This window comes from Serinus canaria, chromosome 7 (assembly GCF_022539315.1).
Source record: "Serinus canaria isolate serCan28SL12 chromosome 7, serCan2020, whole genome shotgun sequence".
Taxonomy (NCBI): domain Eukaryota; kingdom Metazoa; phylum Chordata; class Aves; order Passeriformes; family Fringillidae; genus Serinus; species Serinus canaria.
In genome coordinates, this window is record NC_066321.1 from 25,160,686 (window position 1) to 25,304,864 (window position 144,179).

The following is a 144,179-nucleotide window of genomic DNA, read 5'->3' on the forward strand; positions in this document are numbered from 1 at the left end:
CCCGAGCGCGCGTGCGCGGGGCCGCGCGGCCGGGGGCGGGCGCGGAAGGTGCGCGCGCGCCGCCGCCCGCCCGCGCTGGCGCTGAGGTGTCGAGGCGGTGCCGGTGTGTCCCGCACGGCGGCGGCAGGAGCCGTACGGGCGGTGCCGCTGCGGGGACCCGCCCGCCCCCGCGCTGAGGTGCCGCTGTGTCCCTGGCGGCGGCGGCGGCGGCGGCAGCGGCAGGAGCCGCACGGGCGGTGCCGCTGCGGGGACCCGGCCGCCCGCGCCGCTCCGCCCGCGCCCCCCGTGCGCAGCCCGCCGGCCGTGCGGGCTGTGCCGCGCTGCCCCCCCCGCCCCGGGGCGCTATGAGCCATGAAGCCGCCCGGCAGCAACTCCCTGCGGCAGCCTGGCTGCGGCGGCCGCCGCCGCCCCGCGCTCCTACCGCTCCTCGGCCGCCTCGTCTCGCTGCTCCTGCTCGTGCACGGCTCCTCCTGCCCCCGGGCCCGCGCGGCTGCAGCGGCCGCCGGTGGGTATGGCGGGGTGCGGGTGCCTGAGGGGTCTGCGGCCCCTCGGTCGCCGTCGCCCGCGATAAACCCTGGCAACATCCATTTCCCTTCAAGCATTCCTTCCTCCCTTCCCGCTCCCAGCTTTGTGTACGTGTCTGTGTCAGCGTGTGTAAACCCGGGGCTCAGTTAAGATTTCGTTGGCTTGCTTGCTCTCACAAAAGAGAGGGACGTGCGGTGCCGGTGCTGCAGTGTCTTGGGTAGGGATGCTGTGCGTGGAAAGACGCCCGTGAGGGATGCGACACAAAAAGCTCCGGCGGGCTTTGGATGTGTCACGGTGCATGTGGACGGCGATCCGCTAATTTGTCTGCTTGGGGTCGGATCTCCGTGTGTGCTTTGTTGTTTATTTGCTCTTGGTTGCATATAGGTGACATGTGGAATGCTCGGAAGGCACTCTGTGCATCGTGTTATTATTGTTGGTACATTGCCGTTACCTTGTAATATTGTTATATTGTTACATCGCGTTGATTGACTGTCTTGAAATTTTAATGAAGAAAGATACAGGATTTCTTTTCAAAAGCTGCTACTGAAGAAAAGGGCTCTTGTCAAAGTTAAAAGAAGTAGAAATCCATTCCCTTTACATAATAGGAAGTTTAGCATTCAGTGCACATGGACTCTGAAATCTGTGTTAGCAACACTGGGAGTATTCTTAGCTTTTTGTAGATTTTTTTTTTTTTTTGTGAAAGAATTTAGCTGTGCAAGAGGAGGTAGGGGGTAACTACATATCCATTAAGTTGAGGGGTTTTTCCTCCTGAAGGTTGAGAGGTATTAAAATATTTATAATCTATGACTGCATATGAAAATGTAGATTAATGCAATTAAATAAATAATGTTCTTTCTGAAACCATTTTATGTGTAAAAAATGAATCAAATCTAGCTCAGTGAGTAAGCTATCTTTTTGTTTGCTTGAGTGATTAGTAAAATGTTAGAAAACTGCAAGCAAATATGTAGCTTTTTCATGGAAATAAACACATTCTGCCATGGAATTTATGGCTGGCATATCTTTCTTCCCCAGGCCTGCACTGGAATGAAACAGCAAGCGGTATAGAGGAAGCACTGGCAGATGAAGAGAGTACATTTCAACAGAGTAACAGCAGTACCAGTAAAAATAACAGCTACAGCAATGCAATCCAGAAAGAAATCACACTGCCTTCAAGACTAATCTATTACATCAACAGAGACTCTGAGACCCCTTACCATATCCTGGACACCAGGGCAAGGCACCAGCAGAAACATGACAAGGTAGGGTAAAAAGAGGCTCATCTGCAGAATTTTAAAAACAGTGATATGTGATGTGAAGCTGTGTTTGTTTTGATCTGTATATATTCAAGACTTAATGGTGGTCCCTACCACAATTTTTAGGAATTAAGGGAGTACATGTAATTAAACAAGAGTGAAATTTCCCTTGTGTTAACTTAAAGATAATTATTTTGAATTTCAGAATGGTTCAGAAACTCAACTGTAGATAAAACAAATGGGAATTAGGTGAAGCTGACTTGACTAATCAGCATAGATCCTGGTGTCTTCACTTTTGGTACACAACCATCAGCAACATGTTTCTTCCAAAATAGCTCTAGACTGCAGAAGTACCTGCATAGGGAGCTTCTTTGGAATCCTAAACTTGCAGCATGAGTGGCTTAGCTTTGAGTGTGCTTGCACTACCTAATAAATGCAGCATTCATTTCCTGCCACTGCATGGCCAGTGAAGACCACTGTAAATGTTACCATTTTTTGTCAAACAGTACCTGGGTTCTTCATTTTTAGTGGCAAGATCTAATGTTACATTTTGTATGGATACAGCTAGTAAATTGTTTGGGGCTTTTTTTCCCCTGAAATTACATGGAATTAAACATACTTTGGTTTTGGGAATTGCTTTGTAAAGAAATAAATCTGTCTAAACAATGTCACTTAGTACCCTTTAAATTAATTTCATCCTATTTTTATAAATCTTTATTTAAAAAATTAATTTCTTCCTACAGGGTAAAAGATAAAGTGAAGGTAAAGATGATTTGGATATAAAGAGGTAGGGAAGAGGCAACAAAGCAAATCAGTGTGTAGGATATTACTGAAGGGCTTAGCTATAATGGAGTTCCTACCTATTCAATAGCATTTCTCTTGAAATTTTGGACAGTGAATTTAATACATGTTATATGTCCTTATGTTGATATTGATTATGTGCCATTTCAGATTAGGAATTAATAAGAAGGCACTGAATAATCTTTGAAAAAAAAAAAAGGTTGAGGTACCCGTATCATTTTCATGTTTTAGTAGGAAGAAATGTTGCTTCCTAGCTTATTGAACATGGATACTGGTGTGTGCCTTTGGATGCATCTCAGTGCATGAATATGTTGTGGTTGGCACAGAAAAGCTTTTGGTTGGAAACTGGAGCTACTTAAGAGAACACTACATTCAGAACTAATACTCTTTCACGTGACTCCACTCTTTTAAATACACTTAAAACACTAAGGTCTTGCTGTTCCCCTCTTGGGAAGAAAGGGATTTAAAAGTACTTGCACAGTTGCTTATGGGAATAATGCTTCTTCCATGTTGCTGTATGTTGTTTTGAAATCCACTGGGGACAATGTCCACTGATCTCTGTGCTTACCCAGCAATGCCCACGAGAACGTTGCTGTTCCTTCCTACGCCCTACCTTGTATCTACTCATTGGAGTAAAGCTCTGCAGAAATCAGTGCTGACAGAATTGGTATTGATTTCCTTGGGCATGCTTGCTGCTGACTATTGTGTAAAGTGGATCTTCTTACTACTCATATGTCCCTTTTAAGCACAGGGAATGCTAATGCTGCAGTTTTTCCCGCAGAAGTGTTCCTCAGTCCTGGGCCTTCATGGAGAGTGACATTATGTTGACTTCATTCTTCTGGCATGAATTTTCAATTGTTTTATATCTATTGTTTATATTTAATTGAAGGAAAGAGTTGATTTACATTCATTGTCTGGATGGATTTTTCTATGTCTTGCTTCCGGATCATCATACCTGACACCTTCACCCCCAGCTTGCATCTTGTGCATTTCCTTGCATGAAGTAACTCTTTGCCTTTTCATCTACTTTACAACAGCTAAAATATTTGTTATTATATTATTTTCTTCTGTCTAAGATTTTCTATGTCTTCTCTGTAGAGCAATAATTGGGGACCGGGGGAAGTCTGGAAGGTGTAAAAGGAAAACCACCCAAACAACAACCCATAAACAAAACAATGCAGTTGATTGTGAAAGATACCCAGGGGTTGGCTTTGACTTAGTGGGGGGATTCTTTTCAATACTGGCTTTTACCCTTCCCAAAATTAAAAGAAAGGCCATATGGTAATAAATCCTACCTGTGAGATTTTGATGTCTCTTATTAGTAATAAAGAGAAGTAGTTAGGTAAATAACTACAAAATAACAAAATTTAGTTAGGAAAAGAAAGACATCTGTATTTAGGATTTTTTTAATAATGTGAAAAAAGTTAAGACAGCCTTCTATATGTATAGAGTGTAAAATGTTGAGGAAAAAATGCTTTTGTTGTTCTTCTGCTGTTCTTGGGACTATGCATTTTAACCTGTATTTTCTTGTCAAGGTTAATATGCCATTTATAGGCATATGATGTGGAAACAGTCCCTAACTACTGATAATATTCAGTAGACTCCTCTCTGTGGAACTTCTGTACAGTGGTCAGAATAATGTAATATGGCTATGATCTGTTTGTGAGATCAGGCCTGAATGCCTCAGAAATGCTGAGTCACTCTAAGGAGAGGGTAAGACTAGAAGAAATAGTGTGGAGGTGGGAAGAAAGAGGTTGGAGAAATATAATTATGTAAAATTTATGTAAAAGTATTTTTAAAATACTTTTTTAAAAATCACTTCCCAAAAGTAAGGGTCTGCAATGCTCTTTGTGAAAGGTTGGTAGAAATTAAACACTCGAGAGAAAACAGTGTAGCAGAGAATAAAAAAACATAAACAAGAAGTTACTTTCTTAGCAATGATTTTTCTCTATCCCCTTTTGGTGAAATGTCATCATATTGAGAAGGTGTTTGTGATCAGGACCCTCTCACATTCCTTCTTCTTGGAAAAAGCTTTGTATCGCTGCTAAAAGAAAGAAATGTTCACCATAGTTTTGACAAAGTGATCTATCTCCAAGGGGGCTGAGTTCTAGTATATACTTTATTTTAGCTTTGTGCTCTTAAAGAAGCTAATTTTAAATACTTGATGCTTGAAAACTGATAATTCTATATATCTGTTTCCTCATAGTCAAATTAAGGCTAGGCTGCTTTTGAGTTCTTCTGAAGTTATTTTTAGTGCAAAATGCTCAGAAAAGAGCATCTCTTTATAAAAACACACTGAAGAAGCTCACAGGAATCCATAAAATTGATGAAGAGGTCTGAGTCACCTGTGTTCTGTCTTTTTAAGCTTCTGCAGGTGGAGGTAGTATTTTGAAGGAGCTGTTAATCTCTTTATTGAACTGGATCACTGTTTTGGTTCATTTTCACAGGCTACATACACAAGAATTTTAGGAGCTAGCAGGAAGACTACTTGGGACACAACTTGTCAGAAAAGGCTAGGAGCAAGTCCTTACAGTGGCCAGCAGAAGGAAAAATCCTGCAATGCAAGGTGTTTGAACATAATAGGATTGCTGGAGAAACACAGCCCAGGGCAACCTTAGCAAATTTTGAGTGGAAAATAACTAAAAATGGATTCATATGGAGGCTGACTATATCTGCTGGAGAGTTTCTGAATCAGAAGTTTTCAGGAGCTGTAAAGAAGCCATCTCTTCATGCATAATTATAAGCTGTTAATGTGATTTTGGGAAGGAGAGAGGTGTTAGGAAAACTGTTTTGCAGATCCTAAAGAGGAAAAAATAAGCAAGAGTACTTTTGACTATGAATATGTTCCCCCTTCCCCAAAATTTTGATTTATTTTGAGCTATTTTTCATGGGGTGGAACTCCAGGTGTTTCTGATCAGGTCAGCTGTTTCTCATTTACATAAAGAAAATACTCCTGCCAGGTGAATGCAATGATTTTTTGCTCTGTTGCCTTGCTTTAAAGGTTGAGATACCATGCTGTCTCAGTCCTCTATGTAATTTTAGCATGCAGCATATGAAAGTTGAGCAGGAAAGCATACTTGAGATGAAGAAAAACAATTCTTTTCCATTTAAAAGGAAGCAGTATTGAAAAAAAAGCAGGTATTTTTTTGTTGTTGAAGAATCTTTGTGATATTTCAGCTGGCTTTGTCTTTTCTTTCTTTTTCCCTGATCTTTCTGTGCTGCAGTTTCAGTTTGCACTACTTGTAAATGGAAGGTTGTGTGTACTTTTTATTTTTTTCTGTTCTATACCGAATTTATATTAATGCAAAAGTCTTATCTTGACTCTGTCTTCAGTAGTAAATAACAGGAGGATTGAAATTGGTCTTCCTGTCTTTGGTTTCTGGGAGTAGGAGATTTTCCTTATGCCATCTTCAGCTAGATCTAGAGCTTTGTTTCTTAGCTGAAATGCAGGTAATGTTACTTCTACAACTTCTTAAATCCTTTAAAAAAGAAAAAAAAAGTTATTTCTGGGCTCTCTCATGAGCTTCACACAATAACCTACAAAAGAGTTAGGTAGCACAATGCTTCTACTTGTTATGCCTTATTCCAAAATAGAAATAAATTAAGTTTATGGATTTTCTGGCATTTGTGGGAAGGTGGATACTGCAGGAAAGTGGCCCTAGATAGTGATGCTCTACTTTGTAGAGTCTTAAAAAAAATTCTCAAGGGGGGATATGGCTTTGGAAGCCAGGGTTACTACAGAAGGGTATCTAAGTATTGTCACGTTAGGAGAGAATAGTGAGTTCTGGCCTCTGGGGTTTAGATGCACAACAGTAGGATTGCTTCCGGTGGTCTTTTTTCACATGCCCATGACCTTTCTTTCAAAGAACAGTCTTCAAGGCTTGGGGTTCAAGTGCATTAAAGTGACTCCTCTGTTGTTCAAGTCCAGAGACAAATCATCAACAAGAGGTTTTCTGAAATTCTGTATGTTTTAAACATCAGTTTTCATGTGCTGTTGGGACATTTATGTATTCTGTTTCAGTATGAAATGCTTTATTTCCAGGGAGTATTGGAAGGTTGTTTTGGTGAACGTGCCATGCAGTGGAATGTAACCAAATGCTAGAAGAGGGAATAGTTTCTGTATGGGGTCTGAGGATAGGCCAACAAGCGGAAAGCAGGATTAGGAACTGATACGTGCTAAGTCACATTGACTTGTGACAAAACTAAGGCTGTTATTAGAATGGAGGTCTAGAGCAAAGAACTGTTTTGCTGGTGTAAAATCCATCTAAATCTGACTTACATTTCTATTTCCATAATGAGAGTGATGAAACCCCTTGCTCAGCTTCTAAACTCAGAGAGGTAGATTTTGGCCATTGTTTTAGTCAGCAGAATTGTATGAAAAAATAGATTTCTAAAAGCAATGAGCTTGTCATTTGGAGATTGTATCAGCATGAATATAGCAAAAGACTTATAGCCGTCATTAGTCAGTTAAATAAGGCTGTTACTTTTGTTTAAAGACTTGTGATGGAACTTAGTGTTTTTGAAGGGATAACACATTAGTGCATTGGGCATAGTTTTACTGTGAAGAAAGTAAAACTAATGTAGTAGTTTATTTTTGGTGATGATGATTGTAAATTTCCTGAAAATCTGAAAAAAGTGAATTATATTGTAACCTAATGACTGATTTGAGAGAAACTGGAATTCTTTATACATATGGATTTTTAGCTTAGAAAAAAACCCTGAGAGCTACTACTTAGCATAAGCACCTATAGCACTCCTAGAATGTCCCTGGTATGAAGAATCTCTTATTACAATGACTATACCAGTAATTTGAGCTTCCAGAACAGGGGGGGAAAAAAGACTTTTTTTCTTTTTCCTAAAATTTGGGTATGAGGATTGGGTATGAGGACAGGAAGAATTTGAGAGACTCAGACCTTTCTTCAACCCACATCGCAATACATCATCAGTAAGTCTTTGCAGAAGAAAAACTTTATATAATTTTGGAGCTTTGCCATTGGAATAGGCTATGGCTGTCAAAGCAGGAGCCTCTGCAGAGGGTTTTAGATGATAAGCAAACACAGACAAAGGAACTTGGTCTCCTCTTTATGTAAATAAAGAATACTTATGCAGGTGTGAGCATTTGCATGTGCGCAAGCCATACAAGAGGATGATGTTTGTTATTTTTCCTGCAAAAATACACATATTCTTCAAAATATGTACTGATCAACATTATATTCTTGTTTGAATTTATATTTGTATGCCAATGAGAAGAACACAGTATTTCAGATTATACTTCAGGTATTTGTATTACACAGTAGCTGATGAGAGAATACAGTGAAATTATAAGGTGGATAACAGAATTGCAGATACGGTTCTGAAATATTTCCTCCCATCATTGTGGTACATGATGCTTGTAATGCTTAAAACATCTGGTGATAGTTCACTGGTAGCTTTCTATGCGAACTTATTGCAGGAAAGAAATGTTTCAGGATTGGATATTTAGTCTTGTTACCTTCAGCTCTTTTAGGGCTTTTGGGAGTGGTTATCTATTGTTAAACTAGTTTAATAGAATCTGAATTTGCTGTAGCAGCAGTGTATTGCATTCACCTGAATTCAAAAGAGTGCTTTTGCTAAACTCCAGGGATTTAAAATCTTTTTGTAACCCATGGTTTCAGCTGAGTTTGGTGGAGAACATGCCCTGCTGCAGGTCATCAAATTAGTGTCAGCTGCTTTGCAGCAGTTGCTTTTGTATACAGGCTGCATCTGCTAGTGAGTCACACTAATAGATAGCAAGTATCTGTGTTTTTTTACACAGAAGTAGTTGTTTTCAGAAATAGCAACGTTGCTATATGTAATTCTACAAGAGTAAGAGGTTTTATGATATTGCAGACCAAGAATAAAAATTACTTTTAATATTTTGAAATTGCATAAGGATAAAGAATACATGGTTCATGATTTAGAAACTTGAAGGGTGATACACAGAAATCATTCAACAGTCTTGGTTGGACAATAGAAAGCTGTAGCAGGTCAGACTAGTCATCCGTCTGTCACTGAAATCAGTAGCTGATGCCTAGGGAGAGATTTCTCATGTTTTAGAATGATCTTAATGGAATAGTTCATGCTCTTGTAAATTTTGCAGATATTTAACATTGAAATCTTGTGACATATATATGAACATCTTTTTAGGTAAATGTTACATGTGGAGGAGATTCAAAGCAGTAGCTTGTGTAACTCCTAATTGGAATCTTTATGGCATAAAACTAATTTGCAGCCCTTTTCCCATAACAAAATTTAATGCTTTAAAAAAAAAAAAATGTGTATTTTGAAAACATAATAAGGTTTTTGTCATGAACAGATCCCTGGAAAGCTCCTTGTGATAGTTGTTCCTTTATTTCATTTGTAAAAAAAAGTGGATTTGGGGTTGAAAAGCCTGTCCTACTGGGCATGTATTTAACCTGATGTATGATACCCATGTACTCCCTTTTTCTTTTTTTTTTTTTAATGTATATGCTAGCAGAGTCTGATCATGCCACCTGTTTGTGTTTGTACTTAAACCATTTTCCTCTGCTGATTCAGAGCAGCTGTAAACTCAGATCTGCCAGGCCAGTGTTAGCAAATTGGTGAACTGGTGAGACGACAATATACATTTACCAAAATATAGAACTGAGAGAAAGCTTAGCTTCTATATGATTTTAGATATCAGCTAAGAATATTATTTTTTTTAGTTCTCACTTAGAATCATTGTGTTTTTTTAATGAACAAAACTAGGCTTTAGCCAAGATTTTTTAATGGCATTATAGGTATTTAAAATATTTGTACATGACTTTTATTTTTAAAAAAAGAAGCTTGACAACAAAGCTCTGTGACCCTATTGAAAGGGAAATGATAATTCTGGCAGCAAAGAATGATAAAGTAATATGGGAAATGTCACAGCTGATTTTAGTAACAATAGCAATTAAAAAAATTATATTGAAGAATTTTCTGAAAGATGATTAATAACTTTGCTGAGAAGGAAGATTAAAATCAGTGCTGCTTTGTGTAGTGCAAGAATGGAAGAGAAACATCAAGAACTTATCTTTTGTGCAGAAATTTCCAAAAGAGAGCAGAACTGTGGGCCATAAAAGCTAACCTTCATACTATTTAAGTTATGCTGTAAACTAGCTAGAACTTGATATATTTTCTGTGACATACCTGAAGGTTAATTGTGGTGTTTAATAAAAAATATGGGTTTTTTTGTCTTTTGACTAATGGGCTTAGTCATAATATTCCAGCTTTGTGTAATTATTTATACTGTATCAAATTAGTGTATAAGTAAGCATGATTTTATTAGAATATTATCAGGAAAGCTGCTGTGAAATTCAGATCTAATCTCTTCAACCCTGCTGGAACAGCTCTTCACAAAAAGAAATTCTTGGATCATCTATTATCATTTCCCTATTTTTCTAGAAAACAGATAAGTGTGTTTTAAATGTCTTTGGGTATAGTTATTACAGTATAGAGAAAAAAGAATGCAATTTATCTGACAATAACTGAATATTGTGAAGTTAACTCTCTATGCAAGACAGGCTAATGTTGATCTGTTGTGTGTTGACCAGCATCAGTATTCTTTATACTGATTAGCTACGGTGCCAACTACAAAGCCATTAATTGTGAAGGGATTACTTTGAAGGAGTTTTTCATAATATGTAATAGAAGCCTTGCCATGATTTTCATATTTGAACAAATGCTTTAATTATTTCAGCCTTTTAAAGGGAATGATTGCAATAACTAAATTAAAAGAACAGTATACTACATTACTTATGGTTATGTTGCACAGCCATCTGGTTATGACAAAATATAGACATTTGTGTGAAACTTTTTCTCTTTTTTTTTTCCTTTACTTTTTTTGAGGGATGAGTGTGTATTTCACAGTATGCTTTTCAGGTACCGTTTGCTTCCCTCTAAAAAGGAAAATGCTTTTGAATGAGAATTTGGTGCAAGGGCAAAAGTTTTCATATGCCCATGAGATTCATGAAAATAAGCATGTTTTCCATAACTTTGTTTTTCACAGTCACATTTGTTTTGTATATAAAACTAAGTGAATATTTTGACAACTGCATGTTTCTGTTTACAGGCTGTACATCTGGCCCAGGCAAGTTTCCAGATTGAGGCCTTTGGCTCTAAATTCATCCTTGACCTCACACTGAATAAGTAAGTGCATGATTTGAGGTTTCCTTCACTCCTGCTCTTATCATCTTATGATACAAGGTCAGGGCATGTAATATTCCAAGATCTGTTGAACAAAGATGCTGTTATCCAAGTTTATTAATACAAAACAACATTTATCATTTTTTATGTAAGATATCAGTAACACTTGCTGACACCCATAAAGTAGATACCCTGAAAATTTTATTGTTCATAAATTTTATTGTTTCATGGTAAAATTAATTGTGATAGATGGAGAAATTCCAATAATGGTAGTGTTTGCAAAGTGTGGATTTTCTTGTGCTTTTTTTTTAAACTAATTGATGAATTATCATGAGATGTTTTAGTTGCTCAAGTTAGAGTACTGTTGCTCAGTATAGAAATACTGTAAATACTTGTATGAATAGCTCATCTTTAGTGATCTGGAAATCATGTTATTGTCACTACAGTCATGAAGTTCCTAATAAGATGGGACTCTTAATGGTGTGACTGCGCTGAAAGGTGCAGCTAGAGTCTGTTTGCTCCAAGACAGACAAGTTTACAGAATTCTTTGGTCTAGAAGAACTGGCTTGTAATAAAGGACAGTGGTGGTTTAGTTGTGGATATCCCACATGCTTTTATATCACTGCTGAAGGTGTGGAACTATGATTTTCTGAAAATTGTAATGACCTTTCTTTTGTCTGCTGAAAGTTTAAGAATAAGGTAGAAGTATAAAATTCATACTAAATACTGGACAGGTAAAATGTAATGCTCAAAAGTGCATTTGCCCCTTCTATGTCCCTTGAGACTGAACATGTTTCAAAAAGGAGAAACAAATTTACAGAAACAATTGCGTACTGATTTTAAAAAACATTCCTCTGGTCTTGAGGTTCATATGAGGCCTTTTTTTGGTCTTAAACTGTCATATAAGGTAAGTTTTCTTAAGGATAAAGATGCAAACTTAGTAAATCTAACAGCTTTTAAAAGCAGCAAGTTATGGCTTTGGAAAATTTGCAGAACTTAATTTGTGTATTTGGCTTCTTGGCTGCTAATTGTCAGATATTTTGCTGTAAAGGTGAGCTGGAAACAGTTTGCTTCATCCATGCATAATTTTGAAGTTAGGTTGCTCGTGCATTTTTTTCTTTCAAAATGTTATGTGAAGTCTTGAGTGTCTGGCAAAAGATGAATTAGTGTGAAGGCTGGGAATGTCACACAATTGAAGGACAAAGAAAGCTTGTAGATAACTGGATGTTCTCTCGGCTCTGGAAAAATTACAGTGTAATGCAAGACTGTGTTGTTTTATGAGGGTTGGATTGTGCATAGTAATTCCAATGAATAACCATGACACATTTGTGAAGAGAACCAGTATTTAGTGCCCTCTAAGCTACAGGGAATTCCTCTTCTTGGTCTGCTTTCCACTGCTCCTGTCTGCTCATCCAGCAAGAAGTGAGTGGGAGCACACCTTCCCAAGATGGAAGTGTCTGTAGGGTATGGCTGGTCACACAGTGACAAAGAAAAACCATTGCCTTTACTGGCACCATGTCAACATGCTGACAGCCCTTAGGAGAAGAAGAAAACAGGCACATAAATTTCTTCCATGGCTGATGAGAATTGAAAGCTTGCTGGTGAAAGGTCCTCCAGCCCTCTCCTGATTCACAGGCAGGACAGCATTCACTGACACAAAGAGAGCAAGGTCACAAAGGGAGCATTACAAGTAGGACTTAACATAGGACAGACAGCAGTGATCAGGTGCCAGGCTATGCCAAACAAGCCATCTTGCAGCTTACACTAGTGACTCCTTTTTAGGCCCCCTCCTCTCCATTTTCTGACATGTTATGTCCTGATTCACCTTTTCTACCCTTGGCACATTCCCTGAATGTTCCATAAAAATGATTACACATATTCACAAGTCTTGGCAGACATCCTGAGATAAGTTTGTTCCTTCCCAGGAGACAAATTATGTTGTTTACCACTTCTTATCTGTTCTAAATTTCTGGCTGAACCTCTTCAAGACCATGCCTGAGTGGCTTCTTCCATGGCCCGTTGGTCAGTGGCCTAACAGAAACAAAATGAAGACCAGAACTCTTATCTCCTGTTCATTAGGATTTGGATTTTGTTGCATTTCCTGTCTGAGTATCATGGTGAATGGCTATTATCCAAGTAAAATCACAAGCCCATTGACATTCCCCATATCCTGGCAATGTTACCCCTTGTCCAGTCCTGCTGTTTGTCCTTGCTTATTTTTAAAAGCAGTTCATAAGTAAATGTACAGATTTTTTCTAATTGTGGCTGCTTTCTCAGCAATCAAGAAATGCAGTGCCTATCACTTCAAAAAGAGAGAGGGAATGAACTTGCTGTGCACCTTGGCTGAAGAAGTTGTGCTCTTGTGATAGCAGGAGTCTTCTTACTGCCTATATATAAGGCACAGGGTGTTTGGGTGCCTTACTGATATCCCTACTGCTTGCCTCTTTATACATTAGGTTTACTCCTAGCTTTTTTTGTCTCATAAACATTTGACTCTTTATCTGCTCTGGAAAATGACTTCAAAAACCTGTGCTAGTTTTTGACTGGACGTAATACTCTAAAACTGTAAGTCATGAAACTTGTAACATAAATTGTAAATACCCATAGACAATGATTTGAAAAAGACCCATTCTTGTGTTTCAGTTATTTTTATGTGTTCAGCAAAAAGCAGCATTTTGCTACTATGTTGGGTTGTAGTTGGCTTACTGGTGGCAATCTGAAGCTTGTTACTAGAAAATTTTACTTTTTTTTCCATCTTGCCATGATGCAGTGTCACAAACAGCTTAAAAGAAGTGTGAACCCCTCAAGCCCTTGAATCCAGTGTGCAGAGACAATAAGTAAGATTTGTGTGGAGCTTGAAAGGGTAACCAACTTTTCAGATTCACATGGTCTAAAACAGAAGAAATATAATTTGTTATCCTAAGAGTGATTTTTGGTACCGTTTTCTGAGAAGAAGACTGAGAGAAAAAGAACTCACTTGAACTCCTTAGCAAGGTGGGTGACTCTGAAATTTTAGACATCTTGCCCCTTGCTACACTCCAGTGTTGACCAGTTGCAGGCTCTCAGTGTGATGCTAGTTATGATGATGCATAATTGTAGATATGTTGATTATGGAAATAACTTGATGCAAAACGTAATAGTTTCATAATCTGTAATGGATTAAATATTGTTTTTAGTTAACACTCTTAGTACGAGAATGGAAGATTGTAGTGGGGTAACAATCCCATTTGAGAAGTTAGAATTCAACTAAGATTGTCTGCCCAAACTCAGTAAACTTCTTATGCAATGAGTAGCATGTAGCATTGTCATAAAACACAATTTATATAAAAAGTCTTTGTTCACTTATTTCAGTAAGTTCGCTTTTGTTCTCAAATGGCAGTGTTGTAATATTGTATTTGGGTAATCAATGATCCTACTATATCTGACCAGTTTCTTATATTGGTGCATTATTTATGCAAACAAATGTTTGCAAGGTGCTAGAAAATCAGATTTTAATGATTTCATTTCCAGCAACATGTAAAAGGCTTTTAACTTGTTGTTTTTCTGCTGAAAGGGAAGAGTTTTTGTAAGTAACTCTTAATGTCCTATTTCAAGGTAAACAGGCTTTATGTTCTGGTGTAGTACTAAAACACATTAAAGAGCAGTACTACCAAAGGCAGTGAATTAAAAATGTTTACTTGCTGCTTTTTTTAGTGAGGAGGGAAGTTGGCTGTGATTTCTGGCAGTTTGCAGCCATGGCCTAGTTCCAGCCTCTAGATAAAGAGGTCTCCACCAGCATAGGGGGCTCAGGCTGTACTGGAACCTTCACCCACTGTGACTGTGGTGGCTGAGACACATCCAAGAATAGGAAATTAGTTAATTGGTATGGACAGAAACAGAGGGAAAACCCAAAGACAAAAATTTCTCTCCCTTCCTATGGATTACTTGCCTCAAAATTTAGGATTCTGGGGAAGGGGAGGAAAAAAAATCACCAAAATCAGTCTATTTTTTAGCTTTTCCTTCATTCCTATGTAGAGGTCCATCCTTCCAGGAAACTCTGTTTCCAGGAAAATGGATTTCTTTTCCATGAAGATATCATAGAAAAAATATTTGGCATCTTTGACATGAACTGAAAAAAACCAACCCCACTCCATTTGACCATAATGTCACTTAACAATTTAAGACATTAAAGTATGATGACTATGGTGGAAAGTTAGTTTCTTTTGTGAGGCGCGGCCAACATAAAAGAAAATTTTATCTAATTGTTTAAACCTTATAATTGGTGTTTATTCTTTGTGGTGTATGCTTCTGCAGAACTGAATTAACTGGGGAATGGTCCCAGAGGAGATTACAATGTTAGCCTAATTTAAAAAACAATAGGGCAGTAATGGAATTATTTGGGAAACTACTTGATTCTTGAGGTTTTCTCATAATTAGTTTTTAAAATAAAATTTAATCCTTTTTAGAATGAAAATGGGAAAGCTAGTCACAGTTTTTTGAAGGAAACTTTGAGTATTTATGACATTTCTTAAATAAACAATAGAAATTTTAAAAATTCACCTAAAAACAGTGAGTTCAACAAAGTTTGTGAATATAATTGAAACTGGTAATATAAACAAGGCTATAGATGGGCATTGCATTAGATGATGGTGTCTTGATTGTCTTAAAAAAATACTCTTTGCAAGGTCTCTTTGGTTTTCCCGTCTTTATGTGCTACTAAACTATATCTGTCAAATGGACAAAAACATCTCATGGGTGTTCTCCTAAATAATTCAACTAAACTAGGTTGCTCAGACACTGGTACTGAGCTTGAAATATTTCAGAATAGTTAATAATATATTGCCTGGTAATAGGTTAGTATAAAGATAATTTAATAAGTATGCAAGAAAGGTAATTCTTGCTGTACTCTGATTTTCTGCAGGCTGTCTACTAGGTTGCTGGAAGATAATTTGCTTGCTTGTATATGATACCTTTGGTAATTTCATAGCTTTTTCCTACCCAAATCAATTCTCTTCTTCAGGATAGTTAGATGCCAGCTGAGGTAAGCCACTTTGACTCTGCAGCTCTCCTGCTAATGAAAACATCAGCAGTGAAGTACATGCCAGGGAAGTGGATGTGAGTTCTTCAGAAAGCATCTGCTGTTTGCTTTAACAGCTGGTCTGTGCCTTCGAAGGCAGCAGCTACAGGGAATGGCATATCCCTTTGCTGCTTATTTTGCATTTCTCAGTGTAATTCAGATAGAAAAGCCAGGGAGCAAGACAACTCAATAAGAACAATTGTCTGAGATAAACAAGACAGGGTGGAAGGAACTGTAGAAAAGGACACAGCAGATAAATTATTTTGTCACAAGTTCATTCAATAAGTCGCAACTTTGTGTGTTCATTGCAAAGGATCATTCTAATGTGCCACCACCCAAACTGACTTTTGTCTGATGTGATCATGACTGACACTCATTTCAGTTAAAGCTTGCACTGTTTCTGGTGCTTGTCATACTGAAAATCAAATTTGCTGTGCTGAATGCATTTCTGCCCTAAGCAAGATGTGGATGGCTCAAAATGGATCAAAGGTGGCAAAACACTGTCCAGTGTAGATGAGATGCAAATGTATTTCATAAAATTCAGATTTGCCTTTCAGAGGTAAATTTAGGCATTCAGTAAGTGATAATGAAGGAAGAAGAGTTCTTTTGCGCTGTGAAGACCCCTACGTTTTGCATGAGTTCCGTGCCTCATTCCTCAGGCAATTGCTCTTCTTCATGAGCTCTTAATCAGTGTATTCTAGGCCTTTCTTTTTGATGCCACTTACATAAAGAACCCCATCACACCTCCTGGTGAAATTACAGTGCTCTTCTGTGTGTGTCTTTTGTGTAGGAAAAAATGTTTGAAAGTTATTTTGGTTAAGCATTCTTTTCTTTTTTTTTTCCCTTTAATACTTTGTCTTTTGTCAAATTTGTCAGTGTTAATAACAGGTAAAAGTTTCATAGGGGAAATTTGCAGTAGCAGTTCTATGTATATTTTTACATCTGTTGTTATTCCCACAGTTTTAGCAAAATGTAGAACAAATTTCCTTACCCTTCCTGTCTTACTCAATGTTTGCAAGCAAGGTGTTCTTTTGCATGTTTTGCTAGTGTAGACAGATACTTAAAATGAGACAGTGATACAAGGTACCTGACAAAAATCAGGTACTTGGCAAGGGGAAGGCATACAGTTTAAGGAACAGCTGACTGGTTTTTTTTATAATGGAATGTTCAAAATTCTGGCTGTCCTGAGGGAAATGTTAAGAGAAAACTGCCCTTGCATGACCTTGGTGGCTATGTGTACCAAGCTTAAAAACATAATAATGACTAGAAGCTAGAGATAAACACTCCAGTCCAGCCTTGCATGAGAGAGAATTTTGTGAAGTCCAAAAGTCTTATAAAAGATTTTCCCACTCTACCCTCTAGGTGGTGGATACTGTGTTATGTTTGCCAAAAGGGTGCTTCACAAATTAAAGTTGTATTTTGTTTATAACATGGCATTTGGGAAGTATATCACAAACAGCAGGTCTTAATTTTCTTTGGAGGGAATTTGTTCAGCATAGAGAATTTCACTGATGTGCCTTGTGTCCTGCAGATGCCAAAGGTCCATCTTGGAGCTGGCTGGCACCAGCTCTGTTGGACATGGAGGAAGCTCCCAGCAGCTTCTCAGAGAGCCATTCCCATAGCAACCCCCCCCCCGCAAAAACCTTGCCACATAGACCCCATACATGCTGGAAAGTCAGAGATGAGAAAAGTGTAGTCTTCTGGGAAACTGTCTGATCCCTGCTTTGTACTTGTAGTATTTGTGTATATACATATGGGAGTTTTCCATCAAAAGTATTCCATGTTAGATATCCTATCATGTGGGACATGGTATTTGGAGAAAACCCAACTGGGAATTCTTTGGCAGCTGGAACTAATGAGAAGCTAAAGAATGGAAAAGGTTGGCAGATGAGGAACCAACTAGGTTACAACAGAAGCTCAACCAAAATCCAAGAAAAGAGTACTAAACTCTGGAAAGGTGCTGCAAAGGGTAGACTAAAGAAGGTTCGAGCAGCTCTTATGTCATACAAAATAGGATAAATCTGAGAGAAATGCTATAATTAAACTATAGTTGGTTTTGAGTCAGTACAGGTACTGGGATATCACTTACTGCAAGTCTTCCAAGATGCAAAAAGCACTAGATAGCATGGAAAGAAGTTCTGAGATCAGTCATATAAGAGTCATAATAAAAGAGGGCGAAAAAGAAGGTGTGAAACTATGAGCTTGATTTGGCAACAGGTAGCTAATTGCTGATCCAGGAATTAGTTTGAGGAAACCAAATGGTCTTCATGAATTGAAGCAGAAGTGTCTGTAAAAGTTGGACTCTGGTCAGGGGCCTATCATGTTGAGCACAGTTCCTATGTTTAATCATTCTCAGTAATTTTTTTTGTGTTGTAATTACAGTTTTCAGTTTTCTTACTTAAGTTAGTTATGTGTAGCCTTGTCTGTACCATCCCCTACTGGGAACAGTAGTCTTTATGCTTCATAACAAGTATAAAAAAGGTAAAGGATAAAAGGACATTATCAACACTCTAATCTTGAATTGTTTTGTATATGAATGCCTTTTTAGGAGCTTCAGTCCTGCCATGTTGAAGAAATAAATATTTGCATTGCAGTCAAGTATTTACACTATTTATACAACATTTTTATTTTCTGCAGAAAGTTTATAGCTTACTATGACACAAAGTTAAAATTAATTCATGCAACTAAATTTATTTTTAAATCTGCACTTTAAAAGAATAATTTTAATAGTGCCTTCACTGTGATGTTTAAGGCAAATTATTAGACTTAAATAATTATTCAGGGCTATTAGCATTGGTTTTGCAGGCCCAGAGTATGCTGTGTCAGTTTCATGAGATAGAACTTTTAAGAGAACCACTGGTAACTGACTTCTGCAGGATGCTCTCTAATGTGTGTAGTGCCTGATAAATATGGCATGAAGAATTGATTGGAGGAGCCAGGAGTCCCAGAGCTAAAGTGTTATCAGGATTGCTAATAGCCTAATCTGAGTTTGAGATACCCATTATCATAGGTTGTTTTTAGTCACGAATTCCCATCAGAGCTATTTTGCCACACCAGCCTTCCATAATGGTGTTTTTTATTTGTAGCAATGATATTTTTGTTTTGAAATATGTACCAGTATCAGACCTTTTAATGATTTTTTCAATTCTTTTTTTTGTTGCAAGTGTATACATTAGAGGCTTCAAAAATGCTAAGAATTCTGGATCACATTAAGTAAAATGCTAATCTTGCATATTTGGTGGGGCCAGTTAATGTCATTAATTTCTTTGCTCTCCCTAGGTATTATGCTGCAACCCTGATTGTAACAGGGTGAGATGTGAATGGGGCACTGAGGTTGTTGCAGGATGTGTACAGGCTGGCTAAGCTTAGTTTAAAAAAAAATCAACAAAACTGTAAATTTTATATTTTGGAAAATTAATATGCTTCTGAAATTTTCTTGCCAGAGTTAGAAAGGAAATAAGAATGAGAAAGGTATCTAAAAATAAAAAGTGAAAGTAAGGGAAAAGGTAGTGTTGAGTGTGTTTTGTGTTCTACATTGTGTGTTTTCTTTTAAGGAACATTATTGCTTTTGGAAAAAAATCCAAGTATTTGCAGCTTGTGAAAGTGATTATACACTCCTGTCTTCATAACAATGGTGTATTTATTTGTTCAGCCTTACATACATTCTATTTACGCTTTAAGGTAGAATGAAAAAGCTATTTGAAAATGGTGATGAACTAAAATATACTGTCAGCAAGGAAAGTTCTAAAGCCAAGGGGTATTTTTTTTTTATTTTGCATATTTAGAAGGCTGGTAATCTAATTGTAAAGCTAAAATACAGGGGATTAGATTGTAGAATGAAATTCCCCCTTCTATACCACACTCTCACTTCCAGTGTACCTTCAAACCATTTACTGAATACAAACTCCTTGATTTTTTTTTTTTTTTAACTAATGTACAAGGAAAATAAAAATGCTTTGAAAATGCTAACAAAAACCCTTAAATCTCCCCTTAGCAATAGAAGGAGTACTCAGATTTTTCTCATCTTTATTTATCCTTTCTTTGGCAGTGACTTGTTATCTTCCAATTATGTGGAGATCCACTATGAAGATGGAAAACCAAAATTTTCAAAGGTATTGTGTTCTCAAATTGTCATTCTGAGGGAACAATGCCAATAAAACGTTAAAAAAAAAAAGACAGAGAAAAAATGTTTTGCAAGACTTAAAAACTTCAGAAGTGTTTTTCACACATAGAAGGTAACTGTGATCTCATCATGTATGGATATCTCAGTAATACAGGAGGAATTGTATGACAAAGAAAAGCTGTGTTTTGGGGTGAGGAGTAGGCATTTGTAAGTGGCAGTAATGAAGATGATCCATTACTGCTAGGACAGTTACATCATGTCAAATATAGGAGGTGCAGGGGTTGAAGTCACCATCAGATTAGTCTTCATTAACTATTTATGTGTCCTTAGCACAATGTGCAAGGAGAAAGAATAATGGTGATCTAAGACATTTAAACAAACTCAAAAGTCTTCCAGTGACTTTTGTTTGCAAGGATTATAAAGTCACAAAACAGAAAATGAAAGATTTAACTGAAACCTTAACCTCTGGAGTTATTACAAAATCAGCATATTGCTAGACATCCAATTAATTTTGTTTGTCAGACTAGCTCCCAAATTGAATTCAGTGCCATGGGTTATTGATCCAAAGCCAGACTGAAGTTCTGCAAGGTAGTTCAATCCTAAGGGAACCAGACCAGTCTTTTTGTTTGTCTGTAGTAACAAAATGAAAACTGGAAGGTTCCTAGGAAGGTTATAAACTACATTTACAGGGAATTACTTTTTTATTTGGTAGAAATGCCAAAATATTTCTTGCAAACTTAATATGTATGAATTATATCTGTATTGGGAGTGGAGGGAAGCAAGCATTCTAGTTGTATTCATGTCTTCAGAAAGTCCAGACTGTGTTTGTCCAAGTATTAGGTGTCTGGTTTATTATTTTGCCCTTTCTGTAATTTGAAATAAAATAATAAATGGCAGATCAGGGCAGAATTAAACAACTCCATTGCAATGCAATCACTGATATATGCTGTTTTGTTTTCTTCCACTGAAGAAGAAAAACAGTTTCATGTTACATACAAAGGAGGATATTCCATTAAGACTTGGTATTCTGCAGAATAGGCGAAAATGCTAAATGATGCAAGAAAACAATTCCCTCTGGCCTCTAGACTGGCTCATGCAATTGTCAGCTGCAGCACTGGCATTGAGCACTGCGGTTGCTGAATCATGGATCTCACTGGAAAATTATATTAGAACTTCAGACTCAGCAAATGGGCTACCTTTGCATGCTGCAGTAACTTGATCCAAACTTCCTAGGGGATGTTTTCTGAATTGCTGTATTTAGAAGCGATAATAGAGCTTCTGAGGTCACGTTAATGTGTGAAAGGCTTCATTCTAGAAAATAAAAAGACCCCAGAACACCACACAATTTGTGTAGGAGATCAAATAAGGACTGTGTCCTGGTCCTTTGCAGTGTCTTGTAATACTTTTTATGCCCAAGTAAAAGGCTGCTTTGTTTCCTGATGTGGAGCTAAAGAAATGAAATCTCAATGAAAAGTACTGTATTTTCTAGAAAGAGGTAGTTAATTACAAAAATGACTGAAGAACAAGCAGCAGTTTCTCTACTCAGGAGATCATCTTTAAAGAAAAAAAAATCTTGAAAAGCTTTGTGTGAGAAACAATCAAAAGTAGCGGTTAAAAAGTATGTTTTATGCATTCTCACTGATGGAAGGGTAAACACAGAATGATTACTTTCTGTGAAGTACTTTGATTTAATTACATACAATAACCTGTAAGGAATTTAAAGCATAATCTGAATAACTCATTAAGTAAGATGCAAAATGGAAATAATGCTGTCATAGACAAAGAGCGTTTACATTTTTTGTTCTGTCTCAAGTTTTAATCATTACATAAAGAATGGGTTTAATATGCATGTTGGAGTTCAGATGACATGACGCAAGAATTACAAATATTTTTATGATGAATAGTAGGTTTTTCAAACAATGGCTGAGAGACAGCTATGCTTCAGGGTTTTTAATAAAATTTTTTGAGAATACTTTTTAGTTTACCTGAGCTTATTGCTGATAGACAGTAAAGACAGGTACATAAATGGGGTTAATGTGTATTGTTACTGTTAGATTTTTCTGGCATTGGTTTTATGCAACAGACATTAAATCAGGATAATTTTGTGTGTGTGTTTGTTTTTAAAAATTATTAGGGGGGAGAGCATTGTTACTACCATGGAAATATCAGAGGTGTGGAGGATTCCAAAGTTGCTCTTTCAACTTGTAATGGACTTCAGTAAGTGCATGTTCTCATTTTTTAAACAAGGCTATAACTATTTATCATTCTTTAATATTGTCTCTTAATATAGAAGGAACTGAAATGCTACAGGCTCAAAGATATTTTTTGTTTTGAAATTTTTCTTGTTAGCATTGGAATTAGTGTTTGATGCTGTCTCATGAAACATTTGAATACAATAAGTGCAGGTAAATATTTCCCCAGATGACTTACTATGGTAAAGGATAAAAAAGAATTATATTTCAGCAGTTTGTATGCTCAATATTCATGTATGAATCTGTCATAGCAAAATGGATCTTTTTGTTAGATTGTACAAGGAAAAAATGCAAGATATTAGCAGTAGTTCCTGCTAAGTGCAACTCAGCTGTTGTTTATATTTTGCATGCTCAAGGTGTGTCATAGCCTTCCTTTTCCAAGGTCAGGTCTTTACCCCTTTTGGTATTTTATCATTGCATTGCCATTACATTTACTGTTAGTCCATTAAAATGTGCCAGATATTTTAATAATCCCCCAAGCTTGGCTTTAGCTACAGGTGGTATTAATGAACATATATTTAATATTGGTCAGTTTTTCAGCCCTAAGTTTGGTTTTGTCTTATCAAAATTCATATACTGGAGTTAAACCTTTTGTCAATCCTAAATATCACTTCTTTTTCTCCATGTTCTAGTGGCATGTTTGAAGACAGTACTTATTTGTACTTGATAGAACCAATGGATCTGACCCACACTGCTGTAAGTTTAGTTTTGTCTAATTTATTTGGTTTGGGAGAGTGCTCAAGGAATACCAAATAAAAGTATTAGAATAAATCAAAAAGTGATATGTCTCATGCATTCATATGAAAATTAAAAGTATTTTAAAACACTTGGTTTGAATTTGTTTAAGGTGGCAGTTATGTAATTATGATTTACCTATGATTTTTTCCTGCTTTTCTTTAATCCTTTGTTTCCTATTTGCTGTTGATCATTTAGATGCTGGGAACAGACAAGTAAAACTGTTTCCCATAGTACATGGTTATAGACTGTCAAAAAGTGTTTATCAGTTTGCTCTAGTACTTGAATTAAAGTGTTTATAAATTCATTGAAAGGATCTCTGAAACTCATTAATACATTCCTCTCTAAATAGCTGCATCAGATTGCTCTTGGCCTGCCATGATTCCACAAAAAGCATAAATAAATAGATAATTACATCTGGGTATCTTAAACTTTGTATGTCTTAAGTCAGTGATCATTGTATAGCTTAAATGATTGTGATCCAGCATAGTCAAATACAAGATTATGCTGGATCGGCATTTAGGACTGTGTTTATGCAAGTATTTTGCTATTATTTTTTTGTATTTCATGTTTCATGTGTACAACCATTTCTAAAACTTGAGCTGTTAATACAGCTGACAGAGTTTCACAGACAGTAGTAAAACTAGATATATTTCTATCCTCTAAGTGATTTTCAGTGAAATGATTTTGCAACATTGGGACAAAGAATTCTCAGGGTTTGGATCCTGCTTGGTCTGTAGGATATATTGGAGATGCTGTGCCACAGTTCTCGAGCTTGTATCACTCTAGTATGTATTTGACAATATTTGTATGGTATGTGACAAATAACTAATAATGCTGCTGAACTGACATGCTGTAGTGACTGGAAAGCTGAAATTAGAGTCTGAATAAAGATCTGCACAATCATAGGTTGATACTGTCGAAGAAATCGGATCAGCATTCAGAGGCCTCAGTATTATTTGGACAGTCAATTATTGGGCTGCAGATGAAAATTCAGAGACATGGGAAAATACTACATCTAACAGAATCAGTCTCCCCAGGAACATGCTGAGTATCTGTGATGTAGCACATGTTCATAAAGGTTGCAATTCTAAAAACTGACCACACAGACACAGTAAATTCATGGAGATTATGTTTATAGAAGGAAGAAGAAAATTTGACTAAACTGTTTCCTTCCTTGGGTGAACGAAGGAAACCAGGATATCTCTCTGAGTGGTATTTCAGTAAAAAATTGTAAGTAGAGCAAAAGTTCTGGTTATAAAAGTGAGATACCATTTGCCAACTCAAGATTTCAAGTTGAACTCTAAATAAGAAAACAGATGAGATGCATAGTTTTCTCAAAACTACTGGAAATAATACAGCTACAGAGAGCTTTCAGAGGCTCATTTTTAAATTGCAATACATGTGATAAATATCTTGAACACAGCCTTAAGCATGTACTTTATTGGGCTTGATTAATCTCAGCTGTAGTAGATACTATGTAAAACTCCCTCTCCTTCCCCCCAAAATCTAGCAAATACATGCTATTGTCCTTCAGGGTGCTGTGTACTCCTTATGGAAGTTACACAACAGTAGTCGCCTACCCTTTGAATAGAATTGCTTGTTTTGGCAGGCTCTGCAGAGGAGGTGTTACGGAAGAAAGGAGTTGTTTTCTAGAGTAGATACTCAAATGTGATAATTTGGGGTGTGTCAGATTTCTAAAGAAAATATGCGTTAAAAATCTTGTCCTTTTTAAGTGTGGAATGCACCAATAAAACAGGGTGAAAGGATCCTCTTCAGGATAGTATATTAATTGATTTCTTGCAATTTGCTGCAATTAGATAGGATTTTTGTCATAAGTAGTAGTAGTTGCATTTCATCTGTGGAAGGAAGATTTCAACCAGATGCAGACATTCTAGTTTGATTTATTGGAATAAGGGATCTGTGTTCTCTAATGCTAAGGCTTTTAAAGGACTTTTTTAAGGTAATCTCAAAGACATCTGTGACACTTTTTTTGTCACTGGTCAATTTGCTGCAGCAGAGAGGCTCTGTGATTTGCTCAGGATTGCAAATGGCTTCAGATTAGATCTATCCCAAATTGGTACTATAGTTGCTTGCATTTTATGGAAAAAACCAATAAAAATTATAAATACTGAAAGAAGTGCCACATTTTTCACTTGATGATATTAATTAGAAGAAAATTTCACCTATTTTTCTTTTTAGGAAAGTAAAAGTAGGCCACATGTCATCCAAAGAACTTACGGAACGCAAGCCTCCAAGCAGTTGCAGGACCTTGGTATGTTTTTGCTTATGAGTTTTTAAATATTGGAAATAATCTTATATATAACTTGGAAAATTTGAGTATTAGGCTAGCAGTGTTTATAAAATTGCTGATTATTTAGAAAATCTAGAAAAACAGATATTTACTTGCTCTTTTTCACAATTATTGCAACAGAATATAGATTTTTTCAAAAAGCAGCTGTAAGACTTTCATCCACAGACCTGTATTTAGCTTTTCTCTGAAAATCACTGAATTTAATCAGTGATAGTATTGTTACTGAGGCAATGAGATAGAATATACATTTTCTTCTAAGCCTAGGTTATAATTTCTTCACCTCTCCTTGCATGCTTTAGAATTTCTGAATTACTTGAGTTTTGATATGTTTTATATCTTTCTAAAAATGAGCTTTTGAATAGCAAGGGTGTTTCTAATTTGTGTGATCTTAATCTACTTTTGGTTTGGATGATGTACAAAAGTTGTTTAAAATAATTGGTAATTGTAATTTTTACAGATACTGACTCTAGTTCTGAATGGCCTTTTATGTCTGAACTGCAGTGGCTGAGGAGAAGGAGAAGAAAGAGAGCAGTAAGTAGAAGAGTGACCCTAAGTTAAGACCACTTATAAACCCAAACTCACTAATTTCTGTATTTTTTAATGTCAAGAGAATATAGGATTTAGGAAACAAGTATTTTTAGGAGCTTGATATTGTCCCATAATGCAGTTATCAAGTGAGAAAACAAGACTTTTCTCAAAATTAGAAAATAGCAAATTTGGAAGAAAGGTGATAAACTTTCTAAAGTCACAGCAATATTATGCCTCAATTAAATCGAAATTTAGTAGTGGAAATGACTTTAGAATTTTAATTTTTTTGTCTGCTTGAGAATAAAGAATAATTTTGAATGAGCTCTTGCTACTTTATAGTTATCTGCCTTTAATGTCACTTGGCTCATTAAGTAGCATGATTAAATCAAAAATCTAAATGAGGACGCCCAGAACTGGGTTACTGGGAGAATCTAAGTGGGCAGTCCTCTTGATCTTCACATGCATATTTATCAGTTGGGGAGTAATTAAGTTAAAGGAGATTATTGTGAATTTCTTCACTGAATTGCACAATCCACACCATGTTTTTGAGGGTGCTTATGTTTTTAGTGACTTCCTTCCTCATTAAATCTGTGGTGAATAGTACATAATGTAAGGAGGAGGAAAGCAGTGATGTGGCTCAGATTCTCAGCCAGTGTTTAAGTTACTGGAGCTATGATCCTTTACTGTGCTTGCATTTCTCACCCAGTTGTTTACTGATTTACATACCCTAAACAATATGTATTTTATATGTATATATAATAATAATCAGCTGCAGTTATTTTTGAAAATAACTACATCTTCATGATTTCTCAAAGAATTTCTTTAATTCATCAGTTATCTCGTGGTGTCTTTGAAGAAATGAAATATCTGGAGCTCATGATAGTAAATGACCATAAAATGGTAAGTATATCAATTCAGTGGTAATCTTCTTTTTCGTGACTGTTTGTAGGCTGATGTACATCCTTTCACCCTTTTTTGGGCCCAGGATTTTATTTATGAACAGCTATTAACATTTGTACTGTAAGACACCCTGCAGGCCATAATACCTAATGAAACTTCATGTTACCTAAGAACTTCTGGGGCAATTATATATTCAAAATGAATCTGGAACACTTTGGTCTCATATGGATAAGTTAATATGCCCATCACTAATGCAGTAAAACAATAAAACATTTTTGTGCAGAACAAACACATTAAACGTTCTAAAATTACATCCTATCTTTGAAGTTATATAGAAAGAGGTCAGAAATTGTTACTTTGAGTTTAGTTTTACTAATTTAAACTTTAATGCAGCAAAACATGTAGACAAAACTCTGATTGTTCTTCCTGGCTATTCCATACTTATAAACAGGAGTGATAATGGAGTGCAAGGTGAGTTGTTTATTTGATTCAGAAAGTGTTTGTCATTAAAAAAGCCCAAAAAGCATGGGGAGAGGAAAGCCCAGTTTTTTTCCCCTTTTTGTCTTGAGGGTTGACTGGCAAAAGTCAGACTAAGTGATATTTGTTGTAAGCAGGACTTCTTTTTTTTTTTAATCAAATTTTGCTCATACAATAGTTTTCACTTATTTTTTTTGCAAGTAAAGAGTTTTTCATATCTCCCACCCTACTGCAAGTTTCCCAGTGCTTTATGGAGTTGTGGGCTCTGTTGTCAAGATTAAAGGATGATATTTAAGAGCAAGAAATTGAAAATATCAGAACAGGATGCAGTAATTAATACTTGTTCCAATGCTGAATAGACAATGTACCCTCTCCTCACCTGTCTAATAAATCATAGAAGTAGTCTGGGCAAACATAGCCTGTATTTTATTTGTATTAATTTAGCACTGTGAAGGGAATTTGAATGGGTGGAAAAAGTAGGACAAATTTCTTGAGCTATTTTCATTTGTAAAGCCACCTGGTAGGAAACTACTCTTAAGAGTGTGCAGGTATTGGTTATTTAGTAGTAGGGCACAGTAACTGAAGTTATGGCCATTTTGTCTATGCTTGGTGTCCTTTATGAAGAGAAAATACTCCTATGCCTGTCTCTTTCCCCTGGCCTCTTGTATTGCAGACGTGCTTGAAGGTGCTCACTACACTAACTACAGACACTGTTGTCTCCTCTAAAGGTTTATTTGTTAGAACTTATAGCACAAGATTTTTTTGCTTCATAATTAGCAGTGATTTAGAAGCAGATAGTAATTCTTCTCAAAGAATAAAGTGGATGTACTCAGGGAAATGTTCACAGCTTGCCAGTCCAGGACCTCACTAAAGCCTTTCAGGGTTTTCTGCTTACCAGGAGAGGGCATGTTTCCCCTGCAGCAAAGGTCTTCTTTGGAAGAAGTATCTTAAACCTCCTTGATCATTGTGTTAAATGATTAATGCTGTGTATTTTCACAACATTTCCTTTCCTCTAGCAGGAAAGATATTTTAATACATTAAATTAGGTTGTTGTGGTTTTTACTGGTTTAGGTTAATTTCTGCTGCTGCATGTCACAAAAGTATTGTGCTGTTGTTGCTCTTTGCAAAGAGCTGTGCACAGGATAAATGATAAGTGCTTCATCTTCATGTCTTATAATTAAAGACATGGAATGTGGCTACTACAGTCTGACATGTAACCCATCCGATTAAGTAATTTTAATGGGTAAAGCATCCTCTCAATTTTGAGCTCATGTTTACCTGTAATTTTGTCTCAAGCATTTGAACTCTGATTCTAAACACAGTATTTCTTGTGGTTAAATACTCTTTTTACAGTTGGGAAAGGCTGCATAACATACATGGTTCCCTTTATCTTCAGGGGATTCTTGAATATGAGTATAGGTTGTGATCTAAAAGAGTAAGGGGAAAACTCAAAAAAACTTGCTTAAAATATTAACTTTACTTTCATGCTGTAAAAATTAAGAATTAGTAATAAATATGTAATTTCTCACTGTGTTCTACTTTCTCTTCTTTTAGTTCAAAAGGCACCGTTCTTCAACTGCATACACAAACAATTTTGCAAAGTCTGTGGTAAACCTTGTAGATGCTGTAAGTATCAATATTTCTTCTGAAAACTGATTCACTGACTTGTACTTTAGCACTGTGTTAAAAATGTTATCATTTTCAGATACCAGATTTCAGTTACACTTTAAAGTGCACTTCTGGTTCCTCTGCAGAAGAATAGCCTGGGGTGAATGGATAAGAAACTGCCAGATTATCTGTGGCATTTTTCTTAAAGCTTGCAACTGTCAGATTTTGCCATTGGTAGGGGTGATTTCATTATCTGCCACCAATTAAGAATGAGATTTTATCAAATTTATATTTGTATCTAACTACAAGTGATTGAAACTGCAAGTGTAGCTCACAAGGGATACATATATCTATTGGAAGCAAAAGTGAGTGTGGGTGAAATTAACTGCTTTATAAATCTCTATTTATAGCTTAAAAACAAACAATATGCCACTGTACTACATTATAAATGGGTGGAGCTGATACAGATACCATACTTGTAACTGTGCTAAATTTAAAACGATTTTGCATACAGCATATAAACAAAAAGTAATATTTGTGGTAAAATGAATTGGGTTTTTTTTTCCTCTTTTTGCTACATATATAATGATCACACATGTTTAAGAGCTCTCTATGTAGTGGAAGAAGGTAGATTTTCTAGTAGGGATGAATACAGAGGGTGCCAAATACTGACTCTGAGTCCCTTTTCCATATAAGATTATTGATACCAGTGGAACTGTGTGATATGATTCAGTCCAAAACATTGTCAGCAGTTTGACTCTGGAGGAAACAGTGCAGTGTTTGTTCTTACATATAAAGTGTACTGGATATGTAGTCAAAACTTAGGTGAATATATTTATAATACATGAAATACCAGAAGCGTTTTGGACTATTTTTCTGTAATGATCTGAAAAATTACTAGAGCAGGTAAAAATGTAAATAATTGTAATATTTCTGCAATTTATATTGGACATACCCAAAGAAATGGTGGCATCTTTATTTTTCCTCATCTGATAATTATTTCTTTCTCTTTCTTCTGCATTTTAATGAAAGTTATTTCATCCATTTTTTCTTTCACTACTATGTCTGTTTTTTCCATTTTTATCTGTGTGTATGCAGAAAAACAAGCTTCATTCTTGTGTAGAATTCAGTCCATTCATAGAGATTTTACAAAATGACATCTTAATGGTCTTTTTCTTTAAATAAACCATGAAAAGGAGCAGGATTTTCTGCCTTGTTATTCCCTTGTGTCCATAGGGTGTGGGCTGTATTTCTTACTGATTTATTGCTGGGAAGAGGATAATGGCTTTCAGAAGCCTTCAGGTTCTCTGCCCCCCTTGCATTTTTTTTTGTTGCTGTTTGCTCCAGGAGAAAGAGCTTTCCTCTAGGCAAACAGAAGTAGAGTCTTTATTGATTGACCCCATGTCATTCCAGGCAGTTTAATTTCATTGGGTTTGCTCATGTTGTAAACCATTTTCTGTGTATGTTCTCAGCCTGTCTCCCTGAGATTGAAGCATGTTAATACTCTTTTCCTTCCAGGGTCTTGGACGAGACCAGGCTTAGCTGGTTCCTATCTCTTGTTTTTATAGTTCTCTTTTTTTTCTAAGCTGAATATTATACATTGACTTTTTAATAAGGATAACTCTGCCCTGATGCAAAACTGGGTTTCTGGTCTGGGCAGATAAGGAATACATCTTTTGTAGACCTGCAAGTTCTGCATAACCTTGGTTATTAAAATTTAGCATTTTTTGAACTGAACCCAAAGACAGAAGTAGTTTTATGTCAGAATCAAGTATCATGCACAATGGTAAAATGCATATTTTAAAACTGTTTTGTTATTATTAATGCCTGATTGTTGTTTCCTTGTCTATTGCTACAGTAACATTAAAATTTATTGAAAAATAAATATTTTTCCTTAATTCCATCATGCAATGTGAAAATTAAGTGATCATACTAAATAAATGGAAATCAAGCATTAATTAAAATTTGGATTTATTGGAAAACTGAGAAATGATTTAATTGCAACTTTAAAATTGTCTTTGGCTACTCTTTGAGGTAGTTTTTTTCTTTGAGATCACCCAGTGTACCTTTACATCTCTTCCTTGCTCATTTTTGCACAGGCTTTCTGCAAAACTCAGTGGCAAAATTATTTGCCATGATAATTTTAAAGAAAATGGAGTGGCTCAGAAAAAAAAAAAAAAGAGCAACAAGGGTTGGTTTCTTTTTCCTTCTAAAACATAAAATTTAAGTGGATCAGATTATCAGTTTTAGGAAATGCCAGGCATTGCCAGCTAACTGTTTCCCCGTGTTTTCCTCCTGCTTTATCCCTCTTGTCCCTCCGCTTTACTCTTACTGGCTAACTGTGCCTGTTTGACCCAGTGTTCTACTCCTGTGCCTGTCCTGTCTCTGCCCTCAGATATACAAGGAGCAGCTGAACACCAGGGTGGTTCTCGTTGCTGTGGAGACTTGGACAGACAGAGACCGCATTAACATTCACCCCGACCCTCTGCAGATGCTGCACGACTTCTCCAAGTACCGGCAGCACTACATCAAGCAGCACGCTGATGCTGTGCACCTGCTCTCGTATGTACCCTTGGCAATGGCTTACCTGTTAGTTCCTGTCTGCTGCTTTGCTCTACTTGCTTTCTTTTTTTTTTTGTTTTTTTCCTTGGTATTCTCTGTATCAATCAACATCTGCCTTCCTTAGGAAGCTTAATCGATGCCTGTTTTTAATTGGTGTAGTATATGCCATGGTCATGGATAGATATCTATAATGCAACCTGGAGACAGTGTCACATGTGAAGTGTCTTTAGGTGAGCCCTTAAGGACACTTAGCTTTGCTAGGCAGGTGTGTAATGTGCTGCTTTTCCAGTTGTGATCAGGAGAGGGCAGAGCTGACAGGATTATGTGTTGCCACAAGAGTGTTCCAGTTAGTAAATTTATTCACACATGTGGCTGCAGTGATGATTTGTTAATGGAAGGTCTTTTCCTTTGGAGCTGTAATGAATTGTTCTGAGTCACAAAGCATTTCGAGGGGAAATTCCACTTGCATCACTTGCATCCACAGGCACAACTTCAGCCTTGAGCAAGGATTATTTTACTTCCTGGCATTGTAAGCAAAGAGGAGGAAATGTGTGTTCCCCTGTGCAGCATAGGGAAAGATCTTAAGCTGCCTCCCAGCGGCATGACATACTGTAAGGATCGAGTAACTAATGTCTTCCATGGTGAATATATTTTCTCCTGTAGTTCATCTGCAGAAGAAGATAAAGATAGGGGATGAAGAATTTCCTCCATATTTCCTTAATACAGGCATCACAATTCAACGCTGATTTTGTTCTCTGTAATACAGGCACAGTGCTGCTGACATGCACTCTTAGTGACTTCAATACATGTTTTGTGTCACTTGCTGAAGAGTTTGCCAGCAGCAGGCTCTTCTCATGGTGAAAGGTATCAAATCCAAGCTGAAATACAAGAAGTTCGATTTAAACACAGGGCAAAAAACACCTTTCACTGTGAAGCTGGTCAGATGCTGGAACATAGAGAGACTATGGAGTGCCCATGCTTGGAGATATTCCAAAGCTAATGGAACATGGCATGCTCCAGCTGAGCCTCCTTGGAGCTGGGGAGAGGTGAACTAGGACATTTCCAAAAAGTGCCTGCAGTCCTGTCTGTTGTAAAGCCCCTGGCTGTAAGTGTTTAGTTAAGCTGCAGTCTGAAGGTTCTGATGGCTGTTAGAATGTTCTGAAAAATAAATGCATGCCTGTATGGGGTAACCTGACATTAAAAAAAAAACAGCATCAATTTTCAAAGGTTAGGTCATTCATGCATCATGCAGGATCACTGTAGGTTGTTTGTAGGCTGTGTAGATTTATTGTTACCACTATGAAGTTAAAATAGGTGTAGTTCATAGTAATTTATAGGCATTTTATTGAATAATTTAGATCTTCTAGATTTCATTACTTAACTAAATTATTTGGTGCTTATTAACAATAAATGAAAAGGAAGCAAGGTTAAAGAGCAGTACTAAACTACTTTCCCTTTAGGTGTACTTCTCAGTCTTTTAATTTGGATTTAAAACTTAAATTGGTTTGGATTAAGATAATAATTTTTAAAGTTCTGTTCTGAAATGTACTGGTACATTTCAGAACAGAACTCCTTCATGACAAATCATAAATTGGAATATATTGTAAAATTTTTAAAGAAGTTTTATTACTGTATTGTCTTAGGAGTCTGGCACTCAAGCTTTCTGTGCTTGGTTTGATTGTGAGTTAAGACTGATTCTGACTCTAAAGAGAAAAATAGTATTTGTGTCAAAGCTTACATAAAACCACCTCTTTCAGTGATGGTATTCTGTTCGTAAACTTGCAGTTGCTTTTTATGCTAGAAATTGATGAATGTACATGCAATCTATCATAGTGTATGTGAGAGTATGCTCTTTCAGTAAGCTCTTGGTGCCCAATGTCAACATGTTATAGTTTCTTCATTTTTATTTGTTTGTAAGGAATGTGACATTTCATTACAAAAGGAGCAGCTTAAGTTACTTTGGAGGTGTTTGCTCTGTGGCCAGAGGAGTAGGAGTGAATGAGGTAATTTTTTTTTTCATGACTAAGTGAAATAAAGTAGAATCTCTACATTATAATCTCAAGAGTTCAAATGTTTCAGTATCCAGGGTTTTAAAGATAATTTACATATTAAAAAGTTAGGGTTCTCCCAGCCAGCCTTCTTGATCATCATCAAACTACTGCTCAGACTGCCTTTCTTTTTAGAAGGTATTTCTCCTGTCTGCATTATTCTCTTATAAAGAGCTTAAATTCCCTTTTATTATATTTAACAGAAATTTAGACACTAAAGTCTCAGCTAGGAGTGTTTGAAACACAGCACCGAATACTCTTTGTCTTACCACTGTAAGACACTTGATCTTCTGAGGTACCAATGTCATGTGATTCTTCCTGAAATTTTTTAACATTGAAATTAGAAAACAAATTTCCCTGTGTATTGATTTTTTTACTGTTATTGTGGGGTTTTTACCTCAATGCAGTGTTAAATTGATAGAGATTCTCCTGGTTTTATGTGGGTTAAATCCTACTATTACAAAAGTGTATTGCATATATATCAAATAAACTTCTTTCTTTAGATTAACCATTGGGGAGAGATTGCCTGAGATTAGGAGAGGAATATTTTATCTGTTATGTACTTTATTGAGTTTATTTCCTTTATATGCACACAGAATTGTGATTGACTGCACTGAATTATTGAAGTAGTAGTTATGTGGTAGGGCAGAATGAGCCAGTGTAGTGTTCATTACAATAACTAATGGGTTTTTGTTTATTTTATAATTGTGCTTCTCTTGGAATGCAGTATGGCCTCCCTTTGCCCATGGCACAGGAACTAGCACAGAGTCTTGCTCAGAATCTTGGAATACAATGGGAGCCAGCTGCCAGGAAACCGAGTATGTACATGGAGTCTTTTGTCTTCCTTAGCTAAATACAAACACTTCCTTTATTAGGTTTGAAAGAAATGCCAAAATTGCTATAACTATAAAGCAAGAATTGCTGCTTTTGGAAATATATGTAGTGAAATTTCTGCCTCACCAAATAAGAGCCGTCAGTCCAGTGACATTTTGCATGACCTCAGTGATGTCCTGTGTCAAGGTTAGATTCATAGCCAATATTCAGAGGTATATTGATAAAAACACCATTAATTTAATTTAGAACTCATTTTTTATCATCATAAAATCTGTAAATCCAATAGAACAATTGCTGACTTCTTGAAATGCAAAACCACCTGATTTACAATTGAAGAAATGGTAAGGAATTGTAACTTAGTCCAGTGTGACATTTGCTCAGCTTGTTATCCTGCTGCTTCACAGTCAGACCAGATTTGTGTTACCTTAAGATGTGTAGAGTGTTGGTATAAAAACTGCTGCAAACCCCTTTTCAGGGCTAAAGAAAATGGTTTTGTTTTTCACTTGCATTTTGTAAGGAGTTTGGCTACCTGCTCTCTTTGTTTCCTCTTTAAAAATGTGAATGATAATGTTGACTTTGTTGTGAATTAGTAAACCGTGCTTAGGAATATTGTTTTGTAAAGCATTGCTTTTAAATTGTGTAAACTAGCAAATTGCTAAACTATTTGCTCTATAATTGTTTTAGAGGTAAAACAGAGTTCATACAATTTGGAAATCAGAATATTTTTTAACTGAAAAATAGAGGGTTTTGATATGATAGCTTTGTGTCCTTATTTGGGTGCCCTTTATAGAGAAAGATAAATGAAAGACCTGGGGAGAGTAGAAATAACCACATAAATGATTTCTAAATGTTTTCCATGGAGAAACGCTGGATTTCCAGTAGTAACTGCAGTTCATCTGTCTTTGGTAGATCATTTTTATGGGCAGTTTGCAGCTTCTGTTTTACCAACCATAAGATGCTGATCTTTTGTTTTTATGTTCTGAATTTGGTCACTGTTGACTTATGTGCTATAGCTATAAGTAAACTGTAAATCCATTTTCATTCAGCTACTTTTTCGAATGAAGGTTTGATTGGCTGATTGACATATTACTGTTAATAATTTTATACCAAAGGGAAAAAGCCTGGCCTGTCCAGTAAGAATCCTCTTTCAGGGTATTCTGTATTTTTATATCGGGGAAATGTAAATGTTTAAAATCATCAATATTATGTGTACTGCAGACAGCCTTGGGCTGCCTGTTTTGAGAGCATGGAGGGAAGAGACTTGCCAACTTTTTTTAGCATTGTATAGTGCCTAAAATTTTGTGTTGAATCTTAAGAACCTGCTGATATGGTAATCTGAAAGTATTGTATTTATTTAAGGTGTTATTATGTCTTCAAGTGGGCTGGTTTCCTTTTTCTGGGGCTAGAGTTTGTACAGCCAAGAAACTATCAAATCTTTGTATAATTAGTCAAGCTCCATTTTTATAGTACTTTATATTTATTGTAAGCATATTTATAACTTCTCCTTTTCTGTTGTATTTTGGTCTTGTCTGAGAAGAGTGTGACTGCACTGAATCCTGGGGTGGTTGCATCATGGAGGAAACAGGGTATGTCATAAATATCAGTAATTGAGGGATCTGGAATGAGTTCATAGTTTACATTATGGCAGAAATATTTATGCATTGAGTTTTATCCATGTGTTTTAGTGCTAATAAACAAAAAGCCAGAAACAGTTGGAACTCAATCCTTAGGTAAATAAATGGTCAGTGAAGTCTGAAGGGAAGAACATCTAGATGGGAGGAATTGCATTGCACTCCACCCTCACACACTGCCAATGATTCTTTTCTTTATAATGTAAGCAATTGATTAGAAAAGGATAACTTCTGCAATATAGGGATTTGAGTCTTACAAATAATTTCCTGTCAGTATCTTGCTCACTGTGGAAGCTTGATTGCAAAAATCAAGCTAATGGAGAAAATTAAGTTACAAATAAGACAGAAGGAGCTTAGTTTCTTTGTACAGTATTTGAAAATTGGTTCTTCAGTAGGGTTACTTTGTGGCTTCCCTGTAGACTTGTAATTGTCAGCCACTGTAGGAGTGCAGCAGAAAATTATTCCATAAATTTGTTTCTGGAATCCAAGGTAAAGCATTGATCAGAATAGATACTGGCTTCCTTCATATGGTGAAATCATCTAAGTATTGGTCTTGGATGGAAGTGTCAGAAGAAGAGGGTGTGGAATAAGCCTCTTCTGTAAAAAAGGTTAACAGTAAACAAAAGCCAGGAGCAGAGGATGGTCATGTAGAAACTGATAAAGGGCTGACTATGAAATGAGTGAATAATTAGCTGCACTTTAAAGCCTTTTCACTTAACTCCATCAGTATCAGGAGACATTTTTTCTGTATGGAATAATTCAGTGGGGAAATAGCTCAGTGGCAGTGAGCTGTTAGGAGAGGAGTGGCAAACCTCCTTATGGCATGGTTTCTCCAATCTTTCATGGAGTGAATAGATCTCATTCCCAGATCTCAAAACATGACTAATAAACATATCAGACAACTTCTGAGTGAGAAATTACTAATAAAGTACATTTTCAATAGTCTGGGAAAAAGATTGGGTTGAGGAAATATGAGAGAAGTCTGTAACATTATGCAAAAATAATTACTCTTTCTTCTAGTATAAGAACTGGGGAGACATGAAATGAGATTAGCAAATATGACAGAAGAAAATGGGATGAAATTGTTCTTCTACCAGTCTGTTTTAAGCTGTGAAACTTCTTGCTGTAGCATCTTGTAAGTGCTAAACCTAGGAGGATACTGGATTATGCAAGCAATAGAAAGGGTGACGAGCAGCTACTATGATAATGTGGGTTTACCTTATTAAGAAGTTTAAAGCCTACAGTTTTATATACTGTACATAAAGTAGAAACATAAAAAAGGCAAAATGTTTTAATTTTTTTCTTTTGTTCTGATTTTATTATTTGAGAATAAGACTGAGCTGTTATACTGTTGCACACAGTGGTTGTAAGAAAGTGGGATTTACAGTATTTGAAGAAGGTTGTGACCCCTTTGCCCCTTTCCAGTAGTTGATGGTGTTTCAAGGCATTTACTCACCTAATTCTTTGCCATTTTAGGGTATACCATTCCAGGAAATTCTCCAAATGCAGCATTGCAGAATACAAGGAATTCTTACTTCGTGGGGGAGGTGCCTGTCTTTTTAACAGGCCGACAAAGGTAATAAATAAGTTGGTAGTCAGGACATCTGCTATGTGTTGTAATGAAAATGTAATCATTTCACTGATGTCATCTTGATCTCAGATATCTGTCTGGGTATTTTCTTGGGGGTGTAATTAGCTCTTCAGCCCATTAGCATTTTAAAATAATATTGAGAGGAATGCAACTTGATTTTCATAATTCTTCATACTCAAATAATGATAAATTCCACATTCAGCATAAATGCACTACTTACTAAACTGGAAATAGTGCAAAATAAATTCAGAAGTGTATGCTCCACCTATACTCAGTTCTTGGACTTTATGTCTGAGGTTGTTCAAAAGAATGCCACATTAGGAAATAGCAATCCATAGCTGATTTCATGTAGGCAGTAGTAACTTTTGGTTGTTCTCAATGTTAGCTTAATTTCATTTCAAATACACATCTAGCAAGGTATCATTCATAGCTGTTTACTTCTACCATTGCTTTTTTGCCTAAAAACTTACCAAGGTCATAATTTTTTCTAAGACAATGTTAGCCTGACATCCCTGTAAAGCTGAGCAGTCTAAAAATATTCCATGTGGCTCCTTTTGCCAAGTAAGAGCAATCCAAAGCATTAATATTCTATTTAATCATGGTGTCAAACTGCTGTCCTTGTAGAATTTAATACCACATGAGGCTATTAGGCTGTTCTGTTTACTATGCTATACCCTTTGGTGGACCATCACCTTGCACAATTAACTAAAAAAAAATTTGCCTGTTCAAGTGGTTTTGAATCTTTTCCCAGGGTAGCAATCTTTGCATATAGAATAAGAATGCAAGAATTTTTACATGAAGGAATAAGTAGGGAAATAGAAAAACACAGCTTCAGTTTTTAGTGACAGTTGTCAGGCAAAGTAATGTGAAGAAGTTGTCAATTTGACTCAATTTGACAGAATAAAAATCTGATTTATTTTAGGGAAAAGGCTTACAGGGGAATGGTTGAATTATTTTTATATATTATCTGTGCCAGTACTTCACAGCTTTAAAGTATTTTGGGAGGGAAAAATAATCATACAGTGTTTAGAATGCTTTTATTTATAGGTGAGGAGGTAAGGTAGAAAATTTTGTGTTTAATCCTTTGGTAAGTAAAACAGAATTGTTAAGCAGTGACCATGATGCCATTTTTAAAATTATATCCCGAGTTATGCTCTGACATGTATATGGACATTGAAGGGTTCCTGATTGCCATAGGCAATTTGTGTGTGCCTGCTTGTGTTCTGTAATTTTCTTGTTTGACAGAGGAATTAATTTCAGTTTCAGAGTAAGAGATCTTGCTGTTTGCACCAAAGTGTAGTAGAGACAGGAGCTTACAGAGGGGGGAAAAAAATTAAATGTTTTTTTTTAATCCTATCAACATTACTGGTGAAGAAGAGTGCATGTGGATATTTCTTCACTATTGTTTTGCTTCTGGCACCCAAAATTGTAGGTGCTATTAATTACCTATGTGGTTTATACAACAAAAGTGAAATGTTGTATTTCTTTTTTACTAGGCATTATGATTCCCCCCCTACCCCAACCAAAACTACCAAAGAAGAATTTCATACAAGTTTATGTATCATTTTTATTGTATTTTATGTTGTGGTTCATATCTTGCTGGTTCTCCACAGCTTTACTTGCACTAAGCCCATGCAGAAAAGTTTACTCACATCTTTCACCCTTAGATTAATCTGTTCGCATTTTAACTTGTTAACTTCTAACTTCATTTCAACCATGTTCTAGTGGATGTGTTTCTGCTATTAATATTCCAATGAAATTGGTGATTCCGGATATTCTTATATGATTTTAAAGCAGAATTATATTTAAAACAGACAAGCTTCTTGCAGAATTATTTCTGTGGCAAGACTGAAAAGTACCTTAATCAAAATTATGATGTGTGAAACCACTATAGAATCTGCATCATCCTGAGCTGCAGAATTTATCTGCATTGTATGTTTCTGGTACTAGGGCTAGCTGTTTAGTAGTCTTTGTATGTGGTTGTGTATAACTTACTAATAAGGCACACAGGACTTCCTTTTGGTAGTATTTCTTTCTATTTATTATTTTCATGCACAAATGTTGCAGAGGAACAGACAGTATCTCATTGCATGAGTAGGTGTGGGTACCTGAGCAAATCCCAAGAATGATATTGTGGACTGTTTTCTTGAAGGAATTGTCAGAAAACTTGGGAGTCCATGGAGCAGGAATGAAATTCAAATGTCATCCCCTTAAATATTATTGTAGTGTCTCTCTACTTATCATGCTTTTCTGAGATCAGTGTTCTCCTGAAGAGGACCAGCATTCCTGTGATTTAGCTGGATGCCTTTCACTCTGAAAAATTCTGAGCAGCATTTGAAAACCACGCTGCCTTTGCTTCACCGAGGCATGGCACCTGCATTGTCTGGGCCAGCACATTTGTGTAGCGTTGCAGAGATGGGTTGTGTATGACACAGAAGTCACTTGACACTAGTTTTATTCTTACTTTGGGGTCGGGGCTTTTTCTTTTAGCTCTTTGAAGCCACCGAGTGTGGAAATGGATACGTAGAAGCAGGAGAAGAATGTGATTGTGGTTTCCGAATGGTAAGTAGAGTTATATATTCCTCCACAAGTTTTTCTTATAAAATTTATTAAGATCAATTAAGTGATTGGTAAGAGAGGGAGGAAAGGAAATTAATGTTTTGCCTGTTGTTTGGGAACAATTTTGTTAAAAGCCTGTGTTAAAACATCTTTTCAAATGACAGTGAGTGCAAAAACGTGTCCTCTGAACAGTTCCTGTTACACCAGTGACAAGATACAGCTGTTTCCCAGCAGTTTTTGAGCTGCACTGGAGAAGTTCTTACCTCTTTGCTTTTCTGGATAGCATATCTGGAGTGGTAGACTCCTTACTGATACTTTGGAGACTAGTGCCTGTTTTCAGACAGAACAAGTAAACTGTTATTTTCATCTCTATTGCAGAAATACTCCACTAATGTTTTTGCAAAAATCTGCCCTCTAGATTTGAGTTCTCATTCTATTATTTAAGTACAATTGCACTTGTAATTAGGTTGGAAGTTTTTTTCTGCATTGAATACTATTGAACTAGGCAGCATAAATATGGCACAGGCCTCAGAAGGTGTGAATCCCTGTGTTGCTATAGCATTGTATGTCACTGTTTTCCCTTTAGTATTTGAGTATTGCAAAGGCTTCCTCTAGCTGATAATTTCAAATCATCAGTGCTAAACTGAATCTTTTGTCAGCTGGTATGTAATAATTTCATGCTGGAAAGATTGTGAAGAAAAAAACTTGTTTAAAAGGGAAAACTAAACTTTTTGCTTATTTTTTTTCTTCAGGAATGCTATGCAGACTGTTGTAAGAAGTGTTCTCTTTCTAATGGAGCTCACTGTAGTGATGGACCTTGCTGTAATACATCATGTCTTGTGAGTGTTGCTGTTATATATCAGTTGTTCTTTTCAGTTGTCCGTGGCAGTCATGAGCAGCCTGTTAAAGTTCAGAGTGTGTTTTAGGTAGAAGGAAAAGGTGCAGCATATGTAGATGTATTCTTAGTGCTGAACTATGTTTTTAATTTTCTAGTTTTTCCCACGAGGTTATGACTGTCGATACGCAGTGAATGAGTGTGACATTGCAGAGTTCTGCACTGGGGATTCTGGACAGGTATGGCTTAAAATATAATTGTAGAAAATTACAACTAAAGGAGTATAGAAACATAGAATCCTTTAGGTTGGAAAAGACCTTTTAGATTGAGTGCAACCATGAACCCAGCACTGCCAACTCCACCAATAAACCATGTCCCCATATGCCACATCTGCACATCTTTTACATACCTCTAGGGATGGTGATTTTTCTGTGTCTCTGAGCAGCTTGTTCCAATGCTTGACAACTCTTTTGGTGAAGGAGTTTTTCCTAATATCCAGGCTAAACCTCTCCAGCACAACTTAAGGCCATTTCCTCTTACCCTGTCATTTGTTACCTGAGCAGAAGAGGCTGACCTCTATATCTCTGCAGCATCCTTTCAGAGAGTTGTAGAGGATGAAAAGGTCCCAGCTGAACCTCTTCTTGTCCAGGCTAAACTTGTATAAAGTGTGTTATGTTTCCTAAGAGAGAGGGGGAAGTGACTGATACCTGGAAAAGGACAGGGTACCTGAGATAAACTATGACATCACACTGCTACATATGAGAAGTTTAAAAGTTGTGGATCTTATGCATTTGTCCTGTAAACATTTGGCTAATACAAAATATGGGAATAAACAGCAACCAGAATGTTGTTTCAATTTGATTTCTTTTAAATAGTCAACATCCTGTACATTTTCCATTTTCACAGCAACTTTGATGTTTTAGGTGACATACACACCTTTTCAGTATTGAATGTTTATATATTTATTCTAATTATATAAGAACTTCATAACTGATGCAGTCACCTACTGCATCAAGTTCTTAGCCTTGAAGAAATGAGAATCAGGACAAATCACACTCTCTTTGGGTATTGGCTGTAGTTATAAATGCCAATAAATCAACAATAACTTTCTTTTATTTTATCCTCTGAGACATCAACACATAGATAAGTAGCTGTTGCCAATATTTTATGGTAAATCTTTTGCTCTGTGGATGGAGCATTCTTAATGAGAGAGAGAGGGGCTTTCTCAAGCTGCCCTCAGAGTATTGGCTAACACAGTCCAGTGCAGCAGCATTCTCTTTTCAGATTTTCACAGGTCCCTTTTAGATGAGGAAAAACCTTAAGAATGGTTTAAAGTAAGTCCTTACTTCAATAGTCTGAGGTTTCTGCACCTAGTGACTTGTTTGTACAAAAGAATTTCCAGTGCCAATGGAACATACCAATGAAGATCATTAAGTCCCCTGAAGCTCTAGGGCAATAGACTGGTAGGCTGTGACCCGGTGCTCCCTCACTGCTGTAGTGGAACTGAAATGCATGTGGTGGCAGTGTTGCAAATGTGGCCCCAGTGTTTGCTACCAAATACCCTCTTACTGAACACATTGGCTTTCATTTTGCCCCACCTCCTTAATTTCTTCTTGGAATATGCAGGAAGTTAAACTTGAACATTGTATTTCATGGCTCAAAATGTTAATTTTTTCATTTCTATTTGTAGCTATGAAGATTATTGCACTAATTATGTTTTCAACCCCCTTCATATATTGTCCAATTTTCTTAAAAGCAGGAAAATTCCATATGTGATACTCTGATGTATTATTACAGTAAACATGACAAAAAAGATTCTTTTTTTTTTTTCAGTGTCCACCAAATCTTCATAAACAAGATGGGTATGCCTGTGATTCTAATCAGGTATGCAATGTTTTAAAATCCCTGCACATTAGCAAATAGAAATCAACACATTCTTGTTTAGTTTTGGCATTGTTTTTTTAAAATCCCGTGTTCCATATTTCTTCATAAATTTTATCCTTTAAACATCAGTGTTGCTTGTGTTTGATGCACTCTATGAACTGTAATAATTTCTACTTTGAGTGAAATCCACTTGGTAGCTCTACATTTTATATGTAGATATTTTATTAGACTCCAAGTTAAACAGTTCTTTCCAACTATGAAAAGGTATAAAGCAACTGCTTAAATGTCAGTATGTATTGGCCACAAACTGGCTTTGGGAATCTGGGCCAAAATGTGTACTTCATCTACCCAAATTCATGGAATCTACATCCCAACATGCATGTGAAGGGTGACAATGAGACATTTGTTGTGGGAGGGGAGGGAGGTGAATTTGTTTTCAGTTCTCATTCCTAACATGTTGTATTTTGTTTAGGGTCGTTGCTATAATGGTGAATGCAAGACAAGAGATAATCAGTGCAAATATATCTGGGGATCTAGTAGGTTGACTTTAATTACCTTAAATATGTTTTATTTCTAGTTCATTCCTGCCTTTGCTTTGCATTTTTCATGTTTTTATTTTTTGCTCTTGTCACTACAAGTTAAAGTTGTCTGATCAGTAGACTGCAGTGAGAAAATGGCTTGATTGCCAAGTGGAATTATGCATTTGGGAGTGGTGTCAGTGAAAGTGATGATGTGGCTGCAAATCTGGGTAGGACAGCAAATGCTACTGGGGGAAGGGGGCTGAGGATTTTTTGGGTATAGTTCAAAAGCAGATGTTTTGGGCTTTCCTTTAATGACAGTCACCATTTCCATTATCCCATCAGTGGCTCGTGCCAAAGCTGCTCCACCTTGCCTCTCCTTCCTATACCATCCTCCAAGTCAGGAAAATTAGTACATTGGTGTGCGCTTAAATATGCATAGTGTGATTTAAGTCCAGAGGTGTTGAGTTAAACAGAATTGCAATTGCAATTCTTGCAAATGCTTTGCTTTCAGCAGAGAGGGGCTGAATGTTCTGTGTAATGACTTGGAAACAATTCAGCAGAGTAGAACTACCAGGACGTCCTGTGCTCTGGCATTTAGTGTGCTCTTGTGCATTTTGTCTAATCATAACTGCCACTGAGGCCACTCTGTCTTATTATTTTATCTTCCTCTATAAAATTGTTGTGCTTTTCTATTTTCTTTTTTTTAGACTCATTTTTAGAAAAAACAAATGAGCTCATTAGTAAATAATTATGGGTTTAAAACCTATTAGTTCAGAATTTTACTCCTAAAAATAAGCAAAAATTGCACTGTGTTCAAGTTTGGTTTCCTGTGAACATCTGAAAAATAGAATAAAATCAACATTGAGTTGATGTCAGAACATATGCTTATCATAAATGTCCTATATAAAATCTTCTGAAATGCAGATCAGGAAAAATTGCACTGAAAAACAACTAGATTAAATCTATGTGCAACTGTTATGAAGTGAGCAAAATGAGACCACAGATAAATTTCATATGAAGAGTACAATACAAACACCATGGAGGCTACTTTCAGAAGTTCAGAGCAAATTTTGAACATATCAGTAGGTATTTCAGTTTAGCCTGTTCTCCCTTTTAGTCACTGGAAAATACCATTTGTGCACATACATGTGTATTTAAATTGATGGTTTTTATTAAAAACATTACAGAGAACAGCTGCAATAAATTATGCAGGTTTCAAAGCTGTCATGTTGCTAGTGAAAAGCATGGGGTTTTTTTTCTTCCTCAACAGAGTCTTCAGGATCTGACAAATTTTGTTATGAAAAGCTAAATACAGAAGGCACAACAAAAGGAAACTGTGGAAAGGATGGAGACCGATGGATTCAGTGCAGCAAACAGTAAGTTCATTTGGTAGAGATTATCTGTAATTTAAATAGATTGGTAATGGTTTAATATTGTCTACTTTTTCTACTTTTTCATGCATGATTCAGCAGCTTGCTTTGCTTTATTTCAAACCTCTTTTCCCTTATGAGGTTTGCATCTTGAAAAAATTGCGCTCTGACAATTCTATAAGTGACTCAGCAATAGAGTTGTAAATAATTCTAGATTTTCAGACTTCAATTATTTCAGAGTAGCTGAGGGACAAGACAGCAAAAAGTCACAAGTTCATAACATAAAAACACCTCAGCCTTGGCAGGGATAAATTAGGCTGCAAATACACACTCTGTTCACTTGCTCTGGGACTGACACCAGATTATGCTGTGTCAAGTTTGTTCCAACCTTTATTTTGACCAGAGAGGACCATTAGACATTTGGATGCTATAGAGAAAAGGCCTGATTAATTTCCATGTGATTATTAGTAGATGAATATTTGATTAAATTTACTTTTCAAGGTAATGATTATTAGTAGATAGAGTTAAATTTCTCCTGATCTACTTCTGTTTTGTAATTTTTAATTTTGTACATACAAATTTCAGTTTTGGAATAGCATTTTCCTTCTTTGACTGTTTGATGCTTGTATAGTGAATTTTTTATATGATTAGTTTTCAGATAGGATCATAAGGAAAGGAGTTGTTTAATTTAGATGAGGATAGTGTGTTCTACTGTGTATGTTAAACCCCTCATTTCTATAAAAGCTTTTCTTTGTTGGTAGAGAGATGCAGGACAATGATTTGGCTGAAGGGGTATTTATGTTTTTTTCAGTTTTAACAAAGTCAATTTCCAGCATTCATTCAGCTGCTTCAGTGGCTTAGGACAGTCAGTATTAGTTAATATCCTTCTACTGAAAGTATAAAAGATATGTTGTATATATTATTTAGAATATATTTAAATATATGCAGATATAAAATAACATCAAAAAAGGAGATTCTTTACCAAGACTTGGACACGCACAACTTCACACCAAAAATTGTTATGGTTCTGTGTCCAGCAAGGAAAATAAAATGCAATGAAGATTTCAAACTTGACATTAATGTATGGTGTGTAAGCTGCCAGAGAGAGAAAAGCAGTTCAGCCTAACTTGACAAAGCTTTGTACAGTTTGGCTCCTCTTACTTGTACTGGATTGTTCTTAGAGCACAGATACATTCTTTGCTCATGAGAGCATTCACTGGTGCATTGGAGTGAATGATGACTTGTTTCTGCCTTCTGTCATTTAAATGAAATAATATTTTATTTCCAGGCTTGCACTCTGAAAGTCTGTCATGTGGCTTATGGTAATATATTACTGTGATCAGCAGCACCATTGCTAGACTTTCTTTTTTGTAAGTTTACCTCATATCATTTTAGTAATATTTTGATTTTTGTTTTCATTTTCCAGTGATGTTTTCTGTGGCTTTTTGCTCTGTACCAATCTTACTAGAGTTCCACGAGTTGGTCAAGTTCAAGGAGAAATTATCCCAAATTCTTTTTATCATCAGGGACGCATAGTGGACTGCAGGTAAAAGATAATGCAGTGTTCCAATGTGATTTATCTCTGTCTAACCTAATTGAATTTCAGCTACAGTTCAGTTAAAGAACAGATAAATGAGTTTCAGTCTCCTGCACTGCAGGGTCTGTACACAATACTGTGTTTGTATTTTGAAGACATGGGCAACATTGCAGTTTTTGTCACCCTAAGAGTACTGTCTTACATAGTTGGGTCCTGAGTGAACAGTGATTCTTAATTCTTCCATTATTCCTCTAGTGTTTTTATTTAAATCAGATGGGAAGTTAGTTTGTTGGTTTTGTTTTGTTTTTTTTTCTAGCAATATTATTTCACAGCACTTGGAAAAAAAGAAAAAAGAAGGAAAATGGTCTGTCAGAGACTTAAAAAATCCCCAAAGCCTAAGGTGCCCTTCTTGAGTATTTAGGTCCTAATCTAGATTTATTTTTATTTTGACAACTGGAACACTGTCATTGCTGTGGACAGACAGAAAAACTCTATGGTTTTGTTCAGTCTGAATTAAAAGGGAGGTGTGGAGCTTTCAGTGTCTACACTGACATGCTTTTAATATTTTCAAAAGATTCCAGTCCTAATACTAATACTGTCTTCAAACTTATTTCTCCTAGTGGTGCTCATGTTCTTTTAGATGATGATACGGATTTAGGTTATGTGGAGGATGGAGCTCCATGTGGACCTCAGATGATGTGTCTGGACAAAAAGTGCCTGCCAATTCAGTCCTTGAACATAAGCAGCTGTCCCATTGGTTCCAATGGAAAAGTCTGTTCTGGTCATGGGGTGAGTCTGTACTGGGAGTGAGCAGCTCAGCTTCCCCAGCTCTCTCTGCTCTACCTGAACCTAACACCTGAAAGTCTTCCTAAGACCTTTTGATCTGAAACCACAAATGTTGGATTCAGGGGAAGACTGCTGTTTTGTGATGCAGAAAAAAAATTTTAGAAAGGAAAGTTCTCAAATCTGTTTTGCAATTATATCCAAATTGGGTTTGTAAGTAGCAAGAAAGACCTTTGACATTATTTATTGGAAGGACTTCTGTAATGTACTACCCATATTTCAAGCTACTTGCCATCTTGAATTCAACTTTTTCCTGCACACTAACACCTTTATAAAGTTGGTCTTTTGTTCATAGATTTATAGCCCATGGCTTAAATAATTAAAATTCCAAACTGTGGGCCCTCAGCAGAGAGGGAGTTCTTCAACAGTTCCAAACAGTTCTTGAACAGATCCAAAGTGTGTCATTTCATTTGGGCACATTATGTTCTGCTATTCTGCCCACAAGTTCATTTGTCTAAGATGTTAGGTCTGTTTTGATGAACAGATCACTGTTTTAAATACCAATAAAACCTTTGCACTATGGGATTCAGTGAGACAAATACTTGCCTGAAGGGCTAGACTTTGTACAAAAAGGGATTATTTCTTCTTGTTGTCTATTCTTGAATATAAAATTGAGTGTTTCAAAGTAGCGGGTTAGGTTCCAAATCAAGAATAAAAATTTTAAGATTTGAAAGTAAAGTATCCAGGAGATTAGAAATCATCTTGGTACTTTTTGAGAGTGACATGAAGGGTGAGTGAACTTTGGGTGAGTGTTTGCTTTGGATTATTACAATTCCTAATTTTGAAGGGGTATTTCCATTGGTCAAACCTGCCATAAAATGTGTTTATCTTCAATTAAGATTATCCAGTGAGTGCTTCTTAAAAGCAGAGCATGATAAAAGTTGAATTAAAAAATCACATGTGTTACTTAGAATCATATGTGGGAAGGTTGTTTCCTGGTTTTTTTTTTTTTTCACAGTATGTTCCAGTGTCCAAAAGACATCAAGACATTATTAGCTGGTTGTCTAAGGATTGACTTCATTTCTAGTCCTATAATCAAAACTTCATCCTTTGTGTCTGTTTCTTGTGTCATGCTCTTTTCCACCATAACCTCTTCTATCAGCACCATTCCATGTTCTTTTTCATATGGGAAGTTTATAGCTATTAACTCTTACTACTGATTTGATGGTTTAGGTTTTGTCCACTGGTTTTGTCCACTGGTTTTTCTGTATCTAATAAATATACTGCCAATTTTAGAGTGCTGAGTTCTTTTTTAGAGGTCATTCAGGTAAATGTAAACTGAGGAAGAACTGTTCCTCTCTCTTTTAGAAGCCAGATAAGCATTCCTCATTGCTGCTTAAGAAAAATGGTAACAAAACCAATGAAAATATATTGACTTTGTTCTACATGGGAACAAGCTGTAAATGAGAGGTTGGAAAGTGTAGCCATGTCCTGAACCTTTCACAGGCAAATGTTTGTATCCCTTCTGGGCACCCAGGCTCACAGCCCAGATAGTTGGCTGGTGAAGATCTAGCTAGTCTAGCTAAATTGCTGTCATTTTTCACAGCCTGTACAGGTGTGTGCCAGTGGTGGTAGAACCAGTTCTGCTTCTCCTGGCATGTGAGAGTATTAGGAGGGTTGAGGTAAACTTCCAGGTGTGTTATGACATTCCAGACACTCAGTGCTGTTGTTACAATATATAAATACATAAGTTTTATACCTTGAATTAAATGTCTAATTACATGTTAAATAAATGCACAGTGACATTTTATTAATATGTAGTTAGAAATTAAGTGCTATCACTTTTTCCCCCGTAGGTTTGTAGTAATGAAGCCACTTGCATTTGTAATTTCTCCTGGGCTGGGACAGACTGCAGCATTGACGATCCTGTCAGGGATACTGGTGGCAAGAAGGATGAAGGACCCAAGGGTTTGTGTTTTGTTTCAGTTTTTATGTTCCTTTTTATGTTTTTCTCTTGATACATGGTAGCATAATTAGCATATAAAAAGCAAATACAATTGTACAGTGTTTAGACCCAGACAGTAAAATTCTGCTTCATGTAGAGGAAGTAGATTTTTCTACTTTGAGAATTGATAAAACTTACTTTTCTAACTTAAATTTGGAAAAGATTTCAACAGGTAATGTTTTTTTCCTTTGTCCCTTATTCTCTGTTTTTTAATGATCATTTTCATTGTGATTGGAATCTGACTTAGTTTAGCTCTTTTTTTTTATATAATAATTGAATATTTATCTTTTACTAGAGATTTTCAGTTTTCTCAGTTGACTAATTCAGAGAGCTGTGGCATAAAAAAGGGAAAAGTGGAATGTCCCTGGTAAAATCAGATTCCTTGAAATCATATTGCAATGAAAGAAAAAAGAAATTGGATTTTTGATAAATTATTCTTACAATCATTGTTGCTTGTTCTTATGTAGTTGGTACATATTTCAACTACATATGAAGTACAAATACAAAGGGGAGGTACTGAGAAAATAATCCAAAAGTTTTTTCAAAGAGGAAGGAAAGTATTTGAGCTTCTCGCTGACTCCTCTGCCAAAGAATATCTTTGGAATTGTGCTGTCCAGTTTTTTTTTAATGTCTTTCCTGTCATCAGGGCACTGAGGGCACTGTCCAACATCAGACTATATTCATCCAGTCTTATGCATTTACAATGTCCCCAGTTCCAGGTTCTTCTGCTCCATTTGCAAGGTAGATGGAGAAAAGATAAGAGTTGTTCAAAAAGGTAGTCCTGAGGACTCAGACTAACTGAATCTAACTGATTACTCTGAAAGTACCAAGGTTTCAAGGAAGGACAGGATTTTGGTATGTCCCTCTGGAATGGCCCTACATCTGTCTTGTGTGCCTTTTTGTGTTACCCCTTGGCAGAATGGTCCCAGTAGACCTTTGCCAAGAACTGTTTGAAGAGATCATCTTGAAACAAGTTACTGTTGTGAAGGAGGCTCTGTAGACCAGTGCAGATTTGTATAAGGAATCTGCACAGGTGCTTCCTGGACTCCCAGTCCCAGCATTGCTCAGTGTAGAGCTGCCTGGTTTGTACTCTGCCTTACAAGCCACTTTCCATTCCATTTTCTCTAAAAACCTTCCTGACAGTGGAATGCTGCCTAGAGAGTCTTAAAAAAAATAAAAATTATGGAGCCCACCACTGCAGAGCTGTTCAGTTCTCTGAGTGTGTAGATGAGGAGAGCAGGATTTACAGCTGTGACACTGAGAGCACATAAATTTCACTTTGTTCATTTCCAGATCTGGTAGGTAAGAAATGATTCCCTCTTCTGTGAAAAGGTCTATAGGAAGGGTAACACAGAAGGTACACTTATCTTTGATAAATCACTGTAAGTCAGATTGCCTCATCTAGTTCAGAGTGGAGATATCTTAGTGAAAATTAATACATCAATATTGAAATATTGAAATATTCTGGGAAAGAGCCTTAAATGGATAGTATGTGCATGGATTTCTGCCAGCAGGTACAGGCAAAGTTTAGACTGCATTTTTCAGTGGAGTCCTCTGCAAAAGAGCAGACTCTGCTTTTGTTCAAGGTGGCTCGATGATCTCAAAAGATGGATTCTTTTTCTTACAGTGTTACAGTAATTTACTGATGTTGAATCACCTGGTAATGAATTTAAGAGACTGAACACTGTGATCTCTTTCTGTGTGCTTATAGAGGAATTCCTTTCTGAGAAGATTTCAGACGAGTAGAGCAGTAGTTTCCTTTGTTGTAAGGACCCAACATACACAAGAGTAGCTTCCATTAAGTTTTTATCCCTTATTACTCCGTCATAGGCCAGTTTACAAGTCTTAGACAAGGAAACCAAAATAGTTAGTTTTCCTTAGCCATAAGGTTGAATGAAGTGAAACACTCATGGTGTGAAAATTCATCTAATAGGTTTAATCTTTCTCACACCAAAACTCCAAGCATTTTTCTTGCTACAACTAGAACATGTATAGGTAGGGAGTGTTGCTATTTATTTATGTATTGTTGTGATAATTGACAATTGACTGCTATTCTGTTGCACTTTTCAGACTTTTCCATCGTCCATCCATTTCTTTTTGGCTCCATTCTCTATTTCAGGATAAAAAAAATTGTAGTCCTTAATTATGTTGCTATTAATACATGACTCTTGAATTACTCTAAACTCAGCAACCTACTGTATCCTGTACAAGCAGATATACACAGCATTTGGCAGTTTGGGGAAGACAAAGAGTTCTTGCTGGTTTTGGTAACTGCAGAAACTTTGAATTACTTTAGAGTGTGAGTTAGCAGTTTTGAAATCAGTGGGACTCCATATACACATGAGATTCTTCTTTGCAATTTAATTTGCAGAATTAGGTCTTTGACTAGTGGAGTACTGTTTGTTTCATATAGAACTTATGTCTCAAGTGTGTGTGTGTGTGTGTTTGTGTGTGTATATTTATGAAACAGGATAAAAAAACCCCAAAATATTTTAAAACACACTTCACTCAGCATGGAGTCTGTAAAATCTTTGTCCCTAAGTTCCCATTTGACAGGGAATTCAGCTTTTTGCTTGTTGTCTGTTGTGACTCCATCAATCTATCAAACTTTTACATCTCTAACATAGGAGATGTACAGAATTTTTTCCTGAAGAGTGTTCCCTTAAGGTTTAAAAGTAAGGCCTCGATGTCTTGAGAGACTATCTGAACATATCAACATTTCTAAGGTGTTACCTGAAGCATGTTTCTAGGGTAGATTTGTGCTTTTAAAAGGTGTTACCTGTTTTAGGTCATATGGATAAACTGAGAGTCCTATTGATAAATGCAGTAACAAGGAAAAATATTACTAATTAGTAAAGGAATTACTTTAAAAGTTGTGGATTTTTGTTTTTTTCTGAGGTGGAATTGTTTCCAAACAGTTTTCGTTTTCTTAATTATATTATGGATACAGTAAGTTTCTGGTAATCAAAAAGAACGTTTTTTTATTAGCAATTTATTTATATTTTGGCTGTTTTAAATAAGCAGTAGGTTGAGGATATTCCCTTTTAGAGTAAATAATAGAATCACAAGCTGAAAGGAATTTACAGGAAAACTTCTCATTGAAATATTTGCAAGCATTCACAGAAAACCAAATAGAGCTAATTTCAGAATTTTTAAGCTACACTATTTGGTAAACAAAGTTTGTGAGGAGATTTGAATTGTTTATCCAGTGGTGGATTGTATTCTAAAGTATTCCTTTGAGGAATTATTTCATGTTTTCATTTCAGACCTATACGTGATGATTTCCTGAAAAATTCTTCCCTTTTCCCTCCACACAGTGAGCATGGCCGCTAACAGGCTAATAGGTGCAGTGGCAGGGACCATTCTGGCCTTGGGGGTGATTTTTGGAGGCACAGGGTGGGGAATAGAGTAAGCACTTTTCTCAGTTTGAGTTCTCTGTCTGGTGCCTTAGTGTGTGAGGTAACCGTATGCACCTGAGCCCTGTGTGTTCCCCTGGCTTTGTCCTCTGGTGACCGTGTTTGTCTGTGATTTGACTGTGTCTGTGTCATGTGGTTTGCTCATGCAGTGTTGAACCTTCTCCTGTCTGGGATAATGTGGGGCATAAAACAATAAGTTTGTGAATTTTTACATTGTCACCATAAAATTTAAATGTTTAAATGTTTCCATTACACCAAATTACCAAAAAAAAGGAAAAGGAGAGAAAAAAAAGGGGGATTTCTTGATTATTTTGCAAAATAGACTGAGTAATGTGAATTTGTTTATTACATGCAGGGCTTTCAGTCCAATGATCAAGCTAGGCAGATGAAAGCTGGTGATAGTCATACAGACAGGTAGTTTTACAGTAAAGCTTCTGAAGGTTCTGTTGCTAGGATTCTGTTACCTCAGGATAGCACAGTGCTGGAGTGTAGTATTCATGTATAAAGAATACAGATGAGCAATTTTTATTGTCTCTTCATAGTTCTAGAAAATGGTAATCCTAAGTGTTATCCCAGTACCTCAATGTTAACAATGGCTATGATTTATATAAATTTGTGTTCATGTACACATACACATAAAAAGGCCCATGTGAAAGCTGTCTTCATTCTGCATTCACTGTGCAAACTACAGATGACATGACTGCTGTTTTGCTGCTCTGAGATTTCCAACTTCTCCATGTTTCTAGTACTGTATATGACATCTGGCATGTGACAAGTGGGACCTCTCTGAAGGGGCACTTGCTAGCCGGACAGTCTGTGATTTCCAATCAGGCTGAGTGCCAAAGCATTCACCCACAGTTCTAGTCCAGTGAGGCAGCACTTTGTGTGTTGAGCCTGCAGCCCTAGGAACCTGTCCATGCATGAAACTGATCCAAGATTCTCAGAAGAGTAGAGACTTTTACGTTCATTGAGGACAATTATTAGAAAACAGATAGAAGGAAGAAGGTAAGAGGTCATTTCCTTGAGAAAGATCAGATCTGTGTTACTGGTAGCTTTTACAGCTGTTTGCTAAAAACTGAAGACTGTGAAAGTTGTAGAGGTTTGGGGGACAGATTCTGGAGCAGAAAGTTTACCTACAAGCTGAGGACCACTTGCCTTCTGCTTACATTCTGCCTTGTTCTCTTTTGTTTGTCAGTCCCTCACCTGCTGTCTCAAGCCATTCAGCTCTGACCAGTGTCCCTGACCATTTGTTCTTGCTCCTGTATCCTTCTATACCAATGCCAGCTTTTCTTCATCTCTCTCTGCTTTTATCACTCGCTACCCAACTCATTCTTTTTGTTTCTATTCATTCTTTTTTCCTGCATCTCATCAATATTTCTCTGTCCTCTGGTTTCTTCAGACACAACTATGCATTCAAGGCAAGCCACTGCTACTTTTTGTTGGTTTATAGAAAGCATGCAGGGAATGCAAATTCCCTTTGTGTTCCTAATGCCCTGCTGCCATTGCTGTGCCTAGCTGCAGGGCAGGGTGTGAGCATCACAGCCCCATGCCAGAACCTCTCCTCCTTCCTCACCGCTTCATTGCAAATTGTAAATGCTTGTTCAAAGTGCTGAAATAACTTTAATTACTTGATGATTTATGAACTTCTTTCAGGAATCATGTGGGACAAAATGGTGCAGTAGTTTCTTTTCCAGATTTCATACCAAAATGGATACTTAGCTTTGATAACTTAAACCAGAGGATTTGGCTGGCATAGCAACAGGCAAGAAAAGACATCAGATCACCAGAGTTGTTGTTACCTGCAGTATAGTCTGCAGTAAACTTGCCTTTTCTAATACTGGGAGAGTTTCAAATGGTGTGTATTCATTCTTGTAGAATCTATTGAATGATGATGAAAATTTTGGGAATAGTCTGATGGCTGCTGAAGTTTCAGGTGTGTTCTGCTTTAACATCTTCAGTAGGATTTGTATCAGGGTCCTAAAAGATGGCCAGGGATGGTATGATAGCCATGCTGGACCAGTGTCCTTGCAGGAAAAGGAGGTGGGCCAGGAGGGAATCTGCAGGAGATTCCTCCTGACAAATCTGTGGCTGCAGGTTATAGCAGTGGTGTGGTGGAAAGAGCAATGTACCAAAGTGTTTCCTCTTGTGATAGTCTGGATGGAAAATGATCCCACAGTGTGGTGGTTATTAAGACCTTCCTCTTACTTCTGGTTTGTCAGGACTGAGTTCAGTGACTAAAGAGGTTTATTGAGCTGAAACATACAGATTTTTATCTTTCTTCATAAAAGTCCCTTTACTGGGACTAGCAAAATAAATACAATTTATTTGGTAATGCTAATAAAACATAAGGCATAGATCCTTACAGTGAGGTATAACACATAAAAATAATCTCATTTTAAGTACTTGTATGTGCACAGTCTGTCTTAAAATGACTCATCAGTGATCCTCTTAGATCTCTGTATTTTGAAACTGGGATTCAACAGTTGGAGTACTCCAGTCTCATAAAAAAGTGGTTGCTCTTTAGTCATATTACCTATTCTACAGGCTTGATTTTTAAAAATATTTATATTTTCTATTACCTGAGGCTAATTGCCTAGTATATTATCATCTTCTGTTTGAATTTATTGAATTATTTAATATTTATAGTAAATAAAACCAATCCTGACTTTCTTTATTTAAAGAATAAACTGATGTTTGGTGATTAGATGTGCTCTATGAAATGGATTCACATCCCTGGGCATTAACAACCAGGGAACCTAGTGAGAAGAGAGATGTAAAAGTGTTGATTTGGCACATCTTTATCTAATTTATGACTATGTTACTATCAGTTAATCATTGTATGCCTTTTGTGAGAAGATGGCATTCTGTGGCTAGGAAGAAATTGGCTTTAGAATTTTTCAAGGCTTATTTGTTATAGATTTTCAAGGCAAATCTATTACAGATAAATCACTTGCTGTGTTTTCAGTCTTTTGTTCTGTGAGATCATTTGATTAAATCCAGAGCAAACACTAGATATCAGTCAGAAATGGTGGCTCATTAGGCTGCTGTTACAAGCAAGCCTTAATTGGAACAACAATGCCTGCAGGATGACACCCTCCACCACGCTCAAGTCTCTTAATTTGAGCCAGATGTGACTTAACTTCAAGTCCAAATAAGAAGGACTTCCAAATTGTGCAGAATTACCTTTTGATTTTTGTTAAATTTGTGCACTGTTCATCTATAAAGCTCATTACATTTTTCTGTAGTCCAACTATTTTATTCATGTTCCTGAATACTCTTTGTGTAGGAACTGCAGGAAACAATTTTTAAAACTTGGTTTTCTTTTAGCTAATCAGAATGTCCAGAAGCACTGAGGTGAGAAAGATGTAGTAGAGCCAATAAAGTTAGGTGGCTGCAGTAAATTTTAAAACTTAGGGCAAGTGCTTATTGCAGTGTGTGGGGTTGGGCAGGAGGTTTTGTAATATTGACCTAACAGCTTAAAACTTTCAGTTGTTGCAGCTGCCCTCGCTCTTTCTTTGCTGCTCTCTGGCTGCTCCTCTTTCTTCCTTATATTAGCTGTGTGACAGTTTTCCAAACTCAGCTCAGAACAATTAATTAGGAAAATTTCAATTGCTGTGTAGAAGTGTTGGTTTGGGAAGAGTGGGATAGGGGTAAGAGCTGTTTTTGAAGGCTATTCCTGAATATGTAAATGGTTAAACAAAGTGTGTGATATGCTGCAGAAGAACTGTTGAGTTGTTTTCATTTTGCAATGTTTTACATCAAAGACTGCAAAGGGAAGTTTTTGTACAGGGCAAATGTTACTCAAACCTCTGTCCTGTGTAAACAGAGCACTTAAGGGTCAATTATTAATATCTTATTTAGGTGCTCTCTTGCCCTCTTCAGAAAATTGCACAAACATTTTTTGTGCTGCTTCTTTTTGTTGCTCTTTTTTCTGCTCCACCCTTCCCCACTTTGTTGTTCAGTAGCTTCTTGAGGATGATGAAGAGATGCTTTGATGTTTGGAAAGCTTAGTGGAAATAAACTTTTATTTCAACTTTCATTCCCTATTATATAATCCTTTGCTTTTGTCAAACAATTGTAAATTTAGCATTGACGTAACAGTAGGGTGTCTGGATTCTGATGAGTAAGTGGTGCTAGATGCTCTCAGCTCAAATTAAAATACCTACACTTTTCAGGAGCTCCATGAAAAAAGAGAGGGCTTTTTGATTTTTTATTTCTTTCTCATTTTCTGTAGTCTTAAAACATACAGCATTCATCCTTTTCCCTCTAAGTTAAGGAATTATTCACAACTATCTTAGTGTCCTCAGCTGACTGTTCAAGAAGCAGATAATGGAGTAAGTTACAATGGAATTCACTGTCTAATACTAGGTTTTTATCTATGGTAGAAGTCAGCATAGCACAATGCAGAGACCAACAGCTTTGTTTGTTCCTATTGTTAAAGAAAAGTAAGTTGGGCTTGTTGAGACTGTCTAGAGGCATCACCTTGTGTGCTGTCCCATATTCCCTGAATTGTTTGACTACCCTTCAGATGCTTCACATAATGTGAATGAAGTTGTTGGTTCTTACATCTGTCTTACCCTAATCCTTTACCACAGGTCCTAGTGCCACCAATCTTATAATAGGCTCCATCGCTGGTGCCATCCTGGTAGCAGCTATTGTCCTTGGGGGGACAGGATGGGGCTTTAAGTAAGCAATGCCGCATGTCTTCTCTTCGGTGGCTCTGGCATTTCTCTTTCTTGCTTACCTCACTCAGTTTTGAGTTCCTGCTACAAGAGTTCCAAGTTAACCCAAAAGACTCCAACAGACTGCTTTAAACAAGAAAAGAAATTATACATGCAGTAAACAAGTGAAGGAAATGGATTTGAAAATAGCAAATGTTATCAGGGTGCAAAGTTGAATAAAAATAAAAGAATTAGGTGAATTCCTGAAAATTAAATTAACACTTAAGGAACAAGGTCTTTTTTCACTTCCAGTCCGTAGCATTGAAGCTGATTACATTGGTTAAAAAGCTCCCAAAAGATACAGGTTGTATTCTGAATGTTAGTAGTACTTTTGACTGCTCAACTTTTTGAGAACAAGAGATGTCATGTAAATGGTCAGTGGTGGAAGGAGCAGAGTCATTTTCAGGAACAGCTGTGTTGATGTAGTTGACTCTGGAATAGCAGATTTAACTTGTTTGTGATTATTGATTTTTTAAATTTTTTTTTTGTTATTGATACACAATTTAAAAAACTAATTCAGGTTTAGAGAGACCATTTTGAAATCTTGAGCTGTTTCCTGAAAGATGAAAGCATTTCTCTCCCATTTCTAGTTTGATGTGTTTTGTAACTATAAAGACTAACAGATTAGTCATTCCACTTGACTGCTCTGTTAAAGCAACCAGAGTCTTGTACAAAGGTACTTAATTCCTACCCTTTCTGTGGTGTCCATTCTGCCCATGTGCATGGCCCCCATTTGGTAAAAAAGTTCTCCCTTTAGAAGCAGTGTTTTTATAACCTAACAGATCATGGAAGTAATTAAGTACAAGTGATTTTTCATGGCATTTAAAGTTGCTGTTTCTTTTCAATAACATGAATCAAGGTTAAGCCATGATACAACAATAAGCCACAATTCTTCAAGGAGAATAAGTAGTAGTAATAATAACAGTAATTCAAAGAAAATTTTCTATGGCCTCTATTCATATTTCATTTCTAAGTTGAGAAGAAAAAATTGTTCCCTAATTGATTAAAGCAGTTATCAAAGTAGACTCTAGTGATAAGGTCTTATCTTGTAATTCACTTTCAAAGGTCACCTGCAAATGCTTTACTTCTGGTTTATACTCACATATTTGTGAAGTTTCAGCTGGCCTTAATTAACTATGCATATAGAAGGAGAATATTTTAAAATCTCTTTCAGGCCTGCTGAAAGCAGCAAATCAGGCTTTGCCCTTTCTCCTGGACAAGGCAATTACTCCCTATTACACTGCCTGTCACTGCTGGTGTTCTCAGAAAGACTCAGCCACATTCATTGTTCTCTCAGTGCTTGTTTGGAGGGTGCCCATGAGAATTAACCAAGCAAGATTCTGTTGGGGGGAAAAAAGTCTGCTTACCCTTTTGGATGAGTTTTCTACAGTAAGAGGCATTTGTCCATTACTTAGGAATTCGTGGACTTTGCAGAAACAGGGTGTGCATCCCTAGATGATAGGTTTGTATTGCACAGGGTAGTTTGCTGAAAATAAAATACATGTCATGGAAATATGAAATAATTAGTCAGTTTTTCCTCTAAGTCTTTTCAAGCTGTCTTGTGCCCTGGCCATCTTTGCCCCTTGCCATCAGCACTGCAGCCCCTGCCTCCAGCAGACAGAGCTTGAGAACTTACATGAAAGAGAGGAGTAGGACAATCCCTCCCTGTCTGAAACAATACAGGATGTAATTGATTATTTATTCTCCATGTTTCACACTTCTCAAACTGCTCTCACAAGTGATCAGCTTTGCACCCTGGTTTCTTTGCCCAAAGGGAGAAGCTCGTTATGCTTGTAGAGGATTTGCTCTGGAAATGCCTCCTGAAGCTCCTACTCTCACAGGAGCAAGAAACAACTGTTTATTCTGTAGCAGAACCTCAAATACACTGGCCTGGCCTAGCTCACAGCTTGAAGTGCATGTTTCTTCTGGGGGCCAGAGGGGAACAGAAAAGGCTTTTCAGCTTGTTCACAATGAGGGCTAGCACATGTAGACCCCCAATATATGGCTTCAGATAGATCTGGAGGGACAGATGAGGGTAATAAAGGGATTTTAACTTTTTTTTTAAGCAAGTGATATATTTAGTCTCTGCAACTATGAGAGAAGGTAGCTAATGCTTTACAAACTGGGAGATGTGATTTCTGTTTCACAGGTTATCAGATGTTCATATGAACATACGGTACTGTGGTGTCAAGTCCATATCAAACGTAAGCTGCAACTAAGCAAACTTTGTTCATGAACTGAGGTTGGGGGTGGGGGTTGGAGGGGAAGTGTTAAAGAAACCTTGATGCAAGTTCAGAGAAAAAAAAGGTAAAAACAGCTCAACAAACAACTTCCAGTTTCAAGAAGAATCCAAGGTTAATTTTAAATCAAGTTAATGTGTGGAGAGAATAGGAAAGAAAATATTAACTGACAATTTTACAGAATATAGAATCTCATTAGACATTTGAGGTGGCTTAAAGGCTCTGAGTAGAAACCTTGTTAAGAAGTAGATTCTACTCAGTTGAGCGTTGCATAGTACTTTTAAATCTGTTTAAGTACAGCAGTAAGAACTTGATTTTGGTGCAGCAAGTCTGTGTAAAGTTTCAGTGTACAGTGTTTAAAATAGGTGGGACATTTTTACCATTAGAGTAGCTCAGGGGCCTACACTTTTTTTCCTAGCATATATTCACTCACTTCTGCTAAGCTACTGCAGTAATATAAGTCAATTAATGCTTTTGTAACTGACTTTAACAGCATTTTTGGTAACAAAACACTGCTAAGAGGTAAGACTAATAAGAGTGATGTGGAAATGTACATAAAAATCTGCTGCTTGTTAATAGCAGAATACAAAAGTGGCAGATAGAGAATTGACTGTAGGCACAAATCTATTTCCAGCAATTGTTCTCAGCTAAAGAACTGCAAGGTTTTCTCTTTCTTTAACAGGAGATTAATGGAGGAACCAAAGACTTACCCAGCCATAACAGATGCTGGGGTTGAACTGGTCTGGGCTGTTGTGTTTAGACTCCAATGGTTTCCACAAGTTAAAGCAGTGGAATGCTGGTGGCAATTTTGTGAGGAAGAGGTTTTGGTTCCTTACCAGAATTCCCATCAATCATGAATTGTGGACCAAAATGCAGTCATCACTGCACAAACAGCAGCTAGAATCAAATGTGAGCTATTTTCTAATTTTTCCCCCTAACTACTGGAATAGTAGTCTTATTTTAAGTTGCTTTTTTTAGTACCTCATTTTGATAATTTTAGCCAGTTTCGTAGCAAAAGTTAATTTTTTTTAAGCTCTTCTTCAGCATTTGAACCATGCTTTAGGAATGCCTATGAAAATATTAGCTAGTTGAAGTGATTAAAATACTGGGTTTGCCTAAATCTTTTATAAAACTTTGTACTTACATGATCACACACAGGGGCACACATTGCAAGTAGCATACTCTGTGACCATGTTCCTAGTTCATTGCACAGAAGAATGCAGGGGATTGCAGCAAGGTATATCTTAAATACATCCTGCCCTTTTTGAAACCAGTTTTTCTTTTCTGAAATTTTTTTTTTTTTTGGTAAACAAGACCATGTTAGGCACTGATGTGCTGTGGCATGGAGTGGTTTTTTTGACTAAAAATAACTATACAGACCCTGTTTCTGGTTGGATTACAGACAGAAAGGCTGACCCTCATTATTTAGAGGCATTAAAACTTGAAATGCAAAGATATTGATATTCTAAGATCTTCCACATAAACCAACAAAGGACTAGGAATCATTCTCAGCATTATTCCTTCCCTAGAGGCCACTTCTGCTCCTTACCATTTAACTGAAGCATAGCAGAAGGCAATTTGTACTGCTGTAACTCAAAGCTAGAAGTGGTGGAAAGATCCAGAACCTGCTACTCACCTACTCTCCCTTATTGTAATTTTCTTGGGGAAGAGGTAGACTTGTTCTATTTGCCAATTTATGTTAGACTACTAATTGTCTTCATTTTAGTATTATAAGGCTTGGTAATTCAGGATGAAGGGGTTAAAGCAGGTCAGGTAATCAGAACAGAATTTCAGTTCCTGCAGGGTAACACCTCCCTGCTCACCTCTGAAGGGCTACAATGGCAGCTCTTGTTAAAGCTTTGCATGTGTGTACTGTTTCCTTATTGACACTGTACCTCATGTTCCCTATTTCAGGCTCTTATTTTAGTTCTTCACATGTTTCTCTCCCTCATACAACATTGTTAGCAGAATATCCTAAGGGAAGAAAGGCAGTGGTTTGGTCAGTATCTTGTTCCTCAAAGGCTGTATTTCTGCTGAGTAAAACTAGGAAATAAGTAAATATATGGTTTGGACAGAATGCATGATGAGGTTTGTACTAGAATACTACACTAGTGAAGATCAGGTTAGAAAAGAGCAGATAAAAGTCAAAAGAGTTAGATTGTACTGGGAAGCTAGCATAGCATCTGTCCTCTGTTCCATGTTCTAAGACTTTTTATAAAGTCAAGTTCTTTAATTAAAATAAGCTCAGGTAACAATAATTCAGTGTCTGTTTTAAGGACTTGTCCTCTTCAAGCAAACAGGAATATGGTACTTCCCATATAGTGGAAGGACAAGTTCTGTCACCTGGATTTTTCATCTGCATTGTTGATTTAAAAGGACTGACTAATTAGTAGTTTATCAATAGTGCTTGAATTCAAGGATGCTAGACAGTATTTAAAAGGAGGAGATGGGGAAAGACAAGCAGACACATCCTTTTCCCATTGAAACTGAGAGAACAAGCAGATACACAGTAGCCTTTAACTCACATTTAACCAAGTTCTCTAATATTCATCCTTCCTAGCTGGCAGTTTTGCAAGTTGGCCTGAAAATTATTTTCCTTATCTTAAATTTACCTGTAGTGTAGAGGACAAGGAATTGAGAAACTGACCTAACATCAGCCTCATTCCAAAGGAGCATTAGTACAGTAATCCTGGAGGGGAAAAGACTGGAAGAAGAATACAGTAATCTTCTTTCAGAATCTAGCACTTCTTAAGCATTCATCTTGCACAAATCCAATCACAGGTATCCAAGGAAAAAACCAAAATCAAGGAGGACTCTGGAAGTCCTCTCAAAAAAGTTGCCTTTGCATTAGTCTCAAACCACCAGTTAAACCTTCTGTATAGAATAAATATGGTAGCAGTGGTAGAGGTTAGCAGGGCTGCAGAAGATTGAAAATTCAGGGGTTGGTCTGTAGCTTTAGGGAAAATATGAATTCCTGTTCTGTATTTTTTGCATGTTGGTTTGGTGGTGGTAGTGGTGTGTATGCCCAATGGTAAAACTAAATGCATGAGCCCCTTGCTTGATGCCCCACATAAAGCCAGATACTGGGGAGGTTGCACCCAACTTTTGTTGTTGCTTCCTAATGTCTTGCTGTGTGGCATAGGACATCAACATCGCAGGAGATTGGATGTCACCAGCTTGCTGCCCACTGTTAACATTCAGTTCTAATCACACAACTGACAAAGCTGTCCAGTCTCCTTCGAATGCAATGTCTCAGCTGTCTTTTGCACCTTACTAAGAGTCACAGCACTTATGGTCAATAGTGTGGTAAGAGCTCACAAAGGCACTTTTGTCACAAACTAAATTCTGGTGTAGCCAGAGCTGGGCATTTGCTCTGAGAACTCAAGCCTCTGCTGGCTGAAATGCTGCTATTCCTGGCACTTGTGTCTCATTCTCTTTAGGTAAACGTGTGCATTCTTGGCCTAGTGCACACATGTGTTACTGGGAGCTGAAAAGTTGTACAAATTTAGAGCACCACTTGAAATAATACAGAAATAATTGATTTCTGTATGCCAGCATGATCTTTAAACTGCATAAGGAAACCTGTGCTTGGTATCATGCTGTAGAAAGAATGCAATCAAATTTCTGAAATAATTACCCCTTGAAAAAGTTCCTGGTTAAGCTGTCAGTGTGAGCCTTTTACTTTACTATGACCTTAGCAATGGCTTTGTTCCTGTTATCTCTAACTAATGTCTTGCATTTTTCTCTCTCCGTCTCCTTTTGATGCAAACTGGAAGAAATGTCAAAAAAAGAAGGTTCGATCCAACTCAGCAGGGCCCTATCTGAAGAAATGCCATTCAAAGAGCTGCTGCTTGCACTACTGGATTTTGGGTATGATGTTGCTGTAGCTACACAGGAACTAAATCAGTACAGAAGAACATGAGAACAGTAACTATAAACACAAAGTTGGGATGTTGAGATAAGTTGGAAATACTTCCTCTATTCACCTTTCTCTTGTTAACATTAACTGACAAGTGGTACAAGCAAACTGCTTCAAAGAATCGGGTGTTTTTTTCCTTTTCTCAAATTAAGAAGGAGACACACAGACCAAGTGCAATAAGAGAACTGTTCCAAAATAATGGAGTTGCAAAAGATTCTTTCCCAGCCTGCTGGCACTCTAACTTCACTTGAGTTCGCATGACTTCCTTTTTCTTATCAAACTCCAGTGGCATGAGGAGCTAATTTTGAAAGGGTTACCTGCATGGCTCACATACAAACAACCAAGTTAGCAAGCTGACCCCAAGCAGAATCTGCAGCCCAATAAATACAAACCACTGGGAAGCCAGTGCCAGGCTTCAACAGCTTTTCCAGCTATGCAGTGCATTCTGCTGCTGGACTTGAGGGTTCCCTGCTCCATGAGCTCACTGTCCACCTTGGACAGGAGCCTCTTGGGTATGGAAGCTAGAGAATGATGGATGGAATTCTTCCAAGAAGGAGAAAGTGTAAATATGGAAATAAGATTTTGATGTATCATTTTCACAGATTATATATAAATATATATATATATGAGAGAAAAGAATTTCCATATAAAAAGGTTCTATTCTTTATGTAAATCTATTTTTGATGTTGGGTTTGGTTTTGGGTTTTTTTCTTCCCCTTTTTTTCTGTAGCATGTTGTACAGCAGATGTTCTGGGCTTGCTCAAAAAAGGCAGATAATAGCATGCAGATGCAGGGAGTTCTGACACCAAACAGATGTGATCTAAAGTTTGTATGCTTGAAACCAAAAACAATTAAAATGTATAAATGCATATCTATGTATTGACTATAAGTCTGAATTACTTCTTTTGGCTGTTATACAGACTTTTCCATGATATAAGTAACACACACTCCAACTAATCACAGAAGTGCCAAGCTCTTTTTTTTCTTTTAAGAAAAGCTACTTTTTTTTCTGCCTAGGTCCTGTAAAATAAAAACTTAAACAAGCCTTAAAATACTCAAAAGATGTTAAAGCTTGGAATGAGCTATTATTCTCTTGCCTTCTGCCCATCCACTCAAAGCAGCTTGCAAAGGTGACTGACCTTTTTAACTCACTCCCTGTATCTCTTTGATGCATGTCACTTTTCAAAGTTTAATGCAAGATTGATACTTTGGCCCTTGGCTACTGATAGCCAGTTACCACCAAAATATGTGCAAAATCCCAGGTGTGTTGTCATTACTTTTAGAGACACCTTCTGCACCAACACACTCTTTTACAGAGTAGTCCTGGGCAGCAGTCCTGTGTCCCTAGGAACCACCTGGCTGCAGCTGCCTTGAGAAAGGTTTGTGAAGAGGTTGAGTTTAGGGCTCCCTTAAAGTACAGAGCTGGACAGTCTGGCTCATCCTTTTAATCTTGACTTAAAACTTAAATCATTTGGTAAGTGAAGTAACTGAAAATTTAATTGCTGATTAATTGTCTGATAATCAGAATTAAAGACTTTTGGATCTAATTTAAAAGTTGTAGTTTAGTAACAACAGAAGCCCAGTTACATTACTTCCTGTATCTTTGTTCAGAGGAAATACATTTCCCAAGATAGCTTTAAGAGCCAAAACATTAAAAAAATGCTGCAGACATTTTCCTGTGAGTTAGAAAACCTCATTTCAGTTATTTTTCTTATTATTATAATGTTTAATTCAACAGTCTCTATATTGGTTTTGTTGTTATTAAATATTTTCAATCAGCTTTAACATAATCACATTTACACTTACTACATTATAAGTTAAAGGTGCTGCACACACAGGTAGTTGACATTAATAGAAATTATAAACCTTATTCTGAAAATTTCCTGTTTGGCTTTAAGCAGAAATAAATTAGTGACATTTCTCTGATGACAAACCAAAAATACTTGCAACTGTATTATGTTTCTCTAAAAATGCTGTGATGGGGAACACAATGTCTAACTTTTTTCAGGTTCTGCTTCCAAAGCAAGCATAACCCACAACATAAACACCAGTGCTATCAAAAATTACAATAAGTCAACTGGATCTACATAAACTGCCTGTGTAATAAACCTTGGAGAAGCATTTCACAAACAACATTGTTAGTGTGTGATGTGATGTTTTAAATCAGACCACAGTGGTCCCCAACTACTATGTATATAGGTTCAGTGCTGGAGTAACTTTTTTATTTACACCAGCAGTTTCATAGCAATTAGGATTTCTTGACTGAATTTATGCTCCAGTCCTCAGCCATTGTGTGCATGGGAAGAACAAACTTTCTGCCCTGTGTGCACACAACACAAGTGACAATATAGCTCAGAGCAGGTACAGGCTGAAGTGCTTCCTGTGCTGGTAGACAGTTAAAAACCTGGATTTGATAGGTGTTGATTTTGTACAAGCCCTCGCTGTGCTTTGGGAAGTGCATATCCATTTAGCAGTAACTTGTTCATTACAAAGCATCACTACAAGAAGACCAGGTTGACTCTGCCTCCATTTCATCCACTCTACATTTGCTCCATTATTTACCTATTCAGCTGGACAAGAAGCTGTGGTAACTGTATAGCTCATTCCAGTCTGCTGCATGATCTCACTGATTTGATCTGATACTCCTAAAAGAGAAGTCTGCCAGGCAAAGTGACAGCTGGATAGGTGCATGGTCAAGAAACAGATTACTTAAGGCTGGAGTCTAACCAATTTTTCTTTACTATGCAAAGATGGGTATTGCAAAAACAGATGAGACAAATTTTGGAGGAAATGCCATGGAATACTTGAAGTTATGTTTTAAGCCTAATCAGTCATGTTTTTTATATTCATTACTGCTTCCACTGTTACTCTTCCTTTTAAAAATGTTTTGTAATTATTTTTTTAAGTGCACAACTCAATGTTGTTATAAATCAAGTTTTTGTTTGAAGTTAATACTCATTCATATCCTGTTGGCTGCTAATGAATGGAAATTCAATAGTCCTTGTTCTGCATCTTAGCAAGATGAGTATTAAAAATGTCATGAACATGGAATGGAGTAGTTTTTAATTTTCAATCTTTTTTTTTCTTATTTATACTCTCCCTTTAATTTACTTTCTGTGTTCAAAGAATCATCACCTTTGTATGGAAATTGAATGGAGTTTTCTTTTATGAAAGATCTCAGACTGTGTCAAATCTCACAGTGAGGCTCTGTCTGTGGGAGGGCGTTGCACGCAGCCTCTCTGCCGTGCATGGAACCAGTGCCTCTGCACCCAGGATGGGCCCAGCCTGCTTCAGTCCCAGCTGCTGGCTACACTGAGTTCAGTGAGACCTGGAGGCTTTTGTTAGTGGAGGGAAGCCTTTTCCAGCACAAAAATCTGAATTATATAATTACAAGAAGTCCAAAATAAGGCCCTTTAAGTATTCTTTAAATAATTACATCATAACAACCTCATACTATGGCCATCACTTTAATGGAATACTGTATGAAACTTCATCTCCTCTTTCTTTTTTTGCCAGACTAACTCTAGTGAAGCCAGCCTGGGAAAGTAAAATGCATGCATGTCACAGTTACCAGATAACTACTGATAATGTTTTGCTTTCTCCATCTCCAGACAGGGAAACAAAATACACTTTTGTGTTAGTATCTCCCAAGGTCCTCTATGAAAACATCATTCTCATTTAGAATGATAGAGTGAGGGAACACTCTCACTAATGGATCCACTATTATCCACATCTATTTCCTGTCATTTAAATATAGGATTTATCCATAAACTCAATATAAACATGCAACATTTTGGGTATAATTAGAATAGACAGTCATTCCTTAAAATAGGAGTTGTCTTTTGCAGCATATGAATAGAAAAGCAATATAGAGACAGATGCCTACCTGCTTTTGATTTCACAAGAAAAAATTCTTAGAATTGTTTTTGAAAACGTTCTCAGTTTCAGCACAAACACTGAAGTTTGGTCCTGCTGGGGCACTTACTATCATGAACAAAACCAATACAACATGCAGCCACTTTGTATAAACCCAAAAAAAAGCCTCTTTTGTGCTAAATGTACTTCCTATAGATTCCTACCTACAGGAGCCAAAAAGTTAATTTAACGTTAATATCGCTGAGACTGTTTAAGTGTCCATGGAAAGATTAAATAAAAAAAAGTAAGTAAGAATTCTAATAGTAGAGATGCTCAAACCAGTACAATTGAAAGGAAAAGGTCACAAAAACATGTTAAAGCTGCACACACTGTAATTCAGTTCAGTGATTTATTGTTCACATTGTTGTAGGTTTGTGGAATAAGTTATTTAGTTGGAACAGGAAACACAAGAGAGGACACAACCCCTGGATAAGTACAAGGACTCCACATCAGACCAGCATCACCAGCCACTTAACAGCTCACTTTTTTCTGAGCAACCACAAACTACTGAGGGCAGTTTAATTATGAATGCACTAGTTTGTAGAAAACCCATAATCAAGTGTCAGTTGATTTTTTCTTATTAAAATTTTCTTCTGAAAAAGCTTGGTTTTGTAATAAGTCATGGGATAGCCCTCATCTTTACCACTAATACTCTAACAGGCCATGCTTTAATGTGGCATTTTCTGAGCCAGTATAAGAATTGCCCCCATCAAAGCTGGTAGCTCAAAGCATGGAGGAACTTAAATGTATTTTACGTGGTCCAAGTCCAGTTGTCAGACTTGATAAGCACAACACCTGCCCCACTGTGTATCGTACATTCACAGATTTCCTCAGCCATCAGTCCAGCTGCTGGAGGCTTTGAGTTTCCTTTGGAGACTGTGAGGCTGTGTTTGCATCTGCACTGCACAGAGGAGCTGGGAGAAGGGCTGGTTGTTGCAGCTGTATTTAACTGGTGACAAAGGCATGAGCACAACATACTCCTTACATTCCCATTACTCCTTACCTAACACTGCTGACATGCTGTGGGGGTTATAACATTGCTTTTGCCTCTTGTGCAGAAAGGGTCCCCACACATAACATGTGCTGCTTCCCTGCACTCTAACCTGGACACTGTCCACCCAAAAAACAGCACAGGCAAACTGCTTTTGACTGGTTTCCTATCTCCAACTGAGATGGTGATCAGTTTATTCTCATGAATGAAAAGTGTCTAAATATCTCAAATCTGCCCGAGCATTACAGAAGAAATGGCACCAGCAGTGCAGCTGGTATTCCTGTGAGCCTGCAGCTCATATTGACAATGTCCTAAGGACCCTTGATGGGAGCTGTGCTGAACAACCCCTTGTGCTGTCAAGCTGAAGGAAGTGCCCAGACCCTACCAGCACAACACACCCCTATTTGCCTCTGGTCAGTGCTCCCAGCTGTGTGGCAGCACCATTGGGGACACCTCAAGCTCCACCTCTCTATAGCAAAGCCTGACTTTCAGCCGTAGTGCAGTCACACCAAGATGCTTCCACTCCTCTCTTCAGCTTATGTAAAGAGAGATGTTCATCTCCCTACCAAGGACCTCTTCCCAAAACATGCTTTCTAGCTGTCTGGTTTTCTCCAAAGCACACTAATAATCATATAACTAGAGAATAAATGTACAGAACTTGCAGTGGCAGTGCTCATGGTTTTGTTAAACAGTCTCAAGCTGTTCTTTCAAAGAGAAAGCTCAAGTTACTTGTAAAAAGTAAGTACAAGGACCACAGTCTAAGCCTCCATACTCCATTCATATATTTTTGTTAGGATTTTAGATATTCTGACCATCCATTTCCTCCCCATACCTTTTCCCTTGTCAACATGCCCCACTCTGAGAGGGGGGCAAAATCAGATGGAGGCAAAGTACACAAGCAAGCCTGTTTCCTTTGGAGTCACTTCTCCCCTATTTCCTTTCATGTACATCTGAACTCTGTATTGCTATTTCAAGACTTGCTCCATTATGAAGTTACTCTTACTGATATTGTTAACAATACCATAGTTTACAGACAATGAAAGCTTGACCAGGATTTCTGTGCAATGAGAAAGCAGTTCCAAGAAATGCAGTTATTCTAGTGCCCTCCAGCATTCACTGAAAAGCTCCAGGAAACTAAAATCTTTAACTTCTTTGTGTAGTGAGGAGGTCCTAAACACAAGACTGAAAATTGCCTCATTTGCAGAAGGAAAGAAACAATTGCCTTACATTACAGAACCCTCTCTGTGTGCTGTTGGATCAGAGGGCTGGGCAGGTAGGTAAAAGATTCAGGTCTCATTACATTTTTGCTTCAGTTTTCCTTCCTGTGGTTAGGCTGGGCATTTTCACCTCAAACACAAGATCTCTAGGACAAAAACTGTTGTATGCAAAGGTGACCTTTACCCCCAGGCCAGGGAGCTCTGGTTTTTGGCAGAGCTGGTTGGCTGATAAGTTTGAGACAAACCCTCTCCCCAGGTATTCAAAAAAATTAAAATCTTCATGAAATATGCAGCTTTTAAGCTGTGCCTGATCAGTAATAGGATAGGAAATAAAGGACCTTGATAAATTAAACTATAATATTTTCAAAAGTTCCAAATTAAACTCACTACATAGAAATTCACTCTAGTATCACCTTTTTAGCATCTCCTTTGAGAATAGGTTTCAAAGGGTGCATTTGTGAAATAAAAATGGGAGTTTCAAAGGCTGAGTGGCCTGACCTGTTAAAGAAATAAACTATATACTTAATTAAGAAAAGCAAACCAATGTTCTATCTGCCTCTATCACATGGTTCCTTACTGATAATGGATGGGTTTTACTCATCTACATATTCTAAATGACAGAGTTTGCACTACTTCATTCAGGAAAATAATTCCAGAAGGCAGATTTCTCTGCCAATAAATTATTCATGACAGATCTTGCACATCAAAATCCCCCAACTTTCTCCTCTGACAACAGTAGTAGTGTACTTACTAGGCTTCACATCTGTTGTTTGAAGAGTTGCAAGAACTCTATGAGTGCCAAAGAGCCCTAGTAGGAGCTACCAGCAAAACACAGAGCAAAGCAGATAGTCCAGCAAAGAGTCTGAGAATGAGCAGGCGACCAAGGAGAGCCAAAGACCCCCCAATTCCCTTTCACATGAGACAGAATATCCTCATTACTCTCCAGAATCTCCTGTGACCTATTCCTTGGCCCTAAATAATTTGCTATCCTCCAATTTCTTCTTGAAGGCTATTTTCCCCAAACAACTTTGAGTGGGAATGTGCAGGCTCCCTGCATGGAGTCCTGTCAGGGGAGTGTCTGTGCTGAGGGATGAGTGTGACAGTGGCAGGGCTGGCACCCCCTCCTTGGTGGCCCACTGGCATAGCCCAGAAGCTGCCCTGAGGAAAGTGTGCTCCAACACCCTTTTCTCCCAAGAGCTGCAGGAAAGAAACACTCTCAGAGAAAGAAAAGGTAGGAGGTTCCACATTGCAATCCTGCTCAGCCTCAGGAGAGAATGCACTGTGAAAGTGCTTTTGTTCCCCAGAAGATTTGGCTGTAACTCCCTGGGAGAAACTGCTCCTGTAACAGCTTTGCTTTCTTGGAAGTTAGTGGCACTTTTATGAAAACATGTTTTACTGAACTGCTCTTCTAGCTGTGGCATACCCAGGGTGACTCTCCTGGCTGCCTGGAGTGCTGAAGGGTTTCCCCATTGTCTGTGGGAATGCTGAAGGGTTTCCCCATTGTCTGCAGGAAGAGCATGAGGAAGCAGGAGGGCTGAGTCAGGAAGGACCAATGAGTTTATTCTGTAGCATGTTGATATCAGTCCAGCACCCAAATGGCAATGAATCCCTTAATTCAAAAACTCATAGTTGTCTGCCTATAAATACTCAGAATGCCATTAAAATTAATCAAAAACTCTCTAACTGAATGGCTAAAGTGAGACAACTTGCCCAAAAGACACAAACAATTAACTTTTCATGTTCTATACTATCAGTTTGGGGTTCTTTCTTATTTTCTTGGAATGTTTAAGTCTAGAGAGAAATGTGGTCACATCCTTTACAAAGGTCATTTGCATTTATAGTGTCACATATCACCAGATTATGTTTTCAAAAATATATATTAATTTTTAACCAACATTGCTTAGCTTGCACTTGTAAAAATACCTGCTCCACACATCTTTTCAAAGCTTGTGTTAAATACATTTACCAGGAGAAGTGTTACCTCTTCCACAAATTAATTTAAATAAGTGGCTTCCACAATGAAGCCAGTTCACACTTCTGACATGTCACCTAAACTCACTCCTGGGAAACACTCTGAATATGGCACTGGAGACAGAGCCTCTCACACCAACAGCTGGCAGGCATAGAGAGACAGACACATTATTACAGAAAGACAAAACTAGTCTAATGGGGAGCTGCAGCTCCATAAACCTTCTAGCAGAAGGCCAGAGACATGCCAGGGTGTCCACAGGGCTCCAGCTCCTGGCTCAGAAATACCCTGGTCTCCTGCCAGCCCCATGGAAATGTTTCAGGTAATCAGCAATAGTGTACAGCACTGAAGAATTGTATGTTCCACATATTACTATGTACAGTAACTACATCTTTCCACTGGTTAGAACTGTTTAAGTGTTGCATCACACCCAGTGATTTTCCTGCTGGCCATCTCAACAGAGAATAGACCTAGAAGGTTGTTTAGAGCAGTGTGGGGTCATCAAACACTTTGGGAATAGAGATTCAATCCACAAAAAGAAAAAGAAAAAAAAAAGAAAAAGAAAAAACTTGACATCAAAAGTTAAAAACCCCCAGGTTTAGATACTTAAAGCTCTCTACATATAATTTTTAAAAAATAGTAAAATAAAGTGGCAGACTTTGGATCAAGTATTCAATTTCATTTCCAAGAAGCTCTTGGGAGTCAGGGAGCCAATTTTAAGGACAGCTTAATCTTCTGCTTAAAAGAGAACTGGGAAAGTTAAAAATGGGAGTAGGATTCCACACTCTTCCTTTGTGGATTTTGAAGAAAAAACAAGCCTCTAACCAGGTACTATGAGTTTAAAGCTAACAGACCTTTGGGTATCCCATCACAAGCTTTGCCTTTGCCATCACTTAGCCAAGTTTCACATAAGGCTGGAATAATTTGGAACCCAATTCAGCAAAACCCAAACTTTCAGCTAAGAATATGTCTGTAAAGCATTTTCTTTTAGTAAGCCTAAAACAGGTGTTTTTCATCATGTGGGACATTTTTAAAAAGCTTAATACTGCATTCAGGTGTGGCTGCTTATGGAAGTAAGAGGCAAGCTGTGCATCCCATCACATGTTACTCTCTCTCAGCCCCAGTGCTGAATCTCTTTTTTTATGTGTAAATGCTGACTTAGCTCAAGCAACCATAAGCCACTGCCTATTAACTTAAATGTTAATTTTAAACCACCAGAAGTTTTGCTGGGAGTAAACGCAGGAAGAAAGCAACTCTATTTAGTTATTTATACCTTTGCTCTATTCAAAATGCAAATACCAGTGAAATAGCGTCCTACTTTTCTTACTTATCCTTTATTCCTTTATCCTGATCATTTAACTTTTTGTTTTATTTTTATATTTTTCTGGTAGAAATAGCATCCTTTCTGTAGTGTTACATGATCTGAAACCTCTGTCTCATCTATGAGTAAATAATCTCTGTCTCATCTGAGAGTAAATAATCAACTTTTCTTGATAAAAATATCCTTCTGCAAATGTACTGGATATGATCTACAGCTCATGTGAATTATATTCATAAGATATGGAAACCCACAGAAGATATGAACACTGGCTGCCAAGGGAATATATCATGTGCTGCAATGAAATAAAGATTATTGATAGCTTAAGAAGGGCACAGAAAGCTTGACTGAGGAAGTGTGTGGAACTGAATGAGTTGGTCAATCCTGGTAAATTTCTTCTCCACTAGGAGGCTGAGGTGATCAATCTAATTATCAAAAACCTCTTTCCCAGAAATAGAATATAAGTGCTCTGGTTCAGAGGGAGCAGAATGTAGTAGGCTCAGGAAGGAATTGTGGACCCAACTATTTTATCTGTAGCAGTATTTCCCTTGAGCAGCAACTCTCATTTCTGTGAGAGCCCCTGGTTCAACACCCTTGGGTCTGCCAGGATTCTGAGTGGAACAAAACCAATGTTGTTCTTGATCCAAAGCCAGATAAAGTGCACCCCAGAAGGGGACTCAAACTCACTTCTTAACAATAATTCCACAAAGGTTACAGGTTGACAGGAATTTATCAACTGACAAGAAACATTTTATCTCTTCCTTTCCATTTGGCTCTACCCTTAACAACATGGGGGACAGTCCTTGGAGTGACACCCCACAGATACAGAAACAGCAGCAAAAACCACTTCTGTGGCATTTTAATCTTGCTCAGCTCTGGCCCCTGCAGCCAGGCCAACCATGAACATAAGCAGCCCCAGAGCTTTTTCTACCCAGGAACTGCCTTCACAACACCCAGACCTTACCTGCACACTTTCCTTCTCTCCTTTGCCTCCTTCAACCCCCAAATACACAGGCAAGGAGAAGTACACTGGCTACCCACTTGCCAAGGGGGCTCCAGATTGCACATGAGTCCAGAGCAGATTTTAAAAAGAAACAAAACCAAAAACTGGTCCTTAAGGATCATTTCAGCACAAGAACCCAGGAGAAGGACGTCTACTGGAATAGCCTGTATTCCATAGCACAGAGAAGAAACACTGGAGATCCTACATAAGAGAGGTTTCCTCCAGCACGTTGCAAGGGCCCCTTGCAAGGTATTACACTCTTCATTTCATCCTGAAGTCTGTTTCAGCAGTTGGTGATCACTATTCCCACCATTCCCAAACTCACACTTCAAGCCAAATAAATGGAACATTTGCAAGTTGGCCAAAGTCCTACAGCACAGCTATTTGCAATTATTCTAGGCAGTGTTCACTCATCCCCAAAAAGTTCCTTGCACTTTTGTTAAACAGTAGCATTACTTACACAAAATACATTTTGACAGGGATTGGTTATGGAGGAGATAAAGCATCAGAAGAAAAGCAGTGTTTATCATCATAGGCACACTGCACGACCAAGGGTTTGGAAAGGAAGTTGCTTCTCCATTTCCATGGACTGGATGCACAGAAAGAATGCAAACTATAAAGGTATTGATGAACATCAGAGAAATCAAAGTCTCAAGCCAGCTTTCCAGCTGATGTGAACCAGGACAGCCCCACTGTCTTCAACGAAGATACGCCTTATGTTACTGAAACACAGTTCTTTCTGGAGAAGGGATTATGATTCCACGTGCAAAGATAAAAGAGAGCTGCCAGTGAAAGCCTTGGAAAAACAAATAGTTTGCTGCCCAGCTGGTATGGACTGGTGCAGCTGCACTGCCTTCAGACATACAGCAAGGTGCTACATGGTTTGGCCTAGAAACTACAGAGCGAGGGAAAAAAGAATGGTCTCACCTGCCTATTGTTTCAAACAGCTGGTGTTAAGTAAGTTCTGCCCACCACTGGTTATCAGCATGGTCCCAGAGCCCCAGCTCTTTGAGTAGTATGTTTTCTGGATGCAAGGGGATCCCAGCAGGCACAGTGAGCACAGGCAGAGTTGTCAGTTGCAGAGTTGTGCTCAGGCTTTTCTCTCCATGCTGCACATAACAGGAGACAGCCTTCTCATCAGTGCTTTCCTTTCACTTCCCTACTAGCTAAACTCATTTCTCCAACACATAGAGGTTTCCCAGCTGCTACACAGAAGTCATAATCCAGCTGAGAACCTCACAGAGAGAAAATGCAACAGTAGACCACATTATTGTTCTTGGGAGGGAAAATGGAACCAGACCATCCCCTTCTGCTGGAGAACATACAGCCCTCCAAGTTAGCTCTTAAAGTTGTGTAAATTGAGCTGCAGTGGGCAGCACAGCCCAACTACAACTAATGCCTTTAAGTGGAGCCCGTCTGTGGCTCTTCTCTAGGTCTCTGCTTCAACTTCCATGAGCTGCAGCATGCGGGCTGAGCCCTAGCCAGCAAATAGCTCTAATTGTGCCAGGCAGATTCCTGCTCTGGGGTGGAGGGATCTGCAACAGCCAAGCACATAAAGCAAGATACCTGAGGTTTGAGCCAGCTCTGGACAATATGAGCTCCAAGGGCAGACTTGCTTTCTACTCTTCCCCTCCTGCCCCCCGCCCGGTGCATCAAGGAGAGGGCCGCAGCTTTGCCAGCTCTGTTACCCTTCCACCCCGCTGTGTCCCCCTTCCCCTCGGGCAGAGGCAGCACAGCCCCCAGGCTGCCCCGGGAGGACAGGGGTCCGCAAACAGAGGAGGACAGGCGGGACGGAGAAGCGGAGCAGACTTGCAGCTAGGACAGCTCCGCACAGAGAAAGCGGGAGCTCCGGGTGCCCGGGAGCAGCGGCCGGGCCCGGGGGGTGGGGGCTGCTCTCGAGTCCTGACGTAAAAACTAAGCGGGGCTGCCCGCTCCGGCTTCTTAAGGAGCGCGGCGGCGGCAGCGGGCTCGGAGAGCCCTGCCCTGGCCGCAGCGCCGAGGTAAGCGATGGGAGCCGCGGGCGGGAGCGGAGCGGAGCGGGCGGGAGCAGCGGGCACTGCCCGGAGCCTCGGGAGCCGCGCGGGACTGCCCGGGGATGCCGCACCGGAGCGGGCACCCGGCCCGGGACCGGCTGCGGCAGCCTCACGGCTGAGAGACTAGCTAACGAGAGCTCCAAGTTAGATGATAATAACAAATTAACTGATTAACTCGAACTTTTGAATTATTATTGTAAGGCATTATCCATGCCGGGGAGTGGAGCAGGAGACTACACTGCAAGGAGAAGCAGGGATGGGGGGGAGGGTGGGAAAAGTCAGAACCAGGAAGTGTAAATAGCACTCACACACACAAAAACTTCAATGTATGGACAGAAATACCAAGAGATTGGACGGTGTAGGGGAGGAACTGCATGGAAGCATCCACGACAAGCACAGGTAAGAGATTAATGCAATCTGGCGTTTCCTGGGCATCCCTTCCAACTCTCAACTATCTAAAATAATACAATCTTGAACCTTGTGGAAGATTAACAGCACAGGGCTGCCCGAGTTTGACCAGACCATAAGGGTTAGTGGCCTTTGCTACTGGCCCTTACTAATGCCATGCACATCACACTTTCAAGGGCACTGATTCTCATATTAATGCCCTACAAACTCCTTGCCCAGGACTGTCCCCTTGTTTTGACAAATCCAGAACCCTTGGTCTTAGCCAGTTTTGTAACTTATGAAGTTTAGAATAGGTGCTGGGGAGCAGAAAATGAAAAGCAACCAGTTCTATTTTTAACCTGTACAAATGAGATGGGCTCTGTCAAAGTCACAGAACCATAATTTAAAGGATTTTAGTATTATTATTTAGTACTATTAGCTTCTTTTAGTATTATTCCTTTGTTTTAACAATTTGTTGTTGTTGGGGCTCCCAACCCACTGTCCCGTCTCTGTGTCCTCACCCTCATGGTCATATTTGAGACAGCTAAATTGCTCTGAAAACCAGAAACTTGCTAAAGTTAACTATGTCCCTTGAAAAAGTCTCAGTAAACAGACATATGTGCATCCTGCATGGCACACAGGTGTCTGTGCCCAGTGGAAGGGCTCTGATGCACAAACAAGAATGAAGTAGTGACTCACAGGATGTTTTTGGCTTGCTTCTGAGAAAGCAATCAAAGCCTGCCTTGTGGAGTAGGGTACAGAAGAATGATGTTTCTTGGGGATCTTGGAAGCAGCAGCAGGACAGCCCTATTACCACCACCACTGTCATAAGTGACATCCACCAGGCAGTGCAGTGTGGGAAGAGCAAGCTGTCCCTCTTTTGTTCCTTAAATACAATGTTCAGGTCCAGGGCTATCAAGCCAGATCTTCTCACAACACCCAAACTCAGATTAAAAAGTGACTGTAGGCAGCTGGGGAACAAAGTCTGAATACCTCAAAAATGTTCCCAGAAGCTGACCAGGTAGCCAGACAGGGGGCTAGGTAAGAATAACATTTCTAGGACTGAAATCTGTGAAGAGTCCTTTAGCTCTATAAGGAGATATTCCACAAAGCAGACTACTCTTCCCTAGTCTCACACAGGCTGTGGCTGGGCTACTTCCCATGTACAATCTCTCTGCACATCAATGTTCTGCCTTTGGCATTTTTCTTCACATAGCAAAGGAACACTTCTTCAGGATCACTCATAGAAGAGACTTTCTACACAAAAAGCCATTTGCTTATCTAGTTCATTAAGTAGCTTCCCACCCCCAACAACCAAACTGAAAACATACAAGCATGAACACTCAGCAGATCAGCACATGCATTAAGCAGAATTTTTTTCCTAAATGCTGATTTCAGATGTAGCTGATTTCCACAAATGGGAAGTTTTCCATATGCCATGAGTGACACTAAAAACAACCCCTCAAACTTGTTCAATATCAGAAATGCTAGAAGCTTGTTAGAAAACATAGCAGAGAATTGTGTACTAGAAGTGAAATCTGATGGAGACAACTGGGCCTTTCTGTCCACAAAACGATCATTGTCAGAATTTCTACCTATCCATTATTGATCCTACTTAGCAAATTTCAGAGTTTTTACAGTTAATTCTCAGTGACCTGCAATACATATCTATACCTATAAATATACACAAATACATCTCAGCACAGGAAAGACACAGACCTGTTAGAGCAAGTCCAGAGAAGGGCCATGACAATGATGAGAAGGGTGAGGCAGCTCTCCTGAGAAGACAGGCTGAGAAAGCTGGAGCTGGAGAAGAGCAGGCTCCAGGCAGACCTTGTTGCAGCCTTCCAGTACCTCCAGAGGGCCCATAAGAAAGATGGGGACAGGCTTTTTAACAGGGCCTGTTGCAAGAGGACAAAGAGTGATGGCTTCAAACTGAAGGAGGACCAATATAGATTAGATATAATGAAAAAATCTTTTACAATGAGGCTAGTGAGACACTGGAACAGGCTGCTCAGAGAAGTGGAAGATGCCCTATTCCTAAAAACAGTTCAAAGTCATGTTGGACAGGACTCTGGGCAATCTGATGTGGTTGAAGAAGTTTCTGACAATGGTAGAAAGGTTGGACTAGAGACCTTTAAAGGTTCCTTGCAACCTGAACTGTTCTATGATTATATATGCATGGGTACATGTTGTACAGTACAGCTGCTATGTGATGGCTTTGCTATACCCTCTTCTCAGAACTGTTCTGCTCTTTAGCACCTAAACCACTCCTGGTTAATGGAGGAATATGAAACCTGCAATAATTAGAACCATTAAAACACATTTTCAACAACATTTTTCCACCTGCTGTCCCCTGATCCTTGTGATTCTGAAGACTACTTGAAAGGGCTCATAAAATGTTGAGAAAAATGAAGACTGTCTAGAAGCTTAAATTGTGTAAAAAGGAATGGATTTTTACTGAAAAAGATTTGGGATCTCTAAAGCAAATATTGAAAGTTTTTTTGCTATTTTAAGTACTTCCAGATAAGACAGAGGATAATTCAGATCTGAGGATGATTAAAAATTTTTACACATGCTTCTGCTGCACAGAGCATTGTCACTCCTCTTGTATTTATATACATGCAAAAAGCATACACAAATCTTTAAGGAGCAGAGAAACAGTGTTTAAGTGCCTTGCATATCCTGTAAAGTAACAGGATTTTATTCCTGCATCTAAGAGCGAGACTTTTCCAGCTTCTCTTGGTTTTCTTATATTTCAGTGATGTAATGGATCTTGGAGGCAGAGGAAGAATCCACTGCACCATGAGACTCACCTGCTCTCTCCTACTCCTGGCAGTGTTCTGTGTGACACCTTTCCTCTGCCACAGTCAAGTTGATCCACTGGCTCTTGGGCGGGCAGACCCCCAGTGCTGGGAATCCTCCTCAGCTGTTTTACTGGAGATGAGGAAGCCTCGCATTTCTGACTCTGTCAGTGGCTTTTGGGACTTCATGATCTTTCTGAAATCCTCAGAGAACTTGAAACATGGGGCTTTGTTCTGGGACCTGGCTCAGCTCTTCTGGGATATCTATGTGGACTGTGTGCTCTCCAGAACCCACGGGCTGGGGAGAAGGCAGCTCTCAGAAGCTGTCAGAAGCCCAAAGATGGCTACTCTACGTTCTCACTACACAGGGAGAAACCAAGGTCACTACTCCTTTAATATGCATCTCACGGGCAATAATTAGTGGAGAGAAAAGAGATTGAGGCCTATTATGCTATGTGGTAATAACACAGAAACAGAGGACAGTGCTGTGCAAAAAGCCCCTACCCTTCCCACTGAAGTGTAAAGCTCTGTTTAGGTTCAATGTGATCTCAGTAAAAATTTTACCTCCAAACAACCTGGACTCTAACAGCAGCTTTTAAGTTTCAGTTTGATAGGGTAGGAAAAGCAGCAGAAAGTGTGATACAGGAGGATTCAAACAAAGAAGGCAGCTCAGCAATATATATATATATATGAATACACCAACATATTCTTCCACAGCAGCATTTTTACCACAGCTGTGCTATGAACAGGCTAGCTCTGAATTCCCCCTTCTGAAGGAATGCATTGCACTGTGCTGTTAGGGAGAGCAGCAGCCTCTTGGCAGAAGGGTAAAGGTGTGTCTACTTGCCATCTAGCAATCAGTCACCAGCTATTTTTCATTTCCATACCAGTAACTTCACCCAACAAGGAATGGAAACAGAGCTCAGCTTTAGATTCATGCAGGCTTTCAGACACAGCTACAGCTTCAGAAAGAACACCACTACCCATGACACTAAGTGCTGCAATTCCTAGTCTCCAGGTTCCCAGCCCCCCTCCATATGCCTGTCAATTACCACCCTCATTCCCAAAAGGGAGACACAGTTTAGCTTTTCCTAAATCTCAGTCCCTTCCAGGGCTCCAGTTCTGATCCTGCTATATCCACTTTCAGATAGAGGTAGGTGCTGTGATTTGATGGAGAGGTACAAGTGCTGTTTCCATCACCAACAGTGTAGTGCATCAGCCCACAGTGAGAGGCAGAACTGCCTTTACATTTCAGTGGATTGAGACCCTTATCTCCACTTCCTAGAGCAGTGTCTTAGGAAGATGTTTGGGGGGAATGTTCGTGGAATAATGAAGAGTGTCTATGAGTATTGAAAGCTAGAATGTAGGATAGAAAGGGTAAGGACTTCTCAGTCCTAATACCTACTGGCAGTATCCTGAACTTTGAGATAGGAGTTGAGCTTGACTCAATCCCCTCAGACTGAAAAGCTCACACACAGAGGGTCAATTTCTAATCTATGAGTCAAACAACCACCACCTGCAATTTAAAAGCACGGACTGGATCCTATCCTGCTCTGCAAAGAATCTGAGTTCTGACTGGATCTTTACTGTGCTGGCATGCAGCACAGAACTTACTTCTGGTTTCTAAGTGGTCTTGGACATCACACAGGCAACAAGTTGCTCAATCCTTACCAAACTGACACACTTTTGGGTGCAAACAGAATCCAGCCTTAGACAACACAGCAGTAGCATTGTCAAAAACTGAGATAACCCACCAGGTGTTAAAGCACTAGATTATTTTTTGTTTGGGATTACAGCTTTGAATATCACTGTCTAAACTTTTACTTACATCTGGCTCTACATATCTATATCACACAGTGATTTTCCTATACAAAGAGTTTTGTTCTAGTCAAGATTAAAGAGTAACAGTATGATGTATTTTGAAGAATCAAGGGTTTTATGATAAATTCTGACTATTCTTCACTCTTATACAAAGAGATTTTAAGTACTACTAAGTATTCACTCCCTCTTTGTTTTGTGAATTGTAATCATTTAATCTGGTTTCTCTGTACAGCTGATTAACATCAGTCTGTTGCAGGCAGCTTATAGCAGTGACAGCCTATCTTTTTTTTTTTTAAGAGGAGCTATCTAACTTCTCATCCAAGTCTCACAGTTTCTTAACAAAGCCAGCTCTTTTAATCTTTGTAATCCGTGGTCCAACTGCCTTATTTCACCAGTGAAAGTAGAAATCAATTGGTAATAATTGCAGCTAGAAATGGCATAGCAAATGATGAGGAATAGAGTTTGCACTTCTCATGCACAGAGGTACAAGCCTGGTTCCTCAGTCCCAGGAGCAGCACTTAAATTACCTTATGTACTTCACATCTACACGAGCAGGTATAAATAGCTTTCAGTAGGCTTCTTCCAGAAATCCAAAAATAAAGCAAAATTTTCTGGTTCCACACTGTTACTTTTGTAACAGTTGGTAACTTTATTGTTTCATACTCAAGTTTGTTATCTTATTCCTCTTAAATAGTTAAAATTTCAGTGTGTTTGGGGTTTGCTTTTTTGTTTTAATTGCAAAGAGGATCATAAATCAGGAACGAGGAGCAATCTGTAACCTGCATTCTCTGTTGTTCCTTAAACACATCACTGAATTGGAAAAGCAAGACAGAGATCTGAACTTGGCACAGAAATACTGATGTTAAGGTGTTATTATTAGCATTACATTTCAGAACTAATGGATAAATCCTACTTGTGAAGACTGAGAATCAGGAACTTTTCTAGGGAGAAAAAAACCCCTACTTTGTCACATCTTAGAGGCACTTTCACAGCTACCCATACTTGGTCCTCCTGGGAAACAATTCTCTTCAGGTGTGCACCAAGAAGTGGGAGAAATAGCCCAGTTCCAGACTTAGAGATTCAAACACTGTTTTCTGGACCAGTCTAGTCCTTCCAGGACTAGTCACAGTCTGAAGATACTCTCAAACTCTACACAACCCATGAAAAAGACTACAAAATCAGAACAGTTGAATATGAGTAATCTGACAAACTGTCTCAATCAACCTAAAACCATACTTAACCCAGCAGCATTTCAACTTCCCTAAATATTCTTCTGAGAATTCTTAATCAGCTGTAAGCAGAAAGAAGTAGGGAGAGTTTTTCAGATACCTGGCCAGGCTTACTTTAGTAACTCATCCCTTTTCCCTAAAAACACCATGAAAAAGCAGGTTTCATAAATGCATTTCCAATCTATGACAACACTGTAGTTACATTACAGTTATAAAAACTGTAACCAAAATAAGACTTTAGAGCCGCCAAGAAAACACAGCTTTTGTACTTACAGTGATCTTCCTGAAGAGCAGCTGTACAAGAAGTTCCTCCTCAAGAAGCCACATTGCACAGCCTAGAAACATCTGAAGACTACAGATATGAACCTTCTGCCTCTTTTCTCCTTTCTTTGTCCTTTCTCTCTTCAGCCAGCAGTCCCACTGCCCCCTGCCACTGAGTGGCCTCAGCTGTGCACAGCTCCCTCACAGGTGCAGGTGATTTGGCTCAGACCACACTTTGCACCTGGCCCAAGAGAGACACAATTTCCTGCCCCAGCTCTGCAGGGTGGTGGGGGCAAAGGCTATTGTACAATTGAGATCTGGTAAATCAGCAAGTATTGTGTTAATCAGTTACTTCTTCAGAAGACAAATATGTCTAAAGGAAAGAAAACCAACCAGCTGCATTTTAGAGATCATTGCAAGGAAAACACCCCATAGTTCCTCAAGGAAATAACAAATGTGACACTGTGAGAGATCTCACCCACTGTGCAGAGAGGTTGATAACACGCCAGTGGGGTAGTAGGATTCTGAGCAGACTTAAGCACTTTGATTCTGCTAATTACAAGTAGAAGAGTTTTATAGGAAGACTAAAGGAAAAAGTCAATACTGGGGAAAGATCAAAGTGACTTGACTGAAAGGCAACATGCAAATGGAGGGATATGACCATCAGCAGGGCAAGAGGCTTGGGGGCAATGCTGATAAAATAGGACCAGCAGCAGCTAAAGGCAGAGGAAGCATGGAGGTGGGAAACTGAGTATTTAGCTGCTCTTTGCTGTTTGGAAATTATTTACTTATATGCATTTTTATGTCACTTTTCAGGGACATTTCCTCACAGTCAGAGGTCACCAGTTCTGAAGAAGAAGGACTCATTTGAAGATTTAATAAGTATCCATATACATAAGAGTAGATCTATATCACTTGGAAGAATCATTGGAGCGCTAGGAAAAAAGAGGAAATTACACATATAGTCTAAGATTTTGATTTGTAGAAAAATTTTAACTATTTCTCTTTATTTTTTGTATTTTAATCCCCATTGATGTCAATTTATGTGGTGGAAGAAGGCATGTAACCTTGAGCACTGCATCTCTGATTAACTTGGATTTATGAGTTTTCTTAATTACCTATGAATTTAGTCTCCTTACTAAACTGCATGATTTATAAGCAGTTGCCTACTTTAATCTGTGTGTATATCAGGCTTTTTGTAATACATGTGATCTGTTCAAACTATTTTGTCTTTTGGATGCCAAAACAGGAAATAACTGATCCTTCAATAAAATATAGACAAGCAGAGAAGGAAGTTGTCAAAAAACCTCCACTGGCTCCAAGACAGGATTAGAGAAGAGATGGTGATATTTGGTTGTATGCAGAGCTGTACACTTGTACAGAGACATCATCCTGCTAAAGAAAAATGGAGCATATTTCTACATGAAAAATACCTTCCAAGAGTGTTTTCAGTTTTCCAGTAAAAGGGTTAACAGCTTTTACCAGCTCTCTGCTTTCACATTTGAAATGTTTAATCACAAAAATCCTCATACATAATTTGCATTCACTTCTTTTTTTAGTTTACAAATTCTTTGTAGAAAAATCAGCTTTTTCTGACTCTTATCAATAACCTAGCAGACAATTTGACCTTAAACTAATGCAAAACAACTTATGGCAGGTAACATTTGATTGCTTTTATGGTATCAATTATTTCCATTGCCAGACTGGCTGGATGAAACCATGAATTTCATCTTTCCAGGGCTATTACACTTAATTGTTCATTCAAAGTTGCTTTCCTTGAGCATGTGGCAATATTTGGTGGTGTTTTTTTTTACTTTTTCCCAAATGCCCACCAAAAAATGGTCTTCCTGGTTGTTCATCAACTTGCAGAAATAGGTTCAAGTCACAAAACGTGTAAAGAAATCTTGAAATGGTTACTGGCACCAACAAAATAAGGCTTAATCACAGTCCCATTGAGGGAAATCCTGACTTCAGGAAGCAAATAAAAAACTGCATGAGGGCTAGCAGCTTCAATGGCCCTGAATTTGTGCTTCAAGTTAAGCATGCAGCAAACCATTTAAATGTTTAAGAGGGAACACTAAATAAAGAAGGATAGACACAGGAATACAGAGTTTATTGTACTCAGCAACAGACCTCAGTTGCAGCCCCAGCCTATGAGAGTGCTTTGCTGCCACGTGGGAGGGCAGCAGCAGCATTGTCACAACAGATCTGCTCTCTCCTCTACTGATGTTGTTCATTATTGTATTATTGCTATATGTCTAAAAGCCTTATTGTTGCAACTTTATATCAGTATAAGAGAGTCTTCACTCACAATATAAGAGAGTCTTCACTCACAGTCCCTACAGATACCAAGACAGCACCTGACAAAGAGTGTGAAGCCTCAGCCCAGGAGGATTGGTACTGGAGTAGAGCAGATGTTACCTGTTCCCATACACTCCCAAGCTCTAGCAAATGTGAAACCAAACAGATTATCTGAACAGGTCCTGTTTAACTGAGGTGCATTTCCACAGGGCCCTTTGGGCAGCTGTTAGTTATTCCACTTTAGATAGGTCCCACCTGCAACAACAGGATCCCTTAGGAAATGGCTCATGTCAGCTTTCTGCCTCCCTTCAGACAGAAATACCACTATGGGCCAAGACAATATTTAGCTCAAATAGATTCACAATACTTCTCTGCTTCAGTAAGCCTCTTAATTAATAGGCTGTAGCAAAATTCAGCCTTTGAGGCAATGGGCAGGAAAGGATGTGGAGGCAAGACTGACAAAACAGATCAATCTCTAGGATAGATCACACTATGGAGAACATTTGGAAATTGCTGATGTAAAGAGGCAACCTGTGTTATTAATTGTGCTGACATAAAAAAGGGGATGCAACTAACTACATGTAAACCTGCAAGTGATAGAGTGCAAGTGATAAAAGAGTTTCTATATTAAAAAAAAACAACAACAAGAAGAGGTCTCAGTTTGAGATGAAAGTAGATCTGCTATACAGGAACATTTAAAAATGTCACTGTGTTCAAAGACAGGATATTGCCTCCTAGCACTGCTCCTTATCAAATTCATGGCAGATCTTGGCATGAAATAGGATTGTTTTTTACAGATACTGTTCCTGGCTTACTGTTTCTCAGTCAGAATGTGTCAGAAGAAGGATGGGATGAACATGTCTGACTGGAATTCCTTCACTGTCATCTGAACTGAATAACAGCAAAATAAAGACCTTGTGATTTTGTCCCCTTCATCTTACAGGGATCTGTGAGCTAAACAACTGCTTCTTAGCATGGAAAACAATTCTTTAAATCTTTACATAATGACATGAAAAAACAATTCATGGTAGTTCAGCAAAATCTATTTGTAAGAATTTGTCCTCCAGGTCTGTTCAATGCTGCTTCACACCAAACCAGCATTTGTCAGTTGCTACTGTTTCCAACCAAGCTGAATTCAGATGCACGCACTAGAAGGAGATGTAAAGCCTCATCAGAAGCTGATGGGTATCTTCCCATAATCAACAAGTGGGCTCCTTGGATTGTTGTGCATGTCTCTTGCAAAAGCTACTAAGCTTCTATCTCAGTATATTTATTTATTTATGTTATGATGTATATAACAGACATCATAACATAAAAAGTGATATCCACTTTCTAATTACCTCATCTCTATTTGTTCTCTGGGGTCCTCCGTCCTCCCTCAATAAGTTTCTTTTTTTAAAATTTTCACCCTCTTTACACTTCCTTTGCTACAGACAAGCCACTTGTTAGTTTCCAGTAGCACACCATTATTTCTTGCTGTAAATTCTCCAGTGTTTGCAGTACATGTAATTCACGCCTCCCTTGACCAAAACTAGCAGAAAGAATGAGGAACGTTCATTAATCTCACTACCACAGTCTTTCAAGAAGATGGCTGAGGTGCTACCAACAGAAAATAAGATTTCTAGCCTCTTTAATGAGTCAGGCAGTCCCTTTATCTTGATGACTATAACTCATTCTGAAAAATACAACACAAGGAAAATCTATGTGGAAAATCTGTGTGGAGTTCTGCTAAGCAGCTTTTCTTAAGCTCTATGCTTTTCATTAGCCTGTTCTATCAAATCAGCCTAAGCACTGTCTGATTATATACGAAACAAAGCTGCAGAAAATTTACCTAACTTTTCTCTCAGAGCTTCCAAAAATATTTTGTTTTCACCTGAATGAAATTTATTTTCTTTGTAATCACAAAAAAAAAAAAAAAAATCCTGTAAAAACCTGGGCTATTTTCTTTCTTGGAAAGCTGGTATCGTTTCAGTGACATAATTAAAATCCTTAAAAGTATGCAAATTTTCGTGAATTATAATTGGTTTTGAGCATATATGAACATAGATATTTACTATTTTTATGCCAAAGAATGCTAGTAAATAACTGGCTGTATATTTTTTTTCTCTCTGAAGTGGTACTGAATAATTTCCATTTCTCAGATCTTTAAAATCCTTCTGTACATTACAGGAAAAAGTGTTTTCCTTGTTGCTGGCATCAACAAGAAATAGAGCACCATTCCAAGGAAGTAACTCGACCATGGGATATCAAGAGCTAAAGAGAGAGAAATCATTTGCACAGCTGAGGAAGTCACAGCACGGGAGCTGGAAATCACCAACAGAAAAGGAATATAGCTCTGCAGAATGTTCCAGGTGAAGGCAGTAAATGCAGAAACCTGTCATGCTGTGTTATTTCAGGCAAGGTCTGAGACATTTTAAAGAGTCTCTTTTTCAAGAGACATGGCATCAATTACCTTAAGTAGTTCAGTGAAGTTGTAAGGTGAATGGTAGTTTCCATCATTCAGCAGGTGAAATTACTTGGTTGATGAGGTCAGAAAAGGACCTGCACACATGCTCAGCTCTAGAGAAGAACTCCTGGCGCAAAGCAGTTTGTTGGGCTGAAAAGCAGAATGAATTTTAAGTCTTTCCAAGCTTTTGGATGCTGCCAGAGCACTAGAAAACTCTTAATGAATCTCTAAGATGACTCTGTAGAAGCACCAGCTTTTTCTGTCACATTCCATATTACATCCTCATTATCAAAATTGAGGCACCCTGAATGTTGAACAAAGCTCTGCTGTGTAAAACCTTTGATTACAAAGGGATTTTGTTCTGCTGGAAGCCTCCTAGGACTAGAGTTATAGTTACAGAATCACAGAAGTGGCAAGAGCAAAAACCTCATGCCCTCACCAGTTTAAGTTTGCTCCTTAATTGGCTGCTAAGACCCATTATCTCTTAGGAGCTTTGACTCATCCAGTTCCAAATCAGTTGTAAATTAGGGGCTATATTTGGAGTATGCCCTACCTTATTATATAGGATAATACTACAAAGGCTAAAGCAAGAGTCTGAGTTTCCTCTGAGGGTTACAGGGTTATGAACAGTATTATGGAATAAATGGGATGAAGGCAAGAACACAGGGACAGGATGACTGGAGAACTTATACCTGGTTGAGTTTGGAGAGACAATGCGTCCTTCAGTTTCATCATTAGCACTTCCAATTCCTCTCTCACTTCCTTCTCATCAGGTGGTATCTGCCTTGCAGTGGGAATAAGAACTGTATTCCCCATTCCACCCAGAGAGTTTTCTGTCAGTTTAGGCAGATATGTTTCTTTCTCTTTTGCTTGTTTATGCTGTCCTAGAAAGGGTTTGTTAGTCTGCAGGGACCCTGACTCCAGTGGCTCATCTGAGAACATGAAGTCCACTGCAGTAGGAGCCTCAGGTGTCTGTAAAAGCTGCATTCTATTCACAGCGTTTGGGGAGTTTGGAGTTTCCTGCCTTATTTGGGCAGGATTTAATTCACTCTGCATTCTCCTTTCCAACAGAACATGTGGATTTCTTGGCATTGTATTATGACACTGTGCAAACGGATGCTCTGATGACTGCAACATGGTCTACAAGAGACAAAACACAGAAAATAAATTGTAAAAATAATTGGTATTTCAGTTTGCCAGAAGTACTAAAACAGTGTTGCATAAAATGCTACAAAAAAATCTGTAGGAGGAAAATATGTAAACATTTTCTGTGAAACAAGGGCCTTTTAAGAATCTCAGAAATAATTGTAATGATAAGAATCACTATAATTGAAAACAAATAAAATATTTTCTATAATATGTCTGTATTAAACCCCAGTAAAAAACAGCAATTAGGAACGACATTATATTTATTCAATGCCAGCACTTTGACTCTTCTCTGAAGAACAGACTGCAATGAAGTATCTAACACTTCTGTTGGAAACTCTTATTGGAACTTTCATTATTTTCATTGCAGTAGTATTTAAATGTGCTAACATGGATATCTGTGCTAGGTGCCAGATATGCACAGAATGACAAGAAATACATACTGCCAGACCTTATCTGCTTTCTCTGAAGAGAAGAACCTAGGATGACTGAAAATACAATTGGAAGGTGCATGAAATTTCATTAAGAGTGCTGGTCTACAGGAAAAGCAGTAAGTGTTCAGTAATGGCTCATAGCTGTGACAATTCTTGATATATATATATCACTATACCTTTACTTCTTCCTTCATGTGCCGCAGTGTAATTTGCAGGTTTTCATGGCTTACTCTCAGTCTTTGCAGTTTTGCCTCTATTTTGCAGCTTTTTTCTTCCTGGCAGTTATGAAGAAATTGCATTTTGTCCTTCCATTTTTTGAACTGCTTTTTCATGTACCTACCAGAGATACAGGAGGGTGGGATTTTTGCTAGACCAGACATACACAAATATATGCATTCATGGAAATGAGCAAACACTTTTGCACAAAATTTATCCCCTTTACTAGTGTAGGAAAATTTTGTCAGCTTTGGGATTAGAGGCCAATATTTCAGATGCTGGACTGTATCCATGGAATTAGCAAGAACATGAGTATTGAAATGAGGAAATATGAGAGCTGAGTAGAACTGTGGCCACATCTAAACCTTGCATCTTGGGGTTTTACCTTTCCCACAAGGTGGCTGCAACAAGACAGACAATAGCAGTTCCTCTGTATAGAAGCAAACTACTTATAGCAAGTCCATGACCTGCAAAAGATTTCCATTACATGCATGGGCAACAATGAAGTAAAAGCAAGTTCTGCTCCTTTGATAGAGTTTCTTCCTGCTGGTGGTATTCTCTGCAGTTTCTTCAATGATAGCAATAGCTTTCAAGCACAGGCCATTATCTTTGAAAAAACACTCTGATTTTTGCAATCAGAGGTGCCACCCTTCTATGTACAACAGAGACTTAGAAATTACCTACTCAGAGCACTGTATGACAGAAATACCACCCATAATTCTGTTCTAGTTGTGATTTCTCTAAGAAGTCAGGGTTTGCTTTCCTCACAGCTGAGATGCAGCTCACAGTAAAGTTTGTTAACACTACAGTAATAAACCAAGTGCTTCATATCACAAATCTGAAATAGTTATGTGCCATGCTTATTTACATTCAGAAGTTTACCTGATCCACTTTCTTGTGGTAATGCTTTGGCTTACAGACAACAGCCCCATCACTTGAGCTATGCAAGATTTGTCTGAATGGGACAGCAAGTCAGACCATTTAAAATTAAAATTAATATTACAGTGGTCCCTTATAACAACAATTAAGGGCTCCTCACTGTAAAATGCTGTCCTCCTTCAACTAACTCAGAATCCAGTTCTGAGAACAGACAGGTGAATTCTGGAAGTCAGTGCACAAACAAGAATAAAGAGTTTCCCATGAGTAATGTGATTCATTCACCCAGTTCTATGATAAGCTCTGGGTCAGAGCAGCATTATAGGAGCAGGCAACCCAAATATCCTCTCAACGATTGCTAATCTAAAAGAAAGCTGAAGATCTTTGCCATATCTCTTCATTTTCCCAAGTGAGAACAGACACACAATGAAACTGAAATTGTTTAGCTCTAATCTTGGAGTGCCCTTTTGTGAACTTGGAGCAGCAATTGTACTTGGAATGAAACAGAACAGGAACAGAGGGAACTGAACATACTGAAGGAAATAAAGAGAGTAGATTCAGGATCAAATTCTACACTTCACTGTAATTCCATCACTTTCAGTGGTCATAGGCATGGTTATATAGAGCACATTTATGTACAACTACAAAAACGAATGGAGGGAAGGCAAAAATGCAAGTAAAAGGTAAGCATCATAGCTCACACACCAACTTCTCCCCTGCCATGTCACCCAAGCAAACAAGCCTCCCAAGAGATTTTTAATTTAGGAGTTAATGTTTTACAGTGTCAAAGATTTGACTATCAGAAGGAACATCTGTGATAAACTGTTATACCTATAGCTATTGTATTCATCCTATTAATCTCTATTTGATATACAGCATATATTTTAGAAATAAATTCTACTTTGATTTAAAAGATTCATGCAAATTATGAAATTTGTTTTGATTAAGCCTTATTCAGAGAAAAATTTGAAAAAGTATGCTATTCTGACATTTTTATGTGGATGAACACCTTTTTGTCTAAAAATTCCTTTTAGAAATGTAAACTAGCAATTGCAGAAACACTGATGAAAGCAAACCAAAAAATGTTTTGTTTTGCCATTGTTTTTCTAGTGATCCTGATCTAATTTTTTTTGCTGAATTTTATTATTCATTCTCATTGGATAGGATTTTTTAAAATCTAAAAATCTCCAAAGTATGGAAAAGTCATCTGTCTTCTAGCCCTCCAGCTGGAGCAGAAATGCCCACCAGTCTTCAGTGAATCTACTACAGCATTTACCTACCTGCTGTCACTGTGAATGCTTTTAATGGATTCCTGTATTTTTAACACATCTGCTTCAAAAGAGGCTATTGCCTAAAACAAAAAGAAGTATCTGTTCATAACTTCATCAGCAATAGTATTTCATTTTTATATGAAAGTTTTATGATAGAAGTGCATGGCAAATTTTGGATCTGGCGGATCTACAAATTTATTAGTTAACCTTTTTAATTTAATGTATTATAATCAACTGATGCATTAAAGTATTTCTAATGGCTGGAAAATTTATTCTATAAAACAAATTCTTTGTTCTATGACAAATTTAAGTGTATGAGAATTTGTTTGAAATTAGAACAAAATCCATATTCCTGATTTCTGCAAAATGACATGTTCTGATTTGGGAACAATCTCTCTCAAGTCCCACAGCTGCTTCAAGACAAGGAGATGTTGAGAGAGACTGTATGTAGAAGAGAGAAGAGAAACTCCTGGTCTTTAAGTGGAAGTAGCATTCTCTGGACCATGCAGAGAACAGTAGCCCAGAAGTCAGGGAGACAAACACTTTCCAGCTAAGTTACTTTTGAGGCATGATATAAGTTGGGCAGGAATCAGGGCTGCCAGGAAATTATGACACTAAGAGCTGCATCACCCAGGACCTCCATACTTATAGATTCTATTAAAAGCAATCATTGGACTTACTGTCCAATGGTTGCTTTTAATAGAATCTATAAGTGGAAATCAAAGTGGAAATAATCTGCACTATAAGATCTTAGAAATCAATATAAAACCGCTCAAAAGGAATTCTCAGCCCAGAGAGAAAATAAACAAGAGATCAATGCACCTGACAGAATCCCAGCACAGGGATGCAAGTCCTGTCCTGCTGCTTTCTAAAATGACAAATGCCAACCATCAAGATTGTGTGTTTAAGCAATGTCTGCCCACAGCATCTCGTGCAGATATCTGCTGGCTGGCACTGTACCTTGGCACTGTACCTGGGCAGCAGAGTTCTAAAAGACAGGTCTTCCAAAGGGCAGCACAGGATTAGCAGCCAAAGGAATGACCTGATACACAGAGGCTAGTATTGTGTTACTGCTCCCCTTGGCTCCTGGGAAGAACAAGATGAGTGGATGACATAAACTGGTTTGAACACAACCCAGTGTTCCCTGTTTTCTGAGTAAGTGCACAGCTACCAGCCTCTCAGAAAATATAGAGACAAAAAATTACTACCTACTTTTTTTTAGCTACGCTGTCCTACCCACTCTTTTAACATTCTTTATTTGGAGGAAAGCTGAGAATGGATTAATAGAGACCTTTTGTGCATTAGCTATTTTAGTTGGAGTGGACACTGCTCTGAGTTCATCCTAAGAGGGCCCATTCTGTCCTCTTGCTATTTCCATGGTAACAAAAATGGCCTGAGTCTGATAAGAATTCAGGCATTCTTCTTTGACATTTGCTTGCAGTAGGAAGACATGATGGCCTTTTTTACTGTCAGAATAGCAAGAGATCTCCAGACTCATCTAGACTTTAGCATGCTACTCTACGACATCTCAAAAAACCCCAAAGCAGATATTCCTACAGGTGCTTCTGAAGGTCATGAAAGTCAAGGAGTTAGTCACTAATCTTGGGAAGATAACAAATTCAAACCTCACTAAGTTTTCAGATTCCAAATTTTTTACTGTAAGTGAGGAATTAACAGAAAGGTGAAGCTGCCCATTACATTTTCATTGAAATTAGAAGGCAATTAGATAATTAACTTGCTAGGTCTTCTTCACAGCTTTAGCACTATTACTGTTTTGCTCACCTGATCTATTGTCTTGCCTTGCTCTGGTGTTGTCTTGTTATTCTCACTCTTCTGCATTACAGTCCTGTTTTCAGGTATGAACCTGGGTGACTCTGGGACACAATTGTCCCCTGGGAAAGACACATTTTCAGGACCAGGTAGTGATGAAGCACTGAATTCCACAGGAGGACTGTATACCAACAGAGAAGTAATGAATAGGGAAAGGATCAGGACTCACATGGCTTTTCTACACAGGAAGATCCAAATGCAGAAACCTAATGCAGTGTAACTAGACAGACATGTGCTATTGACTAAGCAAGAAGTAAAGTTTAGCTATGCCTGCTGGAATATCTTGGTTAAAAGAATGAAATTTCTGAAAACAAATTCCACTCTCCCAACAGGGTCTCAGCAACAGGTTCTACTTTCCACCCATTTATTCTCAGTGCAATTTGCTGCTTCTCTTTTTTGCTTCCTTTAGCCAAGTGTTAAATATATTAGGAAATTCAGCTACAAAAAAATAGCAAAATATCCTGCTGTTCAGTCCATCATATGCTAGGAAAAGCTTAGATATTTATCAGCCCCTCAGTGACACCTGTAACAGCAATCCCAAATTCTTTGTCTCGTTGCTACCCAAGCAGTAGGTAAGCAAACCCCCACAGAACTAAAGAGAAATCTTGATTAATTCCAGAAAGATTAAATTCCATTAAAATTATTAAATATTGTTTTGTTGCTGAATACAAGAGAGGAAATATTAGCAACAAAAGATGTTTTACATTTCACCACATTCCAAAAAACAGACACTGAAATAATATTCTCCATGAGGATCACTATAAATATCATCCATTGGTCTTATATGTAGGAACATTTCTCTTCACAGAGAAAAGCAAGGCACAATTCTTCCCAGGAATATTTCTGGGATTCACATTCTCTGAACCTCACAGAAAGAAAACACAATTCTTATCATTTGCTGTGCCTGTGTTTGTGCAAAAGTAGAATGCATAATGGAGATTGTTTACCCATAGTCATGGTGTTTTGTTTCCTTGGCCTATCAGGGCCAAGAGTGTGTTTGTGTCAGGACTGTCAGAGGACAGTCACAAGAATAAGTTCAGTGCAGAGCAGTTGTGTGCAGGGTTGAGTGCTTGGCAGATTCAGTTCTAGATGTATAGAATAATATAGTATAGTAAAGTAATTATTAGCCTTCTGATGTGCACGGAGTCAGATGCATCATTCTCTCTCCCTCATCAACGTCAGAGTCACCTTTGATTTACTATACTTATAGTATAAAATGTTTTCTAACTGAAAACCTACCAGAGTAGCACAATCCAGATTTATGAACAGATTTTTTCTCCTCCTTCACATAAGGATGAAATTAGTTATTTTAGAGAGGACTGACCATTTTTTCCCACTGTAGCCTCATTGGGAGAACACATGAGATGCAAGACAGTTGCTAGATCTTTGTACAAATAGGAAGGAATCTCGCCCTTTGTATGTTTTTAGCACTAATCTCCTGTAATCATTCCCTTCAGTTTCTATACCTAGGTATCAATCACAATCTCATAGCAAGGAAGGAGAAATTATTGGGGAAAATCTCAGCATAATCTCCAATGCTCATTATTAACCACTGTGATGAGTGAAAATACTGTAATGACTAAATATTAGCCAAAGCACACAAAACAACTGGTCTGAAAGAAGAGGAATGGTGAGATCATCTACTTGCAATTGTGAGTGATTCCACAGGTCTGCAATTTAGTGGGACTTGAGTAGAATGCCTGCCAGTGAATGCACTCTGGGTCATATGTAGAAAGTATTCACAGTTAATTTCCAATGGATTTGTCACAGAGGAGCTGCTTAAGAACGCATGCAGTTGCAAAGGTAGGAAATATTTGCAATGCTTGGCCCTAGACTGAGTATAAGAAATGGAACAGAGTGAAAAATACAACATAAGGAAGGAGGGAAGTACAATACAAGCCTGTTATATTTTATAAGACAACTGATCATTAGGTTGTCAGCATGGTAACTATAGTTAAGCTACAGAACAATGTGCAGCAACTTCTCAGTTATTCTTTCCCCTTTTTAATAGCAAAATCATGACATGGTATCTGTCATAACAAAATCCCTTAGTCAAAGGACATAATCAAGCAATATCCCACAGCCTGACATTCAGAGATTATAAATTCATCTGACACCGAAACTCACAAAGTCTTTTTGTGAGCAGGGAAGTGCCTCTCCTCCACTGACTCCAGAGCTGTCTTTCTCTGAGCCTCTTTTCTTCTGCAGTGCTCTTGAAACAGGTTGTTCCTGATGGTGCAGAGAAAGTGCTTTGCGTTCGCCTTTGCTGACATCTATTGGAACGAGGGATAATAAAGTGACTTTTCAAACAGGTGCTGCCCAGAAACAGACATATTCCAAAGTAAAAGGTCCATCTGCTCATCATCTGATGAGGCTCATGGCTGCTATCTGAGCCCTAGAAGGGGAGCTGAGGTGGGTAATGCTTGCAGGACCACAGGCAAGAGCAGGTCCAATTTGTTTAGGCAAAATACTGACTGGATCAAAGTCAGGCAGCCTGGAAATGCCTAAGCACTTACAATGATTAAGCTCAGTCACAACAATAATTCTGCTGACTAGTATCTAAGGAAGAAATACTTTTATATTTGTATAAAGCATTTGTAGATATAGTCTTCCATGGCTCACATCCTCCTCTCATAGAATACGGTAAAATACACATCCATGTATCACAGGAGTGTCAGGCTCATGTACAACAATTAAGCTCAGTAGCTGTATTATTGGAGGACACCAACCAGGTCTGCCCCAGGTGACTGCTGCAGAACATGGGGTGAGCCCTGACAGACTGAACAGGAAAACAAAGAAAACACACCACATGCCTCCTAGTGCTTCTCAACGTGGTAGTGACATTACCACAAGGTGTCAGCACGGTAAGGAAAAACTGCTGATATTTCAAACCTCCACTCAGCAGCTCAATCTCTGATAAAGACAGTGAGAAAACTTACCCAGACAAGGACAGCATCTGCTAAGAGTGGAAGGTATGGGGATAGCAACTTACTACTGATTATTTTATGTCCCACACAACAGATATGAAAATGGTATCTGTCATAACGAGTAGCTTATCTTTTAAATTTTGGTATAGATTTTGGCCCGTATTGTAATATTTGGCCTACAAAATAATGTTTACAGAGTTTGTGTTAGAGTAAGGCTTCATAAAGGAAATCTAAATTCAGTGATTCAATTGCAATTCTGCAGCAACAATGTGGCTGCAATCCAGGCTGCAACATCTCTTGACTTGTTTTATTTCTCGTCCTTTCTTCTGGTGCTTCTACAAACACACATTCCCATTCACTCTCAATTCACACTAATTTTAAGGTCTCCACTTAGAAATCTCTTAATGAGGAGTTTAGTTTACTTTTGTTTTCCCTCCTTTCTCACAGATGGATTATGAGGAAGAATATTTGAAGGAATGAACTGTTATTTTTAATGCAGATATTGAGCATCCAGATATAATTTCTCACAATGCTAGCAATAGGGTTTTGTTTTCAGAAAGAGAGCAATGAAGTAGCAAGAGTTTAATGCTACCCCAGACAAAGGGTGACTACAAGAGCAGTCTAACAGTCTTTAGTTTTAGTGCAGACACTGGCTGCCCAGGTATCTTTCTCATGAACTGCAGAGGACTGGGAAGGAGAACAGGAAGTACATGTTTCTAGGGAAACTTTCCTAAGTGCTTTTCAGTTCATTTACTGGAACAGAAGGATACAGTTATACAGATCCACAAAAAGCCCATCTGCTGCTGTGTGCAAGATCTGGAATCTCCTCCTCAAAGGAGAAGCTGGTCTTCCAAATACAAATTCCCAGTGTTGTACTTTGCCACTGGTGTGATGATAGCACAAGTTGCCCCTGTAACAGAGTCCAGGTGTGTGATCTTAGTTGGGCACATGTTGCCTCTTTGTGCTGTATCCCGAACTGACAGAGACAAATGAGTCAGAAAGGTTTACAATAAAGTGGAAAAACTGAAGACATTCAGAAAAGAGAGAAAAAGAAAGACATTTTATGCAGGAGTTTGTATAACTTTAGGATTAATGAATTTCTGGATGAGTCTGCATTGGGATTGGGATGAAGGAACATTGGGACATTGAGGGGAATTTTCATAGGTTTAAGGATTATCTGCTAACAGAAAATTTGCCATTAAACTTCTTAAGATGAAGACTTGCACTGGGATATTTCACAGCTCTATTGAGTTACATCAGAACAGAACACTCATTCTAAAGCTAGAAGCCTGCTTTTGTCCTTTCCCTGTCTCCCTGTCCCCAGACTAATAATGGGAATATGTCATGGCCATTATGGCTAATGCACACATAACTTTGAAATGCTTGCAGTTCAAGAATCCACTGCCTAGTTGCTTCCATGAAGAACCTCCACAGGGAAATGAATCAGTACAATAGGACTCTACCTGCACACAGTGTTCCACGAGAGGATGTGAGCTCTTATGGGGTTTGCAGAGACGGCCACTGAAAAAGCAGGCTTGGCAAAGGTCAAAATTGAGGCACTTTAAACAGTGATACCTGTGAGGGAAAACAAAAGGATTTCTTTACCTCCCCACAAGGAAGAACTTGGTGTAAGTAAGCTTGATTACTGGAAACCCAAATCCCTGGGCTCTGAAATTCAAAGAAAAATCTTCATTGGAATAATGATTTTCCTCAGCATTCTCTGAATTCAAGTTATTTTGCCCAAATGATTGAGGACTTTTCTCTGAACCCACCAGTGGTTTTGATCTTATTTATTTGCTGCACTGAAGTGCAGTCCGTGGATAAAACTGTTGTTCTAGCACCATTTCCCATTTTTTGGAACGTAGTTACAACTTCATATGCTTCTTACACACCAGCTTACCTCTATTTGCTGCTTCCATGGAACTGTAATATTGACATAGGATGCATAAACAAAAAACTAAAAATGCAAGAAACTAAACCTGCAACCTTACAATTAGTGAGAATATAGTAACAGTAAAATGCTTTTCTGAGCATTCTGGTCAGATGGTAATGGATAGTGTTCTTTTTATACCACTATGCCATTATATAACATTGCTTAGATGACTAAGATGCTATGATGGAAAACTTAACAAGCCAGTTAATACAACTGGTTACAGGAAAAATAACTAAGAAATGAGATACAGAGGTTTAATTGACTTTACCTTTGGAGTGCCAGTTTACCTTTGGCCAGTTTTCATGTTTGTGCTAGTGAGCTAAAGAGAAGTAGGATGAAGGCTGAAGCATTAGACTGCAGTGGTTCTCTCTATCCCTCTTTTCTGGTTAAATTAGATTACATCCAAAGCCTGTTACTCAGTACCTCAGTTACAGCCTGTAAGGTATGCAAACAATGGTAAGAACTAATTGTGTGGATGCTAAAGACCGCTGACACACCTCATGCCTGTAATGGGGAAAACTTTGCAGACTCTGCATCTAGCTTGGTGAGAAACCATTTCAGTGGCTGATAATCTGTAACATGTAGGGAGCCACGGGAGAACAGCAGGCTTTGATCTCAGCCAAGACAGGAATTTTTCTTCAACAATAGCTGCATTCAGAACCTAGAAAAAATACATGTCTCAAGCTCATACATTCATGTAAAAAAAACCTGGTGGTTCATCGACAATATCTAATAAAAGCTCTGATATTGGATTTTGCTGGCATAAATTTTCCATTTATGTAAAATGTTACTGGGTTCCAAAGGTTTTGGAATAAATGCGAGAGCCTTCAGTAGTACCTTACTGAGCATCTTTTCTATACATACAAATCCTCCCATACTCAGAGACTGATGATCAGCCCTGCTTCTTAAAAGTAGATACCTGGGCATGTTTTGTGGTGATACACTTGAAGTTTTAATCAATCAGCAACATTCAGAATAATTTCCCAGGACATCAGAATTTCACTCACCCCTCGGAAACAGTCATGAATCGCAATTTCCACACAAGACAGAGTGTAGCCTTCTCCCACAATGGCTGGAATCTACATCAAGAAGAAAGGCTCAGAAACACCTCAATAAGAAACAGATGTTCCCATCATGCTCTGCTGCAATGGTGACAGCACACAGATGGTGAAGTATCTATAGCAATGCCATTTTACACACTTTTCTGAAGAAAGCCCGTTCATATTCATGCCATCAGTATGCAGTTTCACAGTTCAGGCTGTGTCAGAATGATTTGTTTCCAACTCACTTACTGTGATGGATAAACATACTATATTTCCACACTATACTACTGAAGGACACTGAGTTTAAATCCCAGAGGTCATTTTCAGATCCCGTTTTCAGCACCAGTTCAGCTGGAAATACCTGTATGCTAAGGCAACTTGCTGCAACTGCAAGCTATTCTAGTGAGTACAGACATCTGAAGTTTGCAGTTGCTTTAGAAACAGTTGTATCCAGCTGTTTCCAGGACCTGTAAGCTCAGGCAACATGAATGCATGGAGGCATTCACTAATGAAAGTGGTTATTTTGAAGAAAAGGACAGAATTTGATTCTTTTACCTACTTTGCATGATAGCTCCCTATGTCCATAGTGTCCTATTAACTTCAGCCCCATAAGGTAATCAACATAAAAGGTATCAACCATGAGGGGTTTTCTTCTGCTAGGTTAGCACACTCCTACAAAATCTGTTGAGCAAAAGCATTGCACTGACAGTACCTGATTTAAGTCTGTTAGAAGGCTTCTCAGGGCACTTTGGGTAATCAAGGTCTCCTTCCCATCAGGGACAGCATAAAACTGGAAAAAAGCTGAAGACAAGGAAAAAACCCTGGAATCCTGGCAGTGCCTGAACTGTCTTCAAGCTATCTTCAAGCTGCTATGGTAATTGCAGTCTAACAAAGAAACCCCTCCAGAAACTTTCACTATATTTTGTACCTAACAAGCTCTCAGTGACTGCTGTGACCATAGTTCTCCCTACAGCGAAGGAAAGAGAAGGAAAGCAAGGAAAAAAAGCAATGAACTCATTCTTACAACATTAGGAAAAATGTTTAAATATGTTTATACAAGAAGTGCTCTATTTAAATTGTGAAATGCTAATTTAAAACCATGGGGTTTCTGTTCTTTTATACTAGGCAAATAGAAGCTCTACTTAAATGTCACTATAACCTCTTCTGAGGCTCTCTATTGCAAAGATGGCTACAGAGAGTGATTGGAAAGCATTATTCTGCATCAGCCTTTCTCTACAACTAAACAGTCAATATAATTTACTTTTTTCATGGCAGAGCTTTTTTTTAAAAAAAAAAATTACAATGGAAATTTTCATCAGTGTTCAGTATTTCAGATAGTGTATAAAATCATGCATTTCCCACCTCTGTATTTAGCCAGTAGAGTATCTTCTGAAAGGGAAATTAGGGCAGCTGCAGCAGATCTAGTTTTGACATACCCTGTTCCAGATCTAGGGAAATGAAATAAGTTACACTATTCTTATTCACTGAAAATATAAAGACTGAAACATCTAAAGAATTGAATACTACTATGTAGGAAAAGAACTTCAAAACAAGTATCCTTTTATATGTATAAATGTAACCAAAGTAACATTTCAGTGATATTTTATGTCTAGAACCTTTTGTCACTGAACATAACTGCAGAGTTAACTGTTCCAAGATACCATGCAATCATAAAACAAAAAGAAAACATCTCCTTCAGAGACTTCCCATTCCAAGTAAAATGTATTTTCACATTTACAATGTATGACCAAAAAAAACCAATCTGCTCTTTTTATTGTGGGAATCCTTCCCAAGTACAGTACTGAATAAAGGACACAATCTAAGTTGTGCATATATCATCAGGCAGCTCTGCTATGGCCCCAGATCTGCACTAAGCTTCTCTTGGGCTGATTACATTTAATTTCACTGAAACTCAATTTAATCAAAAGGATATATGCAGGAGCAGGACATTTAGTTTTGACCTTTAGATAATAAATAATGAAGATTAATTTAGAACCAAATTTTGTGACATAGGCACCTAATGAAAAACACTAATTTTTTTTGTGAAGACATTGCAGACATTAACCAGAAATCACAAATCAGGAAATCCCAGAAATCTATATTTAAGATATTACTTTTGCAAAGATTCAAAATATCATTACAAAAATTGTTTTAAGAGTCTATAGATAAACCCACACTGTGTAAGGCTGCAATACAGACTCTAAAGTATGAACTGCATGAGAAACTGTTGTTTTTCCAGAAATTTCAAAGAAAAAACTCCAAGATTAAAGCTGAAGTACACAAACACCCTTAAGATGTTTATGTAAGCTTATTAAGTAAATACCACAAAAACATGGAGAATTCCTATGTGCTCCTCCTTTTAAGTACTTTCCAGTGTTAATAGTGCAGAATAGCACTCCATAGAGAAAATGTGATTAGAAATTTATAAGAAGCTTTTCCTATCTTATATACATGTCGAGAAACTTGTGAAATTCTTTTTAAAAAAGAAATAGTAGCAAAAAGAAAATGTCCTAAGACAGTCCTAAGAAAACAGACTAAAGCACTAACATAGTGCTATTAAGAAGATTCTTCTAAATAATTTCCCTGCAGCACACAAAAATTACAAAATACTCCTGATGTTTCTAGCTGTGTTTCTTATTACAGCATTTATTCTTAGCCTTAAATGACTTTTTACAAAAAAATTTGATAAAGTGGGACCTTTAGCAGTAGTGATCATATGAGTAATGAATAATGATTCAGGAAAAAGTCCTGCAGACCACTTACATCTCATTTACTTTCAGTAAAAACTTTGCCATCATGTAGAAGGGAAAAATTTCACCTGTGGTAAATAACTTGTACTATGAACTTAGTCTTTGTCTTTTAAATATGCTACAATTACAAACCAATCCTGCCTTTAGTGATTTAACTCATTATTTACAAACAATACATAAGAGAAATACACTCTGTGAGGTCTTTCCTTATTATTTTCAGAAATTTTGCTATTCACTAAGCTGCTCAGCTTAGTTATGAGATATCAATTTTGTTTCATAATTGGTAGATGAACTTTTTAAGCCTGAGAAAAATGAATAACAAAAAGTGACTGGCAAATTCCTGACCTGTGCATGGCTACTGTTCTCCAGAGGCAAATATGGGTTCATTTTTAGGAGTGTATCAAAATATTTCGTAAGTCAGAAGAAAATCTACTCTGCAAAGCTGTTCAGAGAAAAAGTCAGCATGGACTGGCAAAAGTCTGGATTTCTGGATAGCTTTGGGAATGTTTAAGCACTGTGTTTCTGATGAAGTTTTGTGCCTTATATTCCTACAGCTGAACTACTCCTAGTTTTTTTGCAAAGCAAAGCCAATCAAAATGGGAGAGTTTCACACAGAAAGGGTGTGAGAGTGGTAGCAACAGATTTAGTCTAGCAATACTTCAGGTGGGAGCTATATTATCTTTAGGGTCCTGTCCAAAAACACATTCTTTGACTCTACAGTACTTCACAATGGACCTACATTTCTTCTCACCTGTCATACATGGCAATCAGTAGGCCCAATGTTAATTCAGCAGCTCTTGGATCTACCTGGCCTGGTTTTTCTAACCTTGCCCTTTGGAACAGCTTCGTCAGCATTCTAGAGATTTGCTGCATGTTCAGAGAAATCTGCTCTTCCCTCTGGCTTTGTTCACTTGATAGGATGTGCTGAATCAGAGAAACGTCAGTCAAATCCAGTGTGGGAAAATGAAGGAAGAAATGAAGGAGGATCCCTGCCTTTTCATGAATGGAAACATGTCCATTTTTTATCAGAAATGCCTAGCTAAGACAGGTCTGTAAAATCAATCCTAAAACAGTACATCACATAAAAAGAAAACCAGTACCTGTGGTACTTCCACATTGACACAGAGCTTCAGGCAGATAAACCATATCAGGACTGAGACCAGACTAAATGTATTCCTAGAAAAGCATCCCCAAATGAAAGAAATGTGTCCAAGGCCAACAAACTAGTCACCTTCTCTGTGTTACCCTGAAGACCTCACTTGCAATATTGTGCATTTTCAGCACAAATAAAAAATTCAAGATTTCCATGAAATTTAGCTCAATATGGAACTTACATGCAGTAATTTCAAAGTGAGCTAGGTGTCCAGGACTTTGTTGCACAAATCTCTGCTTGCACTGAATTCTCCCTCACTTCAAAGACAGGGAGAATGAATACTAACCATTAATTTTCTGGTCTATCATGCTCTATTTTGCTCTCATTAATTCTTATAGTCCAGCCAATGCATTTTCAATAAGCCATGATTATTTCCAATAAATCAGCTCCTAAGAAACACATTAGAATTTGACTTTTCATGAGCATAATACACAGATAGATTAATAATTGTCAGTGATGTCTACACAGTATTGCTGCAGATTGTAAAAATAATTTGTATTCTCTCATAATTTTAGAATTTTACTAATGTATTTCCATTGACATTCAAAAGGGGAAAAAAAATCAATTTGTATATGAAGCACTATCTCAATCTTAAGTGTTCATAATCCATTCTGAAACTCCAAGGTGGAAAATGAGAGAGCAAAGTAGCATAATAGCTCCTGGTGACAGCAATGCAAATTTGATACAGATTCTCCTCCTTGTAAAAGCATAGAGTTCTTTTTGGCTACTAACACTGGCAAAGACTTTGCAGTGAGCGTAGTTTTAGGGCTGCTCTGTATACGGAGCTCTCAACATCATTGAAAGCCTCTGTGAAAGAAAACAAACACACATTACAATGGAGTGGTTCACTCAAAACTAACTAAAAATCAAAACAACCAAATCTGGAATTTCCAGTTGATCAACACTCTGAAGGAAAATTTTGGAAAAAAAATAAAAGAAAACAAAAAGAAAACATTTTCTTTTTATTTAAATAACTTAGTGGGGTGAACAGTCTTCTTGTAAACAGTGACAATCTCTTGTAAAATCAGAATTTATCATAGAGAGAACATCTGTTTCTTTGGGAATCAAGTTTATTCATATATCAGAACAAGGCCTCTGAGGGTTATGCACTGCAGAAACTTTTAGCCAAGATCATAATGAAATATTTCTTCACACAAATAGGTTTTTTGATCAGAGATGCTCTTCTTCAAGGAACAGTTTGTCAGTTTGCATAGCAGGGTTATTGTTTTGGATGCATATTTCTTCAAGCACCAAACAAATCTTCTGTCAAGATCAACATGTGGGACCCTTGCAGAAGAAGACAAGCCCTTTATCAGAGCAAATTACTTTTGACATCTCTGCTTAGCATACCCACTCAATCTGCTTGATTAAATCCTAAACCCTTCTATTATTTGAGCTTATTTCTTTCACATCAATAAAGGATGTTTTTCTGAATGGAAAGTAAGAGATGCTGACCATGACCTATACCTGATACTTTACAAATACCTAGAACTTCAAGGGCAAAAACGAGGCTTGTTCACTAAAATTCAGAAACTAGAAAGGGATTTATCAGTTATCCTTCTGTCCTCAGAGACTCTTTTCTTTCCGTACTTCAGAGAGAGTTGCACACAGTTGATTAAGGCTAAAAATAAGCAATAATATGTATAAATGAGTAGAAATAACTCACAAAGTACTTCACCTGTTCAGTCTGGAAAGGTGCCAATCTGTGTGCAATGGTTTCCAAGAAATACACCAGATTAATATTAATAGTCAGCAAATTATGGGCTCTTCTGGTTCCCAGATGCTGCCTAAGCTATAGAAAGATGCCAATAACTGCTATACCATCTGTTTAGTCCTGCTCTTGTCATACTATATTTTGTGATATTATTTGGAGATGCAGTGTAGCATGTCATACAATGTGAAAAATGAGTTTTGACTTCCACGCATCATCAGTTCTCTTTCCTCAATAAACTGACCCAAAGCCCTTTTGAAAGGAACAGAACAACTCCCACAGTTTTCATTAGGCTATGGATTAAGTTCCAAACGCTTATTCTCAAATACAAATGCTAGAAATATATACATGATTCAACTCAAACACCTTACATGCATGATTTTCAAATTGAAGGGAATCTGTTTCAGTAGCCATCTGCTACTTAATTCTAGTCCACCCTTACAAACAAAATGTGGCCTCAAAGTAGGGCATTCTGTGCCTGTCAAGCAGAGCTCCAGAATTAACTTGTGAGGACGCATAAGTAAAATAGCAAATCATTTTAGAATTATTACTGATGAGAGGCTATTTAGGGACATTAAAATCTTTCTCATAGGAAAGGGGCTGTCCCTCTGGACAGAAAACCAGCATGTAATCATTTTGCTGTGGGTCAAATTTCACCTCAAGAAATATAAATGCCCTTTGTTGAGAAGCTGACAAAGGAGCTCCTACACACATACAAGTGTCCTGATTCCTGACATCTTCAGCTGGTTACCTGCTATTCTGCATTTTGAGGTATTTGCTCTGTGGCAGATGAGGTGTCTGCTAGATTTTGCCTTCAAAAAGGGAGTGTATGGCTATCTTCATGCCTATTCCAAAGCATGCAAAAACCTTAGCATTTATTATAAACTAGGGATCATGGCCATGTGTGCCTGACCATTCCATTAGCCAATGTGATAGTGGCAAGAAAGGTGCCTGGACACATCCAACAATAAAGGTAGAGGTAGGACATCACAGCTCTGTAATTTGTCATTTATGTGCTACAGAACAAAGATTCTCAAGGTGGTATGACTTCATGAAAATTCAGTAGTTTCTGTTCAAAAAGACACAGAAATGCCTTTTGAGAAAAGTTGGTGGAAAATAAGAAAAATCCTTACCCTGCAAGTCTGGATCCATTTGAAATTAACAGATGGCATTAGGCATTCTATAACAAAACAAACCGAAGTGTAAAACCACATATTCTAGACAGAGACATATTGAACCATTCAAATTAAACCTTTTAATCTGAACAATTCACTGGATGCATTTCAGAAATTAAATTAAACAGAATTACATTAAACAAAATAGTTTTGGTGCCATGTGCAGAGAACTGCCAGCAAATGGCAAGCTTTCTGCTCAGCATAAAATAGGAGTAATTCAAGTAACTGCAAAACTGTAGCTGGGCAAAGCCAATCCTCAAAACAGTTTTAAGTACAGGAAATGAGATCTTTCACTATTAAGAGCCCAGTGTTTACATGCAGGATTACTACATGGTCCTTAGTGTACAATTTCAGGTCACAGAGGGCATATCTACACCAGACTCTTCCTCAGATTCACTGATTGCAATTACTCAAAAGTATTATAAAATTTTCAAAAAAAACTAAAGTTTTAGGCTGAGTTGACATTATTTGTTATTTAGCTGATATGGAAGTGGAAAAGGAAGCTTAACCATGAACCTACTTGCATTAACAACTGTGAAAGCAAAAGTAGTTATGTCCCTGTAATAATGGAAACTGAATGTCTCCCCTCAGGATTTGTTTCACCAATGCTCTAAACTACATTATATTTCCAGTCACAGAAATATAAGTATGAATTAACTGTAATAACTATCTTTCAGCTAACACTGTAGTTGAAAAACACTAGGCATAATGGATCTAAGTCACACAAGATTCCAAAGGCAGTCTATATGGCTTGTTGTGCAGAACAAAGAGAAAGTTTGCTAAAATAAATAAAAATTAAATAGTTGGAAATTATTTAAAACTTAAAAATAAATTTGGTGTTAAATCTGAACTTAAACAAATGCTCACTTCTTACATCGTTTCAGTTAGAATCATTGATAATTTTTAATAAACATGACAGAATACTGGCCATTTATGAAGCATAAATATTCAATGATCTAAAATTATTAAGTCTACCAGAAATATGTTCCTTACCATTTTAATTGTTGAAAGCTGCAGTTTGTGTTTCAGTCCTTAAATTTCAGTCATAACCTAAATTTAGATGCTTAAAATACTGAGATACATATTTGTTTTAATACTCTTTTTCATTCAAGACTACAATGCCACAGCTTTATTGCAGTCCTTCTTTGAAAAAAAATACCACTATGTTTCTTTCCTTCTATTCTATTTTCTTTCTTACTAAGGGTTTTGCAAAATTACAGCTCTGCCCAGGATTTACACAGGCACATAAGTTTGCCTATAGATATATATTCACGTGCAATATATATGAAAATATGATACAACTGTCCTTAAATAGCTGCAGTAGTAGGAGCTCCTGCATAACTTGACAGTAAAGTTCATGTACAGAAATCAGTGAAATCAAAAGACACAGAGCAATGAATTAAACATAAGTGTTTGGTGAAAGCTACATGTAGCAATCTAGAAGGTAGACTTACAAATGCACAGCTTGCCTCCTTTATTTTCTCTGTACCAGAGGTACATAAAATAAAGTGGATGGGATGAATGTAAAAATATCCAGGTTAAACTCACTTAAATTAGAACTCATTAGAATTTGCTCACTCAAATAAGAGCAGATCCACTGACTTACTGAGTTATACAGCATGCATAACATATGAGTGCTTGATACTTACTGTAAGATGACCAGATCTCTGTCCAGTACAACACAATGTCTAACATTTAAATTACCCACATGGAAAAACACTCTATGGTCTTGTACTAGGGTATTCATAGTCTCAAAGTCAACCATGTATTTCTGTGTTTTACCAAACTACATCATATCTATGAACCCTTCTTCCAAAAAGTTAAAGAAGACATTATTAATGTATGTACAGTCTACATTTTCACATACAAAACTCTGCAGACAGTCCACATCTTGACTGCAGTAGGAGTGTCTGGGTGAAATAAAGAGAATCAATTTCAGTGTTAGCACATGAACACAATGGGAAAGCAGAAGCAGTATCTGCTGCCCATGAAATCTGAAGTAACTTTGATACACTATTTCAGCCCGTGTGGTATATTTCAGTTACTTGTGTGCTTTAATAGTGAAAAACACTTAAGAATACAAACAAAAAAATTAAAATTATGTACAAATGGTCAGAAAGTAAATTGTTACAGTTAACAGTCCTGGTGCCATTAACGTGAATACTCTTATGTGCAGAATACTCTTATTTCATATTAGTGGAATATAAAAGAAAAGTAACACTTGATTACTTTTATGTACTTTGTTTGACACAGAGGTTCTCAGATATGTACTTTAGCAAGTAAAGTGCATTTTGAAGCATGCTACATAATTAAATTAAAGTACAGAGAAAGATGAGCCACATGAAGTAAGACAGAAACCTCCCAGCAGATCAATCGACCTGATCAGAGACTTTTCTTTTGAAATCAGACAACATATGATCAACATCTTAAATATGCATAAAAGAACCTACAGTTACTTTTGTTTTCCTGTGAAGGGTGAAGGCATTCTATGTTTTATTCAAAGGCCAAAATTATTGTCTCCTCTTAAATACAGTAGCTGTGCTTACCTTCCTCTCATTACTTACTGAAGGTCCAGAAGTCAGATGACACTGCCAGAGAAGTCCAGTAGTTTTACAGCACTTAAAAGTTGACTTCAAGACACAGTTCTAAAGGTTTTGCTTTTAAATTAAAGCTACTCACAACAAATGCCTAGCAAAGGCCCAGATCAAAGTATCAGGTAATTGTCTAAGCAGTCAAAACAGAGAACACTAATTAATTAGTAATAAATATCCTGAATTATTAAAGATAAAAGTTCTTTGATCTTTGTTTCAAAGCTTTTTTTTATGGTTGGAGCAATATTTCTAAATTGAGAGGCCTTTACTAGGCATCTCCCAGTTGCTGAGAAACTGTTGCTATAGAGACTGAAAATGAGGTAGAAGCTGACACAGTAAGGCAGAAAGCACAATGTGCTGTAACAAAGAGTTGGGGCAGCTACACAAAGAAGAAAAATAGTATGCTCTAGTTGGTCTGAACAATTCTAGAGCTAGAATTGTTCAGACCAACCACAAAGCTCTTCAGTACACCCAAATGCTAGGGTTTATGAGGAATCTATATATAATATTTGTAAGACATATACAACTTAAAGCCCTTTGCATAAATTTTTCAACAGTTACATAACACCCAGGTAGAAGGAGTCATCAACACCATGAATATCCCGCATACATAACATGACTTAGAGACTTGTGAAAAAATGTGTCCCAGAAACTGCTTATAACTTATAGAAATACCCAAACTTACTGATGACTAAGTCAGTTGCTGTTTTACAGCTGTAACCAACTTTGAATATGTTACCATATTTTAGCTTTCCTATTATTTTTTTCTTTCTTTTTCTCCTAAACAAAAGCCAGGAAAAAAAGCTTTTCTATTCACTAATGCTTCCATGAGGAAAGACCTGAATTTCCCTGCACATCACTAGACAAATCCAGTTAGAATAATTTAGGATACATGAGACATCCCAAGCAGCTTTTCCTTTCTGCTCCCAGTCCCTGAGCAGAGAGGTTTTCAGCAGGAAACTCAGAAGTCAGATAAGTCTACTTATACATTGCTGGAAGAGTTATTTTCCCTTTAACAGTTGTGCAGTGCTGGTGCTTGACCTGCAGGTTGTTTGAACTCTCTCCACTGGCAGAATAAAAGAATTCAAAGAGTAAGATTGCTAAAGCCTATTCATACAGAAAAAGCCCAAATGTAAATACACATTAGAAAAGCTAACTTTTCTATCTTGGCAAAGGAATTACAGAAAAAACAGGTAGTTTGTAGAGACTACTGATATCTTCCCTCCCTGCTATTTTCTCCTGAGACATCTCCCTCCAGATGGTCCTCAGACACTCAGCCAATCTTCTGTACATACACTAGTGGAAACAAATGCCCTGGAGACTACTCCCATGAAATGAATGGTTCCTAACCCTTCTCTTCAAGACTTTTTACCACACCTACCTCTACAATTTCCATGTGAACTCTTCCATGAAAACACTCACGATAATATCTCAACACCTCTAAATGTTGTTTCTCCCATATACACTTTGTATACAACCCCAGATTCTTTCAGACCCCTTGTGATATCCCAGCTTTCTGAGCTCCTCTGTCTAAGACCAGCAAGACATCCCTCCCAGTCCTGTCCTAACCAGCCAGTAAATTATCTTACTTTCCTCATATAGGAAGTCCACCCCTATTCAGAGCTTGAACCTCCATTTGAAGAGAAATAATGAATTTATTGCAACTATATGCAACTAATCCAAAGAACAGGAAGCTTTCTATTTTGTTTTAAACGTATCTGATAAAAAATTAGCAAGTACAAGAACATCATTAACACAATCTTCATCATTTAAGACACCAAAGATGCAAGTAAAAGAGGTTCCTCAAAAATTCTGTTTAAACAAGAATCAATTATGTTTGACTTAAAACACATGAGTATTCTCTTGAAACTCATTAAATAAATAAGAAAAACATGGAAAAAAATATGAACTTGTCACTAAGGAGATGTATAATTTTTGCTTTAAAATCAATTTTTCCTAAGAAGATATTTTATTACAAAAATATTGTACCTTTTATTACTGTACCATTTTATTACAAAAATGTTTCTGTACTTCTGGAAAAAAATATTTGTAATTACAAAATTTCTACTCTGTATGTGACAGTCCTCAAAATTTTCATATGAACATTTTAGGCATTAAACTATGTTTTTCAATAATTTATTGGTCTGAAGAAATAAGTGGTTAGATGCAAATGAAATCTTTGACTCATTAAAATCAGTAGAAATTTTACTTTGGTCTACAGGTCAAAAATGTTAAATTCACAGTGGTTTTGATATTTTTTTCCTCTTAGAGATATCCCGAAGTATTTATAATTAGAAATTCTAATGCATAGAATTTCTTTCAAGTTTGATCTTTTGGGCAATGGAAACTTTATTTAATATGGGAATTTCCGGCATTTGCTCCTCCAGAAAATTCTAGCTAAAGCGACCCAGTAGGTAAGGTTTCCATTTCTGTTTAAAAAAAAAGCAGCAAAACATGAGCTATTTTTGTCATCCTCCTAAAATACTTCCATATGCAAGGAGATAAAGCAGGGCACTTACGGGAAACAAATCTCACCTGTCCAGATTGCTGGTGTCAGTATGCAGGAGGCACTTGGCAGTGTCAAATCCGCCTGAGTGGGAAGAGGGGGATACATGGGTCTGGGAGGAATCTGCGATATCAGGAATGCCTGTAGGCAGCCAGCCATTTTAGGCCTCAGGCCCCTGAAAGACTGTCTAGGCCCTTTCCATGGGAAACAAATCTTACCTGCGCAGATTGCTGGTGTCAGTATGCAGGAGGCACTTGGCACTGTCAAACAAGCCTGAGAGGGCAGAGGGGACGCTCTGTGTCAGGGGGGCAGCTGCGATATCAGGAATGCCAGTAGGCAGCCGGCCATTTTGGGCCTCACTCCCCTGAACAATTGTCCAGGCCCATTGAATAAGAAAAAATCCTACCTGTCCAGATTACTGGTGTCAGTATGCAGGTGGCACTTGGCACTGCCAAACAAGCCTGAGTAGGCAGAGGGGGATGCATGGGTCTGGGAGGGATCTGCGATAACAGAAATGCCAGTAGGCAGGCGGCCATTTTGGGCCTCAGGCCCCTGAAAAACTGTCCAGGCTTTTTCCCCAGGAAACAAATCTCAGTTTCCCAGATTCCTGGTGTCAGTTTGGAGGTGATACATGGCAGTGCCAAACAAGCCTGAGTGGGCAGAGCGGACGGCCTGTGTCTGGAAGGCATCTGCGATATCAGGAATGCCAGAAGGCAGCCAGCCATTTACTGTCTCAGGCTCCAGAACAACTTTCCAGGCCTTTTCCCCAGGAAACAAATCTCACCTTCCCAGATTGCTGGTGTCAGTATGCAGGAGGCACTTGGCACTGTCAAATCAGCCTGAGTTGGCTGAGGGGACGGCCTCTGTCTGGGAGGCATCTGCAGTATCAGGAATGCCAGGAAAGAGAAAAGGAAGAATAGGGAATACTTGAACACCTGATACTGATGTCACAATGGAAGGCTGTGGTATTGTCCACAAGGGTCCCAGGATGAGGGAAGGGTCGAGAAATTTGACTCCATGTATCAAAATGCTTGATTTATTTTTTTATGATAGATAATATATTAGAACTGTACTAAAAGAATAGAAGAAAGGATTTCATCAGAAGGCTAAGCTAAGAATAGAATAGGAATGAACAACAAAGTCTTGTCTCTGACCGAGACCGTCTGGACAGGTGATCTGTGATTGACCCTTAATTGGAAACAGTCAGATGAGACCAATCACAGATTCCCCCTGTTGCATTCCACAGCGGCAGATAAGAATTGTTTACAGTTTGTTCTAGAGGCCTCTCAGCTTCTCAGGAGGGGAAAAATCCTAAGGAAAGGATTTTTCATAAAACATGTCGGTGACAGAAGGCCACAACTAAGCACATTGCTGCTAGCAGTGGGAAGGCCTCTGCTTAGCACTGAATGCTGACACAGTGTTAAATAGGAGCAGGACAGCTCTACAGAACAGCAGTGCCACACAAGTAGAGAGCACACAGGGAAGGACACGCTTATCTAATTGGGAATTCCCTGTCTGGATTAAACAAGGTCATGGTTAGCCAAATAATTAAATTCTGCATTCATCAAGAATATCTTACTGTGTCTTTAGTCCTTTCCCAAAAACCAAGCATGGATAACCAAAAGGCTTTGTGCTCAGTAGAGGCTCTGGGTATCTAACTCAGAATAGCTTCCCCATTCTTCAGCCCATCCTTAATGGCAAAGAACAGCTCATAGTAAAGAATAGGCTGATATAAAAGTTCTGGAAAGAATCTGAAGGAAGGGAGAAAGAAAACAAAGTAGGGAAAAGGTCTGTAGGAATGAAAATTAGAAATAAATTGTGAGAACATTGGAAAAGTGCAGGAATTTCACAACCTGAAAATAGAGAAAAAGTGAAAAAACAAAACTAAAACCTGTTTTAGTTTTCATCTGCTCTTATTTTGATGAATGAGGACAGAACTTGAAAAGCAAAATAATAGGAAAAGCAGCAGAGAAACACTTGGGAGAAGATGTGGAGTTTTTATTCTTCTTCATAAGGATGCATTTCATTTATTTCCTTTAGTGCAACGAGCTTTTCCTAAATGGAAGAAAAACCGTATTTTAATGCCACCCATTCTTTTAATCTGCTCTAATTTCTAACACAAACTTAAAATATGTTAAAACAAAATAATTCTTACACATTACTAGTATGACTGAAGATCACAAAACCTGATTAAAGCTAATGTAGACTTTGGGACAAGTCTTTTTAAATATTTCAATAGTACAAATAAATTCTTTTTGTCTCACTAAGTGACAAGAAGTTCATTATGAAAATAGTACTCAATGATTTTGTATTTTCTGAAAAATCCCTAATTCTAGTAAGGTCTGGCCTTCATTCATGCAAAGTCACAGGCATATGTGACATATCTCATGTGACATATCTTTTGGCATATTTATGGCCATAAGTTGGCCATAAATATGCCAAAAGATATGTCTTCTAGCATAGAAGTACTCTGAACACCATATAAGCAAAATCAACACAGGATGTAGAAACATGAAATGAAAGGCAATATTTCTGTTTTGCACATAGCCTGCAGAACTTTGGAGTGCAAATTCTCCATGTATATAGGTATACTCATTTAATCATCTCTTTTTGAGCCTAACAGTTGTCTGTTCATTTCAATACACAAACCTTTCACTTATAAATACCCAGTGTTGACCATGCATAAGTGCATGTCTGCAGTTTGTACATCTAACACTTAAAGGTCCGTGCTCAAAGTTGCATCACAACGTGCCCATAGGTGGCAGAATGGGCATACATGAGACTCAAGTAACCCTCACCTGAACCAGCTCGTGGGATAAGCGTCTTAGAATTTTTTGGGTGGTTTCATTAATTTCTAATTCTGTCATGACTTCCCAGTTACCATTCTGGAACCTCACTGGCATAGAGAAGATAATTCCTTCAGGAATGCAAAACTGACCTGAAGAAGAGGGGGGAAAAAGGACAAAACACGTTATTTCTGATTACATCCTCAACAGTGTAAACATTAAGTCCTACAGACTGGCAAAAGTCTACAACTGCAAGATCTAATTATAAATGGAGACTGCCTTTTTCAATCTACAGTTCAAAAAAGAATGTCCCTTTTATTGTAACTTTGTACTTTAGTTAGATGTGCATGAATCATAGCATCAGATGGGTTTGGGCTGCAAGGGACCTTTAAAGGTCTCTAGTTCAACCCTCCTACCATGGGCAGGGACATCTTCAAATGTATCTGAGCCCCATCCAGCTTGACCTTGGATGTTTCCAGGGTTGAGGCATCTCCCACCTCTCTGGGCAGCTTGTTTCAGTGTCTTACCACATGCATTGTAAAAACTTAATAATATCTAATCTAAATTGACCCTTCTTCATTTTAAATCCATTGCCCCCTGTCCTATTGCAACAGGTCCTGCTAAAACATTTGTCCCCATCTTCCTTATAAGAACTTTTAAGCACTGGAAGGTGCTATAAGGTCTCTCCAGAACCTTTTCTTCTCCAGAGCCTTTTCTCTTCCAGGCTGAACAACCTCAGTTTTCTCAGCCTGTTTTCATATGAGAGGCGTTCATGCCTGTGATTATTTTGTAAGGCCCTCCTCTGGACTATCTCCAACTGATGTCATTCTTGTGTTGTAATAACACAATTGTGTATTGGTTGTACATCTTAAAAAAGGGGAAAAATTATTGAGTTCATAAGGGTTAAATGGCTGCTGTGAAATATTCCATTAATTGGTTTACATAACTACACAAGAAAAACAAATTTTCATAGCCTAGGCTCTAAGAATCAGAAAGAGTTCTTGCACAAAACACATACATCAGAAAAGCATTTAAACTAAAAGACTAAGAGATCATCTGCAAAAAGACAATATTAACCTAAGAAATGCCTTTAAAAAGTGAGCATTATCACAAACTGTCTTTGATTTGGAAGTCCTTATGATGAAACAAACTCTTAGCCTCACATGATTTGTTTTATAAGATTTTATTAAATGAAAAATATTGATTAAAAAATAACATTATAAATGGGGGAAAGCTAGTACATGCAGGACAAAGCTACAAGAGAACACGTGAAGCAAAACTAGCTTTACCTTCACTAAGTATTCCCACAGAAATGATCTCCCCAGAAGGAGAGCCATGGTACCAGTACCGCAGTACTGTGGCTATGGCATGAGCAGGTAACGTTCCCTTGCAGCGGGACACCCGGGAACTCAGCGTGCTCTGTGCCGACACCAGCTCTGAGTGGATCCATTCGCTACCAACAAAACATGGAGAGAAAAGGCATGAAAAACTAAGATGATAGCAGGAAGAGTAGCTTCCTAGAGAAAAAAGAACTAAACCTGAGGAAAGAAAATAGTCAAAACTTATTCAAACATCACTGCTGAAAGAAAGGCATTTTTACAGACAGAGAAAAAAGATCTGAAAAAAGTAGCTTAAAAAGTAACAAGTCCGGTGAAAGTTAGGTCATTTACTCAAGTCAAAACCTCTACTATTATTGTCATTTATATTTTGTATGCAATTTAATATTTTATATGTAATTTATATAATACTGTCTTCTGTAAGAACCCAGCCATGAACAAGTCTGCCTGTGTGAGGCTCAGTACAAGCCTAGAACATTGAAATGTCTGCTCTCCAGTAAATGCTAAGTCTAGACGAGAGTGGGAGCTCCAGATAACCAGGCCTGAGTGTATGTAACATCTGCTGCCCTCTCACTGAACCCACTCTTTCTCTGCTACTGTTCTTTCCACAGGAAGCTATCTAGCCGCTAGGTATCCTTTCCACATATATTACCAAATCATTTGTTTTGGGAAACTGACAACATTAGTATGCTCAGACCCGTTCCATGTAACTCAGGTTCAGAAATCTGTTTAATACTATTTCAAAGTTCCTTCATGCAAACTAGACATCTAAATCACTACTTTGACTTCTATCACTTCTTATAAACTGCTCATGATATAAGAGAAACCCATTTAAAATGTAGGAAAAACATAGTTATAAACAGAGTTGGCAGGAGAGTGCAACAGCACAGCACTAGGAGCTACCCATTCTTTTGCAGATGGACTACCTCAACTTGTGTTTTCCTTTACATACATTGCCAATCGGTAAAGACAAATCTTGAAAACAAAAACATTTATTGATGTTTTATTAGACAATCCAGGTAAGCATGAATTAAAAGCAATTATTTAATTTTACTTGAAAGAAATAAATCTGTACTGTACCTATCATAAATCATATTCAACAAAGGACGTTGAAAATTAGGAGGGCCCCGAATAGCACAGTCATATCCATAAAGTTTTGCATGTGACAAATCAATGCAGTTAGACCCAGTAATATTGCCCCAAACAATCACATCTTTAACTCCTGCAACAAAGGAAAGTGAAAAGACAAATACTTTCAGAAAAATGGGCTTCATAAATCCTTTTCAAAATGAATCATTTAAATCTGTGCCCTGCCTTGCTTGCAGAAATTATTTGATCTGAAAAACGCAACCAAGTTCTCCCTAACATATGAAACCTTATCGCAAGCTGAAAAAGAAGCTTTAATTTATATCATGGTACTGTAAATAATTGACAAAATCTAGTAAATATTTAACTCTTAAAACAGTAACAAATCATACTGCAAACATACAGCTGTGTTCCTTTTAAAATCCTCTAAAAACAAATATAAAAACAGCAAAAACAATAATTTTAAAAAATGACCTGCTTTGGTGCAAAAGGATTTTCTCAAATAACCTGCTGATAGACTATTCAGTCTATTAACTTGCCTTTCTATTTTATTAGGCTTCAAAATATCTAGACTTGTCATCAATGACCAGTTCTAGCTATGCAACACTTACAGAATCCTGATGCTGAGCAGACTGTCAGAGTACCCTTTGCTATGCAGTGCAGAACTGTGCAAATATAACAAAGCTATAACAATTGACCTGAAAATGAAAGTTAATTAACCTCAAAATAATACTACAACACAGTTCTACTTTACTCTCATTATCTGCACAGCAGTATATTGTCATATTTATTCACAGCTCCAAAACAACAATGCACTACAGAGTGCAAATGCAATCTTGAAGTCCTAGTTCCCAATCTGCAAAACAATTGTCTTCCTTAGCATATTTCCAGCACGAAATACACACCAGAGTGACAAGGCTGCATCTCAGAGCAAGCAAAGACTCTGGCACTCTGTACACCCAGGAAATTCAGTGGGTGCACTACTGTGCATTTCTGCATGCACATCAACTGTGCTCTGGAATGAAATAGATACTCTTGAAGGTATGCTGAATTCCTGAAATGCTACATAAACATTCACCTGCTGTGTTCATATTCAGCTTCCTGGCCAGCATGGCTTTAGCTGCACTTTCCCAGGATGTCGAAATGGCAATGATATTTTCAGGCCTAATGGATGGGCCATACGTCCTTAACATTGTTGCCTTAAGGTTTGCAAAGGTTTTTCCTGATGAAATGACTTTGACCTCACTCTTGGCATTCTGCTCAATCAAAGGAGCATACACTTGGCAGATCTCACTCACTTCTCTGATGTAGTTCTCAAGGGATTGGACTTCAAGGTTTAAGAGGACATCATCAAGAACAATGATAATATCAGCATCAACAAAAGCCTGATCTATTTTTGTGTGCTCTGAAATACTGCGGAGAAGTGGGAATGCCATGTCTTCAGCTTCCATGACAATACCGCAAAGCATTTCCTTAAACTGCTCAGTGTCAAGCAAATGGATACTGACTTCCGTGGTCATCCCAAACACTTCTCCATTTGCCAACAGTGGGATCAGATGATAACAGATTGGAACTGATGCACTAGTAAGAGAGGATGTAGAGAAGTTACAGTTAACAATGAACCACTGCTTGTTTGGAAGTGTTAGATAAACACAAAGTTGTTTATTTTGTACTTGATTACACTTAGAGATACCATTAGCTTGTGTCCTTTACTGCTCTTTTTGTCATTTTAACAGGTTAAGAATTAAAAGAGTTGGGTCCTCCTTTCATTTCTGAAGCCTTTCACTGGAAGGCTTCTCCATTCTGAGCATTTCAGTCAATGCTACCACTTAAAATTTATGTCTTTACAGAACCACAATTTTTTAAGGTGCTCTATTAGGACTACTAGAAACACAGGAATTTCTGTAAGTAAAGACCTACTCTTTACCTACTTGAATATTTCCAACAACATTTAATGCAAGATAGTTGTATTATAAAATTTCTAGCTTATTTTGTAAATACTTGCTTTTCCCTAAACTGATCTGAGGTCTAAGTGATGCCTGTTTATACCCCTCATTTGAACTGGTGTAGCATGTAACAAAACCATAAATTATTTCTAAGTTATACACTAATTGCTAAGTTAAATACTAATAGTGAGGGTGCAGAACCAAGTCAAATCATGAAATTGCAGGGATTTGTGATTAACTTCAGATGGTTACACCTGTTTTGTGTGATAGGAAAAAGTGCATTCTCCTGAACAAGTAAAAGTTCACAGATACTCTCTTCACTCTCACCTGGTAATCCAGATCTGCACAGGCTTGATAAGACTTTTAATCTCTTCATCCTCTTTCACAATTTCAAGATGCGCCTGCAGGTTCTCCTCAGCAATGGCTAACATTTCCTCAATCAGCATCATTGAAGTGATGCCATAATATTTCTAAGAACAAAAGGGATGATCTCTAAGCAAATGGCAGTCCAAACACATCAAGGTAACATTAACAATTCCTTTATTATACATTTGAAGGAGGGAAAAGGAATAACAATGTTGTACAACATGGGCTTGAAGTATTAAAGGCAGCTTATTACCTGAGCATATTCCAGAAAATCCTTAAGTCCTCCCAGAAGCTGACCCTTCCCTCCACGGTCCAACAGCTCTCTCCAAATGATAGGACACTGTCTGTGTTCCCATCCATTTGTTTCACAAATGTCATGAAGCCACTGCTGATGACATCCCCACCAGATGTTTTAATACGTCACATTTGATAACAAACATTACAACTACAAGCATTCTTACTATTTCCTCTCAATATATAATTACAAGGTGCTTCAGAATTTAATTACCAGTGGGTACAAAATGCAGGAATAACACAGAGCAAGGTATGAATACACTGGGATAGCTCACCTCAAGGTCTTGATTTCACTTAGTTGTCTTAGTGGTATAGAAGACAGCAATGTTGTGAAGCAGAGAGTAATCTGAGGATTCTTACTCAGCCACGGAAGGTAAGTAAGGTGAAGAGGTTAATTGCTTTTCACTTAACTGTTTAAGTTACTTGGTGAAGGTGTAAAGCAAAATACACAAGGTAATAAATACCACAGTTCCGTCTATTTCATGGAGTAAGTCTGCAGTTTTTTTCAGAGCCTTATAGGCAGCATGTCTATGACATAAGTACTCAGGCCCATCCACACTGTAAACAAATATGTGATAATAAACTTCATACTTCCACATTAATTCAAAGCCCTTGAATGCCACAAAGGCTCTTGACAAGTAAGAACTCAGAAGGTATATGTAATCACAGTGAGCAAAAGATTTCCAGGCTGAACAGCCATTTATACTTTAAAAAATAACCCAGAAAACTAAGCAAGCAAGCAAAACCACCTTGAACTTTTCCTTGACATAATACAGCTTGAGGCTGGTCCACACTTTGTGCCCATTTTCTGTAGTAAAACTCAGAGATGTCAGTTCCTCAAAACATTGTAACCTTTCCTCTGGCTGGCTCTCACAGCCAGAGCTGCTTCTGCAGCACTTCCATCTACACAGCAAACCACTGATACAAGAGAAGAAGAAACATACTGCAGATAAGCACTTTTCTTGGTCTGTAGAGCACTGGAGCACCTACCAGCGACTTGACTTACAATCTCTTACCTGCCACTTGTCAGGGTGCAGAGTAATCTTGTGAACCCTGAAGTTGGGCAAGTTAGTCTGGAGATAGTCAGCCAGGAGCTCAGCTTTGGCATAGCAAGGGCAGTTTGCCTTACCTACGAACATAGCAACAGCAGCACAATTGGATGATTTTGTCATTCACTGATAAGGGCTTAAAAGACCAAAATTGTTTAATGTGAGCCAGCCAAGGAAGAGTAATTCTGCAGGGGAAAAAGATTCCCGAGCCAGCGTCCAAGGGGCCGAGGAGGCCACTCCCGGGGGGACGGCAGCAGAGATGCTGACATCTCACCGACGGCATGAAGGGGAACGCTGACCCGGGACCGCCCGAGGCTGCGCGCCGTGCGGACACGGCTCCCGGAGAGCCGCAAAGACGGGCACGGGGGTCAGCCCGCAGACAGGGGCCGCTGCCGCAAGCACGGCGAGCTGCCCAGCCCGGCTCCCGGTACAAAGCGTAGCCGGGGCTGTCCCGCCCGGCCCCCGGGTCTCCCCTCACCCGCCACCACGAACTTGGCCATGCGCGCGCCGCCCTCCAACGGTCGCTTTGGAGTTGCTCAGCAACGCGCCGCGCGCCGCGGCAGTTTGTCCCTCGGCCCGCGCCGTCCGTCTCGCGCGGCCCGCCGGGAGCTCGCGGCGCGCCGGGCCCGGTGTGACGGCGGTGCGCGTGCGAGGTAACCGCGGCCGCGGGAGCCCCGGCCCGGCCCGGCCCGGCCGGTGCCATCCCCGCCGTTCCTTCGGTGTGCTCCGAGCCGCTGCGGAGCCGCCGAAAAACCTCTGTCCCCGTGTTCTGTCGCGCCCTGTTGGGCAGCGCTCCCAGGGCCAGCGGGAAGTGATCCCGAAACCCAGCGGCTTCTCGCCGGCACCGGGAGAGCGAGCGCCCGCGGCTGTGCCGGGAAGGCGGCTGTGCCCTGGGAGGCAGGCAGGATGGGACAGGCTGGCGGGTGGGATCCGATCACCCGCTGCTGAAGTTTGCAGGGATCCTCCTGTCGGGAGACGCGTGTGCCTGGGGAAACGTCCTTTGGGAAAAGTCTCTGCTTCCCGGCAGAGCTTGCAAGTAGAGCGGCGAGGAGGAAGCAAGGGCCTTCCTTGTGCTGAGATGTTTGACTGAAATGTAGGAGACCAAATAAAAGCCTCTCTGCAAGTCATTTTCCGGGGCTCTTTTACCAAATCCCTTCCTGTAAAAGTGTGCAGATTTGGCAATTAAAACTGTGGGAATTGAAACTCTGGTAACTAATCCATAATTTTCTGTTGTTTTTACAGATGAGTGATTTTGTGTAGTTTCTCCAGAACTGTTTCTACGGGTAAAATGTCATCGGATCCCTTACTTTGAGCTGGCGTTTCAAATCTCTTCATGAGGTGTTTGCAGAAATGAATAATAAAATAAGTTACTTGTTAAATACTGTCAGATGTGTGCATAGGTACAGTTCTGTGCTCACTCCCAAATCTTCAGCCACAACAAGAAAACACGTTTTATGGATTGGCAGATACAGGGATCCCTTAGGAAATGTGAACTTCAGGAAATTACTTTTAAATATTTTGCCTTCCCTGCATGGATCGTCTCTTCGGTTTGTATCTCAAAAGACAGATGTTTACAGCCCAGGTGCAGAGGTTTTGGTGAGTGAGAAGGCTTCCCAGAGCTCCTTGGAAGTTGAAAAGTTGGATGATTCTGGGAGCTTCAAAGCGAAGCATGCAGTGGATCATAGTGACCCGTTCTTTACCAGCCTCCAGAAGTGCTCCTGTCCCTGCGACGCGCTGGACCTGGCTGCAGAGGCGGCTGTTTCCATCAAGCACTACACAAACTCTCTAACCACGGCCTGGAGGCTCTTCAAGAACCTGTCGGAGGAGCAGCAGCGCTACGAGAAGCAGCTGATCTTTGAGCACCCGGCTTTCGTGAAGCTGTGCCAGCAGCTGCTGCGCGACGCGCGCAGGATGACGCGCGGGGACCTGGTGTTCAGCCTGCACGCCCTGGTGAGCCTCGGCGTGCCCCAGAACACGCTCCTGCTCCAGACCCTGGTGAGGGTGTGCCAAGTAAGTGTGAAAATCCTTCTCCTCGGTTTGGGATGAATGACCAGTGGGGAATTCTGGGAAGCTGTGCAGCATCAGAGAGAGTTGGAGTACATCCCTGGTTTACTCTGATGTTCCATGGAAATAGTTCCCATAATTCATTTGTGTGTGCTTCTAATTTCCTTAACTTTTGAAACCACTGCCTGATTTCAGATTTAAAAGAGAGCAGAAATCTCAAAAATCGTTACCTTTTCCAAATCAGCTCAGTTTGACTGATGTGAGACCTTGTGGGTTCTGCAGAAATAAAGCTTGTAAATTGACTTTTTCAGGGGGGAAAGAAAATGGCAGTTACAGATTAAAAGTGGTCAGTTTTTCTTTTCTGAAACTTTTACTGGTTTGAAGTAATCTGACATTGTCAAATCTTTTAACAGGAGAAGCTCAATCAACTTGATAACCGATGTATCTCAGTTTTGGCAACTACTTTAGCAGGGATGGATAAAGACAAGAATGTGAGCGCTCTTCAAGCTGGATTACAGTGAGAAAAATATCTTTCATGTGTCCTTCACATTTAAATGTTGTTGAAATGCTTGTGTGTTAGAAATTGTCAAGGGTATGTCTGTACATAAAATACCTTCTGTGGTTTTAGGATTTAAATGATCACATGAGATAAGAGCAATGTTAGACAGCGAATTTTGGCACTGTCTTTGCAGTTTCAAAGAGGAGGGCTTCCAGTGGTAAAGGGTGCTAGACTGGTCTGCAGGGGATTGTGTTCTGACTGCAGCGCCACCAGTTTTTTTTTGTGATGTTGATCAAGTCCCTTCACAAATCTATCCCTTTTTCATCTGTATGCAGACAGGAGGTAATGACACTATCTTACTTAGGGACCTATCTGATTTCTCATGATGAAGAGCATTGTTTAACAGCCTGGGAATATTTTCTTGCAGTTTAGTAAGTGAAAACTTAGATGAAGTCCAGCAAGTCCCTCTGTGTAGTGGTTTATCAGAATAACTTTGGCTTTTTTCTGGGCCTGTGTGATTTATGTGTGTAACCAATCTGCTCTTTCCCATGAGACTGATTTTACTGAGGCAATCACAAGACTTGCCATGGATTAGTACTTTTGACTGTGTATCATGTTCTGCTTTGAGAAAGTGGATGTGATACCCAAAATCCAGGTTCTCTTGGGAGCACAGCTACACAATTCTTAGAAGTTGGTGGAAAGCAGGAGTCCCACCTACACTTTTCTGTCCTGATGTCTGGAGCTCTGGCCCGTTTGCAGGGATGAGTTTCAGACCAGTGCACTGCCTTAGAAAGTGACACAATATTTTTGTAGGTATGTTTACCTGTGCAGGTATATTTAAGGGTGGTTCAGACCTAACAATTAGAATGCCACCCACTGAGCCAGAAGAGGAGGTGCTAGCAGTGCACCTTCATCTTGTGCAGATGATCTCTGTGTTATCCCCTGTTCAGCCCACAGCACTGTTTGGTTGGTTTTATTCCTCACTTGCATCCAGTTGTTGTCTGTGTCCCTTCCTGAGTTTCCTGTCTCTTTCAGAACTTGCCCGCACAGCGATGATTTAAAGATAAAAATGAGCAATTTTCTTTTTCTGCAGAAGGTTGTTCATTCCTTGAGGCTTAACAGCACTCGTATTTGCACTGTGTGTCTGTCTATTATTTGCACATGTGTAGTCTGCTCAGGTGCCCCTGCTGTTAAGTGTATCAGCAACAACAATTCATCTATTGGATGAATTAGGTTAACAGGATTAACACTGAGAAAGCATTTATAATTGCTTCCATGTGTAAAATGTCTGTGCTGCAGCTATGTCATATTGACTTAGGTCAGCATTTCAAAAAAAAGGAAGATGGGAGAGGAGCAAGGTGTAGAGGGTGATCTTGTCCCCCAATGAGTTGCAGCTGTTTCAGTTGCTGAAGATTGGAGGTGGGCCTGATCTTAACAGGCTACACCTGCAATCAATAAGAACTAGGACTATATGAGAGTAAGGAAAGAGGAGTGAGGGGAGTCAGATTACTGTGAGGACCTGGGGAAGTCAGTGTGTAGAGGAGCTGCCTGTATCAAGAAGGTATGAAGCTCTGATAATATGAAATCCTTGTACTATGATGATGATAGAACCTTTGCTATCTAGGACAACAGCAAGGAATTACAGCTTTCACTTGGGGGCTACATCAGTGAAGAAGAATGGGGGTACTTACCTGTTTCTGCTGAAATGAGGAGAGCTCTTGTGTGTGTTTCTCCATCAGATTAATAGTGGAACAGCGCATTTCAAGTATCAGAGACATCTTTATGCTGCAAAACCTGATGAAATGCCTGGGAAAAGATGCTCCAGTTTTTCTGAAAAAGAAAATAGAGGTAAAGTTAGTTGGAGGCGCATTTTTACTCTCACAAAGCCTGTGCTCTTGCATCATTTATAAATTGTGTATGGTTCTTTGCGGACACTGAAAGAGAAAATGTGATGGAAAGGTGACTGTATTTGCTGTATGCATCAGAGTCTAGCTATATCTGTAGGAAGAGCTTATATTTGGGGGCTAGTAACAAAACAAATTGAGGCAGTGAAACAGCAGTGCCCTCACCTCTTTGGGCTGGCCACATGGTGTTTCATAGAAGTGCTCACAGGCTGGTTCCCTTGCCCAGACTGTGGCTGAAGATGAGGATACAGAAAACTGATCTGTGATGGGGCTGTGTCCAGTAACTGCACAGAGCAGGAGGACTGGAGTGAGTGAGATGCCACAACTCCCCAAGCTCATGGTCTTGCTTTTCTGTGTATGTCGTAGGTCCCCTGGGAAGTACAGTGCCTGGGGACAGGCTGTAGGTTTTACAGCAGGGTGTACTGGGTTTTGTCCCCTGATTTAAAAGCCCTTTTGGAAACCTTCTTTCAAACAGGACCTACTGGTGTTTTCATCACATAACTGTAGGGTTCTGATGTCAGAGGTTTTAATAGCATTCATGAAACATCATAGAACTGAGAGGAAAATAACATTTGCACTTGTTAACTAAAGGGAGCACCTAATTTTCTGAGCCCACAGGGTGCTATTTTTTTACAGGGCAATTTCTTATAGATGGATTTTGTTTTTAACCTCTGATACGTATACAGTAAAAAGATTCTATTTTAGCAGTCAATATAATTTGTAGTTTTCATTTTTACTGTCATTTATATCAAGCTAATGATTGCTTTGATAAATGAAATCTCCTTTCTGGCATCAGAGCTGACTCTCTGCCTCAGTCCACATTCGTAGCTGGGTGTTTTTGTAAAATACAGGCCACTCACATACTGTTGAATCACTTTGGAGGCCTACAGTTTTCATGCACATGCAAAACCATAATTGCACTACTATGAACTTTTAAGTTAACTGTATCCGTTTTATTTCTCCTTCTTTCTTAAGAGTTGTTAGAAGATGTGTATTCACAGTATTTAGAAATGACCTTTTCTGAGGCTTTTTTCTTTTAAAATAACCATATAAAGGCAAATTGCTGCAAACTTGTGTGGTGACACATTTCTAGAGCACTTGACCTGCTATAATTATGTATTAAATAATTGACAGTAGTTATTATATGCTTTTACTGTTTTTTTGCTTCTTTCTTTTTCATATAAATCTGAACTAAGGACTTTGGGAAAGTTTTGGTGATAATGTCTTCACCAGAAAGCAATTATAATATACCTGAAGAATGAAGGATTTAATAAACTCTGGTTCACTTTAGTTGGCAGTTCTGAGAGAAATAGACGGTTTGACTTTTCCGAATGCGCTGCGTATGTTTTTGGCTCTTGCTGCAATGAACTATTGTTCCCTTCCAATCCTGAATCCCTGCAGTAAAAAGATCCAGGGTAAGAAAAAAATATGTTAATTAAATTTCCCTTCCTTTTACCAAATTCTTCCTAATTATCGTCTCATCTCCCTTTTCTGATTTCCTTTAAAACTCAGGAAACATCTTTGTTTTACAGGATATTATAGTTATGTGGAGCCATTTGACAAGCAGCAGAACAGAAAATTACTGATCAATAATAAAAGCAAATAGCTCTTGTCATCTCTGCCCTTCTTAACATTTATCTGAATTACATATTTTTCTTTAAACTTTTCTTTTCTTTAAACTTTTCTGTACATGGGATTTAAGAAAAATAATTTAATTTTAGCAAGGAAAAGAGACTTCAAATAAAAATTTAAAACAAATCTGAATTGGAAATTTGCAACTTACAGGATGGATTGGTGACTTAGTGTGATTAGTTGGTAAACTAAAGGGAAAATAGCGTTTCCTTGTGTAGAGGGTGATCTTGTCCCCCAATAATTTGCAGCTGGGTCAGTTGCTGAAGATTGGAGGTGGGCCTGATCTTAACAGGCCACACCTGTAATCAATAAGAACTAGTGCTATATAAGAGTAAGGAAAGAGGAGTGAGGACAGTCAGTGTGTAGAGGAGCTGCCTGTGAGCAACATCAAGAAGGTATGAAGCTCAGATAATATGAAATCCTCGTACTATGATGATGATAGAACCTTTGCTATCTAAGACAAGATCCTTGATTACTGGATTTAATTATTGAGTACTGCTTAATAGCCTAATGCTGTATCCCATAAAAATATTAAGTGAAAGCTAATGCTTCACCTCTCTATACCTTTCCAATACATTCCTTAAGTATATATGATCAGTATGTGTTGAATCATGCTTAAAATACATAAGAATTTGTGTCTCAAGAAGCACGAAGGTAGCAAAATAGCCTTCTTAATAGAAATGACCCAGAAGCATTGAGGCTGCTTGTGCAGTCTTTATTTGTCCTGGTCATTCTTATATGTTAGGACGCAGTGTTTAATTGCACATCCAGCTTTTTCCTATAGGGCTTTCACTACACTCAGCACACAGGCCAGGTGGCGTACACAGAGGGAGCAGTGACTTTTTTCAGCATTTTTTTGGTGCATGCTGAAAATCAAAAATCCTGGAACAGAAGACATCCTGGGAATACAATCTTCTTAGTTATTTTGTTAATTTGTCCCCTTTTGCTGATTCATGTATCGTAGATTGATTCTGGCTCAGTTTGGTTTCTTCTGTCTCTCAGTTTCTTAAGGTGTTTTAGCTCATTTGAGCTTTGCCTAGCTAGTCACAGTCTTCCACAGTTTCTTGTCATATTTTTCCCCTCCTCCATCCCTTAACCAAACTGTTCCTACAATGTCTCAATGTCTCCAACCTACAGCTCCTGTTGCTTTTTATCATTTGTCCTTCATTGATCTTCTCTTACAGAAAATGTCCATGATGTTCCATTTCGGCAGTTAATTCTCATTCTGGAAGCTTGTCACACTCTCCAGTACCGTAATGTGAAACTGTTTTCAACATTAGCAGACTATGTTAATTCTACTGCCTACCTTTGGGACAAAAGACAGGTACATGTTTTTGAGACCAAATAATTTATACTGGTACTAATAGAGTATTTGATGCTTCCATCTTACCTGTCTTCATGTTTGTGCTTGATCTTTGGAAAACGAATGTTTATGAATACCAATCTGATGAAGCTGTTATATTTTTAAAATGCTCTTCTATTTATTGATAACTAAAGAAATAAAAGTGTTGAAAAATTTGCTTTCATTAAAATTGTCTTCTGTGAAATCAACAGGTAGGATCAGCGTCACCTTTTTTTTGACTTATAAAACTATCTTTTCTTTTAGATTATCCTTTTTCTCTCTGCCTGCGAGACACTTGGCTTTCAGCCTACTGAGTTGCTGGATATTTTTGCTGAGAAGGTGACAGAAGACCCTGATTTCCTTAACTTGAAAAACTTTCTGACTGTTGTTCGAGTGTATTCACGACTCAACCATGTTCCCAGAGTCCAAAAGCATCTGTAGGTTTTCATTTAGAGTGCCTGATAATATATTACATGGTCATTACAGAGTAATGTATGGCAACTAGTATTTAATTTTACTTGTGAAGGAGCTCATAATTCTGTTTCATTCATCTGTAAGGTGAATTGCTGTGTCTTTTAATATTTTTTCTAAATATAATTTTTTTTCTAACTGAAAGGCTAAACAGGTTCTAGACTGACCAGGCTACTAAATCTGTTGATAGGTAGCTGTATCCTCAAAGTAAGAATCAAACCCTAATGTTAGATAACACAAGATACAATTATACAAGATAATAAAGTTGTATTTTTATTAAAAATATGTACTTCATGTAGGCTTATTTATGTACTCAGATACTTTTCTTCTATTGGAAAAGGTTTTTTGAGACTCTTCATAGCTGCTTGAACAAGTGCCTGCCTCAGATTTCCAACACAGAGCTGCTGAAGGCAGTGTATTCACTTGGCATCTTAGGATATCTTCCCCACCGTGCACTTGATGAGCTGCTGCAAAAGGACAGCAAGGATGAACTTATACTGCCAGGTCAGACCTAACTTTGTCATGTACTTCTTTTAAACAGGATGTCTGCTTGTGTATGTAATTTGTTGTAATTGTGTTAGCAGATTAGAAATTAAAGAACACAAGCATGATTAATATTAAATTTGAAGTCCTCAAGACACAGCTAATGTAGTGATGGTGATCTGAGTCTGCTCTGGGGAATCAGGCTTATTGTCTTGGGCCCCATGGTGGCAACAGTTTAACAGTAGGTGTGCACTTAAACATAGGCAGTCTTAACCATTGCAAACTAACTTTAGTACCCGGAGTCATGAGTAAAAGTGGGAGTTGGAATGCTCTGAGCTACAATGAGGTCCTTGGAATGGTTTGTAGGAGAATTTAGTTTCCACATTACGATTTTGTACAGCTATTAGAGTAGCCAAGTGGATTTTGCTGTGCTAGAACAGACTGTAAATGATAATGAAATTAAAAATTCTGTGGGATAATATATTGCATGTAATAGTTTTCCTATCCTTTTTCAGATGATCTTAAAGAACAAAACACAATGATGCTTCGCTGTGTGAAAACATGTATGGAACTTGACAGCCCTTCTTTCACAAAGCCTGCTTTTGTGCCGACTGAGAATTTGTCCTCATTAGTATCTGTAAATCTCAGAAAGGCTCAGGAGGCACTGATAGAACTTCTGGGAGATGAGAACATGTTTCGGCAAAACGTTCGGCTGCCGTACAGATATCATATTGGTATGAAGTTATGTTTATGTCACAATATTTTAATATGGATTAATAATCCCCAAAATGATAAGATGGAAATAAATTTGAATAGGGTGCAAGTGATTAAAAGTTTAACACTTTGAAGATACAGTAATTTAACAAATGATGCCACTGATTGGTGAATCTACTTCTAAGGATGCTGCTATTAAAGTTTTTAAGTCAATTTGATAAAACTTTTATGATTTCTCTTGTTTACAAAGCTGCTTTAGACTTTTTTTCAGGCATCAGCAAGCAGATGTTAATTGTACATAAATCCAATGTGGCCGGCTTTGACAGAGTTGACATGTTAGTAGCAAATTATATTAGAAGGAAAGCCAAAGAGCAGCTGCCTTTTTTTCTCTTTTATTCTCTTTTGTTCTCTTGTTTCTTCTCTGGAGTTCTGGCTAAGATGTAGGCTCTACTTTCATTTCTAAAATGGGATATGACTTCTTTTGGTTTCTTTTTCATCTGGATATTGCCCTTTTTTTTTTTTTTTTTTTTTTTGCCAGCCACCCAGCTTAATAATTTTTCTGTACTAGTAATAATTGTATTCCTAAATATTTCGAATGAGGAACTGGATTACAGGAAAATCTGAGTAGGCATGACAGACTGTGATCAAGAGTAGTTTCTTTAAATGATGATTTCACTCCATAAGCTTAAATCTGCAGTTTCCAAAAAAAAAAATTTATTTTTTTCTTGAGATGGGCAAGCTATAGCTTTATATTCATTGCAGGGAGGGAAAGCTATCAGTAATAATTCAATTATTAGAGAACAGCAATTAGAAACAGACCAGTGATGGTGTCTATTAACTTTTTCAAACGAGCTGTTCATTTGAGAACAATTTGTACAATTAATGGGTTCAAATGACAACATTAATTTTAACCTCTTGCAGAGTTAAATGTTTTGTTGTTTTGTTTTCAGATTTTGAAATCAGAATGGATTCAGACAGAAGGAAGGTGCTCCCCATAACTGCAACAGATGATCATCCTGACTCATGTGTTCAGAGGTGGTTTTTTTTACTGCATATTTTTACTAGCCTGCTAGTTTTATTTGCATGTATCTGTCCAGTTACTTCTTTGGTTCACTGATTTGCAGAAGCAAAGTAGGTGACTCAATTGTTATTTGTGCTCACCAGATTATCCAAAAGTTGCCATGCCAGTGCAGAGCAGCAATTCATCCAGCTCAATACCTTCATGTAACAGAGGCTAGCACTTAACATTTCAAACAAAGACACAGGAAACATCACAGTGATACTCTTGTAATGAATGCAGGTAGCAATTTTTTTAAAAGTATTTGTCCAATTAAACGTTCATTTTTTTCTCTCAAGTCTCAAAAATTTACATCTTAGTGATATGTCAGTTCATTCAGCTACTGAAATATAATTTGAATAAAAAGGATCACTATATCCACATTCTAGGTGATTAATCTTGTGTAGAAGACTGACCTCTCAGTAATTGAAGCAGGACATATATCATTTAAGTAATGCTTAAGCAGAATTGGATAATGCTTGACATTTATGTGCTGGATCACTGCACAGCAATGTATTTTGTACAGTTTGCTTTTTGATAAAAGGAGAGCTAGTGAATTGTGTAACAGAAACTCAGTGTTCCAAGGCATTCAGCTTTCCTCACCCTTCCAAATAGGTTATTATGGCAGGAAGTGACTGATTATGAATATCATTAGCAAAGGATCAAAGTAAATACAGAACCTGTCAAATTAATGGAGAATATTGAATTATCTATTTTCCTCTCACTGTGGGAGAAGTGGAGATCTGAGTACCTAATTCTGCTGTAGGTTTTTGGGTAGATGCTTGTGCTTGTGTGAAGCTCTTGGAAGAAAAGAATCTAAATTACTTAAACCTGAAGAAAGAAGAGGATAATGAAATTTGTGCAGTCCTAATGCATTTGCCCACCAGAATGACACATTCTGCAGTGCTAACAGACATCATTGAATCACTGTCTTATAAGTGATTTGCATTTGTACAGTGAAGTCTTCCCTACTTTCCTTGGTTGCAGGTTGGCTTTTCTGTTTGCTCCTGTGTCTGCCTTCTGTCTGGGTACAGCACACCCCCAGGGGAAGCTGGCGATGAAGAAGCGGCATCTGAATAAACTGGGCTATCATGTGATTCTGGTGAGAAGAGCCCTGCTACTGTCTCTGTTCCTGTTAGCAGCACGGTGATGAGGATGTTTGGTAGGCCAGGCCTTGTTCTACAAAGCAGGAAGGTTCACCAGGAATGGTGGGCTTTCTTCAGAGTGGTAATTGTGTGTAATTTCTAGTTACAGGGTAGTGGTGCTGTCACTAGGGCGAAAAGAGAGGAACGCTAAAAGTCAAGCTACTACTTACCATTATCAGTAAATTATTAGTTGAGGGGAAAAAAACTCAAGCCACAAATTGCTTTGTACCTGAGAAACCTATGTGTCTTTGATTTATTTCCCTGACTTTTATGACACAATGATTCAAGTGAACTTGTTTTCAGAAAACAATTCCTGTGGCCTTCTCATTGCTGAATGCTTGGTTTGTAGGACAGGGTAGTTTGGACAATAATGTACCCTGTCCTTTTGTTTTCTTACAGATCCAGAACAAGAAGTTTCAGGAAATGAAAAATGAAGATGCAGTTGAGTTTTTGAAAAGAAAAATTTACTCAGAAGATGCTTTCTCTTTTCCTGATGCAACTGTGCAGGATAATAATTAAAATAAACTAAGAGTTTTGTGTCTCCTGATTTCTCTTCTGTTAAAATCCTTACAGAAATTACACAAGAGATAAATAGTTTTATATACAACTACCTGCTCCACCATATTACTGAGTAAGGAATGGTTGTGAAATGAACACTGCCTGCTGATAGCAGGGGCTCTCTTTTGTGAGGTGGGAGTTGATTTTCTTTAATGGAAGGAAGTAATTGATCCAGAAAGCACCCTGACCTCTATTGCTGTTACAGTCTCTTAGATTAATCTGTACTTTGCTTCCCCTCCTGCATGCCCCTAGTTAAATTTCTCTCTTCTCTAGAGCAGGGCCTGGGAAAAGATGTAACTTTAACTGTTTCAAGTGCTGTTGCAACCTGGCCTACAGGTTGCAACACTAGGAGGATTTCCTCTCAACTAGGCACTAGGAGCATTTCCTCTCAACTATGTAGTTCTTTATGCAGAACTGTATATGGTAAATCAGTAAATAACTAAGCCTAAGTGGTATATTAAAAGATCCAGTCATGTGGAAACTTTCTGCAAAAATCAATCTCATTCAGTTTTCAGAATTCAAGGCCAGAAATGGTCCTGTTAGCTGTGTGCTTTTGCTTCACTGCTACTGTAATAGATTTTGATGCTTTTCACTGCAAGAACATATAGATCTGCTGTGTCTTTATCAGCTGACTCCTTCTCTCTGTTTCTGATATAAGTAGCTCCACCACTATTCATAGAGGTGTTGCAATACTCGGATTTGTTCATTGCACCCTGTGATGCATCTCCACAGACCTGCTATGTACGGGGACAATTGATGTTGGCAGTTCCAGAAGTGCAAAGCAGCTTTGGACCTTTGATAGGAAGGAGCAGAGAGAACTGATATATCTTTGGTGTGCTTGATGACCTGTAACTGATAAAGCACCTTTTGTTCTGCTGGAGTTGCTCAAGTTGCTAACAGCTTGCTTGTTTCTGCCCTGTAATCAGATCTTCATTCACTATTTTGCTGTAGCACAGTCACAGGCCCATGGGCATGAAGGGAAGCAGGGAAACAGCCATACTTGCTACAGTGACTGTGTGCTACCTAACCGTGGAGCCCTTGCTTCACTTGCTAAGCTACAAGCACTGTGTTCTTTGTCTTGCTGAAGTAGCGTGGACACATGCTTAAGGTACTACAATGATTACATTAAAAAGGCAGCACAGCAATGAGATAATGTGGAAAGAAACAATATGCTTAGAAAACTTAACTGCCCAACTTTTTGTGGAACAGGCAGATAGAATGTAGTGCATATTTCTGAAGGAAGCAGTGTAACCAAAGCAGCACAGTCACATCTCTCTGGCATAAAAAGCAGAGAGCTGTTCAGCATTTCAGTCTCTGAAATGAAGCACATGCAGAAAACCAGATTTGAGGCAATTGTAAAACTTAACAGCAGAGCAGAGGTCATTTGCTTGACTCAATGAGAAGTTTGTTATGCTCCCTTTTTGGACCTTCTGCTTTAAGGAAGCACTGTCAGTGAAGCAGGCTGGTCAGTGCTGTTCTCTTGTTCTGAGCTGGACTTGAGGTCCCAGCCTGCACTGAAGGATGACTAAAATATTCTGTGCTGGAGGGCCAGGTACTACACAGAGCTGTGTTTGAGATGGTACTTGGTGCTGCTCAAGCTGGAAACCTGCAAACCAATGCTGTGGTGTCAGCCATGGCTCTTGGATGGGTTGGGAAGCTGCTTCCTCCAGCTGCTCTGAGCTTTTCAGTCAGGTCCTCAGTCACAGGTGTGTAAATTCAGGGGCAGAATACAGGCAGGGGTGCCAGCAGCCTGGACAGAACTAACCACCAGTGGGCACAAAATGGTAGAGCATATTATTAAATTAGTTAATCACTATGCATTCTTTCTTAAACTCCCTGTGGGCAGGTAGAAACTTATACAAGCAGTGTGGAAGTGTAGTAGTCTTCCATACAGATCACCTTGCTTACTGAAGTTTCTTGCTCTATGTTCTCAATCATTTATATCATCTTACACTGATTCAGAGTTCCAAGCTGTATGAAGCTGCTGCCAGAGACTTCAGAGCTGTGGGCTTCTTGGATCTTTACATATGCTAAAAAGCTAGTCTGCTGAAAATAAATCCAGGTTTTTCAGGTGTCCCATTCATGTAGTAAGGAAGATCTAGTCCCCTGCTCTGTGCAATACAATCTATATTTAGAATACCATTCTCCTCTCCTGAATCATTATTAAAATTAGTGGGAGACTCACAATGAAGATCAACAATAATTATTTTGCATCTGTAATTATGGGGTTTGTCACTGCATGGAGTTCTTGGTGTGAAAGGTGCAAACTCCCCTTTTTAAGCCAAACAGGTACAAAATGGATGATTTTAGCTGACCTGCCAGTGAGGCTAACTGGAGATGTAAGCTGCATCTTTTTCTACCATTTTTCCTGAATCTGCAGATTCAGAAACATGTGTTTTCAACCTTTATTCACAGTTGGAACACTTTGTAAGTGCAGTAGGTGGAAATCTTTTCTCAATGAGGAGTGAGAAATGAGGAAGCTGTGTATGGCTTTATTTCATACAGTCCATGGGTGTACCTTATGAATGGATGGAACCCAGACTGTGATGTTTGACTGACTAAAAGTATTTCAAGGGTGTATTGCATCTGTAGCAAGCCAAGGTTCTCAAATCCATGTGAAATGAAAATAAGTCCTTCATTAAGTAAACTAGATTGCTGAAGCAGAGGAAGATTTTCAATGAATTGAAGGCTTGTTAAAGAAAGTATAGGGCTTAGAGTAATTATATATCTGTGACTTAAAGACAGGGGACTCAGCTGCACTAAGCAACCATCTATTTTACCAGACTCTCATAAGAAGGCACTATATTTTATTCCTGGGCCACAAAGAAGCCAGAAAAGTAGAAGCATGTCTTTCCTTCATTCTGAGCTATGAAACATTGGACTTCAGTATTTGTCCTGTCAATCTCAAAGAAACAGATACTACCCTTTATGATTGCTGGTTTTTACATGGTGCTTGTTGTTAGACATGATTTCATTAATAAATATTGTCTTATTACAAAATAGTAAAATCCCATGATAAAGCTGGATTATCTGGTATTTTTTTCTTTGAGAATAATGCAGATACTGTTCATCCTGTGAAATCTCCACATCATCAGAAGGCTATACATGCAAAAGGGTGGATATAGACATATGACAAGGGTAGATCATTGTCATATGACACACAATCAAAAAGAAAGCATTGAGAGAAGGATTTACAAATGTAAGTTGTAGAGCACATTTTACAGGCCCAAGGATCCATGTTAAGCATTGCAGGATGTGTGAACAGATCTAAAATGAAAGCAAGAAACAGGCAGAAGGTGTGGGCTGCAAAGGTCAGGAAGGTTCTTGCATTAACAAAAAATAAACTGGTATCATCTGAGCAAAAATGAAACAAATATTGTGAAGTAAAATGAATGTGATTTTGTCAATGCAAAATGAGAACAGTACGTGTTTGGAAAACCAAATTTTCTCCATAAACAGCTGGATTTGCAGACTGTGATGATCTGTAGTTCTCTCCAGTTTGGATTTCTTCATGTTTAAAAATACCTTTGAACCATAACTCCAGCCTTCTCAGGGTATTAAATATTCTGGCTACGTATTTCACAAGAAACATACAGGAGCTCACTTTAAAATTTCCACCTTGGCCTCAAAATAATAAAGATCTTCATAAGAGACTGGGAAAGAGGAACTAGAAGTTCAGTGCAAGAGTGTGACTTTTGTTAAGAAATCAGAATCTAAATAAACTGCAACAGTTTCTGCCTAGACAAGAGTTGAGTAATGCTTTGCAGACAGAGAGCTAAAGATGTTGCTCTGGTTAACTGGAAAAGTGAATAAAGTATTAAGACTTCCCTCTAATTAGATCCCCCCCCACCCTTTCTGGTCATTGCAGTAAGTATTATTGTATATTGCCATTTGTTAATATTGAACTATTCTCTTTACACACAAATATCAGTGCATGTAAGCTTGCATGTATGAGGTTCCAGTTTCAATATCCCATTACTGATACTATAACATCGAAATTAAAATAGAACTACAGGTGTTTTGCAGAGCTCAAAAAAGGTGGAACATTCACCAGTAGGTGAAATGTGTTGAAATTAGTTATTTCAGAACAAAACCAGAGCCATAGTGATCTGATAGTTGTGACATGCATAATTTTGAAGGGAGTTATGGCACTTAAGTGCAGGTTTTACTGAACATGTAAATCTTGTGGTACTGGGGTTTTTTGCTATAGTAACTACAGCAGCTTTAGTACTTCTTCATATCTTTTAACTGATGCAAATACCATGGAATTCTGAACTATGTTTAAAGTCCTTCTAGTTGTAGCAGGTTTTCCCCCTTTTTTCAGTATTTCTGGGCAGCAAAGTGATAATATATGAATGTGGTGGCAATTGTAAATAGCCACCCAGAAATAATAAGAAGGAGAATATGTATTTGTCTGCAGCACGTCCTTGTGTCCACAGATAACCAGTGAGGGTTTTGTTTCATCCTATTTCCTCTCTCAAAAAACGCTCCTAGGAGTACTTGGTAACATTGTTGCCATGGCACCTATTAAAACCTAGAGAAACTCTTGCTTTATGAAGCAAGATGAAATATTTTTTTATAAACAGGAGAATTTATTTTCGCTTTGCACCGCTATAGGTAAGGGACTCTATCCATGCTTACAGACAAGGGCATTTTTTACTGAACATTTCTGATTCTTGAGTGGGCACCATAGTTTATCCTTATCAGTTCAATCCACAAAGGGCACTTCCGAAATCTTTTGTATTTCCCCATTTGATTTTCATGGTTCAGATTCTGCTGCACATGAAGTGTCATCTGTACAATCACAGTTTAGAAAGGGGGGGAAGTGTGTCGGGACTGTAGAGAAAGGGGGAGTGGCTCCTCAACTGCTTGGATTAGAGTCAGGGCGCTACAGCAAATATACACCAGCTGAGGGAGTGGCTCTACAACTTCAAAGCAAAAAACTTCAAGTGTTGAGCACAGTTTTCTCATTCTGCAGGAGGGAGCAGCTGGCAAATTGGCCTCTGACTGCACAGACACTGGAGTAAATAGCAACAGTTGTCACTAAAGCCTTGATTTGTGCTGACACAGATGAGATATGATTCAGGAATTATACAATGGCCTGTTGTGGTGAACCCATATTTGAAATGTCATTCACATAATAAATGACTATTTAATCTTTAAAAATACATATATTGAAAACCAATCCTGTATGGGCTCTTTGTGATTGCTCAGCAGTTAGATATCAGCTTTATCAGAACAGCAGTTCCTCAACACTCAGAACTCTCCAAAAAATACAAAAGAAACCTACACCCCTTACTGCATTGTATGGGGCAGAAAGAGGGCAAAGATGATGCATTTGTACTTCTTGCTTTAGAATATGCTTCATTTTGCCAATGAATGATTTGTCCCAGGGACATGCCAACTTCTAAATGAATCTTCAGTCAGGGTCACTTCTGTATAAATGTAAGGAACATGATGGAGATATGAAAAGTAAAGCAGACCAAAAAAATGTGTGTGTTTGGAGATTTGCTCTGTATCAGTCTGTGCTAAAGGAGCAGCACAAAAGGGGGAATGCCTCCCTGATGTCAGCAAGAATACTTTCTTCTCAGAAGGCAGTAATCCCCCCAAAAGGTAGTACTGAGGAGGGTGAGTTCAGTTTCTGCTGATGCAGAATAAAGAACGAACTTTCCAAAATTTCTGCTGCAGTTTTGATGTTAATTTGCTGAACCTAATAACTCAGTGTTTGAAGGGGGGAAAAGAGAACAATGACAGTATCAGAACCACTCTATCTGAACAGACATAAAATGATCTGACACTAAGGTAGTAGCCAGAGACCTAGGGAATTTGACTTCAGCTCCCTGCTTGCCACTGCTTATCTGTCTTCTCTCAGGAAAGGCCCTGAGAAGGTCCTTGGGGCACACCCAGATTCCTGCTGTTCTGCACCCATCTCATTAGTGCATGACTCCAAGGAGTTCCTTGTTTGGCAGCAGAGGCACAGTTCCAGGTGTCTGTGTTCCATGTCTGTACGTCGTGGATGCCCCCATGTTGAGTTGCTTGGATTTATAAGCTCTCCCAGGCACAGCTGGCTGATATTTCAGATCTACTCCTTGTACAAAGAGTAGGAACAGTCCTGACATGAGAGTGGAGAAACTCTTGGCTGCCTTTGGTGAAGAACCCCAAAGCTTGTGACCAATGCAAGCCATGTCAACAGCCTTACTGCAAACCTCCCCAGTCATGTCACACAAGCACTTTAAAGCTAGAACTACCCAGTCCCTTACTCCAAGAGCATTAGCAGCAACTATATTTAACAGGATCACTCACCAAAATACAAGCTGTTTCTACTGCATGTCACGCCCAAACATACACACCTCAGATGTGGCTTACAAATTCTTTAAGGTTCATTTGCAAAACTATGCTGGAAATTCTACTGTAAGTTAGGCAGAATAGACTTGTTTGACTCAGGCAAGATCCACTTTGAGGTCTTCTGTCAGGTACTACTGACCTCATTAATGATGTCTGAGATTCTTCAAGAATATCATAAGCATTTTAACAGTTTCTCACAGTGGTTGAAGGGTCTGGAGCATTACTCCCCTTGCATGGCCCACATACATAACTACATGCACACAAAAAATACATTTACACTCCCTAATGCTGGCATTGCACAGAAAGCTCAGTCATTGTTGATAGAATGAAGGACAAAGGTTAATATGAACATGTTTTATAGCTGCAAAAGCTAATTACTTACCATAAAGTGTGTATTGTTTGTGTTTAAGAAATCATATGCAAGCATATTCTCATCTAATCATAAAGTATTTTAGTGCTTGTAACAGAACTCATTAAAAATAATCCTGGCTATTCTAGGATACAGTGCAGTAAGCTTGTTGTTTAACCATTAAGCAATAATGGAGACTTATGTTCTGTCCTTTAGAGTTCTGCTAGTAGGAATAATATAATACTTATTTATTTACCCACAAAGATAATTATTTTATTTGAAAATACAAGCCAGGTTTTTAATGTTATATGACATCTTCTGTAAAAAGGCCTAATTGAAACAAACAGTGCATAACTTTGACTGCTAAAGCTTTACAAGAAGTTTGTTTCTTCACAAAATAGAGGATTTTTGCCTAATTCTTGCCCACTCAGAACAACAACACAGGATCAAACACTTTGGCAAATTCTTTCCCCCTAGAGCAATACCTTTGAAATCATGAGTTCTAATCATGTCATCAGAAGGTATTCTTACAAAGGAAAGTTTTTAGGACTGGAGAAGGTGAGCTTAAAAAAACCAAACTTCTTTTCCTGACAGTTGATCCAAGCACATTAAAATCTTTGAGCGAATTGAATCTTTGCTCAAACTGCAAAAACAATATTCTGCAGCCAGCCTTGTATGTGTGGACTTGGGGTTTAGCAATTTACCATTGCACCTGAAAAACACTGCTAATACTTCTTTAAGTTTAATTGCATGGTCTTTATGCAGAATAATTTCCCATAGGAATTATGTTTACATAAGGACTGTAGGATTTTGTGCACAACTCCTTGTAAACGTGATCACTCTTAACCCCTAGATCAGAACCAAGAGTTTTTTACTTTTGAGTAACACATGGTAAATATCATCTTGAATTCAGACTGTATGTTAGAGCTCAAGATCCTTAAGCAGTGATATTTGCTCTCTAAAGGATGAAGTAAAAATAACCATTCAGACCAGCTGCTGTTAAGGAAAGACAATTCAGTAGTAACATTTTTCTTTCCTGGTTAAAGAAAGTGGTGTCTGAGGAAGCTGGTCTGCCAGGCTAATTAGACCAGTACAAGTTTTGTCAGCTTGGTGTCATCCATTTCAGTAAGGAGCTGCTTGCTGAATGGATGCTTGAAGCTCCTCTCTGAGAGGAGGGCTGTCTAAAAGCTGCATCACAAGACTTGTGGAGAAAAGGCAGGTGTAATTTCCCACACTGACACAACACACTGGTTTTTATGGTTGTTCTCAAATTTGTGAGTATGCATGTACACAAATGCTGTACAATCTATTGAGACATCCTTAAAAGTGTCTGTAAACCTGTATTTCTTGAAATTGCTAGATCATGTGCCAATAGTCAAATTAGCTCCACTAAGATAAAGTTTATGCATCCTGTGTCGCTTGATGATCTGCAGGACATTTAAGGTTGGCTTAATGGAACTAATTTTAAGGTTTACTGGTAATGTCATTCTAATCTAGTGTATGTTGGCTGGAATTCTTCCTGGTTTGTGATTATTTTAAAGTCCCAAATGTAAGGTTAATGGAGTGTTTTCACTGTAATAGCAGAGACAGAGAGAGAACAAGGAAATATCAGCAAGATGACTAGAACAAAATTGTTGTAACTAAGCGTGGTTTACAGTATATTCCCATTTATCCTAAGATTGTTGCTGGAACTAATGAGATTTGAGAACACTTAGCACTGTCAAATCACAATGGAGTCCAGAGACTTTCAGTAAAACTTTTCTATAACAGAGCTATGGAAGCTGTAGGCTTGGAATACTGAGGGGAGCAATGATTCACATTGCAGACCACACAACATATTGCTGAATATATAAATGCTACAGAAAAAGACAATACCTATAGAACATCCTATCTCCTCTGACAAGACAACAGGAAACAGAACTGTCAATTCATTGTGTGCTTCCCCCAAGTAAAATTACAGTGATAACCAGAGGATATTTCAGTAAAATAACTGAATTATCTAGCCCCCTCTTCAGTGGAGCACAACTCTAGGATTTAAAGCTCATTTGTCTGCTACTGTTTAGACCTCACTGAGTGATGATTCTGTTTTGGACACACACAGTGAGTTTTCTGCAGCATTGAAAGAGAAAAGAAAATCAAATGGAGTATGATTTTCTCTGAATCCCAATGATGATTTAAAAAAATGTTGATCAGGTTGAATTCCATCTAGTTTAGTTAGGTTTTTAGTTTCAGTGTGGGATTTAGCTGTGAAGTGGGAAAGCTTAGCATGATGAACTGATGTTTGCAGAGACACACGTGTGTACATTTTGTTGTCTTTTTAACAAGCCCTTTGTCCTTGAAAGTAGCATGCAGCTCAGTAGGAAATCTGGGTGCAGGAAGCTACCAGGATCAAACTCCCTGCTATATGATAGTTGTTTAAAACATGTGGTGTGCTTCAGTCTGCAATCTTTAAACAAAACAGCTCTAGCTTGTGGCTGTTGTTACACAGACTGTATGCAGATAAGTCACAAATAGCTGAGCATATGTGTGGTGCAAGGTTAAAACAATAACAAGCAGGTCGAATCATTCAAACACTGGAAATCACTTTGACTCCAGGCCAAAAGCTTAGCTGGAGATGATATCAGTATGGGATAAAAAGAGGATAAACTAACAGGCTTAGCAGCCAGCTTGTTGGAGTCAGCATATAGTATCTATACTTCCAGCAGTAGAGCAGATGGTCATATATTTTTAAGGAAGCACCAGACAGGGAGTCAGGAGATCTGAATTCTATTCCTGGCTCTGCAGCAATGTTCCTATGTCACCTTGGGGAGTCACTTTTTTCCCCCTTTTTTCTTAATCTTTTCAGTAGTGGAAATAATATTTGCTTGTCTTACAGGGCAGTTGAGAGGCTAAACTGAGGCTAAAAAAATGCTCTGAGGCTCTGAGAAAAATGCATAGAAGATGTGCAAGTAAACTTGCTTGGAAAAAAGGACACCACATGGTTTCATGTGGCATGTTTGTGCCACATATTTATGACCCTTCCTCTCCCCAGAAAGTCTCATGCCTTTTTGCCCACTGTTTTCAAGGAGGGAATAAATGGATTAAGCTGCCTCCCACATTTGCTAGAAAGATAAGCAGCTGCCAGTAAGAACCTGACCAAAGAACAGGCTTTATTACTGAGAGACACATTATTTATGCCCAAGAGGGCAATAGGCTTGTTGAAGTTTACTGTTCATCCCAAGATATTTTTTTGCATTGGTGGCAGAATAATGTCTCTAATGGCTTTTCTTCTGAATTCAGAAATGCTGCTTGCCAGCTGAATGCAAGTAGAAAATGAAGGATTGTCTTTTACAAACAAATATTCTGCTGAAATCCCCAGAATAAGTCCATTTCTTAAATCAGAGAAATGTCCATAATTCTTTGCACAGGACTTTCATCTAAAGCCCATTAGAATCAACTAGACCTCAAAAGAATCCAAATCAAAGACCTAGCAAGCAACTGTCATTTCTTCTGAATTTTATATTCCTTAAGCAAAATGACTCTATCTATCTATCTGTCTGTGTATCTATCTCTGTCTGTCTTCATAACTATTTAGCATCAGAGGAGTGATGTTTTCACCACAGAATAAATAGCTTCTGCTTTCAATATGAAGGTGGAAACTTTGGGCTGGATTTGAATTTTAGCACATATCATAATTTGCTCCATTTCTCTTTATGCCTTCATTTTCTTCTCCCCTAGATTCTGAGTCCCTGTCAAGGGACTGAACCCCAGTTCAAAGCCAAGTCTGTTAAAAGGGCACAGACAGCACTGCAGAAGTCTTAAAATCATTAGTCTACCTCATAGCAGGGGTGGAGACAAAGGAAACAAAAGCAAAGGTTATCTGTCCTGAGTATTAATATGAACTTCCAACATGAATTTGTTTTGCTGACTCCTGACAAATGAAGCTGCATCAAATCCTGTAAACTTAACTTCTTGCAGCTCTTCTGGAAGTCCTTGTGGGCTGGATATCAACATGAAGAGAATACTCAGCATTTTCAGGCCCAGGCTGTTGAGAAGGTTGCAATAAAACAGAAAGGGTCTGGTGTGATTTATGAAGAAGAGCATATTCTTCTCTTGCCTGCAGCCTGGTTTTGTGTAAAAACTTTTAAGCTAAGCTGTTCCTCTTTTATACTGGGACAGTTCTGCTGCTTGTTTCCTTGATAACAGCCCTTGTAAAAATGTAAGAGGACTGTGCACTTTGATAAGAAGAATCTATAAACATCCCAGGTATCATGTCCATTGTATATGTACACAAACTGACTTACTGGAGTCTCAGCATCCCAAATTCATGCAGTTTTCTTCATCAAATCATCACAAGATAGTTTCAATCCAAGAGAGAGGATGAGGGAAACCATTTCTTTCTGAAGAACTGTGCTATATGTCTAACTACAATCTTCAAATGTTAACACTTGCCATGTGAACTAAGCAAGAAATTAAATATTTCAGATAGTACCCAGCTCACTTTTAAAAAATATATAACAAAACCACTTTTTATGACAGTGTAGAGTTGTAAGCCTGTGGCTAGAGACTGATCTGGGCCAGTTGAGAGTGGTTTGGGTGAGCCTCTGATGTCCCAGTATTTCCTTTTATGGAGCATTAGTTGCTCTTCCATGTCCTCCTTTAAGTTAGGTAAGTGATAGAACTGCACTTAAGGGGTCACAGAAGTGTTCCACAAAGGAAAAAACACAAAAAGAAAGAGAGCAAGGATAAAGCCTGTTTTACTACCTGTTCTTCCCTAGCTCCATGATTGCTATAAGCTAACCATCATGATTTGCTGTAGATCTTGCAGGTAACACTTTCTCTAAATTCTACCAATTCTGTCACAAAACACTTTCAAAGACAGAAAGGTGACATGAAGGAAAATGTTCTTAATCCTTAGAAAAAGTGTTTCAGTAAGAATGTTGTGTTTTGGGGAATGGAAGAGACTTTGAAGAATTAAGAAAAGGTAGAACTATTTACAAAGGAAGTTAATGATTCATCTAGAACTTTTTGCAAGTAAAGCTAATGATTCATAAAGGGTGGGTTGCCTTTCAGGATAAGTCTAGTTGTATATTATAATTATATAAATCATATGGTCAGTCCAGATCTATCTTCCTCCTTTTAGTGCTGCACTGTCAGTGCTGGGTTCTTTGCACAAAGATGTGGCTTTCTCTTGGGATCATCTTTTCTCTGGGGATACTAATTCCTGGAAAATTCAGCTGGAAATTGCAATATGACAGGTGAGTGTGAACAGGTCTCATGAAGAATTGTGCATGCAGTGAAAGTCCCAGAAACTGTGTAAGAATATTAATAACAATTATGAGCTGGAAAACTGGACACAGGGTTACTAAACTGTAAGCTTTGTAAGATTAGGAAAGAAAACATGAAGATGGGAAATGAAGAATGAGTGAATCTAATCCAAGCCAAATGGAGAATGAGTGAATCTAATCCAAGCCAAAAAAGACATAGCTACAGCTGTAGGAGCCACAGAATGGCCTTCAAATGCATCTCAGGATGCCCTGTTTCCATTAGCTGAAATGCATTTGGCTTAGCCCCTTTCATAATGAACTTTGAAACCAGATGCTGCAGGAGTCAAATGCCTTTTCTGAGTATAAAGCAAGAGGTATGACTGAGCAAAATTATATCAATTAATAAAAGAAAGATTAGGTTATATGAAAAAGATAATGATGACCTGTTGGAAATCTGTAACAAGTACAAAAAAAAAAACCTAAGGCTGTTATTCCAGACAACCTTCACTCCAAGGTGTTCAGAGAATGAGATTATCACATATTTTATTACTGATTAACGTTTTCAAAAGTGTGAAATCTCTAGTTATGCTTTATTTTCCATTCTCAATTGCACTTCAGAAAATGAGTGATGTAAAATTATTCTGTTTGCCTGTCTAAACTGTTTTTGTTTCATTCACCCTCAATTTTCAAGGAGCTGGGTAGCTGCCATTGTGGCAGCTGGGATTTGCAGGGTGGGCATGAGCACAGTGTGGAGGCCACCTATTCACATGTAAGTTTATGCATGGAATTTTCTAAAGCAAACAGAGAAAGTAGTCTGGTGCTGAATGCCTCAAGATGAATTACATTCCTAGAATATAGTCATGAAAAGGACAGAAAATCAAGCAATACCTACAGCAAGTAAGTTCCCTCATAGTGTACCCATTTCTCTCATGGAAAATCTCCTAGCAGAGCATATGGAGTCACTACTTCAAATGTATTATTTCCTTGGATAATATTTAGTCTTTAGATTTGTATCAGAGATGAAGTTAGAGCCTGATTTCAGAATAGAATTCAGCAGATCCATGGTAATGTATTTTTCATTTTTGTTTCTAATTATTGTCCAGAACTGAACCTGT

General features: G+C 38.3%; 6 protein-coding genes across 12 annotated transcripts in view; 4 read left to right on the top strand and 2 right to left on the bottom strand.

Moving 5' to 3' along the window:
• The first annotated feature begins 351 nt into the window (after positions 1–351).
• Positions 352–66,245, top strand: ADAM23 (ADAM metallopeptidase domain 23). Of its 3 annotated transcripts, XM_050976910.1 has the most exons (26): positions 352–505; positions 1,558–1,784; positions 10,672–10,748; positions 19,850–19,913; positions 22,059–22,141; positions 22,809–22,872; positions 25,114–25,186; positions 25,683–25,756; positions 26,588–26,653; positions 28,685–28,756; positions 31,134–31,300; positions 33,219–33,303; positions 34,076–34,166; positions 35,720–35,768; positions 37,290–37,389; positions 39,895–39,966; positions 40,716–40,802; positions 40,957–41,037; positions 42,632–42,682; positions 43,155–43,218; positions 44,474–44,579; positions 46,000–46,119; positions 46,731–46,899; positions 48,750–48,861; positions 56,910–57,000; positions 63,052–66,245. In XM_050976910.1, exons 1-26 carry the CDS (start codon positions 352–354, stop codon positions 63,098–63,100), a joined length of 2,448 nt encoding a protein of 815 aa, XP_050832867.1. In that variant the 3' UTR covers positions 63,101–66,245. The 3 variants fall into 3 exon arrangements, with proteins under 3 accessions (XP_050832867.1, XP_050832866.1, XP_050832868.1); XM_050976909.1 differs by lacking the exon at positions 56,910–57,000; XM_050976911.1 differs by lacking the exon at positions 63,052–66,245 and having other exon boundaries at positions 56,910–57,004.
• A 12,551-nt stretch (positions 66,246–78,796) lies between these two features.
• On the top strand, positions 78,797–83,319 carry FAM237A (family with sequence similarity 237 member A). The gene is made up of 2 exons (XM_009088332.4): positions 78,797–79,211; positions 82,959–83,319. The coding sequence occupies exons 1-2, from the start codon at positions 78,797–78,799 to the stop codon at positions 83,105–83,107; spliced, it is 564 nt and encodes a 187-aa protein (XP_009086580.1). The 3' UTR covers positions 83,108–83,319.
• Positions 83,320–86,938: 3,619 nt separating this feature from the next.
• DYTN (dystrotelin) lies at positions 86,939–105,460 on the bottom strand. The gene is given in 14 exon segments (XM_009088064.4): positions 86,939–87,039; positions 87,582–88,029; positions 88,646–88,805; positions 90,842–90,912; positions 92,615–92,783; positions 94,790–94,935; positions 97,053–97,164; positions 98,020–98,183; positions 98,530–98,601; positions 99,278–99,366; positions 99,928–100,013; positions 102,067–102,270; positions 103,203–103,275; positions 105,313–105,460. Coding segments are annotated over 14 exon segments (1,941 nt in total). The 5' UTR covers positions 105,359–105,460.
• A 6,061-nt stretch (positions 105,461–111,521) lies between these two features.
• On the bottom strand, positions 111,522–119,897 carry MDH1B (malate dehydrogenase 1B). 3 transcript variants are annotated; one of them, XM_030240298.2, is made up of 9 exons: positions 119,794–119,897; positions 119,283–119,395; positions 118,226–118,360; positions 117,934–118,076; positions 116,739–117,241; positions 115,655–115,796; positions 114,527–114,690; positions 113,250–113,389; positions 111,522–112,506 (listed from the first exon to the last, which is right to left on the bottom strand). In XM_030240298.2, exons 1-9 carry the CDS (start codon positions 119,813–119,815, stop codon positions 112,450–112,452), a joined length of 1,419 nt encoding a protein of 472 aa, XP_030096158.2. In that variant the 5' UTR covers positions 119,816–119,897; the 3' UTR covers positions 111,522–112,449. The 3 variants fall into 3 exon arrangements, with proteins under 3 accessions (XP_030096158.2, XP_050832614.1, XP_009086313.3); XM_050976657.1 differs by having other exon boundaries at positions 119,808–119,843; XM_009088065.4 differs by lacking the exon at positions 119,794–119,897 and having other exon boundaries at positions 119,283–119,726.
• On the top strand, positions 119,896–131,113 carry FASTKD2 (FAST kinase domains 2). 3 transcript variants are annotated; one of them, XM_030241811.2, is made up of 12 exons: positions 119,896–119,968; positions 120,558–121,325; positions 121,733–121,836; positions 123,558–123,666; positions 125,014–125,137; positions 126,539–126,678; positions 126,961–127,133; positions 127,508–127,671; positions 128,166–128,384; positions 129,315–129,399; positions 130,409–130,523; positions 130,966–131,113. In XM_030241811.2, exons 2-12 carry the CDS (start codon positions 120,666–120,668, stop codon positions 131,083–131,085), a joined length of 2,013 nt encoding a protein of 670 aa, XP_030097671.2. In that variant the 5' UTR covers positions 119,896–119,968; positions 120,558–120,665; the 3' UTR covers positions 131,086–131,113. The 3 variants fall into 3 exon arrangements, with proteins under 3 accessions (XP_030097671.2, XP_050832613.1, XP_009086581.2); XM_050976656.1 differs by lacking the exon at positions 119,896–119,968 and adding an exon at positions 119,975–120,212; XM_009088333.4 differs by lacking the exon at positions 119,896–119,968 and adding an exon at positions 120,219–120,408.
• An 11,793-nt stretch (positions 131,114–142,906) lies between these two features.
• Positions 142,907–144,179, top strand: part of CPO (carboxypeptidase O) — a 13,804-nt gene continuing 12,531 nt past the window's right edge. The window contains exon 1 of the mRNA XM_009088066.4: positions 142,907–143,055. Within this exon, the coding sequence (XP_009086314.1) occupies positions 142,976–143,055 (80 nt within the window). The 5' untranslated portion in view covers positions 142,907–142,975. The remainder of the gene's footprint in view (positions 143,056–144,179) is intronic.

Coding starts and splice junctions, on each gene's coding strand:
- ADAM23 (XM_050976909.1), top strand. CDS start 352: ATGAAGCCGCCCGGCAGCAACTCCCTGCGGCAGCCTGGCTGCGGCGGC. Junction 506..1,557: donor CGCGGCTGCAGCGGCCGCCG/GTGGGTATGGCG, acceptor TTTCTTCCCCAG/GCCTGCACTGGAATGAAACA. Junction 22,873..25,113: donor TGGATCTGACCCACACTGCT/GTAAGTTTAGTT, acceptor TTTTCTTTTTAG/GAAAGTAAAAGTAGGCCACA.
- FAM237A (XM_009088332.4), top strand. CDS start 78,797: ATGGATCTTGGAGGCAGAGGAAGAATCCACTGCACCATGAGACTCACC. Junction 79,212..82,958: donor CTACACAGGGAGAAACCAAG/GTCACTACTCCT, acceptor GTCACTTTTCAG/GGACATTTCCTCACAGTCAG.
- MDH1B (XM_009088065.4), bottom strand. CDS start 119,438: ATGACAAAATCATCCAATTGTGCTGCTGTTGCTATGTTCGTAGGTAAG. Junction 118,077..118,225: donor ATTTTCTGGAATATGCTCAG/GTAATAAGCTGC, acceptor TTTTGTTCTTAG/AAATATTATGGCATCACTTC. Junction 113,390..114,526: donor TGTGGGAATACTTAGTGAAG/GTAAAGCTAGTT, acceptor CCTCTTCTTCAG/GTCAGTTTTGCATTCCTGAA.
- FASTKD2 (XM_030241811.2), top strand. CDS start 120,666: ATGAATAATAAAATAAGTTACTTGTTAAATACTGTCAGATGTGTGCAT. Junction 121,837..123,557: donor GCTCTTCAAGCTGGATTACA/GTGAGAAAAATA, acceptor TTTCTCCATCAG/ATTAATAGTGGAACAGCGCA. Junction 126,679..126,960: donor ACCTTTGGGACAAAAGACAG/GTACATGTTTTT, acceptor CTTTTCTTTTAG/ATTATCCTTTTTCTCTCTGC.